Raw genomic sequence first — 144,179 nt, forward strand, 5'->3', positions numbered from 1 at the left:
AAAAAAAAGATATAAAGTACCATCCCCAACGCTTTCCTTGGCCTCTCCGACTGTTGGCTTCTTTCCTTCATGTATTATAAAGAGCACCCTCATTTCCCCTTAATTGATCTGCGTATATATATGTGTGTGTGTGTGTGTGTGTGTGCATGCGTGCGTGCGTGCGTGCGTGTGTGTGTGTGTGTGTGTGTGTGTGTGTGTGTGTGTGTGTGTGTGCGTGTGCGTGTGCGTGTGCGTGTGCGTGTGCGTGTGCGTGTGTGTGTGTGTGTGTGTGTGTGTGTGTGTGTGTGTGTGTGTGTGTGTGTGTGTGTGTGTGTGTGTGTGTGTGTGTGTGTGTGTGTGTGTGTGTGTGTGTGTGTGTGTGTGTGTGTGTGTGTGTGTGTGTGTGTGTGTGTGTGTGTGTGTGTGTGTGTGTGTGTGTGTGTGTGTGTGTGTGTGTGTGTGTGTGTGTGTGTGTGTGTCCGGCTTTATTACTTTTGCAAGCTGTTTTCACTGCAGCAGGGCTACGTTCACCAGGTAAATACACTTGCCGGACCCGGTTATAAGCATAGAATGCGAGTTCATGCTCACTATTAGCCCCGAGAAGTTTGAGTGGCGCCCTCTGGCGGTCAGCCCGACGTGACGTCACGGCAAGGACTGCCTGCGCCGATCGCTCTGGCTTCTCCGGGTTGCCGCGTAGCTTCGAGTCTGCGGCCTCGGTTGTTCTCATAACAACAACGTTATGAACAACGCAGACAGCACCGATCGAGTGTCAGGAAAAAAAAAGTATTTAATAATGATTCCTCTTGCTTTCAAAACACGAAACATGGGCTCGTCGCCGTGAGCGCAAGTCTCGCGACTGCCCGAGCGCTCGCCGCGACGGGCGCAGATCGTGCCATCGCCGCGGCAGGAGCCTTTCGTGCGTCGTCCCTTGAAACTGATGATGTGCGTGGAGTCACTATCTTCATGATTGTTTTACGAATGTAATACAACCATGAAGATAGGTCTATATGCCTGCGACGCGATAAATTTGTACCGTTTTGCTGTGGACGTTGCTTAGAGCGCGCATTATGGACTGCGCGCTGTGAAATTTGTGCACGGATATTTATTCAAATAAGGCTACTGATTAAAACTTTATTAGAATCATCTTACGTGTCGAGCATTTTTGAGAAGCAATTAGGCATGATTGGCCAAGAGCAACGTGCATTTTGATGGCCAGAAATATGAGTTATTAACCGTGTCGTCATAAACATTTCCGTCATTCCGGTCGCCTCTGCCTATTGCGCCGCAGCCGTGCGCGCATGGGATGTCTTGGGGGCACTGCTAATTTGCAAATTTCTTTCCAGTCTCCCTTTCACTGAGGAGCATAAATTGCTATGTGGACAAAGCGTGCGAAACAAGTCGCTGCCTTAGTGAAGCAGAGAAACCACTTTCATCAATGATTTTTGCAACCGTTATTAGCTGTTTTTGCTTGAAGATGTCATCCGCGCTGAGCTCAATCCCAGCGTCCTTGTAAAGGTTCTGAACCTTCACGGTAACTCCTGAAAAGAGGATAGCGCAAACTCTGTCAAAAAAAAAAAAAACAGCTGCAGGTGAAACAGGCAAACAGTAAAATAAAACTGTATTACATACCTTCAGACCTTCCTGTCCGTTGGTTAGCGCTGTGTGTTGGTCCTTGAGAAAAAAAAAAAAAAACGACAGAATTATTATGCCATCTAAACCACTCTTTTGCAGATACAGAGATATCACTAAATTTCCGTCACGCATTGAAAACGTTTTCGTTTTGTTAAATACTACAAAAAGCTCATTGAATCCATATGTGAAGAGGATGAAAAATGGGTCTTGTTTAAACAGGCCAGTCCTTCTCTGTTCTTAGGGTAGCATTATGCTTAGAGTGATAAGGTTGAAATGCAGTATTTTCATGTACATTTGGTGACGTGGCTAGATAAAAGAAACTTCCTCGTGTATCTACGGATGACTTGTGGTTTTATTATTTCATTTTTATGTTGTAACAAGCTCTCCACTCGAATTTACTGCAGTAATATAGAGATTGTTTAAGGTATTAATTGTTTGTTTTGATCAACAGTAGTGCTGAGGAAGCAAAAGCCGATAATTTATCACGATTCTAGCTTACTCATGTATTTCAGTTTCATGGTCAGAACTAAAGACAATGCTGGATATGTAAATGTTTTTCTTTTTCCTGAATGCTTGATAAAAATCATTCACGTCAATGTGAATCATCACAAAGGAATAGTGGCCGCACAGCGTATCCATAGGTAGACATACCGTCTCAATCTATAACTTCCACCTCCTCTTCTAATTGTGCAGCATCGTCCATGGGAACGGCGCTCGAATTTTCACTACTGTCCCCATTCTTGTGTGTTGTCAAAGCCTCTGCGTGTGCGCAGAACTGGTACGACTTTGCGGGAACGCCTCTTTCACCTGGAATCAGATAGAGAGATTCAGGCTACAACCTCAAAAAACACTGAAACAAGGCCTTAACGAAGTTTGGGCATTACCTCAGAAAAGCGCAGAGCAGCTGCACATCACGTGCACTTTAAAGCCACGCTTGTTGCATAGCACACAAGTCTGAGACGTAGCTAAGGCAGGGCTTCACGGAGCCCGGAAAAAAAAAAAAGAAGAAAACATTCCCTATCACAACCGTTACTGAAGTGCTGTTTTTAGGGACGCGTCGCATTGAATCTGCGCCGCATGTCTTGGAAAATTTGGAAAATATCAGCATTCAAACAAAAAGACCAGCACAGCTGTACGGACTGTGTCAAATTTCGCGGCATGAATGAACACGAGAACACCACTGCCGTGAGACACATTTTAAACAAAAACTTAAGCAGGGTCACAGTTGATTCAGCTTGGACATTCCGCTACTGAGCAAAATGTCTAAGCACTCACTGACACAAAGATCGAGGAAACGAAAGTTTGAGCAATGGCTGATTTACTTACGCCGCCGCTTTGTCGATCCCGGGAGCGATCGCCTTGCATCGTTAGGACGCACGGTAATGTTGACGGATGGTACAGCGTCTGGCAATAGTTTTGTTCTTGTACACTAATAATTAAAAAACAAAAAGACTAGTTGACAAACAGTCCGTAAAAGTGTCACTACACGTACGGCTCACCTAGTATCTTGTACACCGGCTACACAGTCTTCCTTTTTAAAGTGCTTACTGCACACTAGTGGCAATGCCGACGGTTGCTTCCCCATTCTTAACTTTATGAATCAAACTTCCTTCATTTTGAACAACTTTGTATAAAGTGGAAGCTTACACCGGCTTTCTTCTGTGATTTTCACTGCGCACTGAGCAATAAGTCACCATCAAGATTATTCGCGAGCGAAAACGAACGAAAGGAGCCGGCATCGGCCGGGAGGAGCAGCAGCCCGGCTGGCGGTTGGTTGGTTGTACAACTTTTATTTCCATCGGAAACGGGGAGTCGTGCGCCCGCGGATTAGAGGCTGGCAGGTAGCCCTTGGCTTCTTGCGGCCTCTTCCGCCAGATGGACGGTGCGGTGCTGGATCGCAGGGTCCGCGCTTCGCAGCAGGGTATCCCAGGCTTCTCTACTTGTAATATTTTGCCCTATCCCTGGAGATTGTGGGCACTCCCAAATTATGTGGTCGAGGGTCCCTCTCGCCCCACAGTGTTTGCAGACATCATTGTCCCTAAAGTCTGGTAGCGCGTGAAACGCCCAGACCGGGTTCATGAACGTATTAGTTTGTAGCCGCCTCCACGCGACAGCTTCTCTATTATTTAGCCTAACATCTGGCGGGGGTACCAGTCTACGTCCCAATTTATAATGGTCGATGATTTCCCCATAATTTTGCAGACGCTCGTCGTATGCCCAGTGTTCGGGGGGCTCGACGGCTACCCGGAAGTAGAGAGCTCGGGCTAGCTCGTGAGCCGCCTCGTTACCAGGGACGGCAGCGTGAGCGGGTGTCCAAATTAACTGAATTTTCCTATTTATTGTTCTTTGGGTGAGGATTTTGGCCGCCTCCGGCGATATCCTCCCCTTCCCAAAATTTTGAATGGCAGTTTTGCTGTCGCTAATTATGAACTTGGCTTCTGTTCCTACGCAAGCTAGCGCTATCGCAACTTCCTCCGCAGTCTCTATGTTGCGGCCTCTGATGGCTGCCGCGGATACCGGTGCCCCTCGGCCATCGACTACCGAAGCTACCGCCGCACCTGTTCTGCCACTTGCCGCATCAACATAGACTACATCCTTTGTTCCCATGTTCTTGAACCGTCGCTCTAGAGCTTCAGCTCGTTTGGCCCTTCTTTCGACATTAAATTCTGGATGCATATTCCTAGGGAAGGGCGGGACTACCAAGGCATTCCTGATTTCACTATTAATTGTGACTTTTTTTTGAACTCCCCTGTCTGGGTTGAGGCTTACTTTTGCAAGGATTACCCTGCCCGTCTCGGTCGTGCTTAGTCTCTCTAATTGGGAGACTCGCACTGCCTCCGCCAATTCTGCCCACGTGTTATGCACCCCGAGTTCGAGCAGTCGTTCGCTCGAGGTACCCATGGGCAGTCCTAGCGCCTTCTTAACGCATCTTCGAATCAGGCAGTCTAACTTCTCTTTTTCGCCGGCCTTGATGTCCAGGTAGGGCGTGGCGTAACTGATTCTGCTTATTACGTATGCCTGGATTAGTTTTAGTAAATTTCTCTCCTTGAGGCCTCTTCCTTTAGTGGCGACCCTCCTCAAGAGCCCGAGGGTTTGCATCGCGTAACTTTCTAATTTTTTCAGGACCTCTCCGTTGTGACCGTGGGATTGAATGACCATCCCCAAAATCCTGATCTGATCTACTTTTGGCACCGGTTTGCCCTCCACCTGAATATGAAACTCCCCGCTATTCTTGCAGCGGAGGTACTTTGGGTTATAAACGAACAACTCAGATTTATAAGTCCCCTTTTAGCCGCGTAATCGACAATGATGTCGGTCGCTGCTTGCAGGCGTTCCTCCGTACTCGCATCGCTCCCCTGGTTAATCCAGAGGTTAATATCGTCCGCATACATGCTAAAATTTAGCCCCTTGATTTGGTTAAGTTTACCCGGGAGGCCTCTCATTGCCACGTTGAATAGAAAAGGCGATAGCACTGAGCCCTGCGGTGTGCCTTTGCTTCCTAACTCTATCGTAGGAGATTCTAAATTTTGAAATATCATGCAGGCTTTTCTGCCCGATAAGAAGTCTTTTATGTAGTTGTACGTTCTCTCCCCTACTCCGAGCACTTCGAGCCCTTCGAGAATAGCCTCGTGCGTGACATTGTCGAAGGCCTTGGTGAGGTCTAGGCCCAGGATCACTTTGGCGTCTCTCGATCGCGAGTCTATGATATCATGCTTTAGTCGGAGCATTACGTCCTGCGTGCACAAGTGTGGTCGGAAACCGACCATTTCATGCGGCCACAGGTTGTTTTGCTCCATGAAGCACGTTAATCTCGTCTGTATTACGTGCTCCAGCAACTTCCCTACGCATGAGGTTAGGGAAATTGGTCTCAAATTTTCCAATTGCGGGGGTTTTCCCGGTTTGGGTATTAGTATTATGTTTGCCGTTTTCCACTGATCTGGCAACTGGCTCGTTTCCCAAACTTTTCCAATGAATTCCGTTAGTAGACTAATAGAGTCATCGTCTAGATTCCTTAGCATTTTATTGGTGATCCCATCGGGGCCCGGGGCTGATTTAGTTTTTAGTCTTACAATTTCCGCCCTTACCTCTGCCTCCGTGATGGGGGCGTCAAGAGCCTCATTGGGCGTGCCACCGTAGCTCGGGAGTGGGGAACGCTGGTTGTCTGCAACGTACGTTTTTACTAACTTATTCATAAACGCCGCATCGTCACCTTCAAAGGTGTGCCTGAGTTTTGTCAATCTTATTCCCGATTGAGTTTTTGAATTTGTTGGGTCCAGCAGATGCCGGAGCATGCCCCACGTTTTGGAGAGATTCATGCCTCCCTCCATTTCGTGCATCTGCTGAGCCAGTTTTGTTCGCACAATTTGATCGCGTAGCTTTCAATTTCCTTGTTATGCCTCGCGATTCGTCTTCTAAGATTCTTGTTCCACTTTTGTTTCTTCAGCCTGCGTTCCATGCTTTGTTTAGCGTCCCACATGTGGAGCAGTCGGCTATCTGCTATACCAGGAGCGTCGTCTCCTACCAGCGTCTTTGTCGCCTCACCAACGTGGCGTTTGAGTGCCTCCGTCCATTCCTCAATGTTCTCAATTCGTTCTAATTGCGCGGTTGCCCTGATTTCTCTAAATTGATCCCATTCTGTAACGGCCGGTTGGCACGCCCTGCGCGTCTTGACGCCCTCTTTGAGGACCGTAACGATAATGAAATGGTCACTGCCAAAATTTTGCTCAGAATTTTGCCAGTCTAAACCCTGTAAGTTTTTTGAAAATGTCAGGTCTGGGGATGTGTCCGCACATACGCTGTTACCCGTCCTCGTTGGATGATCGGGATCCGTATGGAGGGTGAGACCTAGCTCGTGCGTGTCCTCCCATAGCTGCCTACCTTTGGTGTCCTGTAAAGCATAGCCCCATTCTTGATGTCTGGCGTTAAAGTCACCAACAATCAGCAAGGGATTATTCCCGGCCGCCTTGATGGCTTTGCGCATAAGGGCCCTAAATCTAATTTTCTTTTGCTTGGGTGAGCTATAAAGGTTAAGAAGGAATAGACTGGGATCCTTCTTTCGTCCCGTTAATATCTCGAGAAATACGTTCTCGATATCTCTCGAATTCAAATCGTGTTCTATCACCGCTACATTGCGCTTGACATAGGTCGCCACCGTCGATTTCACGCCTCTATCGCTGTTGAACACCTGGTATCCCATTAGTTTGGCTCCCTTCCCTGTTTCCTGAAGGGCGATTGCGAGGGGGGTCTCAGTTATGAGTGGAAGGTACTGCTGCAGTAGCGCTCTCTTGCGCTGGAAGCCGCGACAGTTCCACTGCCAAATTTGGTTTTCATTTACGCGCCTGGCCATTTTGCAGCTGGGTTAGCGTTTGCTTGACATTCTGCTGCCACGTGTTGACGGCTACGAGTTCAGTTCGAACTCTTTGCACTTCCCCTGCAAGTGCCTGTACCTGGCTCTGAATTTGGTTCATGAATTGGGTCATTTGGCTCATGAATGAATTCAATTTTTCGTCAAGCCTATTTTCGAGGGCTTGGAACGGGTCGGTTTCATTAATTTTGCGCTTCACCGGGGGCGGGCGAGACGCCTCAGTCGCCATTTGCTCATCCCCTTTCGCCGGTGGCGCCGCTTGTGGCGGGGCGACTGGCTGAGCAGGTGGCAGCTGCTTCGCGGGAGTGGGAGGCCCTTGCTTTTCCGCATGCTGTTTCGAATTTTGATTTTGCGTTAGCTTTTTAATCACCCCCTTAAGCTCCTCAATTTCTTTTTTAAGAATTTCGACTTCCTCGCCTTTCTTATCTTTCCTAGGTTTAGCCTGGGAGGCCCCGCTGTTGAAGCTTACATTTTTCTGGTCTCCGCTGGCGTTCCGCTTGGTCCATGGGTTGGCCGCGTCCCTCGAACTCGACCGTCTCCTGGACCCAGACCTGGAGCGTCCCATGGAGCGAGAACTGGAGCGCCCTCGCTGCTGCGGTGGCGTCTCGTTAGCGGTGGATTCCAACCTTGGGAAGGAGTCTTCTCTAACGCGGAAGTCTCCTCCTCCTTCTTGCTTGGCTTTCGGTCGCCCTCTGTTGTCGTCGTGCGCTGGCTTATCCTTGACTTTTCGCTCCCATTGCTTCTTCTTCACCTCGTACGGAGTCCTGAACATTTCCTTACATATTCGGTCACCAAGCAGGTGGCCCTTGCCGCATAGCTGGCATTTTGTCTCGCATTGGTGACCTTGCGGTGGCCTCTCCATTCCGCAGCTTCTGCACTTGAGGTTGCTCGGGTCCGGACAGACGTCCTCCCTGTGACCGAGTCTTCCGCAGGCATTGCAAACCTCATATTTTTTGCGGTAAAGTTGACACCGCTGCGCCATCGGAGTCAGGCGAACCCATCGTGGTACTTCTCTCTCTTCAAAGAGAATTAGTACAGTTCTGGAATTTTTGCCGAGTCTCCGCACACCCAAAACTGGCGGGTTGCCGTGGATTCTCAGCCTCTCCATGATGATCTCGTCAGTATAAGTAAGTGGCACGTCATGTACCACGCCCTTGCCGCAATCTTCCGGCGTCGCCACGTAGGCAGTCAATTCAATCTTCTCCCCCTCGAACACGAGGTGGGTTAGGCTCGCGTAGCGTCTCTTCCTTTCGGCGCTTGTAGTTGCCACGAGGATCGAGTGCTGCTTAATATTCGTCGAGATGACGTCCTCCCCGGCCTCGCCTGGGTGGATACCAGCTGCCACGATTATTGCGTCAGCCAAGATTGCGTTACCAAACTTGAGCAGACGCACGAGGCCGCCACGTGGCCTCAAAATGATTTTCTCGGCGCCATCGGGTAGGCGAGCATGCTGCTTTTCCACCGATTTCGCAGCCATTTTTCTTCCAGCATTCTTCTCAGCAGCTCGCTGCTTCTCAACTTGTTGCACGGTCTTCTCGAGCGGCACATATTTCTTCTTCTTGGTGGTATACCATTGGCCAGGCACTTGAAATTCCTCCGGATCTACCGGCGTTCCTTCGACAATTTCCATTTCTTTAAGCTTTAGTCAGCTTCACGAGGCTAGGGGTGGGTCCCCGACGGGGCCGCCGCGATCCCAGGGCGCCGCGAGACGCTAGGCCACGTTAGGCCTAGCTTCAGCACGTAGTCCACCGAACAAAGTCCTAAAAAATCGGAAACAAAGTCCCACCTCGGATAAACTGGTATTCCTGTGGTCCTCTTGATGCGTTCCGTCGATTCGACACAAAATTCAAAAACGCCGAGCCGATGAATTCCGCTAATGAAGTCCGCTAATTCGAAAATGACGCACCTTTGATAAAAGTCAGGTATCGGATGATGGCGGATACCTTCACGAACACGGTGGTATTAAAAACTTCTCGATCCAAACTAATTAGCACTGCGAAAGCGGGAATTAGCGACGGAGCTAATATGAGTACGTCTGTCCTCCATGACGATCGCAGCGCCTCCCCCACGAGTCATATGCTTATATTAGCCCCGAGAGCGAACACTGGCGCCGCTGCGATCGCCGCAGTCTGACGTCACGGTAAGGACTCCGCCAGCCGGGCCGATGAATTGCCCAAAATAACCGAAATTGGCGGAGCCCATGAAAGGCACGTCCGCTCCTCGACCACCTGGACACCAATCTCCCGGCGCTGTTCGAGTCCGGCCATGTGTCCTCGACCACCTGGACACCAATCTCCCGGCGCTGTTCGAGTCCGGCCATGTGACGACACATGGCCGGACTCGAACAGCGCCGGGAGATTGGTGTCCAGGTGGTCGAGGAGCGGACGTGCCTTTCATGGGCTCCGCCAATTTCGGTTATTTTGGGCAATTCATCGGCCCGGCTGGCGGAGTCCTTGCCGTGACGTCAGACTGCGGCGATCGCAGCGGCGCCAGTGTTCGCTCTCGGGGCTAATATAAGCATATGACTCGTGGGGGAGGCGCTGCGATCGTCATGGAGGACAGACGTACTCATATTAGCTCCGTCGCTAATTCCCGCTTTCGCAGTGCTAATTAGTTTGGATCGAGAAGTTTTTAATACCACCGTGTTCGTGAAGGTATCCGCCATCATCCGATACCTGACTTTTATCAAAGGTGCGTCATTTTCGAATTAGCGGACTTCCTGATTCAGCGCCAAGAGGAGACGCTAGGCCGAAGCGAACCCAGGGCTCGCTAGGCCTAGCCGGCCGCACTTCAGCCACGACATGGAGGATTCCGCCGTCACTTCGGTGCATAACATCCAGATTTCCCCGATGAGCGTACAAGTAGCAGGAGAAGAAATTACCCCCGAGGAATTTCAACGCTCGCCCGGATGGCTGCACATCAGCGGGCACAGGAGCCGACCACGCCTGCAAGGAACGCCGAGTGAGTCTACTTCTCAACCTGATACACCGAGCTCCCAGAAAAACCCTAAATTCATCAAGAGCGTTAGGGCCGCAGTTATTCGGGCGGCTCGCATGCCCGCCATGCCAGCAGAAGAAATTAAGATCGTCGTGTGTCCCCGCGGAGGGCTCGATATTTACAAGGCAGGAGCTGCATGCGTCACTACTGCCATCATGGTGGCAGCAGGAATTGAGGTGCCACATCGAGCTGAGGATACAGCGTGTCCCAATGCGCAACAGAACATAATGGTGATCAGCACTCCGAGCGAAGAGCGGGCGGAAAAGTATGCTCGAATTCAAGCTATTAATGTCCAAGGCAACACGTACCAAGTCAGTGCTTATGGAACGGCCGCCCACGACACAGTCAAGGGCGTGATCAGGGGCATATCACTCAAAGACAGCGAAGCTGAAATAATGCAGCAGGTCGTAACCAAGTACAACCCCCTCGCCGCGGGTGCGAAGCGTATCGGAAATACGACGACAGTCTCCGTAGTGTTCAATGGTATCAAGGTTCCTAAGTATGTGCGATACGGATCCACGCTGTACCCGTGCAGACTCTACAAGAAGCAAATAGAAGTTTGCAAGGTATGCGGCAAAATCGGCCACAGGCGCGACGTGTGTCCTACACCAAACGCACGTGTGTGCCTTGCATGCGGTGCTTCTAATCCAAGAGAGGGCCACACATGTGTCCCCAAATGCAAGCTCTGCGGTGAGCAACACCCCACCGGGGACCGCGTCTGCAAAGCCAAATACAAAGTTCCATACGTCGTGCGGCGACGGAGATGGGAACGCCGTAACGCCGAAGAACATCACAAGCAAGCACTCGACTCAAGCTCGTTTCCACGCCTCGGACGCTCTCACTCGCGCAGTGCTTCCCGTAACGGATCCCGAAGAGCGTCGCGCAGCGCGTCGCGTGACCGTGACTCATCTCACAGGAACAAACGCGACGCTAAGCGTTCGCGCTCCCGTGACAGAATCAGTTGGGCGGACGCAGCAAAGGGCGAAGTTAAAAGCAGCAACGCAAGCTCTAACAGCGCCACTACTGGCCGAAGCACACAGAGCAGCTGGCAGGAATGGACTAACAAGCCCCTACTACAAGGAACTCGAACAACTCCGTGTCGCCAACGCGACTCTGTTGGAAACCACGCGCCGGCTTACCCAAGAGCTAGCCGACGTCAAGAAAGAACTACAAGCACAGCGATTTCAGCCAACCATTGGCCCAGCTCAGTCACCCGAGGCACTTACACCCTCCGTTATCCCCGAGAACACCGACACGCCATCCCATCAAGGTGGTACACAATCAATGGACATATCACAAGACGAGCCCGAAGGGGAGAAAACCACTGACCCAACCCCCAAGAAACGAGCGCGCACCTCATCACGACAACATAAGGACCTAACCCAATTGGAAACTCAGCTCGAAACCAAAATTGAAGCGCTCACCAACACCTATGCCGACACGGCTGCCGTCACTGACCAACGCCTGGCGCGGCTGGAGGAACTAATCACCACGTCCTACGGAACCATACAGGAGCGCTTCGACTTCATTGAACAAACCCTCAAGCCCATAGTATGCAGCCCCATCTTTGCTGCGCAATTCGCAAACCACCCATATCTCCAAAAACAGACGCAAGCCTCAACTCCATCACAACCATGTCCCAGCCCCAAGCCACAATAGGATCGCTACCGGGCCTTACGGTCTGGCAGTGGAACTGCCACAGTTACAACAACAAGTGAGCAGGGCTGCAACAACACATCACCACGGTAACCAAGAAACCTGACATCATTATGCTGCAAGAAACGGTGACGGCGAACCCAACCCTCGCTGGGTATCGCGCTCACGTTAGCCCAGCGGAGGGACGATGCGTATGCACATTCGTCCGCAAAGGGCTCACGTTCATTGAACATCAGCTCAGACACGGCCGCAGCAGGGTGGAATACACCTTCACCGAAATCATTCCAAGCAAACAACGGGAAAACAGCCTGTTCATAGCTAACATATACAGTAATCCCAAGCACCAAACACAGAAATTCAAGACCCTGCTACACACAGCCAGCACCCAAGCCAAAGGCAACACTTTGCTGATTGGAGGAGACTTCAACGCCTCCCATCGAGCGTGGGGTTACGTGAAAGACACGGCAAAGGGACGGGACCTACTACAGGATACCCTGGACCACGACTGCACCCTGATCACGGATCCCAATCATCCTACTCGAATCGGCAATTCCGTAGCACGAGACACCACACCAGACCTTACATTCATCAAGAACGACCACACTGGCAAAGTAACATGGCGCAACACCGGCGTTGACCTGGGCAGTGACCACTACATCCTCGAAATCACGATTCCCAATCAATTCCGGGGCAACACCATTACACACAAATGGACGGATTGGGACGGTTTCCGTAAGGGACGACCAACCACACCGCAAGACATCACAGACATTGAAACCTGGTCGGCAGAGCTCCGCGATGCAGTGCACTCGGCCACCAAGACCATTGAAACGGACGAGGACATCATAGCTATGGACAGTCGTCTGGCCTATCTCATCGAGGCCAAACGTTCGATACAGGCGCGCTGGAAGCGGCAACGGCTGAATCGCAAATTGAGAAAGAAGGTGGCCGACTTAAACAGGGCCATTCAACATCACTGCGAGATCCTGTGCCGGCAGCAGTGGAACGAAGTCTGCAACCGAGCTGACGGGCAACTACATCGTGGTTGCACATGGAATCTATTTCGGCACCTCCTAAACGAAACTAAGTCCAAGTCACACCAGCGCGATCGCCTGGCCTGCCTCATACACACCGCCACACAACAACAAGGAAAAGACGTCGTTATCAAGGCCCTGGAAGCCAAGTATCTGCCACACACGCCAACGGAAACCCACCCGCCATACGGGGGGCTGCCGAACGCGTGGCTCGACCGAGACATTACCATGTCAGAGGTACGGGCAGCGCTGCACGAGCTCAACGCCCGCTCAGCAGCCGGCCCTGATCTTATTACCAACAAGATGCCACGCAACCTCGACTATGCATCGATCGAGGCCCTAACCCGCTACTATAACGAATGCTGGCGTTCGGGCAAGCTCCCCCGACAGTGGAAAACGGCAAGAACAATCCTAATCCCGAAACCGGGCAAGCCATCGGATATCCGCAACTTGCGTCCCATCTCGCTCACGTCCTGCGGGGGCAAGGTGCTTGAGCACGTGCTTTCCAACCGGTGGCAGGAGTACCTGGAAAAGGAAAACCTATATCCGGATAAGATGATCGGCTTCAGGCGCAGACTCAGCACACAAGACGCCATGCTACAACTCAAACAAGAAATAATCGACAACAAGACACAAGACAGCAAAGTAATTCTGGGACTTGATTTACAAAGCGCATTCGACAAAGTCAAACACTCAGCCATATTAGCACAAGTATCGAGACTCAACATGGGGGTAGCGAGCTACAATTACATCCAAGACTTTTTGACTAACCGCACGGTGGAACTGCACGCCGGAGACCTTAAGTTCCCCGAACACAAGCTCGGAAGCACGGGTACCCCGCAAGGTTCAGTCATCTCGCCGCTGCTCTCCAACCTTGTCATGATCGGGGTAGCGAGGGCAGTAGAGGGGACTGGCGTCCGGCATACGATCTACGCCGACGACATTACCCTATGGGCGGCAGGTGGCACCGACGCCAGCATTGAGCAGCAGCTCCAAGAGGCTGTTACTGCCATCGAGCAACACCTTAACGGCACAGGCCTAGTGTGCTCGCCCGCCAAATCCGAGCTGTTCGTCCTCACACCATTACAACGGGGACGGAAACGCGCTCCCCCTCGGGAGTGCGATCACATAAAGATCGTGGCTGCATCGGGGCAGCGCATCCCCGAAGTTCCCAAGATCAGGGTCCTGGGCCTGCTACTAAACAAGAACGGCCGCAGCGACGAGACCATCAACAAGATTACCACCAAGGCAATGGACGCTATCCGGCTCATACATCGAGTCTCGACACGATGGGCAGGCATGCGTGAAGACAGTCTTCTGCGCCTCGTCCAGTCGTTCGTGATCAGTCACATCGCCTACGTTGCGGCCTACCTCAACTGGCAGGCCGCTGACCGAACAAAGATAAACACGCTGATCAGACGGGTTTACAAGACGGCGCTGGGATTAATGGGGACCACGAGTACGGCTCGGTTCCTGCAGCTCGGCGTCCATAACACCTTAGAAGAAATAGCCGAGGCGCAGCTCACGGCGCAAATGGAGCGCCTCTCTACCACCAAGACAGGCCGCAGTATACTGACGTTCCTGGGTTACAATCCCCGAGCTCCCAGTCGGCAATCGTGCGAGATCAGCGATGAGGCGCGGGCCCACATCCACGTGGACCCCATCCCGAAAAACATGCACCCCGAGTACAACCAAGAACGGCGGCAGGCGCGGGCCAAAGTCCTCGTTGAGCAACACGCCTAGGACCCGCACGCCCGGTTCGTGGACGCTGCGGAATACAAGCGAGAAGGATTCGTGGCGGTGGCCGTTGCGGCGGCTACCGGCATCAAAACAACGGCAGCGAGCGTGCGGTGCACGGACGCCACAGACGCCGAGGAGGTTGCCATCGCTCTGGCGATCTCGGAGGCCGAGTGTCGTACCGTGCTCAGCGACTCGAGGAACGCTGTGCGCAACTTTGCCAAGGGGCCAGTGTGCGCGCAGGCGGCCGCCATCATCAGTAAGCTCCAGCTTCAAGACCGCGGCAACACTATCCGCATCAAGTGGTTCCCGGCGCACGCGGGAGATTGTGCATCCTCACCGAATCACAACGAGACGGCCCATTCGGCGGCGCGAGCGCTTACCTTCCGCGCCCCCGAGAAGGACCGTTCCGAATGGTGGTTCGAAACAAAAGACCGAATGACCAGTTACAATGAAGTGACAAAATTTTACCGCCTAGCTCGACGGACAGTGCCGCCGCCTCACCCGGCACTTAGTCGGGAGGAGGCGGTCATCCTAAGGCAAATGCAAACCGGGTCACTCCTAGCCCCGGCAATGACGTCCTCCACCCAGACATCTACACGAGTGATATGTGCAGTGTATGTCAAGTGGGTCCGGCGGACCAATGGCACATCATGTGGGACTGTGCCAGGTTCCCGACCGAAGCTGCATCCAGGACATACCCGCCGGAACTTCAAAGTGCTGTGCAGAATACAGACAAGGACATGCAACTATGGGCCGTCCAGCAGGCCCGGGGTGAGCTCGAAAAGCACAAGCCTCACAACCCACCACAAACGGGCCAAATGAGGTAGTGCAGAGTAGGGCTTAACCCCGGGTAGACGCTTGGCCAGCGTCACGACGCTTTAACCCGTCGTTTGCCGGCTCCCTAATAAAGTTATACATACATACATACATACATACATACATACATACATACATACATACATACATACATACATACATACATACATACATACATACATACATACATACATACATACATACATACATACATACATACATACATACATACATACATACATACATACATACATACATACATACATACATACATACATACATACGACTCGTGAAATGCAAAATGGCAAATGCAAAGTTTTCAGTTCAGTTCAGTTCAGGCGTTCAGCCGTGTCCGACTCTTCGTGACCCTATGGACCATGTCACGCCACGGTTTCCGGTCTCTCACTATCTTCTTAACATCACATAGCTTCATCTGCAATGCCTCGAGAATGCCATCTAACCATCGCGTTCGCTGCCTACCCCTTCTCCGGCGACCCTCAACCTTTCCCAACATCAAATCTTTCTCCAGCGACTCCTCTCTTCTCATCAGATGACCAAAGTAGCTGAGCTTTAACTTTAGAATTTGACCCTCCAATGAGCAGTCAGGGTTTATGGTCGACAATATCGACTGATTTGATCTTCTGGCAGTCCAAGGAACTCTTAAGAGTCTTCGCCAGCACCACAATTCAAACGCGTCAATTCTTCGGCGGTCAGCCTTTTTCACAGTCCAACTCTCGCATCCATACATCACAACTGGAAAGACCATAGCACGGGTTATACGGATGGATCTTGGTTGGCAGACTAATGTCTCTGCTCTTTAATAGGCGGTCAAGGCTAACCATTGCTCTCTTTCCCAGAAGCAGGCGTCTCCTAATTTCATGGCTGCAGTCTCCTTCCGAGGTAATCTTGGCGCCCAAGAAAGTTTTGCCTCAATACAAAACCAGGAACTTGTGTACAAAGAGTTGGAAGCACTTCTCTTCTTTAAAAAAAATATTGCAGATGCGAGTTAATTGGAGCAGGAGGTACTTCTGTGGTAAACTTTAGATCTGCTGAGTTTTGCTGGACCAACAAAAAATTGACACTCGGAGAGGTGCTTGTTTTATATTGGTAACTTTGTACAGTAAAAACATGTCCCGCATCGCGCCGTAAATACGCGTCATTAGGTGGTACTGCACAACTAAAAGACCGAACTCAATTTTCCCGCGCAAAATAAATCCTGCATACAGCTTCGCTATTTAGTGCAAACTCGGAGAGGTGCTTGTTTTATATTGGTAACTTTGTACAGTAAAAACGTCCCGCATCGCGCCGTAAATACGCGTCATTAGGTGGTACTGCACAACTAAAAGACCGAACTCAATTTTCCCGCGCAAAATAAATCCTGCATACAGCTTCGCTATTTAGTGCAAAGTGAATTCAGGTGCTCTGGCAGCGTCGAAAACGAACCACTAATTTAATCGAATATATGGCTGGAAAAGTGCAGACCGAAGTGCCCAAGTCAGAACCGGGCCACTAACGGTAAAATCACGCGAGTTTCAGCAGTTACTGAGGTGTCCGCATGATGGCGACACGAGCGTCAAGGGCGCCACTTCACGGGGAATTTGCACACTCGTCAACCCAACATGGCTGACCTTGTGTGGTGGTGCGTTCCGCATCGGCCGTCAACTATGACGTTTTTCCTGTAGGTTCACCGGGAAGAAAACAATCTCATGAGTTTTGGAACGTAGATTGAGCGACGTTAAATGTAAGTGAGCCCATAGACTTTGCGCTGATTTTGCTGATTGCATGGAAGCCCTTGTTTAGCGCAGTCGTGCCCGGCCTCCGCTTGTATGGTTTATTACGTAGCTTTTTACTGCCCCACGGCGAATTATGTATCTCACTTTCTGCAGAAGTTTGGCTGAATTAAGAAACAAATAGAGCAGTTTCTGACGTTTAGTTAACGCAAGGCCCTTAACGCTACGAATTGCTTTAATATTTCATTGAAGTCATCCTTACGATATGTTCATTGGAGCGCCTTGATTTTGCTCGAAGATTACAAGCATATTGTACTGTAGTTTATTGTCAGCAGTCATTGTGATCGTAACAGTCATTCAGGTGGCACACATTAACAAATGCGACATAGCGAACGGAGCGACTGTCACTGAGTCATGTGTGTTAGCAGTGCGCGCTTTTGTTTCTATTTCCCGCCCCCTCTTGCGTGGTGTAATGATTGCTTCGGCGCCTAATTGCAGGAAGGCGTGAAAACCTTTCAGCGATAACTTTCAATCGTATCTTTCGTTGCCTGTCTTCTCCACACCTGCTTATCTGTCGTGTGGTGCTTTTAATGTGTCCGGGTCGACTTGCTTGTGCAATAGATATCATCTCCGCCCGTCTTTGGTGCGTCACAGTTATGATGTCTTAATGAGCTTCGCATGCAAAGAATACCTGTCATCATCAAGGGCCGCTTTCCGTCGCCGTGCCGAGCATCGTCTTGCTTCCTTGTCAACAACTCACGGCGATGAGTACCTAGAATTTGTGGTCGCAATTACGTGCATTTCTTTTTCGGTGTCATTAAATTTTTGCGCTGCTGTTTCCAAAAAGCATTCGTGCGCAGCATTTTCTTTCGTGCCAGCCGCAGTCGAGCAGTGATTAAATTGACATTGAGTCCAGCTTTAACATGTTTCACGCTCTACTTTGTGAGCTGTCGGCTACAAGGCCGAGCTTTTCAAAGTATGCCATCAGTATTCAGTGTTTAATGTGTTTGCTTTTCAGATGTCGCTGGGAACCTTAGCGTGGGTTGGGCTGGCTTTAGTTCTTTTCTGGTCATCGTTTGGCTTCTGGGCCTGCCTTTTACTCCCACTCTGCATTTTTGTTACAATTTTAGGGTGAGTAACTGTCCTAGACGTGCTCTCTTGGAATGCCTGTTGAGGAAATCTCTTCACATTGTTTTGAGATTGCATAGTTGTTGCAGAACCAACAGTATGTGCCATGTTGTCTATCCTCAAACACAGCCCTTTTGCACTTCTTAGCTTTGGTTTTCAGTAACACAACTATAAAATGAAAACATCTTTAAAGGGAACAAATAAAGCATCCCCTTTTGCCAGCATGTGGGAAAAGGAAAAGTATTGGTTGTGTGGAACAAAATTCTCAGCAGTTCCTTGAGATGTTGTTCAGCAGGCAGCTCAACTGTAAAGATAAATACCCAGCTGCTCATGAAACTGTCGTCATGTTTGGCAGTTTTGTTTGCTTTCTTGTGTGCCATTGAGAATAGTTTTGTGTCCGCAATTAAGGCATTTTATGCTACTAAATATTTTGCTACAGACATTTATTGTGGCCATCAGGTTTCATAGCACCACCTCAAGTGATGTCTGAAGAAGTTCCACATAGTCTGTAAAAAAACCTCCTAGCTGAAGGACAAGAAAGTAACTAGATTTTTAGCATAACTAGTCATACCTGCTCTTGTACTGTGGCATATTTATTTTCTATGTGCCATTTATGATATTGTTGTCAAGATATCCAGAAGGTTTCCTCTGCTTCAAGTCATAGAACCTTGTCAGGGTGAACTAGTTGGGGCTGGAGTGTTTCCATTTTCACTGGCAGTTTTAACTAGGAACAAGAAAACTGTGTCAAAGAAACTTTTTTTTCGTGCTTTCCATAAGATTGGCAAGCAAAAAAAAGAGTTGGCAGATCCCGGAACACATGTTAACCTTGAAAGAAATCTGACAGAAAATCGAAGCAGCATCTTCTTGTGCACATGCTTTTTAGACTTTTACTTATGGCTATTGCTTGCTGATGAATACTTGCAACATCACTGCGGTTTGCTATTCCATTGAAACCCTGGTTTCGCTTGAAGTTTTTTCTGCATACAGCTTTTCCCTGCCCCGCCGGGGTGGCGCAGTGGTTACGGCGCTCAACTACTGTTCCCAAGGATGCGGGATCGAATCCCGGCCTCAGCGGCCGCTTTTCGATAAAGGCGAAAAGCAAGGCGCCCGTGTGCTGTGCGATGTCAGCGCTCGATAAAGAACCCCAGGTGGTCGAAATTTCCGGAGTCCTCCACTACGGCGTCTCTCATAGCCTGAGTCGGTTTGGAACGTTAAACCCCACAAACCAACCAACCAACCAGCTTTTTCCTGTTATTGGGGGACGCATTAAAGCAAGGCCATCAGCTCTGATGACAGGCCATGCTAGAGCATAAATATGCACCTAGTTTTAGGCAAGCTTATGCCGTACCACATAGCTCATAAGCCGATGCATCCACATTAGAGATGTGCAAGGGCCTGAAAGCACATAACTGGCCTCGCCGGCAGCCCTCTGCCTTATGCCAGGCCTGGGCCAGGATGCATTTATGTGAGGCTGGCCTGGCCGGGCTCCCTGATCTCAAGTACACGCAACCTTTGCAGATATGGCCGTGGTGCACTAGGTGTCTCAAATACACAGCGGAAAGGGCTGTCCTGCGTCCTCTCTGCATTGAGAGCGTCTGAATTCTCTCCAGACGTTGATCCCCCTTTCCTCCACGTGCCCTCGCTGTGAACTGATCCTTGTTTGCCTTCAGAGAACGAACAAAAGGGCCAGTTGTGGGCTGTTGCGTTTTAGCTTTCGCATTGCCCGCTTAGGTGACATGTCCACAGGTGTTTAGTTATCGGTTTTTAGATTCACATCATGCTGTCACCTCTTGCCTGTCTGTCATTGCTCGTAGCTTTGAGATTCCCCTTGGAGGCTAGTGAAAGCATCCGCGGTGCTTGAGTGGCCTCTTGGTTCCCAGCCCAGACAATGCAGGGGTGTTACCTAACCTAGGCTGTGAACGGCACTCATGAAAGCATGCCTGAAAGGCACACGGTGAGTGAGTTGAAGTCGCCGAGTAATTGGCCATAAAATCAACCCCTTGCTCAGAGTTTTCGTTAGAGCAGTTTTGGAGAAGCAAAGAAGCTGTATACCCGAAGCTTGATATTCGTGCAAAGAAATAAGTAGTCATTCCAGCCACCAATTGGAGCAGTGTAAGGAAACTTCAGCACTGCATAATGGAAGTGCGCTGCACATGCCTCCGGCATTCATGAATGCATAGCCTGTTTTTGTATAATGAATGCATAACAAATTAGAATGGCAATTTTGTACAATCACTGCACCTCTATATGTTCCACAAATTTATGGTGCTAATCGTGAGAGCACAGCGTCTAAATGTCTTAAATAAATGCATCGTCCTGAATTTATTTCTGTATCATTATTTAAACTGCAATTATAGCAAGCCGAACCGGGCTGTAGTTAGGCCTGAGCACAGGGCCTGCAGCAGGCTCATTGTCGGTTCAGCCTGGTCTGGGCCCGGACTCAGTGTTCCTGCCCATGCACATCTCCAGTGTACATTTCAATGCAGCAGCTTTCAGTGTAATGCTAATGGTGCAGTTTTTTCTTCTCACCTCTCACAGCCTCTCGCTTTGGGATGCTAAACCCTGTAAACTAAACTTTTTTTTTTTTTAAAAGAAGGTCAGAAATGGTACTTTTATTGCAAGTATCCTGTTTGATGCAGTTTTGATAGCTTTATTGGCTGGCTCAGATATTGTCTGATGGGCCTGGTGTGCACATTTGTGTGGACAGACAAATCCTCAAATACTTTTCGTGCACTTTCCTGTAGCCCACTGCACTGCATGTTTTTTCTTGGGCTTTTTAGGTGTGCATTATGTTGCACTTTCAAGTAAAGGCTGTAAATTTTGTATGTATATTTGAAACCCCCAATTTCACAGAACATGAATGCCTTAAGAGCTTTTAAATATTTAGCCACTCTGTGCACTTCCTTGCTCGTGGAAATGCTGTCCTTTTCTTCATAAAAACACTTCTGTGCCTAATTAATTATTTTCTCTCTCATTTGAGGCTGCTTTTGCAATGAAAACTCTGCTACTATGTCCTTTAATAAAACATTCTATCGCATGAGAGAAGAAAAAGTTGCAGCATCACACAGCACATGCTAGGTGCACCATATAGCTCCGTGATGTCGATCTTTGTTTCTTCATTTTGAACAGCAATCAGTTTTTCTATATATGAAGTGACCCTACCATCTGTCCAGCACAGGTTTTAAATGTAGCCAGCATCACTTCGTTGAAACAGCTCTAGACACACAACGATTTTTCAAAAGTCGTGTGGAATTTGTAAACGCTATGCTGCAAAAGGTTAAATAAATTGCCACTTTGTATGTATGTCTCCTAATGCATGTGGAAAATATTGCATGCCACTGTTCTCCTTGTAGATAGCTTGGAATTGTTTTTGCACATCAATTTTTTATCGCCTTATGTCTTTGACAAAAATGTGTTTGATATCTATGCTGTCAGTATGTTTTCGCTAAACACGCTGATGGACCATTTCAAACAGAAATGTACCAGTATACACATCATTGTTTTCTCTGAACAGGAAAGAAAGATTTTTAATTCAACTTCATCTTGTGGGCTTCTTATCATTGAAGAGAAGGCAGCTGTGGCTCTTTAGTTAAATCTCGTTACAAGAGACACTGTTACAAGAGACACTCGCTTATAAGAGACATTTGAAAATGGTTTGGTTGGTTTTCCTATGTCTGCCATGTTAACAATATTGCATACAAGAGACATGGTTACAAGAGACACACGGTTACTAAGGACAACTTTTTCAGGTCTCTGGAGTAAATTCTTCACTATTTACAAGAGACACAACCCAGGTGTGCTCATGCAATGCATCTGGAACGTACCAACTCGTACATGATGCACTTCAGATTCCCTTAGCTAAATTCTGTTCCATATCAGTGTCCTTTTTATTGTGTATGTCAGAAACTGAGGAGTGCTTCCCCATGATTGGAAAGTCAAAACGGCATCGCATTACTGTTACCTATGAAGCAAATTAAAATGCATGAATGACATCCAGCATTTTTAACTCCTCACTGTTAAAATTTGATCACAAGATGAAAGTTTAGAATCCTGATGTCTTTCTCTTCTGAGGGTGATGAGCATGTAAGAGTGCCTCAAAGGTATTGGAGGAACAGGAAGGCTTGCAAAGTGAAGTGCTTTACCTCCAGAATTTGGGAAGGAATACACTCTGCACTCACAAAAATACATACTAGTAGGAATAACTTCTTTAAGCTTTCCTGAACAATTTCCTGTTAATGCATGGGAATGCATTTATATACTGATGTGCAGTAAACTGATCAACACAGTGATTTTAGAATTTTTGGTTACAAGAGATCTTGCTTACAAGAGACATGTTTTTCGGGTCCCTTGAGTGTCTCTTGTAACGAGGTTTTACTGTATATCGGGTTATTGCTCTAGTGTGATGCTTTGACGTGTGGCCTATTATTTGCAACTCGATTAAATAAACATAGTATGATAATGCTAAGTTTATTTGCCATCATATATGTTTGATGGAGGACGGCTGGAAATAGCTGAAGGTGAAGACGAGAAGTTGGCAGTGTCCTATAGTTCTTTTTCGTAATTGCTTTTTCTATGTTCTACGCTTTAAACAATATATATATATTTTTTTTGTTCAACTTAAGGTATGACGATACCCTTGAAGAAAAAATATTTGGCTTGGCTTGTAGGGTGTAATGTCCCAACTCAGGCAATGAGAAACGCCTTAGTGGAGGGGTCCGGAAATTGCAACCAGCTGGTGTTCTTTAACTTGCACTGACATTGCACAGCACACCAGCGTTATGCTTTTTGCCTCCTTCGAAATGCGACCATCGCGGCCGGGATTCTATCCCGCATCCTTCGACACAGCTGCTGGGTGTCCTAACCACTCTGCGATTGCAGCAGGGCGGAAAAATATTTATGTATTGGAATAGAATCTTGCCTATTATTTTGCATTGTTGGGCTCATCATTTTGATGCCATCTGAGAGTATAGAGTGTTCAAATGTGTGATCTTTTAAACACATTATTTTGCCGTGAAATATGGATACTATTAGCCTCTCACGACTGCATCGATAACTCGCAGATAAACTAGTATAGACTGAAATTATTCTTCATTTGCCTAAACCTGCCTCTTAGCTGTGCATTGAGCTAAAGTAAGTCTACATTGAGTTTTTAGGGAATTGTTGCAAAAAAACGAAGAACATGCTAAAAACTTGGTGCTCCACAACCGTCAATATTAAGAGGCCAAAACATAAAAGCTTATCAGTGGACATAGATAACCCTAGTTTGTTTCATTCCATGATATGTAATAAATAAGCATGCTATGTTTCGTGAAAACATCTTTCACTCAGTATTGTATTCATGTTGGCGTAACCACAAAAAAGAATAAAAGTGCATTTTGAGAAAAAACAAGATTTAAGGTTTGAAGTTCTGTGTACCCAAGAAAGCAAAGTCCTAAAGTGTCAGAATGCTTCACTGATGTTGAAAGGCTCTTCTTGAATATTTTTTTTCTCTTTTTTTCTCTGCACGTGTAGCTGTTCACTTTTTTTCTAAGTTGCTTTGCTCTACCAAAGGAATAAAGAGCTGGTTTTTTGAGACGACAACAATCGTTCATGTCACAAGCTTCCACCGTAAATCGGCCAGTTTCACCTCCAACCTAAGCCACAAACCTGATGCATAGGCGGAAGCTGTGGAGTAAACAACAATAAACAAACACATCACAGCACGCGTTTAACGCAGAATGTAAACAAATGGGATAAATGTGCTGTAGTGGCCTCTTGTAAGGGTTTATAGTTGATATGATTGCTACTGCAAGCTGCCTTTTTAATATATATTAGTGATATTAAGAAAGAAAACAATATGCTTGCACACAACTAATGTAAATAAAAACAACAACAAAAGTATGTGAAACTGAAACTAGGTTTTGGTGTCACCTAAAGGAGTGCAGGAAACAGTTTCGCCAGTAACTTTTGGACGGCACAAAAGAGAGCCAAGAAAAATAATTCATTTTGCAGAATGTGTAGGAGGGTTTGTGGTGTAGTAAAATGAAGTGGGTCATATTTCAGAAAAATTTGTTTTAAGTGTGGCATCATACCTTAAGTCATTATTCCTTATTTAAGCTTCCATGTTCGTGCTTCTGGCTCATTTTTAGCAAATTCTGAAAAAGGCGTGTTATTTGCTCTACTTCACTACCATTTGTACCATTTGCTAGAAACACTGTTTTTTATAAGCTACATAAAAAGTGTTGACAACCGTATTTCAAGGAAGCAGCACCAGACATTGCATATAATTAGTACCCGGAATGCCATTGCCATTGATGCTCACTACTCCCTTTTTTCTGTGCAGTTTTTTCTGTATTGTAATACAACACAGAATTCCTTATTCCTTGCAGCATTCATGCTGTTTGCAACAAACTTTCGAGCCAGTTACAGTTGGCACGACCAGCTGCCTGCTCTTTGAAAGCATCTTCTGTTTTTTCTTGCGCGGCTGCAACCTTGCTCCGGGTTATTGCTTATATCGGCCTTTGTTTTCTGCCTTCTATCTGAAGCATTGTATTTATGGGCTACCTGATGGAGTATCAGCAACAGCTAGAGCCATCATATGACCCTACACCTCACATTCCTGAAAACCACTGCATCAAGGGGTTGCCCCAAGTGAGTGCTCTATTTGACGTTCTGCTTGTACGCAACATTGCTCAGGGAAGAATTTCACTGCGCCTGTCTGTCATGGCGTGATATGAAGCTGTTCTGCGTATGACATGTGCGCTCCATGTACAGAGGTACGGAGCAGGCCAGCCACTACAACAGCATTATCGTTGCAGGAAACATTCACTGTGCAGCTTTTCTAGTGACAAACCATTCTACAAAGATGGAATGCCTTGACAGGTTTGCGACGTAAAAGCCAGCAGGCCTTCAGCTTGTCAGTGTCACGCCATTGTGCATTGTTTTTGTAATGCGGACATTCGTTGGTTCTGTCACTGTACCTTCTTTTCCTTTTTGTTCATCTCCGTGCAGAATTGCGATGCGCTGCGTGAGACATAGGTTGCCACTAATATTTAGACACTTTAGGGGTATTCTTCAGATATTAATTAGCAAGAAAACGTTTGATATTTCATGTGCACTTGTTCCCCCTTTGTTTTGACTTAAAACAACATCTGCTCAGCTGTGGGTGTTTGTTTTGCCACCTTTTTTTCAGATTACTAGCGCTGTTCTAAAGCCGCCCAAGAAGGCTCGCTACATTAGGTACTTGACGGGGCATCCGGCTATAGATGATCCATTGTCAGAGGTATGTTTCCTTCCCGGAATCTTGGATGTTGTTTTTTATTTATTTGCAAGTACTGTTAGCCCTTCCGGGCTGTTACAGGGTGGGCAATGTACATTCAAGCAGCACAACAAATTTCCAACTCTTTCTCAAAAGTTTCTAAAGAACAAGTTTTTTCAAATACGCTTCGGTCAAGGTTGTTCCATTCAATGATTGTTTTAGGCAGAAACGAAAATTTAAATACGTCAACTCTTGGCACATACGACATCACTGCAAAGGAATGATTAGTGCGAGATGACAGTCTCCCGGGCGGCCGCAAGTACAAGCCGGAATCCAAATTGAGTTTATTGTTATAAAGTTGATAAAGGAACTTGAGCCTAGCAATATTTCTACGAATAGCCAAGGTTTGTAGCTCAGCAAGTGAAATAAGTTCGGTTGCGGACGGTGTTCTTCGATAGTGAGAAAACACGAACCTCACTGCTAATCTCTGAATCCGTTCAAGCTTATCTATGAGATATTTCTGGTTTGGATCCCAAATTATGCTCGCGTATTCCAGACTTGGCCTTACCAATGATTTATAAGCTTTTAGTTTTACAGCCGGTGGCGCATCTCTTAACTTTCGCCGTAGTAATCCAAGCTTTCGTTGGGCTGCCCCACGAATATTCTGTACATGATCACTCCAGTTCAAATCATGAGAAATCATAACACCTAAATATTTTAATCTATTGGAACGTTTTATTTCAATGTTATTAATTGTATACGGAAACACTAACGGGGCTTTCTTGTTCGACACAATCATATTAGACTTTTCAAAATTGATTTCCATGTCCCACTTAACACACCATTCATACACAACTTTTAAAGAGTCATTCAAAAGGACTTGGTCTTGCAGGCTTTTTATGCGGCAGAATAATATGATGTCATCAGCAAATAATCGAGCTTCAACGAGAGGGTGTATGTCCTTTACAATGTCATTTATGTACAACAAAAATAAAATGGGACCAAGAACGGACCCCTGCAGTACACCGGATGACACTGGTGATGTTGATGAGTAAACATTATCAATAACCACAAACTGTTTTCTGTTCAACAAGTAAGCCTGAATCCAACTGATAATTTGCACGTCGATACCGAACTCTTGCAGCTTGTGCAAAAGTTTCGTATGACACACTCTGTCAAATGCCTTCGACAGATCCACTGTAATCACATCAATTTGTTCTCTCGAGTTTATGGCTGTCGCAAAAGCATGAGTAATTTCAAAAAGCTGTGTTATTGTCGATAGACGACTCCGGAAACCATGCTGCTTACTGTAAAAAAGTCTATTACTTTCAATGTATTCTACAAGATATTTACATATTATATGCTCAAGCATTTTGCATGCACAACATGTGATAGATATTGGACGATAATTGGAAACAACAAATTTGTCGCCAGATTTGAAAACCGGAACAACTCTTGCTAACAGCCAGTCACTCGGTACAGTGCAGTCACGTAACGATGCTACGAATATCTTTTCTAAAAAATAGGAAACCCATTCACAGTAACGCTTCAAAAATTCATTAGGTATCTTATCAGGACCAGGTGATTTCTTAGAATCCAGCTTTAAGAGCAAGGAGACTATACCTTCCCGTGATATGACAATACCTTCACTGTAATGCTGGTCTGACGCTTTCATCAAAGGTTCGTCTCATTTTAGAGTAAATACAGATACAAAGAAGCTATTAAAGGCTTCAGCGATTGACTTCGGTTCACAGCTTAAAGTGCCATTTATTAGTACTCCATTTATGCCTTGGTTGGAGCCAGAGAGATATCTCCAAAATTTCTGCGGCGCGCTCTGTATGTACTCCGCCAGCGTGGTAGAAAGGAAATGCGATTTGGTTTTCTTCAATTCCCTTCGCACATGCGCACTGAGAGCTGCAACTACACTGTCACGTCTGGGTTTCTTTTTGCGAGCACGTTGTAGACGGCGTTTTAAGTGAATAATACTTCTCGTGATCCACGGATTTTGTTTTCGTAACCATTTTCTTTTCAGTGGAATAAACTGCTTCAAACAATGCCTCACTGTTGAGATGAAATATTGCCACATGCTCTCGACACTATCATCTTGTGGCATTACATCGAAAGCAGATTCCAAGTAGTCAATAACTGAAGTGTCATCAGCCGCGTTGAAATTGTAAATGTTTACCATCTTGTTTTTAGAGGCGCATTTCTTCTTAATATTAATAGTAGCAAGTACAATTTTATGGTCTGAAATTCCATCGTAAATATCTATTTTATAATCAAAAGCTTCTCCTGACAAAAATATTAGATCCAACAACGAATGACAGTTTCCTTGAGTTCGGGTGGGTTTCTGGACGGTCTGAATGAGGCTGTACTTAGTCATAATCTCTAACATGGTGTCACAATGAGACCGGTCGATAGCCCCTGGAACACGTGCATCCCAATCTACACCAGGTAAATTAAAGTCCCCTACAAGTATGATTCTGATTCTATGATTGGACCAGGTAAATTAAAGTCCCCTACAAGTATGATTCTGATTCTATGATTGGTTATTATGCTTAGATGCTCATCAATCTTTTGGAGGTATTCGACAGGGCTTGCTGGAGGCCTATAAATGACCCCGATTACCAGTGTCATATCAGGTATAACTAGTTTACACCACACGCTTTCGTGGTCACTAATGAAGGGGAGTGGTTCATATTGATATTTGTCTTTAATGAGTAGCGCCACACCTCCTCCTCTGTTTGATCTATCCTTGCGGAGGACATTGTATGAGCTAGGAAAAACCTCTTCACTCCTAATATCGCCGTGCAGCCATGTTTCTGTCACAGCAACAACGTGAGGATTGTGCAGTAGCGTTAGGTACTCGAGGGATTCTGATTTATTTAAAATGCTTCGCGCATTTACGTTTAGTAATCTTAGTTCATGCTTTTTCTTGTGTCATTCCTGAGGACTAGGTGGGTTCCCGTTGGTAGCCGACAGCTTCATACGAGAGTTTGTTTCCAAGTCCCAGATGTACGCAGTGTTGTTGATACAGTGAAAGCTCATTAATTCACAACTCGTTAATTCGAAATTTTGGATAATTCGAAATAGTCATCGTGGTCCGGTCCGCAGTGAATAGAAGTCTATGCGCGTAACAGCTCGTTAATTCACTCAAAAATTGGCGCCGCCACCCATAATTCGAACTGCGCGCCGCCAAGCGGCGCTGTTAAAAACCATCGTTGGAAGCTTTCACGGCAGAACGATAGATGGCACAACCATCGGGGCGCCGCTAGGGTGCTGGAACAAGTACTAAACAGTCTTTCCTGCCGCGACTCCTTCGAGGAACGACGTTTTAGTGTTATCGACCACGGTTTCGTGTTGCATTTCGTGAGCCCTCGTTTTGCACGCCGCTTGTTGTGAGCTTGTGTCCGCGAGATGTGTTCGCGTGGGAAATACTGTGCCAAGACGGTGAAGGAGAAAGTGGCTATTTTACGCGAGGTGGATGAACGGAAGGCCAGCAAAGTGGAAATCGCGAAAAAGCACGGGATTCCACCAAGCACGTTGTCGACGTACGTCCGAAATAGGAAGGCCATCGAGGATGCCTATGAAGCCGAAGATTTCGCCAGCAACAGAAAAAGGCTTCGGTTAGCCAAGTATCCGGAAATTGAGACCGCTGTGATCACGTGGGTGAAAGAAATGAGAAGCGCTGACATTCCACTGAGCGGCCCAATTATCATGGCGAAGGCGGCCGATTTCGCCCTGCGCTTGAATGTGGAAGATTTTGTCGCCTCCGAAGGATGGTTTCACCGCTTTAGAGACAGACATAATCTTGTCTTCCGGGTGTTGTCTGGAGAAGCCAAAGAAGTGGATGCAGAAACTTGTGCCACGTGGCGAAGCGGTGCTCTGCAGCAGTACTTAGAAAGCTACTCGGCACGTGATATATTCAATGCTGATGAGACGGCTTTGTTTTATAAGCTCCAGCCCGACAGAACAGTAACATTTAAAGGGGACAGCTGCGCTGGCGGCAAGCGAAGCAAAGAGCGGATTACTGTTCTGGTCGCCGCTAATATGACCGGGACGGAGAAGGTCCCTCTTTTTGTTGTCGGCAAGGCACATAAGCCTAGATGTTTCAAGAGCATTAGGACGCTGCCGACGGAATACTCCGCCAACAGCAAGGCGTGGATGACGGGCGAATTGTTTAAAAAATGGCTCTTGAAATTCGATCGGAGGATGAAGCTAGGGAAGCGTCAAGTTCTCCTCATTGTGGATAACTGCTCGGCACACAAAGTCGACGCCGAGCTGAAAGCCACAAGGCTCGTCTTTTTGCCCGCCAACACGACTGCGGCCTTGCAGCCGATGGATCAGGGGGTGATCAGAAACATCAAATGTTTCTATAGGCGCCACATGATCGAGCGCATGACTTTGTGCACTGGAAACCAGAAGACCAGCACCATCACATTGCTCACAGCAATGCACATGTTGGTGCGTGCATGGGAGCAGGTCACGCCGTCCACAATTGCAAACTGCTTCCACCACTGTGGCTTTGCTGCCGGAAGTATGAAAGAAAGTGGCGACGATGGGAGTCCGGAGCCTCTGCCTGCGGCTGTGCGTGCTGTGCTGCAGGACGTCAGTTTTGATGATTACGTTGGAGTAGACAGCAATGCAGCAGTGTGCGGTGCCCTAAGTGATGAGGACATTGTCGCTGAAATTGTTGGGGAGCAGTCTGTCCCAGAAGAGGCAGAAGACGAGGACGACGAGGAGGAGCAAGAGCCCGTGCGTCCATCCGCGGCAGAAGTTATGGGAGCGCTGAATGTCGTGCGCCTTTTCTTCAGCTTTGAAGAGGGGGAAGACGACTCCCTGCGTCGCATTCGCATGCTAGAAGACCGAGTGAGTACGGTAGCCCTCAGAGAGAAGAAGCAGAAGATGATAACAGGCTTTTTTGCTAAATGAATGTTTTTCGTGCCCTCCGGGCATCAAACGCCTTCATTTTTGCTCACTTTCATTAGTTCGAATTTTGGTTAATTTGAACTGGCCTGGCGGCCCCGTGGAATTTGAATTAACGAGCTTTTACTGTAATCAGTTTATCGTGCACAAACTTCACTTTCGCCCCCTCGCGCTTATCACTCTGAGCTGATTCCCAAAGAAGTTTCCTTTTCCGCAGAGTTGCCTGTGAATAATCGTCAGAAATACTTACGCCGGTATCTTTCAGTTTGCCGCAATTCTTAAAAATGGCTACTTTTTCACTGAAATCATATAGTCGCATGATAACTGGCCTGTTGTGTCCAGTCTTTCTTCGCGTCCAGTCTTTCTTCGCCCGAGTCTGTGTATCCTTTCCACTGACGTCACAGAGATGCCAAGCTTATCGGAAAAAATTCCCTTTATCACTTTGGTTTCAATGTCTGCTTTTGTTTCTTTAGGATGTTCTAAGACACCAAATACAATAACATTATTGCGTCTGTATCTGTCTTCCATATCATTTAATTTTTGTTGCTGCTGCTGCACAGTGCTCTCAAGGTCACAAACGGCACTTTCAAGTTTTAGCAGTTTAGCGCACTGGTCTGTGAATAATTCTAGTTTGTTTTCAATATCAGCCAGACGAGTTTCAATCTGAGCTTGTTTGTCTAAAATGAGTTGAAGCAATTCCTGATTTGTTGGTCCCGGATTAGTTTCAATATCACCACACGCCATAAGCATAATACGACACCACATGATAAGCAAGCATTCACGCAACTTCATTGGGAGCGGCAGCACAATCAGGCAAAGACAATTTGAACGAAAAGTTCGCGTATAAGAATAGTAACGAACCTGCAAAGCAAGCCAAGCATGCTCAGGCCACATGGTCACTGCGGTGCTGCCGCCCCCACTGAAGGCCGTCGGTTGCAGGGAAGGCTTTATATGCTCGCTGCCGGAAGATGCCGTTCTGCCTGTCGGAATTTTCCACTTGTTCACGATGACGTCACTTGCTTCAGGAAATGTTGGTGCAGTCAGGGCTGGACATCCGTTGCTTGATATCGTGCAGTTGATGATTAGCGGCAGAACCTGCAAAGCAAGCCAAGCATGCTCAGGCCACATGGTCACTGCGGTGCTGCCGCCCCCACTGAAGGCCGTCGGTTGCAGGGAAGGCTTTATATACTCGCTGCCGGAAGATGCCGTTCCACCTGTCGGAATTTTCCACTTGTTCACGATGATGTCACTTGCTTCAGGAAATGTTGATGCAATGTTGGGAAATGTTGGTGCAATGTTGGAAAATGTTGGTAACGCAAGAGTGTCAGAACCTTTTGTCAGAAAAAACTGTCTGGCTGCGCCGCCGTCGAAAAATCGCGAGCATACGTCTGGCGGTTGGTAGTTGGCAGGTGACAAACATTGGGACCTTTTCGTTCGTGTTTGAAGCATTACAGAATTGAAAAATCTCCAGCATGCTTCTGGCTGTAGTTGTGTAGTGTAGTTGGTGCATGACAAACATCAGGGCCCTTGCATCGCCCATTTGAAACTTCGCAACCTCAAAAGAATCACGACCATTCCTCTGGCAGGTGGTGGTTGGCAGGTGACATGAGCAGGCACTGATTGGTCACAAGTGCAGTTTGCTTAACGGGAACTGCCACAGCATAATAAATGATTCCAAAACAAGCATAATTGTATCTCTGTCAATTCTTTATAAAGGGAATGACATAATCATGTAGCATACTGTAGAAACTTTCCACTCGCGCATTTATGCAGCATGATTCTCATTGAGCTTCTATGAGTTTGCCTAATCCGATTTTTTTTGCACCAAGTGGGTGCTGTTGTATTGTTTCCTATGGTCATTTTACACCTCACTGCTGTGTCTTCTTCTTTCCAAGGTTTTGAACTACATTCTACGTGACTACGTGTACAACTGGTACCTTGACCTCTCGAATGATGATGCTTTCACGGACCACATCCGAGACCTTGTTCACCAAGTGATTGTTAATCTTTCGTTGAGGTAATGATGCGTACACTGAATGCAATGCATGCATTTGGTCGATGTGTTACATTTGCTGAGCCCTGCAGCCTTGTGTTGCTTAATGGCAATTCGAACAGACGCCTTGACAGTTTACTCTAGATTATTCTCACTGTAAATGTGTGCTGAAGTTCATGCTGTTTATCATAAGGGGAGTTCTTAGTTATCAGCAGATATTCTGTGCTTTCCTCAGTGCGTGGTGGGAATTTGCCAGCTGCAGTGGATTCATATCTGTAGCATCCGACTACAGTGTACAAGGTTGTGCGCATTTCACTAAAAGCGGAATGCACGGGCTCTTATCTACTGAGATTTAGGCACTTGTTTTACTTTTGTGTTTTCTAATTTCAGGGTTTATTTTTCTCTTAGAAATGTAACGCACTACCCTTATTGTAGATTTAACTTTTGTTTGCTACCTTCATGGCAGTGGTCATGTGAAATGAAGTTTTTATTTGTGCATAGTATATTCGCAAAATACATTTTTTATCCTAAACATGAAGCATCAAGTTAACATCCCATGTTACGCAGGTTCTAACTCAAATCGTAACATTTCTCCATACTTGTGGTGCTTAGCTGTTTAGTTTTGACTAGGAGTGTATGTAGTACTATATTGAAATTTTCGGATATGAATCGAATATGATTCGAATATGATTATGGGGAACAAGGGGAACAAATGCCTTCAGATATCGAATCAAACATCTGACCAGTGGGAATATAATAGTAATACTGATTGGTTCACGGAAAAGGAAAGGCACAGTATCTGTCACACTTGCTTTGTGGACACCTGAACAGCAGGGTAAGGAAAAGAAGGAATTTGAGAGCGAAAAGGGAAAGAGGAGTTGTAGTGGAGAGCTATGGAGTAATTGGGACCACCTGAGGATCTTTAACGTGTGCTAACATCCCACAGCACACAGACAACTCTCTGTTTCGCATCCATTGAAATGGAGAGGCATTAAATATGGAAATTTTAACAAATATAGCAAGCACTTCTTGCCATCTTTATTTCAGAATTCACAGGGTATCTATAAAATTAAACTAGAATTGCACATAAGCCTACACCCTACTTAAAAATCCAGCATAGATTGTATAGAGGATTTTGTGTAACAGTTTTTCTTCAGGAAGGGTCTGCATGAAGCCAGGTGGAGCTCGTATCATTTCGGAATACAACAAGCTCCGTTAATTCAGCCTCCAAGGGTCATAACAAAATGTTCCACTTTACTGTAAACTAGAATTATGGAATGGGCCTAAAAACTACAAAGAACCTCTTGTATCACAGTAACCTTATCTGAAAAACACATGTGAAACACTAGTGACGACATTTTTCCCCAGTTTCTTCTAGTACTTTGCCATGCATACACTGTCGGGAAGGCCCTCTTCACAAAGTACCCCCGCGGCGTCTTGAGGATTCTGCACGGCACAACCCACATGGTCAAGCACTGTACTGCGCTGAATTAAAGTATTTTCACTGCATTTGGTGATTTTCGAATAGCAGTTATTTTTAATATGTATACGAAATGAGTGGCAAACATATTTGATTCATATGCGTGCCCCTAGTTTTGATGCATGCTAAATGGGTCCCCTTTTAGATGCAGAAGTTCTGGTTGAAAAACCAGGTTCAGCAAGCTAAGAAGTAAGGCGTAAAAAAAAAAAAAAGAAAACATTTCAAGGGCTGAATTATAGCTTTTTGCTAGGGTCTGAAATATAAATGTGGGTCTTTTGACAGAGCATTATATATAGGTCACTCGTACTTGTTTTCTTGTTTCTTTTTCTGTGTCATGTAAGACATTGGGTGGGTTCATATTATTTCTCATTAATTGCTTTGCTTGGCATCTTGCAGGGCCAAAGGGGTGGACTGGGTCCAGTACCTCACCATTCAGCTAGTCGATGACTTTGCATCTCACCTGCGCTTGTTTCGCCTAGCGCAGTCAAGGCTCAAGCAAAAGAAAGATGATGGTAGGTGTGCATACTTGCCTTTGCGATTTGAGGGCCACTTATACTGAAGAATATTAATTACATCATTGTTTTTCTTCTTACCTGTACCTTTTTCCAGTTGTTTATTTGCATTTTTAAGCATGTGGAAAAGCTTATGAAGAGCGAAAATTTTTTTTTACTGTTTAACTTAATAATTTGCTATGTAAAGATGCAATACAAGGTGTGCAGATCGACTAGAATGGAACATAACCAGGGTGTCTAGCAATCGGGAAAACCGGGAATTGTCAGGGAAATTTTATGCACTGGGTAAAATCAGTGAAATGACAGGGAAACCAGCAAAAAGTTCGCCAAGTCAGATAAAATGGCACGATATATTCTGCAGTGCATTTTCATTTCAAGCTGGTGCACAGCAAGTATGTTATTTATGCAGATCTTCTTTTTTTTTTTTTTGAGCTGTCACTCTAGTGTGCGGATGCCATGGTGACCGCAATGTGAGGCCCGATATATTAGTTTGACGCCAGCGCATGGCTGAGCTGCCACAATAGAAGAATCAGTACGCCGAGAGGTAGGTACTCAGTAAAATGTGCGGAAGCGCTGCGTGAGAGTAGTACGCGACAAAAAGCAGTAATAACCACATCGCCAGCGGCTAGCACGGAAACAATCGGTGAGCTGTGCTGCCAAACGTGTATGCAGCCACAATTGGATATGACTGGATTGGCTCGGCTGATTGAGGTGGGCGGCTCGCAAACGATGGGCTCGTGTGCTTTGAGGCTGGCATCAGTGCGCTTTTAATTGTCAATAAACTTTTGACGTTCTTAATGGCCATTAATACTCATGACAGTCTTTTCACTATTGTAAATTGCAGAATATGCTTAATAATTAGCTTTTCGTTGTGAGTTATTCATTTAGGCCCATTATCATCAGCAGCTACATTTTTGAACTTCTTCACTCATCAGGAAATTTGAACTGCAATAATCAGGGAAAACCTGGAAAAGTCAGCGATTTTGAAAATAGGGGTTTGCTAGACACCCTGATGACAGTTACTGCTTTTGCTGGGATGACCAGAATCATGTAGCAAAGAAAGCCACAATTAGTAGCAGCCACAGTGGGAAGGTCTTTGTTGAAATTACATACACTAAGTATGAAGGGAAGAAGCCAACAGTCGGCGAGGCCAAGAAAAGCGTTGGGGATGGTACTTCATGTCTTTTTTTTTTTTAATATTTACTTGGGTAATCACAGAAATTAGTAATGTAATCTGTTTAGGTGAAAGATAATTATACATAAAGTAGAAGAAAAAATAACGTGCCGATGGTGGGAACCGAACCCACGACCTCCTAATAACGCGTCCGGTACTCTTCCAACTGAGCTACATCGGCCGCTGTCCCCCCTGCTACTTTCTTGGGTATTTATGTTGTCTGTATACGAACCTTGATTTGTTCACCAGCGCCACCCTCAGCCATAGCGGCGGACGTGGGACGTCCTTTGTTACCGCCAGCGTCACGTAGAACGTGATCAAGAGCGAGGGTGAAAGCTGTGCTAGAACCCTCTTACGCTACCTATGGCTTCAAGACTGCCAGAACCGAGACCCCTGTAAGCTACAAGCAGATCAATCAAGGGGAAATGAGGGTGCTCGTTATAATACATGAAGGGAAGAAGCCAACAGTCGGCGAGGCCAAGGAAAGCGTTGGGGATGGTACTTTATGTCTTTTTTTTTAATGTTTACAAAGGACGTCCCACGTCCGCCGCTATGGCTGAGGGTGGCGCTGGTGAACACTCTCAAGGTTCGTATACAGACAACATAAATACCCAAGAAAGTAGCAGGGGGGACAGCGGCCGATGTAGATCAGTTGGAAGAGCACCGGACGCGCTATTCGGAGGTCGTGGGTTCGGTTCCCACCATCGGCACGTTGTTTTTTCTTCTACTTTATGTCTAATTATCTTTCCCCTAAACAGATTACATTACTAATTTCTGTGATTATCCCAGTAAACATTAAAAAAAAAGAGACAAAGTACCATCCCCAACGCTTTCCTCGGCCTCGCCGACTGTTGGCTTCTTCCCTTCATGTATTATAACGAGCACCCTCATTTCCCCTTGATTGATGTGCTTGTAGCTTACGGGGGTCTCGGTTCTGGCAGTCTTGAAGCCATAGGTAGCGTAAGAGGGTTCTAGCACAGCCTTCGCCCTCGCTCTTGATCACCTTCTACGTGACGCTGGCGGTAACAAAGGACGTCCCACGTCCGCCGCTATGACTGAGGGTGGCGCTGGTGAACACTCTCGAGGTTCGTATACAGACAACATAAATACCCAAGAAAGTAGCAGGGGGGACAGCGGCCGATGTAGCTCAGTTGGAAGAGCACCGGACGCGTTATTCGGAGGTCGTGGGTTCGGTTCCCACCATCGGCACGTTGTTTTTTCTTCTACTTTATGTCTAAATATCTTTCCCCTAAACAGATTACATTACTAATTTCTGTGATTACCCAAGTAAACATTTAAAAAAAAAAAGACAAAGTACCATCCCCAACGCTTTCCTTTGCCTTGCCGACTGTTGGCTTCTTCCCTTCATGTATTGTAACGAGCACCCTCATTTCCCCTTGATTGATCTGCTTATACACTAAGTATGATGATCCAGGGTAGAACGAGAGATAGAAGATGGCTACACAGTTTGAAAGAGCACCGAACAAGGGTAGAGGGGCTCAGCTTGCGAACTGAGGGTCCTCCTCAACCCTTGTTCAGTTCTCTTTCATGCAATAAGTAGTCTACACTCATGTAGCTGATGCAGACAGCATGGTACTCATCTAGCCTTACAAGAATTGACGAAATCAGTTTCATTACCTCTGGAAGTATCTGTTGGCATTGAGCACCATGTGGCATAGTGTACGACGAGGGCATTATACTTATACTATGATGATGAAGTTATTGTAGTACCTGTGACTGGCATTTTTGTCCAGTGACATCACTTTTCTGCCACATACAGGTGATCCTGGATCCTTTATCAAACCCACCTCAAGCTACGATACCCAACTGTTTATTCAGTCTCCAATAACTCGAACTTGCACAATATTTCGGACTTCATTTGGGATCGGTCATGCACCGCATAATAATGTGTACATGTTCATGACTGATGTTATGAACTCAGTGAAGTCCAAAAGTTTTATATTTCCAGGCCAAAATAGGTGTCAGCAATTCTGTGGAGATCACTTTTCAGTCGATAGTTCTTTCTTTTTTTTCGGTGTGATTTAGACGCAAGCACACGATTGCACTGAAAACATGACAGGTGTTGCATTCGCCGTAGCTTTGATGCTGCTGCCCACACCTCAGGCAAGGAAGGGGGAAGAGCATTCAGAGGCGCTCACTCTGCTTGCTGTCTACTGGTGAGCTCCACCTTGCAGTTGTTACCCATGGAAATGAATTACAGTTGAACCCGGTTATATCGAATTTTGGTTATATCGAACTCACGGAATATCCCCTTGAAAATCCCATGTAAAAGTATAGGAAAGCCGCGTCATATATCGAACTCAATTTCACCAGTCGTTCGATATATCGAACTCCGCACCACGCACTGGAAACTGTGCCTTCCCCAAAGACGATCGCATCACCCTTGGCCGTTTGCGGCGTGACGTTTTTAAGCCACGCGTGGAAGGAATGAGAGGGGACAGTTCGGCGACGGCTGGTCTAGGCAGCGCCGCGCCCATTCCCCAAAGGCGCGTGCATCTGCAGTTGTCGTTTTCCGCGCGCCAACACATGACGTTTGCAAGCCATGTGTGTGGGTGTGCCCATTCTTTTGCCGAGCTATCTCTCTCCTTCAGCACGCGCAACGCATGCACCAAGCCAGCCCAGCCCATCTTTCTCCAGCGTGGGTTGCGCACCCTCTGCGTGCGGCGGCGCGGCGGCGAATGTGGCTATGGAGCCTGCAGATGTTAAGAAGCGGCAGCTCTCTCCGTTTCTTTTTATTTATTATTTTTTTTTTTGCGAGAGTCATCTTTTCTTATCGTTGTGCTGTACGCGCGGCGTAGCGTAAGATATGGCGGCTGCGGACGTTAAGAAGCGGCAGGTTTATTATTATTTTTTTTTTTTTTTGCGGGGATGTTTATTATTATTTTTCTTTTTTATCGTTTATCCTTGCATGTATGAATCAGCGAAAGCACGCGGTCAGCTGCTGCGATCATGACGCCCGCCCCAAGTGCAGCATGATAAATCGAACCAGGCTTGTGCAATCAAGCCATCACGGGCACTCTGCCAAGTTCGCTCGCCGCCACCGCAGGAGCTATCAAAAGATAAACGCGCCCTGACGTTATCGCTGCGCAGCATCTTGGCACGCTGCCAATGAGCTGTAGATGAGACGACCGAGACAGACTGACGTGCGCCATCAACATGCAAGCGAAAATGCTCGCGATTTCTGCCGCCGCGGCGACGCAGAAACCTTGTTTTGAGCTGCTGCAGTGGCTCGAGCGGCGAGAGGAACGCAGTTCCAACAAATTTGAAAATTTTCGCTCTGTCGCTGTTGCTCGTTGCTGAGATCGCTGAGATCGCTGAGATCGCTTGCATGTGAACGAGCTAGCCTTAACGCATTTTTTTTTTTGTTTCAAATTCTCGGTTGCAAAAGTGGAGGGTGGGTTCATTATGCGAGTGGGTTGATTACGCGACAAATACTGTATCGTTTTTTCGCATCGTAAGTGCCGTCACAAGCCGATTTCTGTATATCGAATTATCGATATATCGAACTCTTTCACGATCCCCTTTGAGTTCTATATATCCGGGTTCGACTGTATTACTTGTTTCGTGCGGCACGTGCGTTTGTTCGTTGCGTGACCTGCAGCGGAGCGTTGTGCTGTCTCAGGATGTGGACCAGCGTGGGCATGAAACACGACTTTGCCGAGTTGTAAAGCGTCATAGCATAATGCGATCCGTTTCCGCAGGGCACCACTGCAGGTGCAGATTACCTTGATAGATACTTCCCGGCAGAGCACACGCATCAGGACCAGTCAGTATGTGCGCACTGGCAGCCCACGCCATCTCGGATTAGCATTTCTGCACAGGCACTGTGCGGAAGCAGATTACGGTAGCAGGTTGCCCTGTGCTGTAACTCTCTGTTATCGGCTTACCAACAAAATGCAGAGAGTGGGGAAGTTCGCAATTTTTCACCAATTTTTCGTCGCCAGGGGAAGCCAGGCTAAATTGACTGAAATTATAGCGGTGGCCCTCACCTGCCTGGCATGCTTTGCTGCCAAAGGTGTTCCAGAACCCGGTACCAAGTGTACTTCAATAATAATAAAATTGTATCATATTTGTAGGAGGAGGACGAAGATGAGGAGGAAAGGCAGGGAGGTTAACCGGTAAAAAAAAAAATGGTTTGCTACCCTGCACTGGGGGAAAGGAGTTGGTGGATATAAAAGTTGTGGGTAAGAGAGGGATGGGTGAAGTCAGTACAGTCACATCACAGACATGTCACAGCACATCACGTCACAGTCATCTCACGTTACATAACAGCAAAATCATAGCCTTTCGATCAGTCCTGTGCTTTTCTTAAAGCGGAGCGGTGTTTGAGAGGCCTTCACCGCAGACGATCGCTGTGGCCAGGGACCTAGGATCTTAGTTTCAGTCAGTGAGCGTCCATCTAGATGCTCCAGCGCATGGCATAGTTAAAAGATGGCTTTGCATAGACGCGCCCTAGCCCTCCGTGAAATACGAAGACGTCCTTTGGTGCCTTTGGTATTTGTAGGGCATTGTTGAACAAATGGTACCGCTTGTGATTGGCAGTAACTACTTTGGCGGGTGGCATGTCACTACAAGAACTGCATTAATAGCACGGGTGCCCAATATATTTTTTGTTCAAGGTCACATAAAAACTTCTTTAACCCCATTCTCTACTAGAAAAATAAACAATCTTTGTACCATATATACTGAAAGTTTTCTTCAGTTCATTTCATAAAACTCTTTTTTTCTGAATAAAACAATGCCATTCTTTCAACTGCAAGAGGTTTCTTTCCTTCAAAAATAGCAAGAAAAATACTGCCTAAAGTTGGCTTCACTGAATAGCACACATATCTTGCGGAAAAGCATGTTCGGGGCACAATGAAAAACACCAAGCCGCTACATCGTCACTGTCAGGCAGTCGCAAAGTCCTTCATTTCATCTGCAGAATCATTGTTGTCAGAGTCCTCGGATGAGAACACGTCACTTTGTTTCCGAGCAAAGCTCTGGAGAGCTGTCGTCTGACGAGGAGTCGTCAAAATACTTCTTTTGCGCCCACTGTCATTCTCTTGCGGCACAGAGGCAGCCATGTTTCATGCACGGGTCGTAGAGGCGGGAAAAAAATCAGAGACAAATGGCACAACATGGGCGAATATTGCCATCTGGTGTCAGAAATTGCAACTAGAAGCAGTAGGATCATCATCGGTTCACTATTTAAGAAATTTTTGTTCATGACGGATATAGTTCTCATTGGTAATATTGGTACAAGATCTCGTGACGACTATACTTGTCATCGGTAGAGAAAGGGTTAATGTCACTTTTACTATATTGAACTATTTCTCATTCTTCATCAAGTTTGGTAAATTTAGAATCTAGTGTACAGGAAAACAATATTACAAACAATCAGGTGATCTAGTCTGACGGAACTTCTGAGCAGAATGCACTTTGTGGGACAATACATATTCATTCCGTAATTTTCTGACGCATCCCATCGCCTGAGGTTTAGTGCTGGTCTCGTTATGCCTGGCTATATTGTTAACCACTGTATACTTATCGCAATTTTGGATGCATTGTTTGTACTGTTGTCCCACTTCCCCCCCCCCCCCCCCCCCCTATGTAATGCCCTCCCGGGCCTTTAGGGTATTTGAATAAATAAATTTGAATAAATTTAACTTCGTGTTTACTCTCTGAAACAAGCCCCTTGAAAGATGTGGGAGGTCCACTGCAGCTTTGCATCAATGTTTACCAGGCCTCAACAACCCCTGATATAACCAAGTACAGTAGAACCCCGCTGTTGCGTTCCCGGGTGCTGCGTTTTCCCGGCTGCTACGTCCTTGTGGTCGAGTCCCAGCATGACTCTCATAGACTTCCATGTATTAGAAACCCCGCTGTTACGTCGTAGCTTGGGACATGTTCCCGCATGATACGTTGTGAACTCGCACCCCAAGCCAACCCGAAAAACAAGCAGCGACGGCCATGTTTACTTTTTCGGCAAATTGACTTGGCCTGGCTTGGCCTAGCGTTGCTGGCGTGTCTATAGAGGGCACTAGTGACGCTTGGGCAGGCTGTGTCATCATCATCAGCAGCAGTAGTTGCGCTTTTTTTTTTTTGCGTCTTGCTGTCTTTCATTACTCCATGCTCCATGCTTTGTGCGGTTGGTGTGTGCGACTGACTTCACGATTGCCGAGCTTAGGACTCTTTCCGCGTGTATTTTCCGGCTGTGAATTCGTTCCGCGGTCGTGTGCACACGCGTCCAGCGCACTCAATCGCCCACCTGGCGCTTGCCAACCGTTCAGCACGTAAATACAGCAAGATGGCATCAAGAAAGCGCAAAGCGCTATCCTTGGAGGATAAACTGAATATTCTCTGCACTGTGGATGCAAACCCAACGCGGAAGCGGGTGTGCATCGCTAAGGAACTGGGACTTACGCCATCCACCCTCAACTCTATTGTTTCGAAAAGAAACAAGATCGAAGCAAATGCCCGGTCCTTTGACATCAAAAGCAAGCAAGCCCGTGGTGTGGAGCACGTGCAGCTTGACGAGGCGGTGTACAAATGGTTCAAGCAAGCCAGAGCTGCAGGTGTTAATTTTGATGGCACCATTTTGCGCGAAAAAAGCACTGGAGATAGCAGACAAGCTCGGGATCGTCGATTTCAGTGCGTCAAACGGCTGGATCGACCGATTTAAACGAAGGCACGGAATTTGCTACCGAACCGTGAATGGGGAGGCCGCAAGCGTGGACGTGGCTACTGTAGGCAGCTGGAAAGAGACCGTGGCGCGCATTATTGATGGCTACGAACCTAGGGACATTTTCAATGCCGATGAAGCGGGCCTCTTTTTCAAAGTACAGCCCTCGAAGACGCTTAGCTTGAAAGGCGAGGCTTGCCACGGCGGAAAATGCAGCAAGGACCGTCTCACCATTTTGTTGTGTTGCAACTCGGATGGCTCATGAAGCCGTGGGTCATCGGCAAATTTTGAAACCCACGTTGCCTAAAGAATATACGTTACCTGCCCTGCCACTACAAGAACAACAGCAAGGCTTGGATGATGTGTGCAATATTTGACGAGTTCCTCGCGTACATGGACTCGAATATGGGCTCTCAAAACAGAAAAGTCCTTTTTTTAGATGACTGCTCCGCGCATCCTAAGGACACTACGTCGCTGCGGAACATCAAGGTGGTTTACCTTCCGGCCATCACAACCAGCCACCTTCAACCCTTAGATGCTGGCATCATCAAAAACGTGAAGCATTTTTACAGGAAATGCATCGTGAAGCGATCCCTGGCCTCTGTGGACCGCGGGCAACAGCCAACTGGCATTACGATCCTGGATGCCATGCACTATCTGGCCACGGCATGGAGTGCTGTCACCACCACAACGGTCAGGAATTGCTTTGCGAAGTGCTTTGGCGACGCAGACAGCGCAGCAGAACCAGGAGCCGTGGTCAACCCCGGAACCCCCGAGGACTGCGAACTGGACACGGCCATGGAAGCGGTTGGCGCGAACGGGATCGTGTACAACGATTACGTGTCTGTAGATGATGCCGTTGCCACCTCCAAGATGATGACTATCGACCAGATCGTGGCCGAGTGTGTAGACGCGCACAACAGTGGCGACGAAGAGGAGGAGGAGGAGGAGGATACGCCGCAGCCGGAACCGACGTTTACATCGGCTGTGGCGGCATTGGACCTTCTCAGAAGGTACGTTCGCGACGATCGCGAGAGCCACATGGCACTGCAACTTTTGGAGAAGCGAGTTGTGCTCACCGGACGCGAAAAGATGCGACGGACAACGCTGCATGACTTCTTCAAGTGATAACATGGCAATAAATGCATTCAATTGCCCACTACTGTCATTTTTCAATTTGTCCTACTTCCCGGCTCTTACGTTTCCCGGCTCTTACGTTTTTTTTTTTACGGTCCCATGAAAAACGTATCAGCGGGGTTCTACTGTATCACGGATGCCCAACCCCTCCTACAATATCTTATCAACAGCTTTTGCTGCTCCTATTAGCACTACACTAGCTGATTGGTCCCACCAGTTACTGCAGTGCGACTTCATTCTGCACCCCGTGGAAATGAGCCCTCCATGGAATAGCACTGGGATACATGCTTGGGGAAGATTTGCCTAATTCGTAAATGTGGTTTCAGAGTTCTGTAGCATTTCTTGTTCGGCTTTGAACATAACTTGTGTGGGCAGCATTCCTCTCACCCCTTGTCCAGGGAGTTAGGAGAGCGGCCCTCGGAGCTTGCTGTTGGCTCAGCTGTCACGTGCTTTGTTGCTTTCCCTCCTTATCACCTTTGCTATCTGTGTCGCGCCCTGCTCACCTTGATCCTTCCTTCCCAGAGCCTAATTTCTGATACTGCCAAGGAGGCTTTAGCCACCCAAGCAGGCATTTTAACAAAGTGAAAGTAGCACTCTTGCTTAGTAGGAAGGAATTGGTACTGGAAGAATCTGACCTTTTTTTTCCCTGTGGCTTCACCTTTTCAGAGTTTGGCGGGAAAGGCCAAGATTTGCTTACCGTATTCTTCAGTTTGGAAACCACCATGGAACGTAGCATGTGCCGTGATCTAGTCTGCATTTCAAAGGAGCGAGAAATGGGTGAGAGACTTCGTCATCCCTCTGAGAGGACCATTATGCGGAACGTTCATGTTAAATCAGGTATAGCATGGATGTACTCCGCGGAGGTAGCATGTTTTACTCCGAATCCAAGAGTCCTGGAGGATTTGATTACCCTTACCCTTCTATCTCGGAGTAGCCTGAGCTGGCTGCTTCTCCCAACATGGACGTGTAATGCGGTCTCGTTATGTCATGCTGATCAGTTCCAGCCATGCCGGCTGAAAATGCTGACGATGAATTTTCTGGAGAATGAGGCCTTTAACACTATTGTGTTAAGGCACAAATTAAAGGATATGTGATTCACCACAATCATTTTTTTTTTTTGGAATATATTATACTTGGTACATTATCTCCTGCTCACTCGAGAACAGTGTACATTGTAGCCAGGCTTTGCAGCGTACAGCTGAAAATTAGGGAGGTTGTGTTACATTATTGTAGAATCGGTTGTCTTTCTTCTTTCGAGTGCTTATGAGACAAAGCACACATTTTACACATCATGCACTCGTTATGGAATTCACTCATGTATGTGTTCAAACAGCTTGCAGTACTTAAAAGGACACTAAAGACAGCCAAAGATGGTATGAAAATCTAATAAACTACATTTGGTGACACTGTCGCCGCATATCCGGCAGCAAAAAATCGAATAATTGCTGAGATATTGCGATAAGAAATTGAGGTTTTTTCTTGTTCCCGCCGGTCGAATTCAAACTGTGGCCTCCAACTACGTAGTTGGAGTTAGTGACGCACACTATGACGTAAGCGGAGACTCCGTGATAGCTAGCGAGCCGGCGCGGCCCGCGGCGTCGCATCCCTCAAGGGCCAACTTGGCAACAGCGTACTCGCAATGACGGCCTCAGCCGAAATAAATAAAACGATGAAGAGGGTAATTTACCGAGCGATGGGCCCATAAAGGAAGAAAAAAAAAAACACAGAGCGCTTGTAATGCACAATACTTTACATGTTTCTCAAGCTTTTGCACTCCTTCTTGCACTGTGTATAAACAAACCGAGCCCTCGGTCATCGCAACGCTTCCTGACATGTTTACATACAAATAAGATTTAGTTACCAGCAAAATAGTGTCCTCGCTGCTGCGCTTGTCAGTTTTGAAGCTTTGTCGCACTTTTTTCCTTCAAGGTTTGTGCTACAGCTCCGTGTTCAGCGAAAATTACGTCCACGGTAGCAGAACATGACCGAAGTGCCGGCGCCACTACATTTGCCAGCGCTGTGAAATTCCACATGTTAAAATAGATCCAGTGCACAATATAGTGCGCATAGGCATCCAGAACATTAGTTGCAAGACGTGAGAGCAGGCAGCATGCGCCGATGATCAAGAAGATGTAATTTTTAGACCGGCAGCAGAAACACTTTATTGTAAATGGGGCCATGACATAAAAACTAGAAATATTTCCAAGGTTCCTGTGGCGCGGTTTAGCCGAGCGGTTAGCGCCGAACGTTACGGAGCATGCAGTAGTGAGTTCGAGTCTTGTCTTACCGCTTCTGTCAATTTTTTTTTTTTTTTTTTTACAAATCAATTTTTTTTTAACCTTTTGTAATGTATTTCTGGTGCTTCGTTATTTTTAGTTTTTACTTTTTACCCCAGGCCCTTTTTTTCGCCGGGTGACGAGCGCAATATATCGACGCTGTCCTTGGTATGAGCGGCAAGTATGCCCCTTTTGTTTACGACGCCTGCAAATAGCACGTTGAAGGTCTTGTTGACGCAGTATATGTTGGTCAGATGTGCCATGATTTAGTCAACAATTGAATGATAATGCGTTTTTCCTTCGGAACTTAGCATATGTATGCTTTTCGTGGCGTACGTAGCTGCAGTCAAGCGGTCAGGTCGCAGTCGAAGCGGCAACGGCGGCGATATGTTGGCGCAGAAGTGTGAACGAAGGAGTGTGTCGGCGGTAGCGGATTTCGCTCGCTCGTGCCTCCGAATGCTTAAATGGGAACCATCAAGGCGCATCTGCTGCTCCAAGCTCGTAATTCAGGCGCTGCAGGTTCATACAAACAATCCGAGTGCGCACGAAATGCCTGAGCCGAAACATAACCAAAACTGAAGTGGGCGCCTGTGGCGCCTCCAAGTATATTTTTGTATTTGCCTTGCAACTTTTACGTTGTCTTTTTGCCGTCGTTTACGTATGATAAAAGCCTGTTGTCATGTTTGAGAAAAAACGTACTACCGCATTCAAACATACAACGTAATTCGCATTTGTCAGCCTCCGGGATCCCTAGTGCGTCACGTGATTTGTAGTTGCGAGCCCCGGCCGTTCGGCTGTGGTGGCGATACCTGTATTTCTGTTATTCTTCTTTACTATCTTATAACAGCTCTGTTTTCAGTAAGAGTGGTCTTTTTGTAATCAGGAACTGGCATTCTATCGATGCAAACCCACTTCCTTTCTCTCTTTAGTGTCCCTTTAAAGAGGTTTTGGATGTGGGATGTAGCTCATGAAAACAAGATTGTGACTGTTGTTCTCAACATCTTCACTTTTGGGAACGGGCACATCAAATTCCAAGAAAGTTATTATGGACATGATAAGAACTTGACGTTCTCACTTGTAGCAGCTTTATCACACAGCTTTGTTGACTGTTATGGACAGTGTGACATTTAAAGCGGTTAGTTACATCATGGGCCCTTCTGTTACTAGTTCATCGTCTTATCTTCGCTAGCAGGAATGACATACGTGATTTGGTGCCATTTGAATTGGAGGGGCGTTGGAACAGTTTACCTTACTCTTAGTTAATGTGATGTGCCTTGTGTTTTCATAACACTCTGCTGAGTGTTGTGCATCCTTTTATTCTTTTGTTTACCATGATTCCCACTAGGAAAGTATTGATATCCTGGGACAAAATCAGCAGCGAGGCAGAAATCTGGTTTTGCAGTCTAGCCATTGTCGTCTCATGTTGCACACTTTTTGTTTTACTCAAAATTTTACATATCAAGACCTGCATGCTTTAACCATTTAAATTTTTTCATTTGACCATGCGATTCCTTGGGCTTGCAGTAGCCAGCTCATGACTTTTCTTAATTACCGTACATTAACTTTTGCATACATTATGTGAATTGTGAAGTACTTTCCTGTCATTGAAACCCCTGCAAAGAAAAAAAAAAAAAAAAAGAAGAAAGGCTTGTGCTGACTGCCACAGCACTAAACCCACTTCTCGTTTTGTTCCACTGTTGCACCTGTCCAAAGAGCAGCATGTTTCAGCGGAGTAATGCAGTAACAACATTTCAGAGTACCTCCAGCAAGTAGGAGAAGTGCTCCTGTACTTGGTCCTACCACCAGAGGACTTCCAAAACAAAGTTATGAGGATATTTTTACGGGTGCGTATACATCACTGTGTCAGTATTCTGCCTGTCCAGGCATCTTGTGTGTGTGTGTGCTTTATTAGCGGAAACTGCACTCAGTTGAGAGTAGTAATCATTCAGACTGTAGCATAGATATTCTTTTTATTTTTTTGCATATTGGGCGCATGAGTAAACAAGCTTCAAAAGCAAGAGAAACCGCTCTAAAAGAAATTTCACCCCAGCATTACTTAGTCGTGCGATCTTGCCATCGTCGCCTGCCTTCAGGTTTCGACAGCTGTTGACACGCTGGCACCCTGGCACCCTGCTGCAAGGCACTGCTCCGGTTTCTATATATTGACTCGCAGGTGGCACAGATGGAAATGTGCATACTGTATTTACTCGCATAATGCTCGCACCCCCAACATTGGGCGTCAAAAATCGGAATTCTTTTTCCCCCGCATAATCATCGCACCACCAATATTACCACCACAAGAGTCGTCTGCTAGTAGTAACAAGCACCATTTTTGGAGTGCTACTGAACCTAGCTGGCCTCGTGTGCACACGCTACCAGACGGCGATAGCATGCTCGGGTAAATCATCATCATCGGTTATGCTAGTCTTTTTTTTTTTTTTACCTCCATGATGCTCGTAGTCGTCGCCATTTTGCGAGGTGCCTCCGCGTCTCATTGTCATTGTTCCTTCGTTCCGTCCTTGTTGCTTGCTTTGTTCCACCGTCTACCGTGTTCTTGGTGCCGCATCGCAGTGGGGCGGTAAGTTATGTAGCTACTTTTAAGCTGAAAGCTTTCGAGTATGGGCTACAGCATAGCAACCGCGCTGTCAGCATGCACTTCGACGTTAATGAGTTCTGCGTAGTGCGCTACTGGAGACAGCAATTGCTGTGCCGATACGGACTCGGATCAAGTCTCTGATCGAGAGTAGAACTGTATGGTCTGCTGTGAGCATTATACCACAAAACGCGGAGAGTAATGATGAGGCTGCATGCGGTAAATAAAGTGCTTTAGCAATTTGTGCTTTTGGTGACCCTGTACTTTTATAACAAGGGTAAGTTCTGCTTGAAAGTAATGCTTTGGTTATATTTACAATAGTTGACCGAAGAATCCCGATTCGCACCTATTTAAATTTGCTTTTAGCGCTCCAAAGCATTTGCTCGAAACTTTTCCCCGCATAATTATTGCACCCTCCAACTTGGCATCAATTTTCCGCGAAAAAAAGTGCGAGCATTATGCGAGTAAATACAGTAGTATGTGTTGGTGCGGCAAAATTATCTGGCGACGAGATTTACTCGTCTTCTCCTGACTGCCCAAATCAGCTTAAATATGTTCATGAATCAGCTAACAGTATATGCATTTTTATTTCTTAACACTTTCCAGTGCATGCCTAATCTCATTGATAGCCCTATAAGTAGATTCAAATATCGAATTTTCCTGCTTCAAAGCGCTCGTGGAGAGCTAGTGGGTGGTGAAGAAACTAGCCTCTCAGTTTCATTTCTTTCTTTTTTCCGCTATGGAAACGTCAGTTCTACTTCTCTGCACATTGCTTCAGAAATGGTCCTTAAAATCTTTATATCTTGCACCATCTGACTATTTTTACCGGTCTACTCATCCAATTTCACTAACAATAAATTTGCAGCATCAACGAAATCATCGCTTGTGTTACCTGCTAGTGATATGCCGGTGTCATTCGCGTACATGATAAATTTCGCAGTTGCATCAATATTTACAATACCAATTACGTACATGTTAAATAAAAAAAGGTTCTAATATACTTCCCTACAGGACACCAGACAAGATAAGTAATGAGTTAAAGAGGTGGTCGTTTATGACAACGATTTGTCTGCGGTTTTTCGAATAGGAGCGTATAAGAGAAGCCGCTTATTTCAAAAGCTGTAGCATTGGAGTTTAACTAAAATCTGATCGTTGATAGAATCAAATGCTTTAGAAAGATGACTGAATATCCGTAATACAAGTTTATCCCCCTGAATCTGATTTAAGATATGTTCTTCTTGCTCTAGTAAAGAGAGCTTTGTGCCTAAACCTTTAAAAGATGTATTGAGAGTAAGACAACAAGCTACGTTTTTCTTGAAATTCGTTAATTGCTTTAGAGTCACTTTCTTCAGGTGTTTTGAAAATACCGGTAGTATTGATATGGGTCAATAATTTCCTAAATAATTTCGATCGCCTTTTCTAAATATTGCGGCGACTCGTGCCATGAGCATCTTTTGGGGAAAGATTCCTGTGCTTAAGAAGAGATTAACGATACTCGTAATGCAAGGAGACAGAAGATTTGCCACATATTTATTGAGTTTTATTTGAAAGCCATCGATATCTTTAGCACTACTATCTTTTAAGCTAAGAATTATTTTAACTATCTATTCCTCATCTGCTGGACATATAAATGTTGAACTCAAGTTGTATTATATGCCTTCAAAATCAGTGCCTCGTGTTTGTATTACTTCCTTTGTTGACCAAGCGTTCATTAAATGTGTCCATAAGTGCTTTAGCGCATACCTCAGTGGCATTTATTTTTATGCAGCATATCTGTTCCTCATGAGCAGGGTAGTTCAACAATAAATTCAGTTTCTTCCACAACTGAGCTGTGTGCAGAACTGATGAAGGAACATACAGTCGAACCCGGATATATCGAACTCGAAGGGGATCGCGTAATAGTTCAATATGTTGTTACGTGAAGAATCTATTTACAGTATATTGACAAGACTGCTGCGACTGGCATAGCAGCGAGCAGTGCCACGGAAAAACAGTCCCACTTCGTCGTCATCTGCTTATCCTTTCCGCGAGGCATGGGCAGGAAACACTTTGTCGTTGTCTTCTCGTAACATGACCCCTGGCGATGTAAGCGTCGTCCTGGTGCTAAATTGACAAAGAAGGCACGAGTTTGTATGGCTTCAGGCGGGAAACATAGACAATGTCAATAGTGGGGCAAGAGGAGGAGGACTCGGGCACAAGAGGGGCAGGTTCATACGTCACATGAACGATAAGGTCCACTGTAGGGGGACAGAAGTTTGAGAGACCAACGTGGCGTGCAGGTGACCATAAAAGAACCAAGGACCCAGGATCATAGGATACATGGTGATGTCTCCTATCGTAAGCATACTTCTTAATAAGTCTGAGAGACGAGGAGCCGACTATGGGCTACTTAGTGCGCTTAAGTGGCTTAAGTAAGAAAAGGGAATAACCCGTCATGTCGTGCTTAGAAGAATTGTAGGTGAATGTCACATATGACAGCGCGAGGTCCCAGTCGTGGTGATCAGGTGATGCATACTAAGACAGCATGTTCGTTAGTGTACGGCTGAAGCGCTCGGTTAGGCCGTTGGTTTGGGGATGGTATGCAGTCGCGAGCTTATGCTTCGTAGAACACGAGCGTAGGATGTCTTCAATAACTCTAGATTAAAAGTAGCGACCGCGGTTACTGATAATTCACGAAGAGCGCCGAGATGCAGAATGACGCTGTGTAGAAGAAAGTCGGCGACACCCGTAGCGCAGCTCGTGGGTAAAGCTTGTGTGATGGCGTAGCGTGTCTCATAATCGGTTGCCACTGCAATCTATTTGTGACCTGATCGTGACGTCGGGAACGAGCCAAGAAGGTCGAGTCCAACACGATAAAACGGTTCCAGGGGCACATAAATAGGTTGGAGAAGGCCAGCTGGTGGCCTCAATAGTTTCTTCCTACGCTGACACTGTCGTAGGCTGCGATGTAGCGCCAGATGCTGCGGTATACTCCAGGCCAAAAAAAAATAATGACACCGTACCCGGTCGTAAGTGCGAGACACACAGAGGTGGCTCGCTGTGGGCAGGTCGTGGAATTCTTCAATAGTAGAGCAGCAGAGCTTTTTGGGTATCACAAACAGAAGGGACGAACCGTCATAATGAAAGTTACTGCGGTAGAGGGCACCATCCTGCAGAACAAAAAGCTGTAGAGAAGAATTCGATCTTCTAGATGTCAGGCCTTCAATGATGGATCTTGAAGATGGGTCATTACACTGTCCGTCTCCTATGTTGGCGATATTGGAGAGAGCAAAGACGCAGGGATTGGCCTCTGTGTTACCGAGATCAGGGGGCTGTACAGGGTAGTGAAATAAACGGTCGGCGTCTTGATGAAGGTACCCAGACTTGTACACCACGTTATAGGAGTATTCTTGAAGGCGCAGGGCCCTGCGCCCAAGACGGCTGGAGGGATCTTTCACAGATGACAACGAACAAAGCGCGTGATGGTCAGTCACAACTGAGAAAGAATGGGCGAATAAGTACAGGCGGAATTTAGCGACATCCCATACAAGGGCAAGACACTCGCACTCAGTAATCGAATAATTGCATTCGGCATTAGAGAGAAGGTGGCTAGCATATGCGATGATGCGATCTTTGCCATGGTGGTGTTGGGCTAGCACTGCACCGATCCCATATCTGCAGGCGTCTGTTCGAACTTCAGTGGCTAAGGGGTAGTAATGAGCCAAGACGGGTGGAGACGTCAGTAAGCTTTTAAGCGCTGAAACAGCACCCTGTAACAATATCGATAATTTGATATACAGAAATCGGCTTGAGACGCCGCTTGCGATCGGGAGACATGATACCATACTTGTTGCGTAATCAACCTGCTCACATAATGAACCCATCCTGCACTTTTGCCCCCTCCCTCCAATTTGAAAAAAAGAAAGAAAATCATTAAGGCCAGTTCACATGCAAGCGACTGAGTGAACACAGCGACAAGTAGCAGCCACAGAGCGAAAAATTTCCAACTTGTTAGAATTGCGTCGCTCCCGCCACTCGAACCTCCGCAATAGCTCAAAACAGGTTCTTGCGTCCCTGCGGCAGAAATTGCGAGCATTCTCGCTTACATGTGAAACAGCCTTTAGTCGGTGGCGTGTCCCTCCATTTCGGTTGTCGCATCCACAGCTCATTTATTGGCAGTGTGCCAAGATGCTGCACAGCGATAACATCAGGGTGTGTTTATCTTTTGATTATACCTTTAATAGATCCTGCGGTGGCAGGGAGCGAACTTGGCAGAGTGCCCATGATGGCTTGATTGCACAAGCCCTGTTCGATTTATCATGCCGCGCTTTGGGCAGGCGTAGTCCACGGCCACAAAATCATTGGACAGCGTAATGGCTGCAAATGTCGTTTGAAGCGAACAATGCTAGAAGCCGGTGTCACGATCGCAGCTGACCACGTGCTTTCGTTCATTCATAGATGCAAGGATGGACGACTCTCGCAAAAAAGAAAAATCTACTGCTTCTTAACATCTGCAGGTGCTATAGCCTACGCACATTCAACACGGCGACACGAGCTGCGCACTGCACGTCAGCCGCCGCGCGCAGAGGGTTCACAACACACACTGGAGAAAGCATCCGACGTTCTGTCTGCCACACACGGGCCGAGCTGGGTTGTCGGCGCATGCGTAGCGTGTGCTTTGCGAACGAAGACTGGGAAAGAGAGAAAGCTCGGCAGAATGGGCACATCCTTGCGCTTCGCTCTATCGCGTTTTTCCCCTCTCCCGAACACCACAGCTACATTGGCTGCCTCTGCTCAGTACCGGCCACTGCCAAACCAGTTCCCTCTCATTCCTTCACGCACATGGCTTGCAAACGTCACGTGCTGACGCGTGGCAAACGATCACCGCAGCTGTGCGCATCTTTGAGGAAAGGGCGTGGCGCTGCCCTAGACCAGCGGTCGCGGAACTGTTTCCTCTCATTCCTTTGCGCGTGGTTTAAAAATGTTTCGTGGCAAATGGCCGAGGGTGATACGATCATTTTCGGGGAGTTTGATGTATCAAACGACCAGAGAAATCATCTGCAGACACAGCTCAAAGAGTAAGCGCACAGATGCTACAGATTAACATACAGAGTCCACTAAGCATCAAAACTTTTGAGGCTATTTACCTTTAGTAGAGGACACTAAAAATTAGTAGGTTGCTTAAACACTTTGCAGAAATTGCTGTTTCCTGTCATCGCTCAGTTCATGAGGAAAGTATCCTGATCCTGTGCAGAAAGCCAGATTTTCTGCACAGTGGAGCCTTGAATGCTGTTGCTCTAGAAAAGCGCGATTGTTAGGGTTGCATGCATCTGTCTTGCACCAGTGTGTATGTAACGCTTTTTTTTTTTTTGTTTGTTTTTTTTTTGTTTTTTTCTTTTACATTTCTCTCCAGGAACTTCTTGTGAATACAGTGTTGCTGCCAGTGATAGACCTAGTGTCGGACCCCGACTATGTGAACCAAACCATTGTCTGGATGGTGAGTTGCACATCTTAAGTCATTTCTTCACAAGTGCATGTCGATAATGAACGAATGTCTGAGGACAGTCTGTAGCAGTTCGAAACCCCAAAAAACGCAGGCTCATTACTGAGGAATAAAAGAAAGGAAAAGTAGGGTAGTTGAAGAAAGAAACACGTGGAGCATTATGTCAAATGTACTGAGGCATATTTGAAATCCTTTTACAGTCTAGAAACCATTATTTTGTCCAAGGCGTCCGCTGTAATAGCATTCTTTTCAAAAAGCACACACTGCCTGTCAAGCATAGAGGTAGGCCTTACCTACCATGGCATTGTAAATTCTGATCTTGCTTGCTTTTTTCTGGCCAAGGACATTGTCCTGTGCACAATTGAAGGCTGATACAGGTGGTAGTCATGTGACGCAATGGCGCTATTTTTTTTCCAGTGCGTAGCTTCGGCAGTGCAGGCTGGCGCAGGAGCCGAGAATCCCGTTAGACACGTCCGCAGCCACTGCGACGTCATGAATACTCCCTCAAACATAAAAGGGATCATGAAATGGTTTGATGCAGTAAACTCGCAGTAACTCAAACTCTGATAATCTAATTTCTTGGTTAATTCTAACAGATGTCAAAATTTCGATTGACTGCCTATATTTTCAATGCATTTTAAAGCCACTTATAGTTCATGCCCTAATTCATACCAATGCATTACTAATAACTTTTGGAGCATTATCTGTGCTGCTGGCATCATTCAAGGCAGTGTTATTCTGATCCATCAGCGGCACTCGGGTGCCGCAGTACAACTTTATACTTTTGTTCTGCAGTAAAAACTCGTTACAAGAGACACTCAAGGGACCCGAAAACGATGCCTGTTGTAACCAAAGTCTCTTGTAACCAAAAGTTCTTACCAACTCATATGTGCGGCAGTTTAGATCCCCTTATCTAAATTCTGTTTCATATCAGTGTCCTGTTTTGTTGCCATATGTCAGGAAACAAGAAGGAGTGCCTCCTCTTGACTTCCCAGTCAAGAGGAGGCACTCCTTCTCAGTCAAGGATTCCTTCTTGGTTTCTGACATATGGTAACAGAACAGGACACTGATATGGAACCGAATTTAGATAAGGGGATCTAAACTGCTGCACGTACGAGTTGGTACGATTCAGCTGCGTTGCATGAACGTACAGTCAAACCTCGATATAACACGCATATAACGAATTATTGAATATAGCGAACTCTTCCGAAATATTTTTGTCAAACACATGTATTTTTAACTTACCATAGCGAATGCGGTTCGGCATAAAACGGATATTACGAACTTCGCAGGAGGCAAGCTTCGTTGCATTACATGTGTTGCAAACGTTCAGGATTACCTTGCAGGCGCTGACAGCGCCACAGATGCCACGACGGCATTGGGAGTTGACAGCCGAAGAAATCCATGGCCTCTGAGATTACCTCCGCGTGCCTGTTTGTGCGCACGAAGGTGATCTCGGAGGCCATAAGAAATCGTTTGCATCTCACAATCGCTGACAGCGCCGCTTCAGCAGCGGCAGCAGCGGCACAATCGAATGTTGTTTTTTGCCTTTTTGCATGGAGGAAAGAAACAACTTGCTCTTTTGGTTTTAGTGTTAGCAGCGGCGTGGCCGTCATAGCGTTTGGCGGAGGCTGCGTCAGTCGTCGTGTCGAGTGTGGTGCGCGGGTGTGCGTAGTGCTGTGATGGCGGTGAACGTGAAAAAAATAGCAGAACTGACGTTAATGACCAAGCTCAAGATAAAGGCAGTTTACAAAAAGGGACTGATTGACACTCTTCTCGTGAAGCTTCTTATGAAGCAGGACTTGAAGATCGACTTGCTGGGAGCATTAAAGCGGCATGGGACAGCGTGAAAGGCGAAACGATTGCCAACTGCTTTCGGCACGCAGCTTTTGTTCCAGCAGAGGCCCTCGCATCAAGTGACGATGGGGACGAAGCAGAAGCAGAGCTCCGCGAGCTCGATGAGGTGACATGCCCGCAACAATGACTGTAGAGGACTTTATAGGCGGCGGCGACCACGGCTGTACTGACGGACGCCGAAATCTCTGTGGAAGTTTCTGAACATCCCGCAGACGAAGCTCAGGCTGACCGTGCAAACGATGAGAACATTCCGACTTCACAAGAAGCGCTTGCTGCATTGGATTTACTGCACCACCACTACAGTGCTATTGAGAGCAGTGGGTTTGCCCTTGTTGAGCGTTTGCAAACTGTGGAACAGGGCGTGATACGGAATGCAATCAACACAAAAAAGCAGGCCGTGATACCGCAGTTCTTTGCGCATAAATAAACGGACGTGACCCAAGAAGGCACCCTCCGAGTTGCTGTGCCTTCTCTGATTGAATTTTGCTGCTCTTGCATGGATTTTCTATGAAATTTTATATTACGAATTATGGATAGAGCGAACTATTTTCCGGTTTTTTAACTGCTCATTATAACGAGGTTTCCCTGTACCTGGGTTGTGTCTCTTCTAAAAAGTGAAGAATTTACCTTAGGGACCTGCAAAAGTTTTCTGTTATAACCATGTCTCTTGTATACAATGTTGTTAACATGGCACACACAGGAAAACCAACCAATCCATTTTGAAGTGCCTCTTATAACCGAGTGTCTCTTATAACGGTGTCTCTTGTAATGAGATTTTTCTGTATGTACTTCTGACTGTGAACTATTGAGGTTGGACCACTTAGCACCACCATTCTTATGAAAATTCGTGGATCACCTATTTGACACAAAAGGATCGGACTGGTATCAAACGATTCAGCATGTTATAGAGCACAAAAAACTAGTTGAATCCAGAGCCTAGTTTACGCTAGGGATTTGCACCAACGACCTTTGTCATTCCAAACCATACCTGCCATGAATCTTCAAATGGCCATTGTGGCCGAACCATTTGGCACAGAATGTTCTGGATGGTGTCAAGCGATTCGTTGCCTTGTGCTGCATACGTTAGTTATTAAAATATGGTTTGTAATATGAAATTTGGCTGAGAAGCTTACCAGTACCGGAAGTGAGCCAAGATCGAAGTGGCAGCAGTGACTGTGGCAGCAGTGACTGTGGCTGCGGCTGATGAGTAACGCTCGTGAAACAGGGTTCAAGAATAACTCAAGTTTTTTCTTTAGTTTGTATGAAAATTTACATGCAAGGCAGTTTTATTTTGCATCATGTGAACTTTCCTTGGCCTTTGTTTTCTGCAGTGCTCCAACAACATTCCCACAAGTGATGAATTCTTGACTGTCCTGAAGTGCACAGACAACGTCAACGAATTGGAAGCCGTCAAAGAAATTGTCTTACAGGAAATTGCCATACAGCGATCGAAGGACACTGGAGGCGATGATGGTGAGTCATTTAGGGGTAGACCTTGCTAGGTCATCGATTTTGATGGTCCAACACTCCCCAGAAGTTCTGAGAACACTTTCCATGGATCACGTAGTTAACCATTTTCTGAAAAAAAATCGCACAAGAAGCACAGGCCGCACAAGAGTTGGAGTTTTATGTGCCATCACTGCAATTCTTATTGGCACAACAGCCAGGAATGAAGCCATAGAATAAGCCGGAGGTGTGCGAATATTCGATCATTTTAAATATTCTATCTAATAGCACAGTATTTGATATTTTATTCAATCCGAACGTTTGCTATTCAAAATCTCAAAGTATATTTGTTTTAGGCGAAGGGTGTTTCTGAAAAGCTTGCTTTATGTAGTTTTGGTTTTGAGTACAGTTTAGACCGCGGTACCACGCTATAACCAAAACATTAGTTTTAGGTAAAATACACTCCAGATGGTTACCTTCCCTTTCAAAACCACCATATTAATCAGTGAACGAAAACCAGCGCACGAAGTTCGTTGCACGTTATTAGCGTGACTGTGAAAATAGCCGCGACCGCCGCCATGGAACTGCGTATACATTTATCAGTACATGCCCTGGTGCACTAACCTCTACTGTCACACTCCATGAAGTATGCTAATTCATCGTTTGGCTCTTTTCGTTCCCACAAAGAAAAAGAATGCGAGGTGTTTTAGAACGATACCTTTTGGTTGGAAAACAAGCCTCGCGGTGAGGCTGACGGAGTGCACTGTTGTGGCCGGCCATGACGTACCTCCATTTTGCTGCGGCAGGGCCATCCTGTCGTCCCGAAAATACTGCCTCTCGCAAATATTTTGGCGTACATCATAGGAAGCTAGCTGAGTGTCTTTTCCAGTGGCACCCCAATGTTTTACAGTTCACTGCAACACAAGAAATGCAGTGGTGCCGTTGTGCCACGTTGGGCAGCCAAACTTGAACGAAGGCACAATCACAACGAGCCTTTCCGCTCGCTCTTTTACGAGAAGAGCTATGTGCGAATGAACGAGTCATGGTGTGAAGGCGTGGTGCGACCCAGATGCATGGCAAGGAGAAACGCGAAAGAACGACAGAGGAAAAAAGAGTAGCTGTTACGCAATCTTGTGCAAGATGGGAGCAATGCGGGGAGACAGAGCGCAAACGAGTGGTGGGCATACGCAGAGAATGCACTTGTGTTACGTCCTAATGCGTGGGGCATTGTGCTGTGCCATGCAGGGAAAGCCGGTGCTGCGCAGGGGAGTGCACTTGCGGTTCAGAGCTGTCACCAAGCGGATTTTAAAAACGCACTATAATCTGTATTTTGCTCTGCAAGACCGCAAAATAAGCCGTATGACTTTACATTGAGTCCTACGGGAGGCAGACTGGCGGCTGGTAAAAGCCGCGTTATGGCTGGTCCCGCACAATAAGTGGTGACATTGTAAGTGGTCTCTATTGTGCACTGCAAGAAAAAGAATTTGCTCGCTCAGCATGTAATACAGCTTATATTCTTGCACGAGAACTTCAGATTTCAGTGTGATGGGCTTTTAAGTAAAGCCTACTGTGTCATTCAACCTCTTTTAATGCTAGAAGTACTGTTCGTAGACTACTGCTCTTCGTAGACTATTGATCTCAAGCACACGGGTTCGATCCCGGCCCCGGCGGCTACGTTTCGATGGAGATAAAACGCAAGGCACCCATGTACTGTGTGATGTCGGTTCATGCTAAAGAACCACAGGTGGTTGAAATTTCCGGAGCCTTCTACTACACCATTCCTGATACCCCGAGTCGCTTATACCAGTAGTACCATTCGAATTATTAGCTTCGAAATTATTCAAGGAAAATCACTAATCACTTAAAGATCGTTTTGAATTAAGAAACCACTACTGCTAAACCTAGTTGTAACGAAATTATAAAGTGCTCACAATTTTTCGTTACATCCCAGCTTTTGTTATATGCAGTTTTTGAGCGAAGACTCGAAATGACAATGCAAAATGGAAGCCATATTAAAAACTGTATATAAGGGAAACTACCTTGATGGTGCTTACACACAGCAAATCCCCAATTTATAGAAGCAATGGAATAATTCACGAATGTGCTGAGGGTGCAGCGCGACTGTGGCAGCAGTCTCCACCTCCGCCACGGCTGCCACGATGCATCTATCAGGGGGCAAGGAGAGGAGGGTAGCGGATGCGTCATAGCCAGACGAAGAGCATGCACGGTTGCGCTGCTGGGCGAGGAGGCACATACATATTCACACGTGTTCCCGCTCGCCCGCCACAGCGCCCCGCCCTCCCCTTTCCTCCGGAAACCGACTCTGCTCTCCATTCTCCCCTCCAGCTGCCGACACAAGAAGGCTATCGGCACAGGAATCTCGCAGGCAACCACACAGCAGTGATGGGCACAGGAGCTCTCCCTGTGTATTTTCTTTGTGCTGTTAATTTTTCGCTGCTTTCAAGCATGAACTGTAGTAGTGCCGCATTGCAAAAGTGAAAGTAACAGGACTGTTGCGTTTGCCTCATAGATGTGCTGTCGGCGCTGAAATGCTGCAATCAGCTGCACTCGCTGGTTGCGATTGTAGATGTTCTTCTCACGTCAGTTCGTGTTTCATCGTCACATGGACTTCTGCCAAACTTCCAGTAATTCAGCACTAGCTAAGGGACGGTCAGTGCCGCGAGTTCCTTTATATCAAGGTCCACCACTGCAACATGTTCATTACATGGAGTTTTCAAATACATGCACTTCAAGGGGGGCTGTGTTGGGGAATTTAAAAACTTCGTAATATTGATCAAATCGCTAAATAGAGGTTCAGGTAAAACGAAAGGAAGAAGATGGTTTGCACGGTATAATAAAGAAGAACTGAACAGGGTAAATAGGGTACGCCTCAGGTCGCAGATGAGCCAACGTTTCGACAAGTGGACTTGTCGAAATGTTGGCTCATCTCGCATGCCCAGACAAAGACAAGTCCACTTGTCGAAACGTTGGCTCTTCTGCGACCTGAGGCGTACCCTATTTACCCTGTTCAGTTCTTCTTTTTTATAAATAGAGGTTCGTTACATAGAGATCTAACTGTATTCGCACAGCCCTAATTTGAGCCCATCAGAGTCATAAAGCCGAACGAGCTGTTTTGTGATGGCGGGAGTTGCTGTGTTTACTTTTACCTCAGCAGATCACTTATTGTAGGCTGCAGTGCTTGTAGGTTATTACTTGTGCGACAATCACTTTTTTGTAGCTTTCAGTAACTTCTTGATGTTGCTGTGGGTACATTTGCAAAGGGACCTTGATTGCACGAATTCTGCTACTGCAAAACATTTTAAAGGCTCAGTGTTTTCAACATTTGTTTACTTGTATTCATTAATTTATATTTTACGCTGGAGTTATCAAATGGGCTATCTCGAACAAACCACTTGTGTTGGCTTTTCTTGTGTGTGCATGGAGGAGTGTGCATATTTTTGTGCACGTGCAGTCCACCTTTCTTAGTACAGTGCACATTCTTTTTACTGCAAACACAGCAGATTCTATAGCTCACACTTTTGGTTAATCCAAACATATTTGGCCCGTTTGGTTGGCTGGCTGTGTTTTTGACGCATTTTAAAGCCGCTCAATTTACTCTACCACGGTTTCAGTTAATTTAGACTTTTTGTCCTGCCCCAACACTCCCAGTATGGGAACGAACAGTGGACAAAGGTCAGATAGGTCAGGCTTGCAGAGCCACAGGAGCTGAAAGGTCTGCCCTTACAGCCATTTAACGTAGACACGATCCAGAATGGGGCCATGTTGAGGTCCGAACAGCGTTCCAAGCAGCCGGAGGCACCCCATCACTGCATTGTTTTGTTTTCTTAGCTTCACCATCCTCCAGTGATGATAGTGTCTCTTTGGCATGCATCAGCAAACCAAGCCCAGTTGAAGTGCTAACTGGTGCATCTGTGTTTTTTTACCATTTAGCCTGCGCCTAAGCTTTTGCCACTTTTTCACACAAACCACCTGCTACAATTTGGGACTTTGGCAGCATGCGAAAATGCTTCGGGCCAGTAACACAGCATGTTTCTGAAAAATGCTCCGCTTTCGCACCGGAGCTCATGCTCAGACATTTATGCCATGCACTCGTTATCACCGTCCCGCTAGTTCCTTAGTCACTGGACGATTTTACCTTCAAATAATTCGGACATTCTTTTTTGTTCTCCACACAGGCAGTTGGAGACTGCTGGTTGAGTGAGCATGTCAATGCCTTTCATTCATATTTCAAATACTTACGCCCTATGTCTGCATAGATATGCATGGAGCAGATCACATTTAGTGTGATGTTCAGGTGCACTTTTGATAATTCTAACAAAAATCCACAACTTTTTGAAGCTTAATATAATGAAATCTACGGTACTATCAAACTGATCCTAGCACTGATTGGTGACATTTTTCACTGTCTGCACAGATACTGTGATCAAAAAGCAGCTAAACAGCCTGCATTACGTCAAAAAGGTTGTGGAGAGCAGGCTTCAGCGGCTGAACGATGGCAGCCTTGACACAGATTCTACCGGGCTCCCTTCTGTAAGTGCTGGTTTGATTTTCTTGCAGGTTGCCTGTTCCAGATCACGTTGTCGGCAGATCATGATTACGGAACCAGAGAGTCTCAGATTGTGGACAAGAAGTTGCAAAGATGTTTTCTGTTTTTCCAGTTTTTGATGCATGCACTTGTAATGGTTTGCCACTGCTGTTAATTAAGATTCGTTGAGGCAGTGTCATTAAGTATAATTTTTTCTGAGCTAGTTCATTGGTCTGCATTTTTTTTCTCAATGTTTGGTGTTCATAGAAGATGGAATGTTGGCATAGCACTGCAGTTGGTATATAGCTGAGTCAACAGTGTTGCTTCGTAAACTTGTGCCTGGCTCGCTGTGTGATAGAAACTGCAGCACTTTCTTGATAAGCACCTTGGTTTTGTCATGTTCCTTCGTAGCAAATTGATTGGAAAAAGCTGAGAGCACCTGGGGTGGAGTTGTTCCAGCTACCATTTGATGTAGTCCTGGCAAACAACATTGCATTGTCATATTTCATGGGTGAGTTTGGCGACATCGTGTAGTCCTAGGCAGCTTTCCTTCACTCTTTCTCTGTCAGGACTGAAAGGCTAAAAGCCACTTAAGCATCACATTTTTTGTTTTTTTCCACAGAAGCAGTAGGTTGCCAAGATAAACTTGGCAAGCGGGATAGAGCTTTAGCATTTGTAGCTGATGCTTTTTTTTTCAATGGACAACATGTGGCATAGGAACAGGAATGGAAGAAGACAGAACTTGGGAGCTCTGAATAATTGTTACCGACTACTCTTCTGTAGATTGCATCAAAACTACCAAGAAAAAGAGGGAATGAGTTTGTAAATTGGTAAATTGGGTTGAAAAAAGGATTTGTGACCCTAAGTTGAAATGATGCTACAAGCTGTGTGAATTGATCAAGAGTGAAAAGAAAGAAATTAGTCAAATATATAAACATCTCAGCACTGCTTTGGTTGTACTATGAATATGTAAATATAGTTGGAAACTTTCTTTTTCTTTGTTTATTTGGCAAGGCATAGTCAGTGCAGTATGTTTTCGTCTGCTGCATTTTTCTACCAGACTGATCATCTAGCCAGTATAGTTTGTTACTACTCCCTGTGGTAGCTCAATGGTAGGATGTTTGGGGAATTAGTCGACGGATGGAGGTTCAGTCTCGGCCATGGCATCCATCTTCCGATGGAGGTCCAATACAAAAGACGCTACTGTATGCAGTGCAGTGTGAGTGCGCAATAAAGAAACCGAAGTAGTCGAATTTAATCTGGGGCCCTCCGCTCCGGCGTGTACGGCGTTCTGTTGCTTCTCAACAAAAGCCCACAATTTACGGAGCTTTGCCGCATTCTTCTCAGCCCTTTGTCAGTGATAGTTTTGTATATGACCATACATAGACTAACCTCTTCTTCTTGCATTCACCTGACCTTTCCTAACTTTTTGTCTATGCTTAAGTTGTTTTTAGCCTGCGTCAATAAGGTGTCGCACACATAGCTTTTTTTTTCTTTTGTTGCAACAGTATTGAAGTAATAAATACATGCATAGCAGTAAACCACAGCCTTCCCATGTAAAGGGACACGAAGTAAAAGACCGTGTTTTCTTTCTTTAGAATACATGACCAGTATTGGAGCTCAAAAGTATATCTCTTTTTACCTTCATGCCGAGGTAAGTTTTACTGGCATGTCACATTATCTTGCATGGTATGCAGAGCAACCTTATGAGGAAACAAACCATTTGTGCTGCTACTACATTAAATACGGTTCTTCTCCCCCCCCCCAATGTAGGGCTTCAAAGTGTCGGCAGAGCAGCTTCTAAGTCAAGCCCACGCGGAGGACAGAAGCACGAATCTCGAATCCCTCAGGGAAGCAGCCGCAAACATTTATGACACATACATCTCTGAAACGGTAAGCAGGAGTTGCTTAATATGCAAGCATTGGCTTAGTTCAACATGAAATCAAACGCAAGTTGAAAGTGGTGAAACACATTTGTTTGTTTAAACTAATTACTATACTTTAGGCACAAATCAGTTAGCTTATATTATTTGCCTACCAGAAAGGTTCCATTCAGATAGCCAGGCTCAATGAGCAGCCTTTAACTCTGCTCGCTGTGCCATAACGAACCTGTATCATATCATTTTGTGTCATGCTGAAATTGCGGACATATTTTTGCAGCAAGCATTGTAGTGAAACTGGATCAAGACATTTTTAATATTCAATCATTTTTCCATGTTTTGTTATGTTGCCCTTCATTCATCATTGCCTTGTGTTTCTTTCTTAATGCATTCGTTGCTTGTTGATAGCTGCTAACGTTTCACTGCTGTAAACATCCAGGCAACATCGAGGATCATTGTCGATGATGTACTGGCCAAGAAGCTGCTCCGCAAGCTTCGAGTTGAGACGCCAGACGAGTTTTGGTTCGATGACATCCAGCAAAAGGCATGTATCTATAGCTTGAAGCTACGAAAGTCATTGCTGCAGGGCAGATTCGAAAGGTTTTGCTGAATGACATCTGTTTCATACAGGTGCTTGCAAAAGTTTTTGGAAGGTAAAAATTACACGAAATAACTGCTGGGTAGTCTAAGCACGTGTCCACAAATTGAAGGGTGTACTTTGCATTTCCTTGGGTGACTGCTTAATTCATTCATCACTGCCTCTCTAGGTAATCTCTTTATTTTAGTTGTCTCGCTGTTCTTATTGGGGCATTTAATTTCCTCATAAACCACGAGCCATCTCCATGGATAATTACCTTATTATTATTATTATTATGTTGAAGAAGGCTTTTTAAAAGCACAGTCGTGCAAGGAAATGTAAAAGTAATCGCATGGTTTAAAGCAACCAGTTTCTTTCTTGCATATTATTTTCTCGATGCCTGATATTATGCCATTAAAGAAACAAAGCTCTTTGGGTAGCCTTTGTCAAAGTACTCAGCAGTCATCACTGGATAGCTGTGGCCATATTGGTGAGGTCCACGAATAATGGGTTACTGTTTGCTGGCTGAAGTATGGCGTTTCATAAGGCAGAGGTAATAGTGCAGTTATAATTACTTGCTTTCCTGAGGGGTGCAAAGCCGTTTCTTTCGCACGGGCGCAACATGGCACAGCAGCTGTACGTGCTGCTTGACGCCGGGCACGAGTTTTTAGTTCACCTTGGCTGGTGTTTTCTCTTCCACGTATTGAGGGACGTGCGAGGATGTGGAGGTGTTTGCTGAATGGGAAACGAGTTCATGTTACTTCACGATATCACGAATACAGTCGAACCTTGTACAGTAAAACCTCGATAATTCGAACTCGGTTAATTCGAAATCCCGGATAATTCGAAGGTTTTCTGCGGTCCCGTATTTTCCAGTGTAAATATGGCCAGATAATTCGAACAGGCGGCCTGCGCCAGCCCGGTTAATTCGAAAATTTGGACTGCTATGCGGCAATGCCTGATCCATGTTTCGCCGCAAACCCGGCGAAACGACGGCCCTACGGAGCCGCGAGGCAAAGCCACATAGTAATGGTGATGATTTATAGGCGAAGCGCCCCAGCCGGAGCACTCTCTGCACAAAAATCGGTCCACAGTGCGCCTCGCGCACCTCCGAAACACGCGCCTGCAGAGGAGAAGACGTGCTTCACTGCAACACTGCGAGCATACCGGTTTTTATCACGTGACCTCGCCCCCACTCCATCCCTTGGTGTGCTTCGCCCACTCTTCCCCCATGCCTCCGACGCTGCAAGTACGCCATCACCACCGCCGCGCCGGTCTCGCCTGCGCCATTTCTTTGTGTTGTGCCTTGTGGTTAGGGGTCGGCTACTGTGCCGTTTTTTGGGCGGGACTGTGCAGAAGTGCTAGCTTTGTGACCGTAGCAGTGCAGAAATGCCAAAGTACAAGACTAACGCTGCAGCAGAAACTCTGCTTGATCCAGGAAGCAGGCAAGAGCGCTTGTTCGAAGACCGAGTTGGCCGCTTGTTCGAAGACCGAGGATGAGTCCAACGTAGTCGGCTTCGCCGAGTATATCAACATTGAGAGCGAAGAGCAGATTGGCTACTCTGACTTGGAGAGTGAGATCACTGCTGGTACGAACATGCGCGATGACAGCGACGATAGCGACGACGACACCGACGAGCCTCCCCGAGCACCTGCTCTTGGTGAAGTTATCGGATCACTGAACGTTATCCGCAGTTTTGTTGAGTGCCGCGGTGGAAGTTCAGAGATGTTTCATCTATTTGACCAACTCGAGAGCATGACCTTAGGAGCCGCAAACTACCGGACGCGGCAAACCAGCATCTCTGATTACTTTCAGTAGTAATTCAAAATATGCCGAATAAAGGTAACACGTTCCTGCAACAAATTTTTTTGCCTAAGTCTTATTTCTTGGTGTGTTCAGTTAATTCGAAAACCCGCTTAATTCGAAGATTTCTCGCGGTCCCGATGACTTCGAATTAACGAGGTTGTACTGTAATAGTGAAAAGGAGAAAAATTTTTAACTTTAGTTAATATGGCTGCAATGAACCCGCAATATAAAATTTTGCCAAAAAACAAAGAAGGAGAGAAATAAACTTCATCAATGAAAGGACTTTTAACGAGGAGAGGTCGTTTCCGAAGTTTCAGCTCCGTTTCGAAGCTGCATGTGTCGAAAGTGGAGGCTGCAAAAAAAAAAAAAACAGCATTAAGTGCCTGTAAGGTTGGCGTGTCTGCAAAGCATTGCTGGCGGGGCGGTGGTGGCCTCTCCGCATCACAGCGATGTTGCGTGAAAAATAAGTAGCCCGAGCAAAGTGGTGCATACCATGTGGCTATCAGCAGAGCCAGTAAAGCAGCAATCTCCGTGCCATCTTCCAGTGGCATTGGGATCAATTTAGCTGCAGGCCTATCACTTGCAGAACAGGAGCACCGTGCATCAAAACAATAACACGCCTGTTGGTAAAGGTTCCCCCGTAAGCTGTCTTGGTCTCGGACACTGCCTGGCAATGAAGGGGAAATGCAGTTTTGCCAGGTTTTGCCGGCTACCGCACGCGATGTACACCACTTATGCACCCGATAGTGCATATGAAAGACGGTAAAGTTGATGAGCACTCACAGTATACCAGGTGTTTCAGCGAACACTTTCGAAAATGCCTAAAAATAGGGAGTTTTAAATAGAAAAAAAAACAACTGCAGGTTCAAACTCTCGGGTGTGATGAACACAGTATGCTGCAAAATTCTTCTAATTATACAAGATACCAAGTGAAAATGACGAATGAACATTTTAATTGTCACGGTTTGGTGGTTAGTCTCGATAAAAAATTCGTGCCTGTTAGGAGGACAACGCCATATCAGTTTTTGTAACGAGAAAAATTTCCTTTTCTGAAGCATTGCAGCATGAAGAAATCTGACGCTTCTTTTTGTGCGAAATCGAAACTGGGTGCAGGAGAAGCGCAGGAAACTCACTACAGACGCGCCGTCCTTTGATGACGCAAGCAGTGGCTACTGTGCCATATATGAATTGCCTGCTTTACTACGCCTTGCCATGTATTTTATTTCGCTGCATTAGTGTTTTCTTTTGTTAAGCAGCTGGATGATTAAGAGTTTTACAGCATATTGTATTCGCCGCAGCTACGAGTTTGTTGCTGCAAATACTTTCTTTTTTTGAGCTCACTGCTTTCAGGAATTTGTGAAAGTGTTTGCTGGAACACCTGATGTATGGTCCTCTTTGAAACTGACTGGACAAATATATAAAGGCATTGCATCATGAATTTTGTTACGTCAAAGTGTGTGCATACTTGCATCTTAGTTTTGTTGGCACTTTGAAGCATGCTTTGGAAACAAAATCATAATAGGTGATCTGCATAAGTCGCAGCCAGAAGTTGGGCACAGCCATCTTAAGAACTTGGTTTAAATGTATCCAGTACTAAATTGCTAACATGACTAATAGTTCGCATCACTGCAGAAAATCATCTACGGGCCACATAAAATTCATTCAGGTTCTTGAAAAAAAAGTAAACCCTGGCTGTGTATCCAGATAAGTTGCCTATATATTCCAACTCTTAATCCGTGCAAAGCTCAGCCTCTCTGTATAAATTCGTGATTATTAGCTTCCACTAAATTAAAGTAAAGTTGCTGCAGAGAAAACAATGCACTATACCAGGAAATATCGTGTGATAGTAATATGGGGGGAGGGTGTGTGTTGCGTTTGTAGTCTTGCAATGTCCACACTTTGTCTCGTTGTAGGTGGCTCAGATCATGCAAGAGGAACAGCACTTTCCCAGCTTCATGAAGTCGGAAGGGTACATCAAGTTGCTGGCTGAGCTCGACCTGCTCAAAGATTTAGGGTCCAAGTCTGACGAGGAAGGTAAAGTACATAACACCTGCATGTTGTCGGGCCTGATGAAAACGAGAACATGCGTACACGGTATTTCTCTACTGCGCTGTGAGACATTTCTTTGCCACCAGTCTGCAAATATATGTACTTTACTGTCTGTATAGTACAATCTAGCCCGGTTATAGCGAAGCCACTTATAGCGAAATAGCGGTTATAATGAAGGAAGTTCAATTTCCCATTCCCATTTTTGCATTTTCAATACAATTGCGGGCCAGTTTTAGCGAAGTAAATGAGTGAACGTCAGCAGATATGACGAAGTGATTTTGTATCAAATGAAAAATAATGTATCAATCAGGAGATTTCTACGCCTTCGGGCAAATTTTTGTGTGAAAATAAGGACAAAATTTGGCTAACGGCTGCATTCACAACATCGTCTGCACTCCTGCGAAGCGAAAGGTTGCTTCACTGCATCACTTGGCTTGTCGTCTTCGTGATGCGGCGTCTCGTCAAGCCGGTTGCGCCGTAGGTAAAAAAAAAAAAGTAAGAAAATAAAAGGAAATTTTCGATGACGTCACGGAGCAGCAATCAACTTACAAATCGTGGTTCTTCAATTTCTCTCCACTCGGTTCTGGGCCCGGGAGAGAGAGAGTCAGGGAGAAATTGTTGCGGAAGTGAGAGAGGGCGAGAGAAATGAGCATTTCTTCCGCTATCGTGGATCTTTGTATGTGCTTCTCTCGCTGACACCATTACGCGGCCTTGTTCTGCTTCTTACCTTTGATATTTCGTGACTCCCGACTTTGCCTGGACAATTTTTAGACGACGGACCTACTCAGTTATCCCCTTTCTCGGACCTGACTTACTCGTCAATGTCGAGTCTCGCTGAAACGTGAAGAGTGATACTGCATAGAAGTATAAAATCGCAGAGTTCACACACACTATGATAATCAAGAACGGCAGCAAGGACGCCGTTCTCGACGTCGACATTGGCAGCGGGAGCCGAAAGAAGATCCGAGGCACCACGTATGCCGATGTAGAAGCCACACTTTACAGGGGGTTCTTGAATGCCTGATCAAAGAACATCCTGCTCAGTAGATCCATCATGCTAGGGAAGGCTAAGGACTTGGGCTTCACCAAGTTGCTAAGCTGCAACCTATGGACCATGGGGTTATCGCTAACTTCAAGGTCCTTACCAGTGCCGAGAGATCGAGCGTCTTCTGATCGATGCTCGCTCTGCCGACAACATGGCCGAGATAAAGGTCTCTTTGGTGAAGGCCATCTACAGTAGAATCTCGGGCGATATCCTGCTCCCCCCCCCCCTCCCGCTCTCTCTCTTTCTCTCCCCTCCCCCCGCATTTTGTTTGTTTTTTATTTTTATTTTTTAGTTGTGCGCACGGCCTTGTGGCCCTCTCCACATTTCTCCGCCTTCCCGCAGGCCACGCTCTTCCGCTTTCCGGAGTCTCTGCTGCAGCGGCAACACGTTGCTACACGTTGCTTCGTTTTCTCGTTTGTTGAGGCTGACACCGCGTTGATAGCGCGTCGCTTTGTGATCATCTCGGCAACGCGAAAAGGTACATCATACTGCAATGTCACGGAAGAGAAAGGCGCTGACCTTTAAAGACAAATTGAAAATTTTAAATAAGATGGACAAAGAGCCCAAGAAAAGGCGCACTGACATGGCCAAGGAGCTAGGCCTGCCGCTGTCAACGTTGTCAACGATCGTTGGTCAGCGCGACCAAATTATGCAGAATGTGCAGCACTTCGCGATGAATTCTAAAGAAGCCAAAACTGCCCACCATGTGAAGTTGGAAGAGGTTCTTCTAACGTGGTTCAGAGAGGTCACGGCGGCCGGCGTCAACATCGACGGAAAAGTGCTTCGTGCAGCGGACATCGCACTCACACTTGGAATTGGTGACTTTCAGGCCTCCGGTGGATGGATTCACCGGTTCAAGGTGCGTCATAATCTTTCCTACAAGACAGTTTGTGGCGAAGGAAAAAAAGTCGACGCCTCCGTCGTGGAAGACTGGATGACAACCACACTGCCGTCTTACATAGCGGGATATGAGGCACGTGATGTTTTTAATGTAGATGAAGCAGGGCTGTTTTACAATCTCCAGCCCGAAAAAAGGTTTGTGCTTTAAAGGAGTATAGACGCCATTTTTTGAAGCGTCGGAAGGAATACGATTGCTTTCCTAGTTATACAGAGATGCTCCCCAAGCAATCCCAACCTCGCACGTTTGCGCGAAGATATTTTATTTTGATTTTAAAAGCAAGCCAGGCAAGAACTCCGTTTTTCAAAACCCATTGGCATCGACATCTCTGTGACGAAAACGTGTACATAGATAAACAACATGACGTAATAAAACAACTGTGACGTGGAGTCTGCAAAGCAAAGAGCAGTGACGACACATGGCCGGAGTCGAACAGCGCCGCCGCCGCTTCCGGCCGTGCCCTGAGAAGGAACTCCGCTTCTGCTCGCTTTACTCAATGGCTTCTTCGTTGGTGTATGTTACAATTACCTCACCGGTGTACGTATGGAGACTGCCTGCTAAACTCAGGCCCCAACAGCATGCCTGCACAAGTGCAGGGCTTACGGCAACGGTGCCTGTCGATGGCGCGCCGGGAACATACTGCGCCGCTCCCCGCTTACCCTAGACGTCGCTAGCCCTAGCTGGTTAACATCGAAGCGCCAGCGAAAGGCGCTTCGGAACGAGCTAACGCTGTAAAAAACGTCGGAGTTTAGCGCCGCTTTACTGGCAAGCCCATCTTGTAAAATAATTTCTTGCTTTGCGCGACGCCTTCAGCAGCGGAGCTAGCTAACATCAGGTGCGTTGCACCGGGCAGCAGCTGTCGGAAAAAAAAAAGTTCGCTTGTATCACTGTAATTATTTCTACCAGGACCTCCGTATTGGCCGAATAATCCTCGCAATTTAATCGTGACTGATAGTCCTTTGTACAAATAGCTATGTAAGCAAATGAACAGCGATCTGCAATAACTAGATTACCGATAGCGGATGCTGAGGCAGCTATGACTTGGGAGCCAATCGCGGCGGCCACGGCTCTACACACCCAGATTGCCTTGACTGCGCCAGATGGCGCCACATGCTTGGACGGCGGCACGCAGGCCTGCCGCGTCGGGACCAATCAGCGTGTGAACAAGCGTGAGCACGGGAGCCATCGGAAGAGCTTACGGGTTACGGTGGCTGATCGCATCATTACTAAAACATTTTTTTTTGAACAGCTTGGCTCACAGCGTTGGCCAACCGGACTGATAAAGCAGCATCTTCACGGTTCCTTTGTTCAACATTCCTACCAGTTGACATTTCCTGCGCGTCAACCCACCAAGCTTTCGTGGCTGCTGCTGATTCCTGCCTCGTCGCATGAGTCGCAGGCGAGCGGGTCGGGATTAAAGTGCCCGGCAATGTTAGTAACATCCACGCTACTGGGCAAGACAACGTCGCAGTACTAATTATGCTGCGCTGAAGCGCTGCTCGACGACGATATTTTCGTGCACGTGCGACAGCAAGTAGACGAAAAACGCAACCCGAATGCGTCATCAGATTTTGTGTTTACGTGATCACCAACCTTGCCAGTAGGGAGCGCTCGTGTGGCGTTCTCGTATCTTTGATGTCATCGCGAGCTCGTGTCCGGAGAGATTGAAACCGAAACTGGCCCTGATAAATGCACTGATAACAAATTACTTGATCTGTGCTGGGGCTTTTTGGGTCGCAGTCCCTTTGTTTTGGACCACTGTGGATCGATTAAAGCAAAAATACCGGAACAAAAAATGTACGTGTCTATACTCCTTTAAAGGCGATGCCTGCCGGTGCAGACAAAAGAGCAAACAACGTATCACAGTTTTGTTTTGTTGCAACGCCGACGGATCGGAAAAGATGCCGCTGACAGTCATTGGCAAATATCAAAACCCCCGATGCTTTAAGGCAGCCGGTCGATTGCCCTGCGTCTACAAGGCGAGCAAAAAAGCATGGATGACGTCTTCTTTGTTTATGGAATTCATCACATACCTCGACCACAAGATGCCTTGCCACAACAGAAAAATAGTTTTGCTGCTGGACCAGTGCACCGCCCATCCAAAACAAATGACACTACAGAGTGTTAAGGTGGTGTTCCTGCCCCCGAACGCAACAAGTCATTTGTAACCACTGGATGCTGGGATTATAAGGAATGTTAAGCACCATTTCAAAGCTTTGTTGGTGCGCCGCCTCCTCACGAAGACTGAAAGGAAGGACGCGAATCTCCAGATCACTCTTCTGGACGTTGTGCATTTTCTTGCAATTGCCTGGGATCGCGTTGTTCCTACGACCATCACCAATTGTTTCGCGAAGTGTGGGGTTGTGGCTACCGCCTCGCAAGTGCCAGACCCGATTCCCATCGATGTCTGGAATCAACTTGACATCGATTGTTGCATCGACGATTTCGTCACCGCGGATGACGACCTCGCCACCTGTGGTCTCCGCACGGTTGAAGATATTGCGGAGGAAGCGTCATCACAGCCTGGCATTCCATGCAGTGACGAAGATGATGACGACCAAAGCGTTGATGACCCACTGCCGACGGCAGCAGAAACGATGCACGCCATCGATGTTCTCCGGCGCGCCGTGACCTCCGAGTCTGTGCGGGAGAAGACAGCGGCCCAATTTTTCAGTTTTCAAAACTCTCAGTTATCAGATCTCGCGGAAAAGAAGGTGCAGAAGGATATACGCGATTTTTTTCAACTAAAATAAATATTTCGTACCTGTTGGAAGGCTTGAAAACGGATTTTGCTCGTTTTTTGGTGATACGAAATTTCGGGTGATACAGAAATTTTCGTCTCCCTTTGAATTTCGTATCACCGAGATTCTACTGTATTTTGCAAGCGGAGCATGGAGGGACATGAAGCACCTGACTATCGCTCACGTGGTTTAAGAAAGCTGGCTTCTCCAGAAGCAGCAGCGCGGACACGGCGCCTACCGAGAACGGAACTGCCACGGTGTTCATTGTTGCAACAGTTGATGGTGCCGTCACGACAGCAGCTTGGAGCAGTTATCGGATTCCGCTTACGAGTTGGACCATGTGCCTCCAGTTCTGTCCCACATGGACTTCATATCCACTGACGACGAACTTGTTGCCACTGAAGACTTCACGATTGACGAAGTTGCTGGGATTGTCATGGAAGGGATGGATAGTGCCTCCGAGAGTGACTGCAAGGAGACGCTGGTTGTGCCCCTAAGCTGGTGACTTCTGCAGCGGCCATCGCAGCTGTTGACACTCTACGGATGTATGTACCTCAGGAGTTCAGAGCAGAACATCGATTCGCAGTTGGACGTTACAGAGGCTGCGATCCTGATGACCACGCTTGCAAAACATGTTCAGGGAACACTGGACCACTTTGTCCAGCGACGATGAAACAATTTACTCAAATTTCTCTTTTTTTCCATTGGCCAGATACAACGAAATAGCGGATATAGCAATATAGTGAAGTGATTTCCAATTCCCGTTGATTTCGTTATAACCGGGCTAGACTGTAATCTGCAAACATGAATACCTTAGTCACAAGCTCTATATGGAAGCAGAAGGGAAAAATATTGTTTTGTTCATAGGCACTGTTTGCATTTCATTACGGCCTAAGTACGCAACGAGGCCTTGAAACAGGCCACAAGTCTTAGTTCACACCCTTCGCGTTGTGTTACTGAAGTCATGATCTGTGCTTTGAAACCCTTTTTAATCGAGTGTAATATCCTTCCTAATGCAGATTCCTTCAGTGGAGCCAAGTCCGCAGGGAGTGGGGTAAGCTGCTTTCTTTCATGTTAAGCTTGGTTGTTCGCAAATATAATCGTTTTTTGCAGCAGCTCAAGTCCATTGTGCGTTACATAGTTATGCGTCTGGCTAAAATGAATGGCAAAGAACGTAGCTGCAGGTGCTTACACTTAAATGATTCAGTCAGTGACATTATCGTGATCATTACAAGCAATAGTGCATTGTGATTTTTATGCATCATGAATCGCAAGTGATTGCAGACACAGCGTTTGGAATAAAAATATAAGGAAAGAAACACTTGGTTTGGGGTGTTTTTATTCTTCAAGACGCTTTTATGTATTCAGGATTATTTGTTAACCTAATTTTAGCGCAGTACAGCGCCTCTACTTGTGCATGGCACTCGTTTATTAAGTGTGCTTTTTGAATTACTAAAGTTGGGATTGTGCATTGAGGTTGCCTCAGTCACACTTCTGGTTTACTGTTTTACTGATTCTTTGGTACCACAAAAACAAAATGGATTAATGCCCCCATCTCCAGATTCGACCTTTTGTCCTAGTTTCAGAGTTCATATTGTGCTCACTGAGCTCTTTGTTTCAGGATGATTGTGGGAGCCTGAACTCCTTGGAGCAAGAAGATGAGCCCATTGAGTTCCTCAACAAGGAGATCCCCTCAGTACCTCCCGACGGGCCTGACGCCACTGCGAACAACAAATCGTTGGAGATGCTCCTCATTGCCAACATCTACAACACAGGTCGGGGCCAACGAATGTTCTTTCGGTCCTGGGCTCAGTGCCATGCGGTTAGGCCTGCGTTGGTTTAAATAGATGGAACTGTTCGGAATCGCTCCATCTGCATCTCCAACATGACGACTACGCATTGGATCATTCGTTTCATTGTGCAGCATTAGCGTAGTATAGTCAAAGGTGACAACTTCATTGAGCACAGTGGCCTCATCAACATTGGCTTGGCTCATGAGGGTACACAAGGAACTGAGTCTGATTTATGGCTTCTGAGGGAAGCTGGCAGTGGCTGAAAATTGGAGGGTGTTTTTTTTTAAGATGAAACCAGGAGGAGGTTTGATGAGGCTTTGTAAAGAAATGGGGAGAAGCAGATATCGACACATTCGAGCCGCCATGCTCGCAAAGTACCATGTGCCCTTCAAGCGAGCATTGTGAGACATATTTCAGAGAGGCGTCTTCTTTTCACTTGTGTGGCATATAAGTTATTATTGGAGACTTGTTGGGTGTGACTCTGTGCCAATAGCGAATTCGATGCACGACACACCTTGCCATCTTATGCAGACTTTTCCGGCATAGTTTGTTTACCTAAGAGATTTGGAAGCTAAAGCCGCATGCTCCAGATAGAACATTTCAGTGCTCCAAACAGCATCTAAGTTGATACATATTTTCGTGCTCCAAAATGCTCCAGGTTGGAAAATATTGTTCCCCGAAAATTGCTCCACTTGCATTTTACCAGTTGCAGCATCGTTAAACGTAACACCGTCAAAATTTTAGCCTAGCTTTCATGGCTGCAGTTTACACCTCAGTTCAGGCTAATGTAGCAGCTCGCACACCCTGTTTTGCATACTGCATTTGTTTTGTCTACTTTGTGTATTGTCTTTTCTTCTTCCTGACAATTGACAGATATCAGCAGTTAAACATCCAAAATATTTTTGCCCTTGTGACATTGAGTGCTGCACTAAAGCCGTCTTCACTCATCTGTGCAGCCGTTCCCAAACAGTTTCGGGCCTCACGACAGAATTCTCTTTAGACTGCATAGAAATGCAGCACAAGTTTTCAGGTTTTCAGTTGCAGTATGCTACTGTAACACTGATTAACCACAACAAAGCCTCTTGTGCAGCCACATGAGTAAAAACGTTTTTTTCTTTATTTTTATTTTTTGGCATTGGCACCTCCTGTAACACTTTTGCAGGCATAGTTCGAGAGTCCAACACGACGTATGCCCTGTATGCCATATCGGTGACACGTCGGGAGCTGCAGAGCACAGATGAGCGTTGGTGTGTCTTCAGGAGGTACAGCGACTTTGATGACTTCCACATCCTTGTCCTGGAAAAGGTGAGCCTCCCTTTGTGCACTCATTTTAATTGTTCGTGCTGTCGTGCGGATAGTACTGTTCACAACTAGCTGCTTCTCGTCAGCCAGACCTGCAGGCCGAAGGTTTGTTCGGAGCTTTCCGCCCCTCGATGGGGCCGCACAGCATGGTTAGCAGAGTCTCTTCCAAGCACACACCCCTGAGAGAGCCGGGCCGGGGGACCCTTGTGTTCATTTTTACTGGTGGGTGTTCACTGTCGGGCTACTGGCGCTCGGCTTTTCTAGGGGCGTGCACTTGGGAGAAGCTCCGTAAACCCCGCTGCGCTCCCCCTCCCTGGTGGGCCCAAACTTAGTTTCGAACCTCGCAGCTTGCAAAGGTGGTTCATGTTTGTCTTGCAAAGATACTTCCTTTGAGCCTCACCTGCAGTGCTCCCTTTGAGCCTCAGCAATGCCTTCCAATTTTTCTTAGTGAATACTAATTGAGTCTGTGCATCTTCCCAGCACGTTTGTTTGTCCGGCAGATTCCCAGAAAAATTGGATTTAAATTCTGTCCAGACAGAAAAGAGTCGGCAGTCAGCGGGTGGCTAAGTAGCCCAGCCTTCAGGGGTTGACACCTGTATTTCACTTTTCTTAGCTTTCCTATCCTATATTAAAGTTTTTTGCCATTGGTACCCAGTAATCTATCAATACAGGTCAACTTCACTCTGTCCTCTCTGTCCTTTCAAGTGTACTTCGCAAGTGACCGGCCATCTTCCACATTTCCAGTTCCCAAAGTTGTCCAAGCTACCTTTCCCCGGAAAGAAGACCTTCAACAATCTGAGCCGGCATTTCCTGGAGCAGCGGCGGGCCCAGCTGAACGAGTTCTTGCAGCAAATCCTGCATCCGGACATCCTGGCAGCTAACACAGGTCTGCGTGACATGGTTCTGCATTTCCTCGAGCCAGGCACCTATGAGAAGGGAAAGAAGCAGTTTGCAAGAACGGTGAGCACACGTGCAGTGTTGGTTGGTTACCTTCCTTCTTTCTCTGTCTCTCTGAGACAACTTTCTGGTGGTCTTTGTCTTGGGAACGACACTGTTATTTACGCGCTGCCTGTCTAAAGCTGTGCAATTTTATGGAAGCTAGAGTCTGCAACACTATTTGTGTGTGTGTGTGTGTGTGTGTGTGTGTGTGTGTGTGTGTGTGTGTGTGTGTGTGTGTGTGTGTGTGTGTGTGTGTGTGTGTGTGTGTGTGTGTGTGTGTGTGTGTGTGTGTGTGTGTGTGTGTGTGTGTGTGTGTGTGTGTGTGTGTGTGTGTGTGTGTGTGTGTGTGTGTGTGTGTGTGTGTGTGTGTGTGTGTGTGTGTGTGTGTGTGTGTGTGTGTGTGTGTGTGTGTGTGTGTGTGTGTGTGTGTGTGTGTGTGTGTGTGTGTGTGTGTGTGTGTGTGTGTGTGTGTGTGTGTGTGTGTGTGTGTGTGTGTGTGTGTGTGTGTGTGTGTGTGTGTGTGTGTGTGTGTGTGTGTGTGTGTTGCGTTGCTTTTTTCATGGCCACTAAGGTCCAGAAGAATGCCAATTCACAAAATACCACCAAATAGGTCGGTGATTGAAAGCTTGCTGTTCAAAGTAGGATATATGTCAATACCAAACCAAAAAGAATGACAGGAATTGGTGCACTAGAACTGGAGTTATTAGGGAATGAACTTTCAAAATACGGGCAAACCAAAAATTGCCCTCAACTCGGTTTTCTGTCTTTCGCTTTCCCATTTTACTCGCCCAATAACGACATGCTGCGGGATCAACCGAAACAGCCTACATGAGCACATCACTACGTCGCGGAAGATGGCTTCTCATGGTTTCCTGGCCGCTGTAACTCGTTTTCGCTAAAGTTGACAAGCTCTCTTCCATGGCTAAGATCGCATGGGCGGCTCGCAGGAATAGAATGAGGAACAAAGAGACCAGAAGCAGACAGGGGAGGGAGGCATACCTTTGTCACCATGCACCCCCAAATATTGTGCTTTTCTCGTAAGCCCGCTCCTTGACCGCCCCTTTCTCTCCATCCGCAGGCATCCTACAATAGCGAGGAGTGACTAACGAGATCATTCAATTCTTTCCTCCCTAACTTTGGCCGCAGGTAGCTGTTCACTTGTACAGGTCATGAAAATCTTTGATGCAATGTATACTCTGCGACGAAATTTCTTGGCACCGCTAGCAAAGCTACAAGGGAAGAGCATGTGTGAATGTACCCCTCCGCCATGTAGTTTAGTGGGTTGGCCTCCACGGAGTCTTTCATTGCAGTTTCAGTTTCATTCCGATATCTTTTTCTTTTCCTCGTTTTTTTTTTCTTCACCCCTTTTTATTATTTTTTTTTTTTTTTGGCACTAAGGTTCACGCGTTTTTTGTAGCCATCATTACTGATGAGAAGCTATGCAGGTGAAAAATACAGACATTGCTGTTTTTGTTTTATCTGCAGTCAACCATGTGCAGCAACATACAGTAAGGCAATCTTTAATAGCCCTTGGCTCAGGTCATACTTTGTATGTAGCTTACCTATTTTTACCAATAGAAGCTAATCACCAATGTGCAGTAATGCGCGATATTCTGTTAGAAGAAGAGACAGCACCTCAACTGATATTTGCTAATGCTCGTAGAGACTGTCTGTTGTATGCGTGTCCAAGTAGGCATTCAACTGTTTAGTGACTGTTTAGTGTTGTTTTAAGACATATTTTAGTTGTGTGGTGTATATTTCAACTGAATTTGTTCGGCTACAGGCTGATTACTTTGTAAATAATGTACCGTATGCACGTGCGTAATGGCCACACTTTATTTCCGAGATTGGGGTGAAAATCAGGGGGTGTGGCAATTACACGAGAAAAAAAGACAGTGAAAAAAATTATTTGCGGTGGTACCTGCCTTTATTATTGTCAAAATACTCTTTGTCCTCCTCCGCTAAGCTCGTCTGGATTTCAGGCTCGTCCCATGTCCAAAACATCACTCCTCGTCGTCGTCCTCCTCCGAACTATCGGGACTTAGGCTCATCCTTGTCTCAGATGAGGTCATCCTTCGTACCGTCCAGCTTGTTTGATATCCCTGTCACCTTGAAACATTTTTCCACAGTCTCTAACGAAACCGTGGCCCACGCTTCGAGTATCCAGTGGCAAACGGCCACAAGCGATGCCCGTTTCAGTCGGCCGGTTGGAGTCTTCTGGTGGAGGGCCGTTGCCATCCACTCACTGTACGCACGTTGAAATCCACACATATTCTCCCATCGAGGAAAAAGAAAATCTTCAGCTCACGAGCGCAGAACAAATCAGGGCAGCGATGCGTTCCGATTGCGAGATCGCATGTGATATGCTTCAGGCGATCGAGAAAATGGCTGTAAAACGAAGGAGCGAACAGACTTGGATTGGATTGGATTTGCTGGCCTCACCCTTTGTAACGGGCGGGCATCGCAGCGGCTAGGAGCGCCCTATTTGTAACAGAGATGGTGGCCGCTGCTCCCATGCTCGACTTTTTTTTTCCTCAAATATTTTGTTCTTAATTCTTATTGGCAATTCTACTTCTAACCTTACGCTTCATTTTGGCTTTCACTTGATTTTTGGGCCCCACCTGGCGGCAGTAACCACGAAACGTTCCGTATTTCTTGCACCGCATAGTAGGCGGTACTGCCCAACTTCCTGAAACTCATGGTGCAGCTTTTACTCGGGAAATTTTTTAAAAGTTTTTTTTTTCAATTTTCTTTCGAAAGTTCGGGGTGCGGCCATTACATGCATGCGGCCATTACACGCGTGTATACGGTATATAGCTTTCTTCTCTATGTAAACGCGTGTAATAAATACCATGCTGGAAAAAAAAAAAACCCGGGGCATGGTACAAGGGTAAAGCGCTCGGCTGGGGATCCAACGGGTGGAGGTTCGATTCCCCGATGGAGACAGAAACTCCTCGCAATCCTCTTCTTCCCACCCTTCTCGTAGAAATGTCGTGCGAGCACAGTCGAAGTGGAGGTTCCTATTGCAGTCGCGCCACGCCAGGGCAATCGCAAAATGTTCACGGCTTTTAGAGCTTCGAGTAATTCTGATTTACTATAAACACTTCGAAGGTGGTTTTCATTGCATTCAATTCCTAACCTGGTTTCTGTTCTGAATTAAGGGCGATCGCAAAATGTTCACGGCTTTTAGAGCTTCGAGTAATTCTGATTTACTATAAACACTTCGAAGGTGGTTTTCATTGCATTCAATTCCTAACCTGGTTTCTGTTCTGAATTTCCTTGTCGAATCATTACGCGAAAACTACATGTAACGAAAAATCGCGGACATTTTACAGTTTTGTTATAACCAGGTTTAACTGTGTGCGTGTTAAGACCGATGGTAATGGCATTGCCATAACTCGACAGTTGCAGCAAACAGTCTAAACGAAGCACTCATGTTGCAGACCCCTTTAAGTTCTATAGAAGCTTGGCTGCGGTCCGGTATGGCTGCGCTGAGTTTTGAGCGCTAGTCGAGCTTTGCCGTGTTTGTTGTTCAGTTTGCGTGCTCTTGCATGGTACTTGGCATGACGTGTAGCACTCGCTGTACTCTGTGCAGATGGGCTCCCTAGTCAACCCACTCAAGTCCTCAGTGCGCAGCATGGGCACTATGGTAAAGAATGCCCCCGAGAGCCTTTTGGATGGACTGCGCGACAGCATCGTGAAGGTGCTGCGCAGCCGCCCTGCAGCCTCTCCCGTGGACGTCATCATACAGGGCGGCGGAAAAGTGGGGGCTGGCATCGACATTGAGGTGAGTTGATGCACTCCTTTGGTCACCATATTGTGGAGCAAATTTGCACAGTGATGAGCAGTTTCCTTTTTTATTGGTTACCTCTTGAAAAGAAATATTTATGTGCTTTTGACAGTTTTAAATTTTATTAATTTTATTAATTCTAAGCTGTGTACAGTATTGTTAAGGCACTGTGAAGGATGGCACTTGAATGTTGACTTTGAGCATAGGACTCTGAGGGAATGGCCTGTCCATTAAATATCAGTTTAAATATTAATTAATAATTATTAGACATTACTGAAATCCTGTGCAAGCTTGCTTTTGGGCACACTGGTGGAGCAGTTCGGTTATTAGGCTCCTACTTACCGACTCACTGACTGAAAGCAGTTTATAATTATCAGAATCATGATCTCATAACAGCTGTGATTTCCCATCATCACCAGGTAAGCAGTAACGTGGCATAGTTAGATGCATTGCGTAATCAGCACTCTGAGAGCCCCTTTTACAAGTGGCTCCATCATGTATGTTTTTTATCCATGTTTTTACATAACACTGTGGGAGGAAGTAGGTAACTGAAGGCAACATTACCAGCTTGACAATAACAAATATGTATCTAATGTATTGGGCAGTGTGCTGTGGCTTAGATTGCCGTGCGAATTTAACCGACTGTATAATCTTAGATTTTTTTTTTTTTTTCAGACACAAGACAACATTCCCTTGAGGATTATGCTATTGCTCATGGATGAAGTGTTCGACCTAAAGAGCAAGAACCAGTGGTTAAGGCGGCGAATCGTGGTTATTCTGAGGCAAATTATCAAGGCTACGTTTGGGGACACCATAAACAGGTTCTGATGAAGAATATCTTTGTTTATAGTTCTGGTAGTGTTCTGCAAGGGAGAGGGGACAAAACAAAGAAACACATATACCATTGATAGAGTGCTCTGTACATGTGTTTCTTCGTTCTGTCCCGTCCTTTTTTTTTTTTTGCGCAAGCACATTTGTTATAAATGAACCAACTCGGCCAAACTGAAGTATTATTTGATTATGGATTGCTTATGTTTTTCTGTCCACTCAATTTCCTGGCTGTTTTATTGATGCTGTCCCTTTTTTTTTTTTTTGCATTTACAGAAAAATTGTTGACTATGTAGAATGGATGGCTTCGACCGAAAAGATAGCTGAATACATCACAGCATTCAAGTGAGTATGGCAATTTGGAGATTTCTCATTCTATATGAACATTATTAAAGATTTGGGTGAATGCTGCCCGTTTTACTTTCTCACGCTTCACCCTATAGGGTTTCAAAGCGAGAGAAATACACTTTCCCTATTTAGCTATGGCTAACAGCTCAGCCACAACACCGGCCTTGTGATCACAAGCACAGTAACTCTCAAGCCAATTAAAATTAAATTAATTAAAATACCCATGTCTGCGTGCATGTTCTTGAGGGCAAGCACGGCGGGTCATGTTTTTAGGAGCAAAAGAATGTTACATTTGGTCGCATGGGTGGATTTATTGCTGCTGAAACAACAACACACGGGGTGAAGAAGAATTTTTGTAAAGGGTGCACTAGCGCAGGGGGTTGTTAATCTTCTAGCCTCCGGGCAACCCCATCCGCTTTCAAAAGGTGCTCACGAACCACAGATGTTTTACCTTTCATCTCTTTCAGCCCGATACATGTGCAGGAAAGGAGCGTGCAGACGCACATCACTCAAGAAATACCTGAATTCTAGAGTTGTGTGAACGTTCAAAAATTTCTAATATCTAAATTACTAATGCGATATATGACCCGGACGTCGGAGCAAATAGCAGTATTCGAAAACGATGGATATTTTGGATGTATTTCAAACTTCATGATCTCATGTTCGCTCTGACGCTGCCATGTGATCACATCGCTCTGGATGTCAGCACGCGTCGCGCACACGGCACAGCGACCACATCCAAAACTTGGCTTTTGACAGCTGCATGGTTTGGCTCGGTAAGCATGCAGAACTACTGCCATAACATACGCTGTGGGCCCTTTGCGGGATGCGTTGACAACATGGCAGCGCGCTTCTCACCTACTTCAGAAAAAACACCTATTGTCAATGCCTTCTTAGCCTACGGTTGGTCTACGCAAGGACCCGTGCCAGCATTTGCAGGTTCCACGTCCTCCGATTTGTATTCAGCGACATGACATGTGCCGCCTGTCAATTCTGCTGCGTGCGCCATGCCCCTTGTTGTTATCTTCCATCTTTTGTGTAACAGACCCCAAAACCAGTTTCCCAAACGGGCTCACATGCACACAATGCCGCGACTAGTCTTATTACTTTCATTACTTTACGGACAAGCCCTATATAAGGGCATGGCACCTAGGGAGGGTCCCCACAACTGTCTCTTATTGGAGTTCATCGGGTTCACTAGTGCAGATTGTGTTGCTTAGTGAGCACACAAATGTACCGCCTCGCTGTTTTCCACAGGGATGCTCTGTGGCCGAATGGCTTGCCAGCTGAGACAAGACCGGAGAGGGACCAGAACACCAAGATGAGGACTCGAGTGGCAGCCAAGATGATCATGCTCTGCAGTCTCACAGGTACTTGATGGGCCACTATTTTGCGGTTAAATACACTCTGTGTTATTTTGCGCGATGTTTGTCTTGCATAGTAATTTGCTTAGGCAAGAGGTCGTTTACGAACTTCACATTGTTGCTGGCGTGGTACTGCAGGTGCTGCATTTTCAGTACATTAAGCTCAGAGTTCTCGTTGAGACTAAATGTGGAACTAAGCTTGCTCAAAGCTAAGAGTGTGCAAATATCTCAGTTTTCGAATGCAGTTAGAATGCAGATATGAAATATTGGCATTATCAAATATCTATAGTTTTTGTCTGAAAGAATATTACAGAAAGGATAAATAGGCCGGCAGGGTCACCTTTTTCTTTTTTTTTTTAACTAGCATGATACCCTTGCAGCCAAACTACTCAAAATTACATTGACCCAGCACCATGTAAGAAAAAATGACATGCATAGAAACGTTAACTGCTTCACGAGGCAGGATTAGTATGCAGTCTGTGATATGGTCATGCAAAAATGGTTGAAAAATTTAATTTGAATTTGCACACAGCTACATTGCAACTAAAATAAAAACTCAATGGGTAGTGATGTGTAAGATATGCTAGCATTTCCCCACCTTCTATTTCATGAAAGGTATACATAGTACGTAGAAAGACTGCTGAAAGTATTGAAGCTTTGTGAGGAAGCCCTATTGCGTAGACAGCCTTTGACAAGCGTGCAGTTTCAGCACACTGGAAAAATGGAAAAACTGCGCTGATGTAGCGACAAGGAGAACTTATATTAGCACCAGATGGGACTGCTTGTAAAAAGGAGAAATCATCTGAAAGCGGTGTGCAGCTAGATTGAGCCAGCTGGCATATGCTTGGCTAACGACCACTTCACGGCAGCCTGACGGCAAAGCTCAAGGTCACGTGGCCAGGCTATTAGCTATTGACATCTTGTCACCTTAATTACGCCTGCCGTTGCGTCCACATCCAAGTTGCACAAGGTGCAGTTCGCAATGAAGGAGGCTGGATGCTTACACAGCTGCTTGCCCTGCTCGTGCACCTTGACTTCTTGGCCCCCCTTTGGGAACCCTTTGCAATTGGCCAGAACAAAAATAATGGAGCTCTGGCTAGAGGAGTTGTTAGGGCTGCAGTACAAATTGCACAGCCGTTCGTTCTGCTTTTTGTTTGTTTCTAGGCGGGTGCGAATATTTGAAATCTCGAATACGAATCGAGATTTCAAATCACAAGCCCATGGTCCTCCCCAGTAGTATTAGTTAAAAAAAAGGACGGATCGGTACAATTTTGTGTTGATTATCGTGCACTCAACAAAATTACCCGTAAAGATGTCTACCCGATGCCGCGAATAGATGACGCCCTTGACTCTCTTCAAGGCGCCGAATATTTCTCGACCTTGAATCTCCGCTCAGGTTATTGGCAAATACCTATGCATGAGGGCGACAAAGAAAAAACCGCTTTCGCAACTCCCGATGGACTTTACGAGTTTAATGTTATGCCCTTCGGCCTGTGTAACGCACCAGCGACATTTGAAAGAATGATTGATACGGTACTTCATGGCCTAAAATGGAGAACCTGTGTATGTTACTTGGACGACATAGGTATCTTTTCGGCAACTTTTAACGACATTCTCACGCGTCTGAATGAAGTCCTGACGTGTCTTTCTTCAGCGGGCCTTCAGCTCAACACCAAGAAGGGCCACTTTGCACAGAAGGAAATTAAAATATTAGGACATCTGGTCAGCCATGACGGCATTCGCCCAGATCCTGATAAAATCAGCGCGGTCTTGAACTTTCCTCGCCCGCAACGGACTGCAGATTTGCGCAGTTTCCTCGGCTGGCGTCATATTTCCGGCGTTTCATAAGGCATTTTGCAACTATTGCGGCGCCACTTCATAAATTACTTAAAGCGCGCAGCTCTTTCGTGTGGACTGAACAGTGCAACACTGCTTTTACCGACCTAAAGCACGCCCTCACATCAGATCCCGTTCTTGGCCACTTCAGCGATAGCGCTCTTACCATCCTGCTTACTGATGCCAGTGGTCACGGTCTTGGCGCTGTCCTTCTGCAGCGCGATGCAACTTCACGTGAGAAAGTCATTGCCTTCGCCAGTCGGACCTTGAATCCAGTTGAGAAAAACTACACCATTACCGAGCAGGAATGTCTTGCCGTCGTCTGGGCTGTTCAAAAGTTTCGCCCCTACCTTTATGGTCGGCACGTCACAGTTGTGACCGATCACCATGCTCTTTGCTGGTTGTCTTCACTGAAAAATTTGACAGGCCGACTTGGCCGCTGGATTCTACGCCTGCAAGAATACAATTTCGACGTCGTTTATAAATCGGGTCGCCAACACCAAGACGCCGACGCTCTTTCGCGTTGCCCACTTACGGAATCAGCCTACTGTTTTTCTTCGCAACGCATTTCCACCTTTGACCACAGCCAACCATCTCTTCCCCTGACGCATATCGCAACAGTTTCTTTTGACGATTCTGAGCACAAACACACACTCCGCTCGCAGCAATTAGCTGATGCCTATTGCCGGCCCATCATCGACCACCTTATCGGCACTTCGAACCCGCCCAATGCTAGGCTTCGCCGACAGCTTCGCAGTTTCAAGCTCGAAGATGGCATACTACGCCGCTACGTGTATTGCCCTGATGGAACTTGTTGGCTCCCAGTCGTGCCGCGTGCGCTTCACCCACGTATACTGGCAACTTTCCACGATGTCGCTACTGCCGGTCACCTTGGTTTTCACAAAACATATGACCGCGTGAAAAGACGATTCTTTTGGCCTGGCCTATCTTCTACCGTAGCTAAATACGTCGCTTCCTGCCATCTGTGCCAACGTCGCAAGCGGCCAACTTCTTCGCCCGTTGGCCTCCTACAGCCTCTTCCATGTCCCGCCTCGCCATTTGACGTAGTCGGCATCTACTTATATGGTCCCCTACCTCTCTCCGATGGGGGTAACCATTGGATTACAGTCGAACCCGGATATATCGAACTCGAAGGGGATCGCGAAATAGTTCGATATATCGATAATTCGATATATAGAAATCGGCTTGTGACGGCACTTACGATGCGAAAAAACGATACCGTATTTGTCGCGTAATCAACCCACTCGCATAATGAACCCACCCTCCAGTTTTGCACCCGAGAATTTAAAAAAAAAAAAAAATGCGTTATGGCTAGCTCGCTCACATGCAAGCGACGAGCGGCAGCGACAGAGCAAAAATTTTCAAACTTGTTGGAACTGCGTTCCTCTCGCCGCTCGAGCCACCGCGGCAGCTCAAAACAAGGTTTCTGTGTCGCCGCGGTGGCAGGAAATCGCGAGCATTTTCGCTTACATGTCGATGGCGCGCTTCAGTCCGTTTCGGCCGTCTCATCCACAGCTCATTGGCAGCGTGCCAAGATGCTGCGCAGCGATAACGTCAGGGCGCGTTTATCTTTTTATAGCTCCTGCGGTGACGGGGAGCGAACTTGGCACAGTGCCCGTGATGGCTTGATTACGCAAGCCTGGTTCGATTTATCACGCCGCGCTTGGGGCGGGCGTCATGATCGCAGCAGCTGACCGCGTGCTTTCGCCGATTCATACATGCAAGGATAAGCGATAAAAAAAAATAATAAAATAAACATCCCCGCAAAAAAAAAAAAAATAATAATAATCCCTGCCGCCCGCAGCCGCCATATCTTACGCTACGCCGCGCGTACAGCCCAACGATAGGAAAGGATGACTCTCGCAAAAAAAAAAAAAAAAGAGAGAGAGAGCTGGCGCTTCTTAACATCTGCAGGCGCCATAGCCACGTCCGCCGCCGCGCTGCCGCACGTAGAGGGTTCGCAACACACGCTGGAAAAAGCGTCCGACGTCTGTCTGAAAACGGGCTGAGCTGGCTTGGCGCATGTGTTGCGCGTGCTGAAGGAGAGAGATAGCTCAGCAAAAGACGACAACTGCAGATGCGCGCCTTTGCAGAATGGGTGCGGCGCTGCCCAGACCAGCTGGCGCCGAACTGTCCCCTCTCGCGCGTGGCTTGAAAACGTCACGCAGCAAACGGCCAAGGGTGATGCGATCGTCTTCGGGGAAGGCACACTTTCCAGTGAGTGGTGCGGAGTTCGATATGTCCAGCGACCGGTGAAATTGAGTTCTATATATGACGCGGCTTTCCTATACTTTTACATGGGATTTTCAAGGGGATATTTCGTGAGTTCGATATAACCAAAATTCGATATATCCGGGTTCGATATAACCGGGTTCGATTGTATAACAGCTGTCGACCACCTTACACGCTATGCTGAGACGGCCCCTGTACCGACTGGTTCCGCTGAAGAAGTAGCTAATTTCTTTTTGCGGTCAATTGTATTGAGTCATGGCGCTCCTCGGGTGCTTCTAAGTGACCACGGGACGGCCTTCTCATCGACAGTGGTATTCGAAGTTCTTCATGCGTCATCCACCCTCCATAAGACAACCTCAAGCTACCATCCCCAGACTAACGGACTGACTGAGCCATTTCATCACACCCTATCGGATATGATATCCATGTACATCACACCGGATCATCGAAATTGGGATACTGTTCTACCATTCGTCACATTCCCCTATAATACTGCAGTACAGCGGACTACTGGTTACTCCCCATTTTTCCTCATTTTCGGCCGTCCTCCCACTACAATCCTCGACACTTCCTTCTTCTCTACGCCCGATTACTCCTTATCATTACCAGCCCAGTTCTTATCCCTTGTGGCCCGATCCCGTCATCTTGCCCACCTCAACACAAAAGCGTGCCAGCAAGACCGCAAGTGTCGCTGCGATTCGAAGCATCGCGTGGTCTCTTTTCGTCCTGGTGACGAAGTACTGCTCTATACACCACTGTGCACCCCTGGCCTTAATGATAAATTTCAGCGCCGCTATGTTGGTCCCTACAAGGTCAGCAACGAAACGTCCCCAGTAAACTACCAAGTCACACCTGTTGATCCCCCAGCCGACCGACGCCACCATGGAACTGAAATTGTTCATGTATCTCGCTTGAAGTCGTTTTTGCACCGCGGTACATCGGTTGGTTAGGAGCGGCCAGGCTGGCCGCTTCCGACCCCCCGGGAAGATTGTGTGAGCCCTCCACAGATCATCTTTCATTTGTACATACCATGATCTTCTTCCTCTTGTACATACCATCATCATCGTCCCGCAGCGCTGGCTCCGGCGCGCACTTGGGTTTTTGTCCATAGGAATAGACGCCAGACGGCATCCCTTGCCTTGCCGTCTCGACCTTGCCGCCTCGACCTGGCCTTCTTCCACAATATGTTTGTATTTGATTCATTTTCGAAAAATTGATTTTCGGGATACAGAATCCCTATATTTTGGATGTTTCAGTGTGGCATACCCTTCTGTGCAGTTGTAGTTTAACTCTATTATTTGAAATTACCATTTGAATTTTGAAATAAAGATGAACAGTACTTGAATTTCAGGTAGTTTTTTTTTTTTCACTGGTCGTATATTCAGTGTTTGAAGGCATTTTTTTCTTATATTCATATTCGATTCGTATTCGAAAATTACGGTTTTCGCAAACCCCTAGTTTTTTGTAATTACAGTTGACGACCGATTTTTCGGACACCCAATTTTTCGGACATGCTTGATTATTCGGACTTTTTCCTGGCCCCAGGACATACCTCATAAAGTCAATGTATTACGCTGCTCGAAATTTCAGACACTCTAAGGAGGGCTATTCGATTTTTTGGACATTTCAAGCGTCAGCCGGCCAACTGCCACACATTTTGTGCGGTGTCACTGCCATCTTGTTCATTTACTTTTTCCTTCGATAGCCTCAAAACTGGTGCAGGCCTTGCCTACCGCTTCTCAGCTAAACACGCTGGATCGAGGCTATTATTTGCCTAGCAGCTTCCGTTTCCGGGACAACGTTGCTGCCGTCGCTGCTCGCCACCGGACTGCTTTTTTTTTTTCTTCTTCTTTCTTTTAGCATGATCGCTTCGGCTACTTGTTCCTTTGTGTGTTTGCCGTGCGTTTCACGTGCGCTGCCGAGCGTAGCGAGTAGACCTAGCCAGGGTCGATGCGAGAACTAAATTCTGTCGCTACTGTGGCTCGCATTTAATTGAATCGACTTCAGTTCTTCAAGAAGCTGTTTCTGGATTTTGTAAATAATTCTTTTTTTTTTTTTTTTTTTTTCATGCAACGCGGCAGCAAGAAGGCACTCAACAGAGTCTGTGTTGTGATTCAGTGGTTGGTGGTTGTGGTGCGCCTCGGCAGTGGGAAAACCTACTCTGTCGATCTGCTTGGAGCACTGAGTACCCTCGCAGATGCGTGGAAGTCTGTAGCACCCACAACGCTGCGCAATTGCTTCCGCCACGCGGGATTTTTGCTGAATGACGAGTCGGCTGCCTTGGATGAGGAGAGTGTCGTCGAGCAGCTGTCAGGCAGTGAGCTGTTCATTCACAACCTTCGCACTGCTGGTCTCAAAATTTCATCGGCCGTCTCGTTTTCAGAGTTCACAGACGTGGACCACCAGTTGGAACTGTGTGCTGGGCTCGTAGATGCAGGAATTATTCGCCAAGTGCTTGTGGAGTCTGAGAGCGACGACGATGACTCACCTGCAGCAGCGCAGCCGACGCAAGCTGAGCTGATGCAAGTGAAATTCAGCTGGACCTGTTAGCACGGAAGCGGAGCGTGGCGCAGAAAAGCATTCATGACTTTTTTCGGCCTCAAAGTGAATAATAGGCAATGAATTTAGCTTTTTTGGTGCACATTTGTTTTTCCGGACTGCCCAATTTTTCGGACATTTTCGTGGTTCGTTGAGAGTCTGAAAAATCGGTCGTCGACTGTATTGTGTCACTGCATCACGCATGAAATGGCCTTCATATTTTCTATTCATTATAGCAATGAACTTAAAAACAAAAGCACAATAATAGAGTGGATTGTTGAGCTAGTTGGTCTGCACAGGACAGTGAAGGAAGAAGTTAGCTGTAGTTAGATGAAGTGAAGAGTCAAGAAGATGTGCGGGTGTAAATAATTCAGTTGTCACTGCAGCATCGGCTTTGTCTACATGTGTCTTTATTATTGTCTGTCTCGTTTTTCAGCTGAATTTTTGTCGTGTAAAAGGCTCATACTACAGAGTTCAACAAAACTGCCAAAGTATTGCCACTTGTTGGCAATACCTGCAAGTATCATCTAAAAAATATGCGTAAAGTGTTTTCTAAATACAGCTTTGCAAACCATAACAAGCAGCCACCCTTGCCTGCCTGTCGAATTGCCATCTGGCAATATGGCCACACTGCACACTCCGCCAGCGCTTGCCCGGTTTTGGCGGCGAATGAGTTTAATGTACATGTATTCTAAATCTCAAGATAAATTACTTTATTGATGATTCGTATGTCTAAAGGCTTTAACTTGTTTTATGAGAAGATTATCTTATGGATAGAACTACAAGTTGTCACCTTGATTCGGCTTAGTAATAAGGATTATGATTGCTGGAGCATTTTGTTTCTGTAGTGTTCTCCTATGTTGGGCTGTGTACGAGAGAGTTGATTGTCATTGCTGAACTTATTAATCTTGTTACTTAGATAACAGGGCAATGTCTCTGGGTAATAGGGTGTTTCTCTGCCAGTTTTTGCTGTTACAGTGAAATCTTGTTAATTCGACTCCTGTTGGAAATTCAGATAATTCAAACTGGAACCGCTGTAGCAGCTACCACCCGTTCAGGTCTATAGCATCGGATGGTTGTTAATTCAGATATGGGCGGGCTCACACTAGTTAACTGGGCGGTGGGTGGCATTGAGATTACAACCTGCGATGTCGGCAATCATGCAGACAGAACTCCCCTCAGCTGAACTGCACGGAACAGTGATGCCAACCTATCTTGTGCTATCGCAGGCGCAAAGACTCTCGGAAGTCCCCTTCGCCAAAATTATAGCCCCGCAACATAGTTTCAGTTTCATTTCACACCATCCCACCCCTGCCACCAGGCGCGCATACTCTCAGCTAAGCTAGTTGCACCGTTTCGGACACTGCCTTGCAAATCATTAGCCTTTTGGTTTTACTTTGGGATGGCGTTTGGGAGCTTTACTAACCTTGGAGTTGTGAGGATTCTTCGCTTTGGTCTAAGTGCAGTGAAGCATCCCCAAAGTGCGATGAGTCCATTTGAGAAGAGGCATGATTGCACTGTGTCGCACTGCGAAAAGGGTCATGGAGGAACTTACAATTTTGGGGCAGTTCTTCGACACTCCCAACAGCGCACACAAAACAGAGCACCTCACGAAACCGCGGAATATCGTCTTTGTAGCTTAGTTTTCATGCAGGCAGCTATATTCAAGGTGGTTCAAGGCATTAATTAGGTAAGAATAAATCTTTGATGCAAATTATCTTTGGCAGTTTTGCAGAGATATTATTTGGTAATTTGAACTTTCGGAAATTCGAAACATTCGGAACATTTCTTTCTGGCTCCCTGAAGATTGAATTGATTTACTGCAGTAATTAGTTTTTGTAATGAAGATGTCATTCTTTTTGTTAGGGTTTGATGTCCCGCCTTGCTGACTGACCTAATTAGACTACTGCATTTTCCGGTTTATGACAGGCACCTTTGTATGAGACACACCCTTGTATAAGACGCACCTCACAGGGGTGGAAGTGCTGCTCCATTTGCTCCATTCTGCTCCAAACTGCTTTTCCTGCTCCATCCTGCTCCAAATTGCAATATTGCTCCAAAACTTCTCCAAACTGGCTGTCTCGAGGTTCTGCCATCAAATTTAGCAGAACACTGGAGCAAATCAAATTTTTGTAAGGGAGGAAAGCATGGAACATATAATAAATATTTGTTCTCAAGTAAATTTAGTATTCGAGAAAAAATGCACTGTGCTTGTGGTGTAGCAGCACCTCCTCCCCACCTTTTGAACCGCTGGTGGAGAGAGAAACGACATCAGCAAGCGAAGCAGATAGTGCATACTACTGTGAGCCTTTAGGAAACTTGTCTGACTGAAGAAACTGCATGAGTTATTCTAATGGTTCTGCTGTGAAAGCAAGACTTCGTCATCGAGCCTCTTTATCAATGGCAACCTTGTCAGGCCTACGGGAGACAAAATACTTGAAGCATTCTGCATTGATATGCCAAGATGTTGAAAATGAGCCCCAACATTGCTGAAGCAAAGAATGATGAACTATTGGCAGGAGACAGTGAAGTAATAAAGCTGAAGGATGAAAAGGCTACCCTTCAGTGCCATCTATCGTTCCTGAAGGCACCGCTGACCGGTAGTCAGGAATTTATCAGCACAGGCATAGGATCGAAAAGGGTATGCAGAAGATATCATCATCATCATCATCATCAGCCTGATTATACCCACTGCAGGGCGAAGGCCTCTCCCATATTTCTCCACTTAACCCGGTTCTGTGCTAGCTGCATCCACTTGACCCCTGCGAACTTCTTAATCTCATCCACCCACCTAACTTTCTGCCGCCCCCTGCTACGCTTTCCTTCCCTTGGAATCCAGTTTGTTACCCTCAGCGACCATCGGTTATCCTCTCTTCGCACTACATGACCTGCCCATGTCCATTTCTTCTTCTTAATTTCCACTAGAATGTCATTAACTTGAGTTATTTCTCTGACCCACTCTGCACGCTTTCTATCTCTTAATGTTACCCCTACCATTTTTCGTTCCATAGTCCTCTGGGTTGTCCTCAACTTAAGTAGAACTCTCTTGGTTAGCCTCCACGTTTCAGCCCCATAGGTGAGTACAGGCAAGATGCAACTGTTGTACACTTTCCTCTTCAGCGATACCGGTAAGCTGCTAGTCATAATCTGCGAGTGCTTGCCAAATGCGCTCCATCCCAATCTTATTCTTCTTGATATTTCCTTTTCATGGTCTGGATCTGCGGTTACTACCTGTCCTAAGTAGACATATTCGCCTACTATTTCCAGTATTTCGCTACCTAATGTAAACTGCTGTTCCTTCCCGAGGCTGTTGAACATTACCTTAGTCTTCTGCATATTGATTTTCAAGCCTACCATTCTACTTTTTCTGTCTAGGTCATCAATCATTATTTGCAGTTCATCCCCCGAGTTGCTTAGCAAGGCAATGTCATCAGCAAATCGCAGATTACTGAGGTATTCTCCATCTACCCTTATCCCTAACTGCTCCCATTCCAAGTCTCTAAATACTTCCTCTAAACAAGCTGTGAATAGTACTGGGGAGATTGTGTCTCCTTGCCTAACACCTTTCTTTATAGGAATTTTATTGCTTTCTTTATGTAGAACTATGGTTGCTGTGCAGCCACTATATATATCTTCCAGTACTTTCACGTACGGCTCGTCTACCCCCTGATTTCGCAATGCCTGCATCACCGCCGAGGTTTCAACTGAGTCAAATGCTTTTTCGTAATCAATGAATGCTATGTATAAGGGCTGGTTATATTCCGAGCATTTTTCTATCACCTGATTGATGGTATGGATATGATCGATAGTAGAGTACCGTTTCCGAAACCCTGCTTGATCCTTTGCTTGATTGCAGTCTAAGGTTGTCCTGATTCTATTGGCGATTACCTTAGTAAATACCTTATACGTAACAGACAGTAAGCTGATTGGTCTGTAATTTTTAAGGTCCTTAGAGTCCCCTTTCTTGTGAATGAGGATAATGTTTGCATTCTTCCATGCTTCCGGTACCGTCGATGACACCAGGCACTGCGTATACAGGGTGGCCAGTTTTTCTAGCACGATATCCCCCCCGTCCTTCAGCAAATCTGTAGTTATCTGATCCTCTCCAGCTGATTTCCCCCTTTTCATAGTTTCTAGTGCTTTCTTGACCTCGTCCTTCGTCACTGGTGGAATGTCTGACTGTTTTTCCCTACCGCCAATCTCACTACGGTCCTGACTACTTTGGCTACTGTAGAGATCTGTATAGAATTCCTCGGCTACTTTGACTATCTTGTCCATATTAGTGATGACGTTGCCCGCCTTGTCCCTTATCGCATACATCTGGTTTTTGCCTATGCCCAATTTCTTCTTTACCGCTTTAAGGCTTCCCCCGTTCTTTACAGCATGCTCAATTTTCTCCATGTTATACTTCCTTATATCGGCCACCTTGCGCTTATTGATTAGCTTTGATATCTCGGCCAATTCGATCTGGTCTGTTGGATTGGAAGCTTTCATACTCTGCCGTTTCTTAATCAAATCTTTCGTCTCCTTAGACAGCTTACCGGTATCCTCTTTAACTATCCTACCGCCTACTTCTACTGCGCACTCAGTAATGAAATCTCTGAAATTATTGTTCATTGCCTCTAGGGTAATGTCGCCATCCTCAGTTAGAGCTGAAAACCTATTCTGTAGCGAGATTCTGAACTCTTCTGCCCTCCCCCTCACCGCTAATTCGTTGATGGGTTGATGCAGAAGATATAAAGAACGCAAATGTTGTGCCCATTAATCTGAACCCTAAATTAGTAGCACTACTTGAGAGCATAAAAGTGGTAGTCTCGACATACCATGTGAAAATAGGCAAATGCTTCAGGTCAGAGTGAGTGAGTGTTCAGTTACAAAGCGCACCAGCAAGCGTTCCGTTTGCTGCTAGTCTGTTCCAAGTTGTTGCTAAGGTCAGCCTGTGTTATATATATATTTACATTCTTTGGCTGCTTGGGTTGTCAGAGAAGAGTGCAAAGTTGGTAAGGCATTGAACTGGCATAAAAAGAAACCAGATTTGATATTTTGTATTTCAGAAAGAGAAATCTGCATTAATCACAGGCGCTTGACCTTATAAACTTGCTCCAAATCAAAATTCAAATGCTCCAAAATTCTCGTTTCATGGCTCCAAAGCTGCTCCAAAATGCTCGAGCCTGCTTCCACCCCTGACCTCAATTTATTCAAGTTAGAGCAATAGGACTTGACTATATGTGCTTGCTCGACAATCGCGGGCTTTGTGCCTGAAAGAAAATTTGTTACTTGCGCGTGTGAATGATACAAAAAAAAATGAGACAACACTTACAAGCGAAAGAAAACTCTCGCTCAGTGAGAGCAGGAAAACTTTATTAATACTCAAAGCCTTGAAAGGCTTCATCTTGGTACGCGTCACCGATTTCTCGCAACAGCGCTCAGGCATCATCTTTGCGCTCATACAGTCAAACCTCGTTATAACGAACACGCATATAACGAATTATTGAATATATCGAACTCTTCCGAAATATTTTTGTCAAACACATGTATTCTTAACTTCTCATAGCGAACGCAATTCGGCGTAAAACGGATGTAACGAACTTCGCGATGCCAAGCACTACGTCACTGATAGCAGGAGGCAGGCTTCGTTGCACTACATGTGTGTTGTGCGGCGCAGAAAACGTTCAGGACTACCTCGCAGGCGCTGACAGCTCCACAGATGCCACGGCGGCATTGGGAGTTGACAGCCAAAGAAATTTATGGCGCGCAGGTGATCTCGGAGGCCATAAGAAATCGTTCGCATCTCACAATCGCTGACAGTGCCGCTTCAGCAGCGGCGGCAGCGGCGCAATCGAATGTTGCTTTTGCCTTTCTGGTTTTTGCGTCTTTCGCATTTTTTGGTTTTAGTGTTAGCAGCGGCATCGTGGCGTGGTCGTCGTAGCGTTCGGCGGAGGCTGCGTCGGTCGTCGTGTCGAGTGTGATGCCCGGGTGTGTGTAGTGCTGTGATGGCGGTGAACATGAAAAAAAGAGCAGCACTGTCGTTAAAGACCAAGCTCAAGATAAAATCAGGGCCTTCAAGGCAGTTTACAAGAGAAGACTGACATTCTTCTCGTGAAGCTTCTTATGAAGCAGGACTTGAAGATCGACTTGCTGGGAGCATTAAAGCGGCATGGGACAGCGTGAAAGGCGAAACGATTGCCAACTGCTTTCGGCACGCAGGTTTTGTTCCAGCAGAGGCCCGTGCATCAAGTGGCGATGGGGACGATCCTGACGACGCAGAGCTCCGCGAGCTCGATGATCCTGAAACGATTTTTCGCGTTTTGTTGGTGACATGCCCGCAACAATGATTGTAAAGGACTTTGTAGGCGGTGACGACATCGTGGCGACCACGGCTGTACTGGTGGATGCCGAAATCGCTGTGGAAGTTTCTGAACATCCCGCAGACGAAGCTCAGGCTGACCCTGGACACGATGAGAACTTCCAGACTTCACAAGAAGCGCTTGTTGCATTGGATTTACTGCGCCGCCACTGCAGTTCTATTGAGAGCAGTGGGTTTGCCCTTGTTGAATGTTTGCAAACTGTGAAACGGGGTGTGATACGAAACGCGATCAACACAAAAAGGCCGCAATAACACAGTTCTTTGCGCATAAATAAATGGACGTGACCCAAGTAAGCACCCTCAGAATTGCAGTGCCTTCTCTGATTGAATTTTGCTGCTCTTGCATGTATTTTCTATGAAATTTTATATTACGAATTATGGATAGAGCGAACTATTTTCAGATTTTTTAACTGTTCGTTATAACGAGGTTTCACTGTAGTTATTGTGCTGATCGTCAATATACGTTGGCGCTCTGACGCACGCGGCAAAGCACATGCAGGAAGGAGAGAAAAACGCATGCAATAACCATCAAAAAATTGTTGTAAATCATAACTGGAAAAGAGAGTCTGCTCGATCTGGCTGGTCTTGGCAGCGTGAAAAGGGCGAGGAATATGGACGTCGCCACCTTTTGGCATTCTGCCAGTGAGCCAGCTCTACAATTCTAGAACACTATAACGACTGTAAATATTGTAATTGTATTGTAAGTATTGTAATTGTAAAATTGTACCGCTATCATTTCACGGTAAAGTTCGCCTATGAGCATTGCTGAAAACAACAAAAAAAAAAGCACTTAAGACACATTGTTGTATAGAACGCACTACTGAAAATTTTGTCAAAGAACTGTGCCTTATACACCGGAAAATACGGTACTGCTGTAAATGGTTCAGGGTTGGCCGTAAGATCAAACAACAGCTTTGATGTCCAAGACACATCAAAGACAGCTTTGATGTGTGGTAGCTCTGAGCTGGTGGTTAGTCATCTTGTTATCATAAATGTGTTATGCCGGAAAGCCGCCAAATATCGCACGACATCCAAGCCTTGTAACATCTTAACAACAAGCTGCAGAAGGTGAATAGTCCCTCTGATGAACAACACAGAAGAAGGCAGTGAGGATGCTCTTGTATTGTTTTTATGACATTTTTAACCCTTACCTTCAGACAGTTTGCTCAGCTGTCATGGTTTTGCCATGCTCAGTTTTAAGAGTTGGCAGTGTCCAGTGGCTGCTTATGATTTGGATATTTTCTAGTATTCATTTCCGTGAACCAAATATGAATCAGATAGAAAAAAGCACATTTTATTCTTTTTCAGTACTTCAAATATTCGCTCTTCGCTACCTGAAATTTGTCAGATAGGCTGGATCAATAACAGGAGCACCGTTATCATAACCAACATAAATGTTTTGCTGGTTTCAGAAAGATGGCCGTTTGCATGTTTTGAAGATGTTTGCCTTAAACATTTTCGTTTTTCAGCCGCTTCAGTGCACTCTACAAATATGGGACAGAAGTGTACCCGCAAATGCAAAATCTGTTTACCACATGAATTTCTTCCTGTTCAAGAACACTAGTGTGAATTCTGAGAGCGATAGCATTTCAAAAGTTTTTTTTTTTTTCTTTTTCTTTCTAGAAACCAGCATTTGATGACTGTATTTCCTTTCATTCAAACTGGATTTAAAGCTCTCGCGAGGTGTTTCGAGCTGTGGAGGAAATTACATGCTGGTGTGGCACTTCTTTGCTTTTTTCCTTCTTTCACTGCAGATGAGCTGAAGCACATCATTGGGAGTGACACAACACGACGAGGCATGCTGTGTGTGTTTGAGATGTTCCAGCACGCGGCGCTCAACCGAAGGCTCACCTATGTCTTGCTGGAGGGCTTCCTGGCCACCCTGTTTCCCAACAACCGCTTCACCGAGCTGTTCCGCACAATGCACGCTGAGTCGCCCACCATTTCGACCACCTCACTGTCTTCCAACTCCAGCAGGGACGTCATCAGCATTGGGGCCCGGCGCATCGAGGTGCGGTGACACCCATCCCTCATCGCCACCTGCCTCGGGACAACCTGGGTCATCTCTCCCCATTTTTCCTAAAGCTTCACACGTCCACTCCTCTTGTGTTTTTCGTTGCTCACTTTATTTTGGCCCCCATATCATTTTTTTTATTTTTTTGACGCAATTTCAAGCTGGCTGGCGGGGAAACTGTGATTGCATACCCGCCTAGTGAGAGAGAGCTTGGGTTGTGTTATGTGATAGCTTGCACGTGTTGTCTTTCACGGCAAGCCTCGAATATGAATCCACGTAGGAGCACCTTGTTGTCCCTGTTCTTGTGTGAAGCTGTGGAGTGACAGATGTGCCGTGAATGTTGCTGGTAGTCATAGGCATTGCCCAGGTGTTTCAACTGTCGAAAGTCAAAGGCAGTCAAATGCATGCTAGTTCCTTTGAATGATTTGAAAAGCCAACTTCGTGTAGTATATAGTTAACTTTCTCTTGTCATTTCCCCTAGTAAGGTGAGACCACCTGCACTGAAAGTGCTGCCTAAAATATCCCCCCCTCAGCTTCATTATTAAAGGGGCCTAACATTAACCTGGAAACGTGTAAGATATCACTGTTGTTATCTTGTCTTCTCATTCCAAGTCTCATCTTGCTATTCTTTGGATACCAAAGTTTTTAATCTTTCTCCCCCGGTGTTCTACATTTCATTATCCTCAGCAGCTGTTATTGCCCTCTTGGCTCATTTGTTTGCTAATCTGGAGTGCATAATACAGTGAGAGTAAATAGGGCTCCTTTGGTGTTAAAGTGATATTTTCGAGGAAGCCTGGCTTTGGGCCTGCCGTCACCACACTCTGGTGGGTATGGCATACCACAAGCATATTTTTAATCGAGGCACTGTACAGTTCGTCTCTGTTCTCAGACTTTCTTTGCAGTCATCTTGCTGGCGTACGTTTGTTTAAACCTAATCTTTGTTTTCAACTGATGTTCAAGGACTTCGCACTCTTGAACGTCAAATTTGTTGTATTATATGTACACTTGCGACACTTATACATATATTTATATAGAAAGTACTGCATTTTTGAGAAGTTCAGTATGCTGGAGAAAAAAATAAAGTATATATTTTCTTTATAACTTACGTTTAACTAGCTTCTCCTTCCCCAACATGTCTGACATATAAAAGCACGGTGAACTGAGAGTGTTGTCCGCTGTCCTCGTTCTTTTCGATTTCATTTTGCCGCTCATTTTTCACTGGCTTTAACATAGTGTAATTGCCTGGGTTTCACAGCACGGAGTAGAATCAATGAAGGCTGAAGCATAGCTCGCGTGTGGAACTGAATGCTCAGGCTCAAAGCTAACCACTCAGGAGCAAGCTTGCCTTTCGACTTTGATGTTCAACAGCCATCCACTGTCGTCCTTTACTAATTGTCGGTGGATAACTGAAAGCTCCTGGTAACGTGTACAGCGTCGCGCATTGTAATGCTTCTGTGGATACAGTGGTATAAATTTTTTTCCTTACACAGAAGTGTAGTACCTTTTCTGGCATTTGCCTGTTGTTGGCAACAGTTGCAGAACGCACATGATAACGAGGTGGTCACTGGGGTGACATTTGCAGAAACTGACACATTGACAGATCTTCACCGTCGCTTTTTACATGGCACAGTCTCTTTTTAATCATATTTACATGCTAAAATAGAAGTGGCCGTTTTTGGATCCACATTAGCTTGTTTCCATAAACCAGCATTTAACGGCAGATTAGTTAAGTTGGTTGTAATTAATTGTGGCTCTGGCATAACCTTAAGAGAATATGAAGGTCTTGAAAACTTGTTTTTTATTTTTCGGCATATCTTGTTGAAGCTTAGCATGCAAGTGCAGAATAGAATTCCGATTTCAAATATGCATTTACATTTCAAACATTTCATTAGGAAGAGAAGATATGGTGTTTATGATAATTTCTCGTTGAAAAAGATCTCTTTTAGGAATGTGCAGGCATTTCAAAAAATCCACCACACATCCTAAAGTTTTTTTTTTAATTTGGATATAATAGCAATTAGGCTAACTAAATGTATAGCTAATTACTACCTTGTACATTTTTCCCAGCTTTTGCTATTCATTTATAATTAAGAAAATGACGTTACATAAATTTTCTTAGTTTTAGCATGTGCAGTGAAACTTATTTGAAATGTGTACATATTACTAAAAGAAGTCGTTTTCAACTAAAAATTACTATAATGGGCCATAACAAATGGCAGTGTTATTTTGCCATATCATCTCTTCCTGGTGAGATATTTAAAATGCAAATGTGTATTTGAGATTAGCATCTTATTCTGCGCTTGCGTGCTAAGTTTCAACAAGATATGATGAAAAATTTAAAAAAAAATGTTTTTAAAGCCCTCATCCCCATTTTAAAAAATGAACTAAACAGTACCGCCTTACAACTCATTTTCCAAAATATAGGGCCACATAGAGAGTAGGCTTTGCACAACATTTTCCTTCAGTGCGAAATTATACTGGATCAGTGGCCATCGCAGCAAAAATTGCACAATTAGGTAGTCAAGATAATTAAAAAAGAATTGGCACCAAATTTTTATCCTTTGGACACATTTATTGTAAGGCAGCAGTGTTTGACTCAGATGGTACTCTTGACTATGGTGAATGAAACTGCTAAACCACTTCTTGTTGGCAGGCTTGTTAACTCTAGCGTGTGTGGTCATGTCTAAGAGCTGCACAGCCTTCTCATGCTTCTTGCATAGCACTCTGCATCTTGTAGCATTCATCATTCATGACCGAACGCAGCACATGCGTTCTTTCTCCTGTAGTACTTTAGTTCCCGTGTACTCTGGAGCGGGTGATTATTCAAAGGTGCCTGCCTGACTAGAGTTAAGATATTTCACTGAGCAGAAAGGCCAGTTCCCGTCGCTCTTTCTGTTTTGATGGGCTGCTGTAAGGATTCTCAGAACGCCTTCGTTCTGAAATTTTTCGGGGAAAAGCAGGCAAGGGAAGCAAGCTGTGATCTTAGGTTTATAATGCCGTATGTATTGCACACTGTCTGTAACATCAGTACTGACATCACTTGTCCCTAGGAAATGAAAGGAGACAAAATCAAAACTAGATGCAAATCGAATGTACAGCATGTTTCTAGAAGCATTTGCACTGTAGCGTCTGCTGTAGGTGGAGTAGGTATTTCTGCAATATGACGTTATACAAGCCAACCATTGTGGCAACAGAATAACGTATGTGTAATGAGTGCACTGTTGAATCAGGAAGTTAATGACTGTCAGATTTCACAAGTCATTGCATTTGCCGGAACGTAGGCGGACAGTTTTATAAGATGTTTTGGGAATCTGCTTCATAATAATGTGTAATTGTGGCACCTGTGTTCAGCTTTGATTTCTTTTGAACATTTTTTCACCATATAACTCATAAGCTGCCGCATACTAATTTACATGACTATATTCAGAACTTGCATTAGTTGTGTAAAGAATTACATGCAGAACTTGAGCAGGACATCATGCAACAGATAACACCCGAGGCGACATTTGTTGCACCTCCTGGAAAAAACTTGTGATGCCAAAGTGAGCAGAATACTCCAACTGAAGTGTGCTTGTGTATCAGAGGAATCAGGCTTTGGCATTTAGCTACTAAGCCAAAGGACACAATTTTCAATCCTAACCGCTGGAATTGATTTCTATGTGAAAACGCTTGTTTATGTGTGCTCTGAATGCACGTTATTGGCTTTACCCAGGTAGTTTCAACTACCTATCATACATCATCATAACCCAACCCACTTCGAGGCTGCTAAGCTAGAAATGCATAAATTTTGTAAGAAAACGGTATTGAGTTCACGTTAGTGAAAACAGTTTAGGAAATCTTAGAACTTTTTTGCAAGATAATTTCTTCATGCCTGGGAAAGGAAATGTTGCAAATAAGCAATTGGAAGTCTTCACTGGCAGTGAGATTGACACATTTGTTTTTATATTTCCTTTTAAAGAGTTTACTTTCCTGCTAAAATAAAAAGATGCAACTACAAGAACCGCCCTCTCCGAAAGTTCGCCATAGATTCTCCCCGGCAAGTCATGCATTTAGCATCTTTTGGGGTGCTGAACAACCATGCTTCTAATCATACAGGGTCCTGCAGAATTAGAAATTCTAAACTTTTCTTGTTGAATTCCCATGATGCACACGCTTATATAGCTAATGCAGAGGTTAACTTTGTAATATCTGGTTAATCGCACACCTAGAAACTCCACTTTTGCTGCCTATTATAGCCCAGATAACAAAAGCAGTTGTGTCCAATGTAGCTACAGTTAGGGACGCTAGTTATGACAAGTCAGCACCCTCAAGGGACCTATCCATTCACTGGCTGCTGCATAAAGAATTGCTTGGAATATTACTTGACATCCACTGCTGACTGCCTGCTGCAGGCTCACATGACAATTAGGCATGCTTTTTATCTGTAAGGCCATTCTTGAGATCTCCCCTTGAAGCCTCTAGCACTTAAAGGAGTATAGACACCATTTTTTGAAACGTCGGAAGGAATACGATTGCTTTCCTGGTTATACAGAGATTCTCCCCAAGCAATCCCTACCTCGCATGTTTCCGCGAAGATATTTTAATTTGATTTTAAAAACAAGCCAGGCAAGAACTCCGTTTTTCAAAACCCATTGGCATCGACATCTCTGTGACGAAAACGTGTACATAGGTAAACAACATGACGTAATCAAACAACTGTGACGTGGAGTCGGCAAAGCAAAGAGCAGTGACGACACATGGCCGGACTCGAACAGCGCCGCCGCCGCTTCCGGCCGTGCCCTGAGAAAGAACTACGCTTCTGCTCGCTTTACTCGATGGCTTCTTCGTTGGTGCATATTACAATTACCTCACCGGTGTACGTATGGAGACTGCCTGCTAAACTCAGGCCACAACAGCATGCCTGCACAAGTGCAGGGCTTACGGCAACGGTGCCTCTCGATGGCGCGCCGGGAACATACTGCGCCACTCCCCGCCTACCCTAGACGTCGCTAGCCCTAGCTGGTTTCACATCGAAGCGCCAGCAAAGGCGCTTCGGAAAGGGCTAACGCTGTAATAAACGTCGGAGTTTAGCGCCGCTGTACAGGCAAGCCCATCTTGTAAACTATTTTCTTGCTTTGCACGATGCCTTCAGCAGCGGAGCTAGCAGACATCAGGTGCGTCGCACCGGGCAGCAGCTGTAGGAAAAAAAAAAAGTTCGCTTGTATCGCTGTAATTATTTCTACCAGGACATCCGTATTGGCTGAATATATGCAATTTAATCGTGACTGACTGTCCTTTGTACAAATAGTTATGTAAGCAAATGAACAGCGATCCGCGATAGCTAGATTACCGATAGCGGATGCTATGAGGCAGCTATGACTTGGGAGCCGATCGCGGCGGCCACGGCTTTATGCACCCAGATTGCCTTCACTGTGCCAGATGGCGCCACATGCTTGGACGGCGGCACGCAGGCCTGCCATGTCGGGACCAATCAGCGCGTGAACAGGCGTGAGCACAGGAGCCATCGGGAGAGCTTACAGGTTACGGTGGCTGATCGCGTCATTACTAAAACATTTTTTTAGAACAGCTTGGCTCGCAGCGTTGGCCAACCGGACTGATAAAGCAGCATCTTCTCGGCTCCTTTGTTCAACATTCCTACCAGTTGACATTTCCTGCGCGTCAACCTACCAAGCTTTCGTGGCTGCTGCTGATTCCTGCTTCGTCGCTTGAGTCGCAGATGAGCGGGTTGGGATTAAAGTGCCCGACAATATTAGTAACATTCACGCTATTGGGCGAAACAACGTCGCAGTACTAATTATGCTAAGCTGAAGCGCTGCTCGACGACGATATTTGTTTGCACGTGCGACAGCAAGCAGACGAAAAAGGCGACCCGATTGCGTCATCGGATTTTGTGTTTACGCGATCATCAAACTTGCCAGTAGGGGGCGCTCGCGTGGCGTTCTCGTATCTTTGACGTCATCGCGCGCTCGTGTCCGGAGAGATCGAAACTGAAAATAGCCCTGATAATAGCACTGATAATAAATTAATAGATCTGTGCTGGGGCTTTTTAGGTTGCAGTCTCTCTGTTTTGGACCACTGTGGATCGATTGAAGCAAAAATACTGATACAGGAAATGTACGTGTCTATACTCCTTTAATGCACTCACATTAGGCTGCTGATTGTGGCATAAACAAAGTCTGATCTGCTTTACAAGCACTTTTCTCAATCTGAAGCATCGCATTAATTCAACTCACTCTATGCTGCCCTTGGTTCATTCACTACATTTTGCTTGTTTTCATTCGTTCTAAAGAAAGCCATCAGCAAAGAACGAAGTAAGTGTTTGTAGCATTCTGGACATGGTGCTGAATGCGGGCTGATATGCGTACTCTCTCTTCAAACATCATCGCCCATATGTGCCATCTGGATATCTGTGCAGAGTTATGATGTAGGTGCAGTCTAATAAAATGAAGGGCAAAGACAGCATTCCACGGGTGAAACGAACCTAGGCTGCACGCGTGTCGCATGCTGTATGCATACCCTGCTGTGCTTTAAGGGTGTTAACTGTGGGCAGCTGAGCATGGGATTGACCTTACCACTCTCTTTGTGCTCACTTTTCATTTAAGTGCGCTTAAAATCCTAGACATTTTATTTCACACTTCAGGAATAGTCATTATTCCTCTTTTTTTCGTGAACATTAAGAAATTTAGGCCTGTCTCAATTTGCCCCTTGTGTCCAGAAACGGGTCTCTGTGTCCTCTACCTTGAACCCTGCAATTCTGAAAATTGTGTCGCCCTTTGACGGTGGATATCTGCTTTCCTTGAATCAATAATGAGCAGACCTGTGGTTTTGCTTGTTTGTACAGTATTTTCTTTCACATTGTTTCTCTCCTGTTCCTGCAGTCATCTAGTGACTGTCCATAAACACTGAGCTTTCACTTTTTGGTAGGTGCTGCAGAACATTTTTTGCACCCCATTGCAGCTTTTGTACGGTAGTGCACTATACATTTTACCAGCTGCATGCTTTTTTATTGAAATTGTATGGTCACACGCTGGATCGTGTGAGAGGCAGATCAAGTTGCATTTCAAAGAAACTACAGTGCAGGAAACATTTTGCTGTGCTATGAGATGTCGAGGATTCAGTGCGCAAAATGTCTTTGCACAAAGACTACGCAATTTCTCTTTTTTTTGTTTTGTGAATAAAGTGTTGGAGTAGAATCGCACTGGGTTCTGACTTGTTATTCCGCAGTTTCCCAAACATGCAATGTCTTTATTTAAGCTTAATAATTGCGCATTGCCTTAGAGAAACAGCAAGGAAATTAAAACTTTAATTTTATATGGAAGTTTGGTATATTAAAGTTTAGTATATTAACCCTCCACCTTGCAGATTATTTTTCCTGAAATTGATGAAAAGGTCAAAAAATTTGAACTTTCTCATTTCTGCATTGGATTCTACGAAGAATTAAAAGGCAGATGCAGTGAAAAAATTTTTTTTTTTTTTGCATAAAACTCAAATACTGAGAATACAACAAAATTTTGGCATTCACGGCACACCTTTCGTCAGTAACTGATGGATGTGCTTGATGTGTTGGCTTGAGATATTTTTTCACACATTACAGAAATATGGCTGAATGTAATAACTCAAAAAGCCAGCCTGTCAGCTGAATGCATACAGCACCACACCATAGTCTGCACATATAGGTGCTTTGTTTTTTGACGCCCTCTGGTCGGATAAAGGGAATAAGGCAGAGATAGTGATACCGAATGAAGGGACGTAAAGTGATGCGCAATTAAGCTTGATGCCAAAATGTCAGCGCAAAGATCTTCAGCTATCCAAATCATGCTACATTGAGCGTAAAGACCAGATAAGTCTTCTTCCCACCTATAAATGGAAAGCAAGGCAAAAGAGTGGAGTTTAGACTTTGACTACTGAATTTCAAACAAGTGCGCCCTCACTTTAACCACTATTTTCTGCATAAATTCAGAAGCCATCCTCGTTGCAGGCCACCATATATATATATATATGGTTGCCTCTCGGCATCCACATTATTTTCAGCCAGACTCGTCAGCCCGTTAAAGGGCTAAAGCTAAAAAACTTGTGGTGCACCAGCAACATGTATTTTATTAGCCCTCTTAGAAATGCTGAAAGATTTAGGCTAGCTTAATTAACACCAATGATCAGCGATAGAAAATGATGCTCCTCCTTTCCCCTTCAACTCTGTGCATGATAAAAAAGCCTCAACCTGGGAGCGTCCAATGAATGATTGCACCCAGCAAGCCCCGATGACGTGACGCCATCGCGAGACTTGCGCGCGAGGGTGTGTTGCCATATTGGTTGATTGGTTGGTTTAGGGGTGCAGACTCAGACTACGAGAGGCGCCATAGTGGAGAGCTCCAGAAATTTCGTCCGCCTGGTGTTCACTACCCAGTCAAAAAAACTTCAGTGGTCCAATTGGGAATTTCCCAACAAATGAATTGGTCAAAAACCAATTGTGTTTTTGCCAACAATTGGGCCTGACCAATTGATATGAAATGGTGCTTCCAACTGGAAATAATTGGTCACCCATGAAGAGCCATGAAAACTAAATAGTTCACCATTCAACTCAAATGGCATACCCATTGAGCCCAAATGGTTTGAACTCTCATAGCTGAAAAAAAAAAGAATGGAGATGCAATTTCAATGTTTTCTGTCGAGAAGTTACAAGGAACTTTTGTACAGGTGGAATGTTACAAGTTTTTACAGAAATGAGACAAGCATGCATCACACACACACGGAACTAACACAGATTCAATGTATAATCCACAGGATACTTTGCAGACTTATATTGGTTAATCTTGATGGCATGTCCAGGTTAGTGTGATCGCTTGGCTAGGTCTCTTGTGCTCGTTGTCTTCACCTGTTTTCATTCCAACACATAAGAAGCATGGTTTGTTGAAGTCTTTCCGACTCACTTTCCATGGCTACAAATATGCAGCGGCGACGAACCAAAAGCCGTTGAACAGTGCTGCTCAGACCAATGACACATCTCTGTTATTCAGAATTAACTTATTTAATTATGCCTGCACTTACAGTGGACATGATAAAATCAATAAGATTAAACAGCATATATTTTTATAAGAACTTGAATTTTTCACTGTTGTCTCTTTATAGAGGTATGTATATATGTGCACATCTCAGTCAAGAATATTAGTGACTTCACTTTCCCAATGGCGAATGCTTCCTTAGGACCAATTAGAACCAATGGGAAAACCAATTGGTTTCATTTGGGCATCCCAATTGGGAGTGAAGGCATCCTTTTGGGTTTTAAAGAAACCCATTGGGCTTCCCAGTTAGCCCAATGGGTTTATTCAATCCCAATTGGGATGCCTCGTTGGTTTCTTCACTCCCATTTCCAGTTGGGAGTCATGAAACCAACTGGGCATCCCAATTGAGATTGAAGAAGCCCATTGGGCTTCCCAACTGGGAGTGAAGAAAGCAGTTGGGTTGGACAGCATTCATTGGACAAACCAGTTGGGATTGGCACAACCAATTCAATCTGACTGGTCGTCCCAATTGGACCCATTAATTTTTTTTTGCTGGGATAGCCTGCACTGACAGTGCACGGACACCTTGTTTTTGGCCTCCATCGAAAAGCGGCCGCCGCGGTCGGGATTCGATCCCGCATCCTTGGGCACAGTATAGTAAGAGCGCCCTGACCGCTGCATGCACCACCACGGCGGGGCGTGTCGCCCTAATTGGTTTCGAGGGGTCGCCAGGAACACGTTTGTGCGAGAGCTACACTACGCTAGACAGCAGCGCATTTCTACGTGTGTCAGTTTGGCCGAAAGTGCGCATGCGCGAAACCACAGCTGCATCGCGTGTGACGCGCGGCGCCGGAACAAACAGAACGCCTTGCCAAGAGGAGACGCCAAGATGCAGAGCGTAATAACAAAGGTAAGGAAATGCGCAGTCACACTTGCTCTGTGGCATAGCCTCCTTTATCCTCTCTGTGCTTGGACACTCCACGCTCCGCGGCCATGACTCTTCCGTTGAGGCTGCCGAGAGATGGCGACAGCGACGTAGAGTCACCCTCCCCAGGGGAGTGCCGGGCGCGCCGTTGGAGTCCCTAGTCCTAGAGTCCCGCTTTGCGCCGCAAATAGCCACGCGCTGTCGCTCTCTCGCTGTTTCGTGGACTCTTGCAGTGTGCAAGGTCATGCTTCTACTTTTATCGGCCTACAGGTGCTGCACGACTACAGCATTGCACCAACTATTAAGTGCTAGCTTTGCTTTATCCTTCTGGTCATAGTTGCGTACTGTTCAGCTGCTTTGAGGCTTGTGAAAAAGTGCCAGCACCAAAAACTATGTTTATTAAGCGTCAACACTGCAATAGTAATGTTAGATGTGCACGTGGGCTTTCTGGACAGAAATGCTAATTGCTTCCCTGCCCAGCTCATTGCGTAGCTCCTGAGCAGTTTTTTTCTTTTTCGCAGTATACGCTAATTACGAAATTTTATGATAAAATAGAAACACAAGTTTTACCTATTGTGAAGATGACTACTTTAAAGTGAGTTAAACCGAATCGTGCGAAGCCTATATTAGTTTTCCTTGTCAACTAAATCGCTGTGTCTAGCATCGGAAACCGCAGAACTCGTACTCAACCGCATTGAGGTCTGCGAAAAATGACGGCGCCAGAAAATGTGTTTATTACGAGTCAGTAAGGTAATAACATATTAAATGTGCATGTGCATTTTCTGGGCTGCGGTGCAAACTTCCTCCCTGGATAGCTCGTCTGTGTGCGTATATGTTACATATGTGCTCCAGGCAGCGTTTTTTTGTTTCTGTAACTGCGCAATTCTGTGGTAAAATAAAAACACAAGCTTTGCCTATCGTGACTATTACTTTGGAGGAAGCGAAACAGAAAAATGCAACGCGTATATTTGTCTTCCTTGATTTTCAAGTAAAAAAAAAAAACGTTTGTATGACGCGCTGAATAAGTAGCAGCTGACACCGAAATTGCTCTTACAGATCTCAATGGCTTATTGCCATGCACTTGTTCCAGTCATCTGTAAATCAAGCTGGCTTCTGATGCGCCTTATCGGTGACAGCAGTCACCGTGAACCTTTTTTCCTACTTGTGGCAACTATTCATCACACCGTACTCGTGTAGCACAACTGCTGTTGTGAAATGTGTAAATAAATGCTGGTTCCTTTCTTTTTAAATTTTGTTTTACCGCAACGTACACTATCATTGTAATTTCTCTATTACCATTGGCGCTAGCGGAGCAGTCATGCTGTTTTTCGAGCCATGCGCAATTTCTTGAAACTGCCTCACATAAAATGTCATAGCGGTGGTGTCATTGCCTAACAAGTATCATGATCACTTGTTATGCTTAGAGGATGTCGGCCTTACAAGTAAATACGCTGAATATGCACGATTCATGCTTAGAGACAGTTATCCCGCGAGCGAATAACAGCGCTCCCGCCTTCGCGCCGACGTTCGTACTCGTGCGCCTCTACACTTACGTCAGTGGCGCCCTCAGCGACGGGAGCGGTGGCGCCTCGCAACTTTACCCGACGGCACCGCTGTATTGTTCGCGCGGCGCGTTGACAGGCACAGAGTATAAAGGAGGCTATGCTCTGTGGCATAGCTCCTTTATAAAGGAGGCTATGTCTATGGACACCAGTGGAAAGGGAGTAAGAAGAGCCGTAGTGGAGGGCTACGGTGTTATTTCGACCACGGGGATCCTTAACGTGCACTGACATAGCATAGCACGCGGACGCCTCACTATGGTGGCTAGCCTCTCCATTCCGCCTCCATCGAAACGCAGCCGCCGGCAGTGTTGTGTTGTAGCTGTGGAAAAAAGGAAAAGAAAATGCACGGGCCTGCTACTGGCTCTGTAGCTGAGCCACCTCCGCTACCTGATTGATTGATTTATAGGAAGGGAAAGGCGCGGTAACTGTCTCACTTTTTCTGTGGATACCTCAACCACGCCGTAAGGGAAGGAAGGTGGGAGTGAAAGTGGAAAGAGAGAATGAGGAGCCATAGTGGAGGGCTGCAGAGTAATTTCGACCACCTGGGGATCTTTAAAGTGCGCTGACATCGCACAGCACACGGACGCCTCTTCGTTTCGCTTCCATCGAAACGCAGCCGCCGAGGTCAGGTTCGAACCCGGGTACTCCGGCACAGTAGTCGGGCGTCTTACCACTGCACCACCGCGGCGGGGCCCTCCGCTACTTCGTGTGGACAGAAGAGAGATAGTAGAGAAGAAAGGAAAAGAAGAGGGAGAGAAAGACGCGTGCCGCAACAGCCATCGTCCATCATCTAAGCGGTGGCGGGTGCAATGACGGCCTACAACAGATAAAAATTCGGTGGCAGGCTAGCCCCCGCCGCAAGCGGCGTTGTCCTACCAGCCCAACCCCGTAGGGCCATGAACAGCCGTCTTACCACTGCACCACCCCGGCGGGGCCCTCCGCTACCTGATTAATTTATAGGAAGTTAAAGGCACGGTAACTGTCTCACTTGTTTCCTGTGGACACCTCAACCGCGCCGTAAGGGAAGGGAGGAAGGTGGGAGTGAAAGTAGAAAGGAAAAAAGAGGAGCCGTAGTGGAGGGCTACGGTGTAATTTCGACCACCTGGGGATCTTTAACGTGCGCTGACATCGCACAGCACATGGACGCTTCTCCGTTTCGCCTCCATCGAAACGCAGCCGCCGAGGTCCTCCGCTACCTAGTGTGGACAGAAGAGAGAGATAGTAGAGAAGAAAGGAAAAGAAGAGGGAGAGAAAGACGCGCGCCGCAACAGCCGTCGTCCATCATCTAAGCGGTGGCGGGTGCAATGACGGCCTACAACAGATAAAAATTCGGTGGTAGGCTAGCCCCCGCCGCAAGCGGCGTTGACCTACCAGCCCAACCCCGTAGGGCCATGAACAGCCGCCCTTCACCACCTCCCGCCCCCTTCCCCGTAAAAAGGGGCGCATAGCAGCAGCAGAGAGGTTGTGATGCCGGAAGGGGTGAGCAGCAAAGAGAAAATATGAGCGTAAGAATGCTAAGAGATATAGTGAGCGAATGGAAGATTGATGGCTTAAAAGCAGAAAAGTAACATAATGTTCTGCCCCGCCGGGGTGGTGCAGTGGTAAGACGCCCGACTACTGTGCCGGAGTTCCCGGGATCGAATCCCGGCCTCGGCGGCTGCGTTTTGATGGAGGCGAATCGAAGTGGCATCCGTGTGCTGTGCGATGTCAGCGCACGTTAAAGATCCCCAGGTGGTCGAAATTACTCCGTAGCCCTCCACTACGAACCCCCTTTCTCTCTATCCACCTTCACTCCCACCTTCATCCCTTCCCTTACGGCGCGGTTCAGGTGTCCACAGAGCAAGTGTGACAGATACTGCGCCTTTCCCTTTCTATGAACCAACCAACCAACCAACATAATGTTAGTAATGTAGAAACAAAAAATTCAATAAATAGAATGGTGGTACAGTTAACTGATCTAAAACAATAATTAAGATAGGGGAAAAACACAACACAGAATCGATACGCGCGCTAGATTCAGTGATAAGGCCGCGGGCCAGCGGCTGTCTAAAAAGAACAAACTAAGATTGGAATGATTTGCGGCAATATGTAAGATGAGTTCCAGCATTGAGTGGGTCCCACGGGATCTGCTGCCGTCTCAAAGTTAGGCTGATTTAGCAACCCGCCTCGTGAAGCGAGACGCATCAATCCCACGGCTCCTCGAAGTGGACGACGCTACACTCCTTTTGTCAAGAAAGGAACACCTCCGGCGCCACACACGTGCGCTCATCCCTCCGTGTGCGATATCCCTTCACCGCCGTCCCACCCGTGCAGAGGAGGTTGCGCTTAGGAGGATCCGGGCCGGTGTTGCCCTTACACCAGCTGTAACTAGGACGTGATCATACTTCCAGCACTTATATCCCTGCCCAGGTTGCCCGATCTGTAAAAACGAAGATGTTGAGGCCGACATCCACCACTTGCTGTGGGACTGCCCATCACTCAAACCAACACGAATCCTGCACCTGAGCATAGCTGGCCTTTAAGCAATGAATCCTGCCTCATATGTCACTTGGACACTATACTTGGATGCAGGGACTTCATCAACGCTCACTTCTGGACTTCATAAAATCAGCCAACCTTTTTCCATTCATTTAATCATTTATTCATCCTTCATTTCATACTCTAGTGATGCCCTGAGGCAATAAATATCGATTAAAAAGAAACAAGATTGGAATGATTTGCGGCAATATGTAAGATGAGTTCCAGCGTCTCATATTTTTGAATGTCGAAAATGTTGCTGCGGTCGCTGCGAAACTAACTATAGGTGACAAAGCACGTCTCGCAACACTGCGTGCCGGGCCTCTTTAATTCGCACCCAAAGAGCAATGCAATTTGTCTGTATAATTGAGGGATTTATTTTATTACATAATGCAGACCCTTCTGTCCATACAGAGAAGCAAATGTGCATTAAAAACAAGAAAGAGCAAAAACATTACACAGCTTTAGACACACTTTATAGCCATGTGTAAAACACTGCTTGAAAAGACTGTGCAGACATCTCTAAATATTCAGGGGCATCTTAACCCATACAGGGTTAACAGGGTCATCCACAGTCAGTATGAACACGGTCACTAACTGTCCTCAAAGCTCCATTGCGTCTAACCCGGCGACGCGACGAAGCTAGGTGACAGGTCATGTGAAGAATGAATGAATGCAAACTTTTATTTTCCACCGAAAAGGGGCCCTCCTTTTTCCGCCCCCGGCACGCAGGCCAGGAGGGGTGGGTTGGGAGGAGCCCCGCAGACTAAGGACTAGTGAAGGTACAGGAGTTCTTCACGGCCTCAACCGCCAGGCGGACGGCCTGCTGCTGAACGGCGGGGTCTCCTCTTCGCAGCCAAACCTCCCAGGCTTCTCTACTATTAATGTTCATGCCGGAGCCTGGGGAGTTGGCGCATTCCCAAATAATGTGATCTAGTGTGCCTTTTTGGTCGCAATTTTCGCATTTCGAAACTTCTTCCTCCCCGGTCTGCGTCAGGAATATCCAGACCGGGAAGGTGTAGTTTCCGGCTTGTAACCGCCTCCAAATGCGCGCCGCATTGTTAGAGAGAGACCGATCCGGGGGTGGGTAGCTCTTTCGATTTAATTTGTAGAATTCAGTGATTTCATTTTATGTTATGGCACAATCTTTTATTCCCCTGCCGTCGGGCTTTTCAATTGCTCGGTGGTTGAGATCTCGGGCTAGCAAGTGTGCAGCTTCGTTGCCAGGGACTTACCAAATACATGGAGCAAGAGAACCTCTGGTCACACGAAATGGTGGGCTTCAGGCCGGGGCAAAGCACACAGGACGTGATGCTCAGACTTAGATACGATATCATAACACATGAATCTTCAGATACAAAGACTACTCTCGGACTTGACCTAACCAAAGCCTTCGACAATGTCAAGCATAAGGCAGTGCTCGAAGGTCTCCAAGAAGTTGGGGTTGGAATCAGAACCTATAACTATATCAAAGATTTTCTCACTAACAGAGAAGTCAACATGAGCTTTTAAAGCGCCAAATCACCCACAATCACCTTGGGTAGCAAGGGAACGCCACAAGGCTATGTCTTGTCTCCCTTTCTATTTAACATTGCTATGAGGGGGCTACCAGCACAACTAAAGCAAATACTGGACTTATATAAACTCATGTAAATGGTTTTCCGTGAGGAACCGGAGCAGGCTCCCGCTCTTAGCGTTGTCGGTGAGCCATTTAGAAATGTCCTCTTCCCTTGTTGTGGTTAGTCCCACTTCGCGCAGAACCTGTGTCCTTGATGCCCTTGTCCCTGCACAAGTCCATAGCAGGTGGCGAACATCCACTTCTGCAGCTGGTGTGGAACGCTTTGGGCATGTGGTTGGTCCGATATCAGCTTGCGATTCCCATCGGCATTTTACCGACGGGGTAAGGGCCGCCCGAGCTCTTATCCTTCTAAGGGAACCTCCTCCAATCTCGTTAAGTAACGAGGGAGTGATGTACACGGGGGAATGAGGGCACGTGTACTTTTCCTTAAAGAGGATGCTAAGATGGGAACAGCGGAGCGGGCATCGAAAGGGAGCCTGGTGGGGGGCGCATTAGTGTTTGGAACTTCGTGCGTGAGGTGGTCAACTTTTCTCTGCTCAACATTCTCAACATTTTCTTGTGTCCAATGTATCTGGATGCCTTATGGCAAGCTTGCGTACAAAAAAAAAAAAAATACCGGACTTAAAATTTAGCATGTACGCAGATGACATAAATCTCTGGATAAATAAAGGTAGCGACGCAGAAATAGAGAACAAACTCCAGGCTGCCGCAAATAAGGTGGTTGAGTACGCTGCGGAGCGCGGTTTATCCTGCTCGCCACAAAAGTCAGAACTATTCATCTACAACCCCAAATATAAGAAGAATAAAGCAGACATAAAGATAAATGTTGAAAACTACCCGGTTCCACAAGTAGAGGAAATTAGAATCCTAGGAATGATCCTCCAAGCAAGAGGGCAGAACACAAACACTATAAAAAAATTGGAGAACTACGCAGCCCAAGCTACGGGCATATTCAGAAGAGTAGCGCTTAGAGGACACGGTCTCAAGGAACGTAGTATACTCAAAATGACGCAGGCCTACACCATCAGTCGCATATGTTATGCCACACCTTTTCTCAATCTCAAAAAGACAGAACGTGAAAAAATCGACGTCATAATTAGAAAATGCGTCAAACGCGCACTAGGACTCCCTGTCTCCACATCAACAGAGAAGCTGGAGAAAATGGGGATTCATAATACATGGCAAGAGCTCACTGAAGCTGTCAGAATCTCTCAACTGGAAATACTAAGTCAGACGGAGACAGGCAGAGCCATCCTAGACTGGGTCGGACTCCAATCAGACAGAGGTCCACAGACGAAAACATCTATCCCACCCAACATGAGGGAGCACATACTGGTACCACCCTTACCTCGAAACATGCACCCAGACTACAACAAAGAACGCAGAGAACACAGAGCCAAAGCCATCGCTGAAAGAATGAAACGCAAAACAGTCGATGAAGTTGCTTATGTAGACGCATCATGTGGACGACACGGAGCAGCTGTCTCGGCAGTAGTAAATGGAGAAGGTGCACCTAAAATTGCGGCCTCAACACGCACCCATGACATTAGTACAGCTGAAGAGGTCGCAATAGCGCTCGCATGCACTGGTACACAGGCCAAAACTGTAATCAGCGACAGCAAAACGGCTGTCTGGAATTTTGCAAAAGGACGGATCTCAGAGGAGGCCAAAAAGATTCTTCTCACAAATCCCATTACTAGAACCATATCCATCATATGGATACCAGCACACGAATCTGTCCCTGGCAACGAAGCTGCGCACCTGCTGGCCCGAGATCTCTACCACCGGGCAGCGGTAGAACAGCCCGAATGCAAGGGAATTAAAGATTGCGCTATCACATACAATGAGATCACAGAATCTTACAAATTAGATCGAAAAGTATACCCTCCCCCAGATCGGTCTCTCACTAACAATGAAGCACGCATCTGGAGGCGATTACAAGCCGATAACTACATATGCCCTGTCTGGGTTTTCTTAACACAGACCGGGGAGGAAGAAGATTCTAAATGTAAAAATTGCGGACAAAAAGGCACGCTAGATCATATAATATGGCAATGCGCCGATTCCCCAGGCGCCGGCATTAACATTGATAGTAGAGAAGCCTGGGAGGTTTGGCCGCGGAGCGGAGATCCCACCGTTCAGCGGCACGCGACCCGCCTGGCGGCTGAGGCCGTGAAGAGTGCTTGTAACCTCACCTGACCTCAGCCTGCGGGGCCCTCCTGACCCGCTCCCCGGCCTGCGTGCCGGGGGCGGGAGATGAAGGGCTCCTTTTCGGTGGAAATAAAGTTTTCATTCATTCATTACGCCCGGTCAGGATAAATGACATCACCAGGTGATGACGTCACAGTCTCGCGCTATCCGGCGGCATCGCGCGAAGAAGTGTGGCACATCTCGCGGACGCACGAATGCACGGATGGACACTCATGATCCTACAGAGGCTTTTCCCTTAATTTTAATTAGTTCATCACCGAATATAGCGAAGGAAGCGATATGCACGCCAGGCAGGTCACCGCACACCGCGTTGTGTCTATCTACTTCCTGTCACTCTTCTACTGTATAGCTGTGGCTGTAGAAGAGGGTGGTTGTTCCTTGCCATACTGGGCTGGGACTGGTAGGTCAACGCCGCTTGCGGCGGGGGCCAGCCGGCCGCCGAATTTTTGTCTGTTGTAGGCCGTCATTGCACCCGCCACCGCCTCGATGGTGGACGACGGCTGTTGCGACGCGTGTCTTTCTCTCCTTCTTTTACTTTAATCTCTATTTTCTCTTCTCTCCGTACGAGGCAGCGGAGGAGGAGAAGGTGCAGTGGTAAGACGCCCGACTACTGTGCCGGAGTACCCGGGTTCGAACCCGACCTCGGCGGCTGCGTTTCGATTGAAGCGAAACGAAGAGGCGTCCGTGTGCTGTGCGATGTCAGCGCACTTTAAAGATCCCCAGGTGGTCGAAATTACCCCGTAGCCCTCCACTACGCACCTCTTTCTGTCTTTCCACTTTCATTCCCACCCTCCTCCCTTCCCTTGCGGCGCGGTTCGGGTGTCCACAGACACAAGTGTGACAGATACTGCGCATTTCCCTTCCTGTGAACCAATTATTATTAGAAAGGCTTTCGCCTTAAAAAATTGGAGGGTCTTTTATATGTCTCAAAGGAAACAGGGTAGGCAAAATTTAAAAAAAGTCGAGTATATTTTTTGTGCCAATCAAAACCTTATCCTGTCCTTTACATAGTCCAGTCATCTATTTATCGGCACGCGAAATATTTATACCAATATCGACATTTTTCTAAAACAAGGCTGTGACCAGCAACGTCCACTTTTGACACCTGCTTGAGACCTTTGCCTCTCCTAATCTAACAAAAAAAAAGTTTTTTGTTTAGCATTCATTTTGTTCACATTTACCGGGGCGGTTGTCACTGATCTCACAACAACGAAACGAAAAGCTAGCTAGCATATTTTGTTTAGCCAAACAAATAATCAGACGCAGCCGGATTACTCGCAAGGAGGGGGAGGAGGAGAAAAAACTTTATTTAAATAAAACAAAAATGTAAACACTCCCAGGAGGACCTCTTAGTCCAGGAGCCCTCTGGCTGTTCCTTCTAGCTTAGTTCGCGACTCACGGCAATTTGTTCGCTTTTCGACGTGCTTCGGGCGCAACTGACATTTTCTTTATTTTGAAGCTGGATATTTAGCGCTCATCCAATGATGAAGACAAAGAAGTTGTTTAGGAGACTGCGCTTTCACAGGAAGGGTATGAATCGATCAGCAATGACACCAAACCTCTGCAATACAATCCAGAGGCGGACGCCGTGGTCACCACGCGCCTCTGCGCCGAAGCTTTCACGCCCGGTGGGACGCATGGAGACCACAATGGCAAAAACTTGGGATCGTAGTTATGACCTGATTGACATTAACCTCCCCTCGTTTGTTGTCGCTGAAAACTTATAGTGTAGAGCGCAGGTGTAGACTTTTGGCTGTTTGAAGATGCTGCACGACAAGGAGTAGCTGGCACGTTCCCCCAGCAATCTGTAAAGTGGCTCTCAGTGCCCCGGATCGAGACACCCGGACGGGAAACATCGAGTAACACGACTCGAGTTGGCATTTGAGGTTATTCGAAATTTCTGCAGGGTGGTTAACAGTCCACTGGTTATGTGAAGCTGACTGACGGCGACTGGACTTCGTACTGAGGGCTACACGACAGGTCACTAAGGGGATCGGGAGGGCAAGGTAGTTGGTACAGACAAGTAATATTGATTATGGCTATGACTAACATGCTGGTGGCTGTTGAAAAAATTGCATCAGTATGTATTTGTAGAGTTAGTTTTGTAATAATGCTCTTTCTTCCACTTTATCTCCAATTTTTATTCCAATTATCTCAAAACGTGAAATTTTGGTGCATTTGACCCCTTTTTTTTTTTCAGGAACTACAGGTGATAGGGAGATAAAAATTTGGGAGTAATGAGTAAAGACTACAGAGAATCTACTGTACTAGAATTATGAAAGTTAGTGCAGAATTTTAATGTAAAGCATATTTACTGCAGATTTTGGGTCTAACATTTGGTACGCCTAGTAAAAAAAAGAAAACAAAAAATGCAATGGTCGGAAAACAATAATTCTAGTTCAGTATTACTACCTCAGATTACTGATTACAATGATATCATGATGAATGTTCTAATCCCAGTAGACCACGAGAAAAAGGATCACAAACAGGCTAAAATGCATGGGAGGAATAGGGACTACCCTGTGGATAATGGCGAAAGCCTATCTTTCCTCTTATATCATTTGCCTCTCATCGTTTGCCTCTTATCAGCGTTTGTTGCAGTGCTACATATAATTACAATTGGTTTACGGGAAAGTAGAGGCGCAGTATCTGTCAGACTTTCTCCGGCAAGTGTGATTTTGGAAGATATACATCATCGCTCCTGTAGCGTGGCGTACCTTAGCGCACATTCAAGTGTGGTATTTCAGATGGAAGGAACAAGAAAACCCATCTCGCGGAATCTCTGGCACATATCCGACAACTAAAGAGGTGTGTAGCGCAAAAGTAGGGATGACACAGAAAAGGTACACAACACAGGCGCTAATGTAGACAGTTCTCGTGCACAACTATCGTCCATGGGATTTAAGGAAAGAATTTTGCCCTAAAAAACACAACCGAGCCGATCGTTTTGGTGATGGACTAATATGGGCGGGCATTAATACCGATCTTGTCTCTTTGTTATTTCTCGCTCGACACTCTACATATGAGTTGAGGGCGAAAACATGGTAAGATGATAAAACGTTTTGTGGGAGAATTATTTGCGATTAAGTATACTTTTCATTATTTTCGGCTTTCCTTACATTGATGGACAGCTTTTGACTGCCCCTCTATGATCACACGCCCGACTATGATAACACAAACAGGCAATGCTTGCCGAGGTTTTGCTTAGAGAAGACAGTAGGGCCATTTTTTTTTTAACCTACACCACCTGCACAAGTGTATCAAATCTCCTATACCTCCAATGGCTTTTTGCTGCACTAGTGCAGCTCGTGTAGGCTAAAAAAATCGCCCTATTGTTTCCCATCATCGTGCTGTTCAGAAATTTTACCACACGCACAGATCATCTTTTAAGTTGCGCTGAGCAACATACGCTGCAGCATCGCAATGCGTTCAATCAGGCGTGAGTGCAGCAGTAGTTCACCAGCAAGCGCCGTAAGTGACACCATGCAGCCCAGCAGGTGAATTGCAAAGTACAAGTGAAGCGGTTCCTTTTCAGTGTCGTGGTGACTGTGTCTCGTCAACACCTGCAGCCTTCGGTGAGGGACGCCGAGCCCAGCTTCTGAGACGGCCAGAACGAGACGACGGTGCTGGAACCTGCGAGAACGTGCGCCCTGACATTCATATATTTTTATTTATTTATTTATTTATTTAAATACCCTAAAGACCCAAGTGGGCATTACATAGGGGGGGGGGGGGGGGGTAGCGGCATAAAAACAGCACAGTACATATCCTTCACGCGTATTAATTAACAAAATATGCACTTAAGAATTATACATAACGTACAGATCGAAGTACACAGCACTACATTAACTAGCGGATAGATAGATGTTCTGTAATTAACAAAAATGCACTTAAGACTTATACACAACATACAGATTGACGTGCACAGCACTACATTTACTAGTGGATACATAGGTGTGCAGGGAACAGCACGTAACGCTTAAGAAGACAACAGTGGGAACAATACAACGGTGATTACAGACAACCAAGGTGCCCTGAAAGTTTTATTTGAAATTGTGATAAAGAAGTTTCAGTAGCTATATCACTCGGTATTGAATTCCAGTTTTCTATAGATAATAGTCCATATGCATGGAAGAAGCGAAAGGAAGCAATTCAACATGATTTGATGCAAAAAATGAATGTGTTGTAAGTTAACGTTTCTTTTTCTGGGACTTTCTCTCCCCATTTCGAAGAAATGAAGCCTTCAAAAAGTTCATGCAGCCTGTAATGAGACATGGCTGCTTACAATCAGAGACAAAATATTTTTTATCACATGCGCCGACTACTGCGCATTCTCAGCAAAAAGGAAGAAATGGCGGAGATATTTTAAGGGTTATGCAGTTGAACAATGTAAATAGTGTCATGATGAATCCCACAGAGCTATTTCAATGTGCTTACTGATATATGTGTGAACATTAGCATACCTAGAACAGCGCTGAGCAGTTGATGCATATATGCGTTATATTACTCATCCACAAATCACCGTCGAGATAGGTACAGCCTTAGAGGTAGTGTTTATCGTCGTGCCAATAGCTCCATAAGGAACCACTTTCTGAAGTATGTTTCGATACGCGTTTCAGAACCTTCAATTAGCCTTTTAAACGTATAAAAACTATGCTGCTAAAAAGGGGACCTCTTAGAGCACGATAACGAACGATTCTTAGAAGTGTGTTTCAAAGTTAGGATAGTATAATGCTGAAAACAAAACAAGAAGAGTGACATGCTAACGTGGGCTTTGTTCATTTCCTTTTGTAGCCAAAAACGCTCGCCGAGAAGTCTACGCAGTGAAGGACAATGTAAGAGGAACTTTGCTGACAGCCGGACATCACTAAAAGGGTCGTAATTCTAAATTACAAGCTTCACCAAATTCGTATATTAGCATACAGAGGTGGAATTTTGTTTTTACTGCGAACCGAGAAATTGTATACATCCAACGACACACACCGAATCTGCCTCGGATTTCAGCAACTTCCTTTCTTTTGCAATTAATAACAGCGTAGTTGCAAAATGAATTATGATAATTTTAAATGCGCATTCTTCAACATTTTCAGTATTTTACTCGATGGTCAGCAGCAATTTTTTTCTAACACCGTTTGTTCGTTCAGAGCATCGTTGAGTAGTTCTGCGATGATGGGGAGTGCGGGCGAGGGGAGGCCTTGACATCGTTAAGTATCGTCCTAGACTAGCATCAGCAACACCGCAACGCCGGGAACACTAAATCAAAGGACCATAAACTGCGTGCGTATGCAGCTCAGAACGAACAAAGAGCAGTTGTTTCGACGATTTCCTTTAACCAACGTTATACTATATAAAAGAAAATGCTAAATCTCAATGAACAACGGATAGTGAAGGAAAGAAAATCTAGTGCCGGTTTTCACAGCAACTCAATCCCTTTTCAAACAGCGAAAACAGCAGCTTTTCTTTGAAAGATCTTTGTTTATTATCGTATTTTTTAGAGTCACTTTTAATGATCCCCTGTTGCCATGCGTGACACTGCAAAATAACACTTAACTTACCTAAGAGGGTGACGAGCATGCACTGGTGCTGCCTGTATCATCGACAGGTGGTGCGCACCAGGGACGAGGTTCCACTGCGAAGCGACTGCTTCTTCGTCGTCACCGCAGACTGAGAGGGCCACGTGGGTTCCTTCCATGGTTTGCTTGTAGCATTGCAGTATGTCGATCTCAGCGAAGTTCACCTTGCCACAATGTTTCTGCCACATAACCATCATTCCAACTTTTCCTAGAATACCTGACCCGAGCTTATCGAAAAAGAAGCTAAGCCATTCTTTGCTGAAACATGGACATACCTTACCACTTTCAATATGCTGTATCATTTCAAAGAAAGAATTGATGTTTTTGGAGGTTGTTGTGGTGATGCGTACTGCTGTGATGCTGGACTGAACGTAATTGCACAGCGCCATCATGCCGAGTACCCACGTAGTCGTGGCCACACCGCGAAAGCTTGGACTGTTTGCTAGCGACGACGGTAAGCTTTTACAAAGAAACGTAGAGGTGAAAAAAAGGAAAAGACTTGAACTGTTTGGGCGCTGCGAAATCTCGGACAGAATGCGCCAGCGTACGTTCAAATACAACGCAAGCACGAACCCTACAGCTGCCAGGGAAAAGGCCGACGGTATGAGCAACGTCCATGAGTCGATGAAGGTGAAGTCGTTCGCCGTTCGTTGGGTAGTGTACAAGCAAAGCGATGCAGGAGTATAGTACGCGTGTAGGAATAAGCCCCCTCTCATTACGGCGTTGATTCCAACTGGAAAAGCCAAGAAGTCAACGCGCTTGCTTTTTACATCACGCCAGTCGCCAACATCAACTGTGTCAATTGTGTTATTCAGCGTCCTGTAAGCGTCTACCAAGGCCAAAACTTCTGTCTTTCCCCGAATTCCTTCGTTCGCCCAACCGCTAGTAGACATTGCTACCGTGTACTTGTGTCCTCTGGGGAAAGTTCCATCTGATCTTTCAGGAGTAAACAGCTGCGACGCCGATGCCGTTTTGCGAGCTTCACATCTCCGGAAGTGGTCTTCGGGAACGCTGATTTCGTCATCGCTGACACTGACCACTTGACAGAGTCCGCTTGGAAAGTCACGTAGAGCAATGTCATGCGACTCTACAGAAACGAACAATTGGTTGTGCTCATTTTTTGCCAGAAATGTTTCAAATTTAGACCTCATAGGCCCCGGTAGGGTATGACGAGAGGAGAGCAAAAATATCATCCTTGGTTGATTTGAGAATGCGTGTATGTCACTTCTATGTATCTCGCAGTTTTTTCCTATTTTATAGCCTGAAAATTCACATTGTATTTGGTCATCGGAGCCACTGCTCACAAATTTCAGCGCAATAGGAAAGAGTTCACCATTTTTGAGAAGGAAATTCGTGTCGGAAGAAGAGTAGAGTAATATTGGTCTGGCAGGAAAGGTTTTTGCCGCCGCCATTATGTCTAACATGAGGTTCTCCATTTTCGCTTCCTTGACAAGGAGTCCACAAAGCAGGATAATCATTTCAATAGCTGTTGAAAATTGACAGTTTTTGCTGTTCGCATGCATTATTGGTGACAGAAAAAAGTCGAACAGTACACAGCGTGCCATGTCTGAAACCCACTTATGTTTACCAATTTAGAATTTGGCCTTTTTGTTATCGCCTTGAGAGATTGGTTTCATGCACTGTTCGCGACCTATAGGTTTGTTGAAAGTAGTCTTCAATTATAGCAACATAGTCCTCCTCACTGCTATCTTTTTGAACCGCGCAACCAAACTCCTGTCTCAAGAAGTGCTGATTATCTTTGCCCACCGTATCCCTGGCTCTTGCCTGTTTCAGTTCTATCTCAGGTTAAAGTGCACGTTTCTCCACTTCACACATTTTCAGAACACGCCATGTGTTTTTCTATATTGTTCAATCGAGGAAAATCGATGGTGAATGGTCAAAATCTATCGAAGAGCTTACATCTGAATCGTCAGCGTTGAGAGCACTTCTAGCAAATGACTTACTGTTCATAAGAACCTTTTCGTCTGTACGAGATGCAGGAGACGTCACCGCAACGAATACGTGCGACCATTTCAGAGTCATCGCAGATATGCGCAGAAACCGGTACGCACAAACATTAATGCATGCGAAGCGAAAAACGTAGAGTAGCATAAACGATCCGGTTCACCCGCAGAGTATCTTCGCCACGAGAGAAAAAGAACGCATCGCCGACGTTTGTTGCTTTCAGGTTTCTGAGTAGTACTCGGCTGCTGCGCATTGATTTAAATATATCAATATTATCTACTCAGCACATCAGAAGTAGCCCGCGCTCTAACCGGTAACTGGCTGCGCCGCGTACAACAAATCTAAATATGTGCCGTTTTGAGTGCATTATTGCAAAACATATTTTTGGTTGTTGTTGTTGCTCCGCCGCTGTGGTGCCGTGTTAAGACGCCCGTCCACTGTGCCGGAATACCCCGGGTTCGATTCCGACATCGGCGGCTGCGTTTCGATGGAGGCGAAACGAAGAGGCGTCCGTGTGCTGTGCGATGTTACACCACATTAACGATCCCCAGGGGGTCGGGAGAGAGATAGAGAGAAAACTTTATTGTCGGGAGTAGTGTTACTGGGTCTTAGTGGAAGAGCCAAGTGGCCGTTAGCTGGTGACTTGCGGCGACTCCTTCAGCGTGGTTTACGGCGTCCAATCGTACATCGGGGCTCGCGTTGCGCAGCACTTCCTCCCAGGATTAAAGTGAGGGAGCTTCTATGAGAGCCTTGGGAGGCGGGTCCTCTGAGCAATCCCATAGGATGTGAGAGTTCGTTTGTAGTTTCCTCCATACAATTTCTTGTTGTCTTGTTAGTGACTTGTGTGGTGGTGGGTATACTCTACTAGCCAATCACCCAGGCCCACCACCAAGAGGAGTGCGCGACAAAATTATCTCCAAACCTTTGCCCAAAGACATGCAGCCCTCCTTCAATGAAGACAGGAGCAAAACTATAGCTAGGGCCCTAAACAGAAAATACCTAAATCACGGTTGTGTGGTGTAGACCGACGCCACGGACTACAATATGGCTGAATGTTACTTTGCCATCTGTGTAATTAAGCAGTCCAGTAAGTTAGTGAATGCGTATCAGCCGCTTCAGTCAAAATCCGCTACTCGGATCAAGCGGAAGAAGCTGCAATCGCTTTAGCAATCGCTACAATAGATGCGGACACATTTGTCAGCGATTCAAAAACTGCCATACGCAACTTCTCGCATGGCAGATTACAAAATACTGCCAGAAACATCCTCGCGGATATCAGACTAGACAGAGAGATAGAACTCGTATGGACATCCGCCCACTCAGGGAACCGAGGCAATGAGGCTGCTGATAAACACGCTCGAGGTTTTGTCGGCCGAGCGGTGAGACCTAATGTTGAAGAACTTGAAATGGAAGGATTGCTCACATACAGCGACCTTACACAACACTTCAAACTATCTAGGAGAGTATACCCAGGTGGTCGAAACTAGTCTGAAGCACTCCACTTCAGCTCCTCTTTCTATCTTCCTACTTTCATTCCCAAATTTCCCCCTTCCCTTACGGCGTGGGTCAGGTGTCTATACAAACAAGTGTGACAGATACTGCGCCTTTCCCTTCCTGTGAATCAATCATCATCATCATCATCATCATCATCATCATCATCATCATCATTGGTCCTGTTTAAAAGTTCATTCGTGCTCGAGCTGTACACCCTAAATGTTTCGCAGTTTACCAGCTGTTTACTCTTTAGCAGTGCGCAGATGATATTCTTAAGCTCGTACTGAAAGTCGCTCTAATATTTAAATGTAGTTTGGTACTCTTCTTAGCACGTTGGAAGGGTGGAGGCTGATAGTGCGCTGGCGAGAAGTGATTACAGAAGATGTATTCAGGGGCCTAGATACAGTATGAAATAATTAATACGTTGCTTTTCATTAACTTCACAATATAGAACATGGTGTAGAAAGGTTTGCCTGGCCAGAACAAGAAGGTCATGTAGTTAACTTACAAGTGGGAAAAGTGAGGTGTTAAGTTTTATAAGTTTATGGAAACTTTGCTAACCTAAGCGAGTTTAGCCTGTACATGACCGATGTCTGCATGATCTTTAAGTGATGGTAACCCTGAATGATGCACCACTGATCGGTGACTGCCATTTCACCCTCTATGCAGCCTGAGAGAGCCGTTTGTGCTCCTTCCTGGCAACACTGGAACATGTTAATCTCAAGAAAGATGGCCTAAACGAAGTCTCTTGCTCAACCCAGCATTACAATGATCTCATTGAAATAGCCCGATCGGAGTGAAATTGAGCGGAGGTTGCTCTGTTAATTCCTAAAGCAGAGAAAATTTGTACCAATTTTATTTTCCTGTTTTAGGAGTGAGCGAAGAGAGGCTAGTTGGTATGACATGATTGCAAAATATAAAGCTGATCAAGGGACAAGACATAGAAGAGAAGCAAATGATTTATTTTAGCGAAACTCCTTTCCTTCAAGAGCAAAACGCATGCGCCACACTCGAAGCACCACATCCAACGAAATCATCTTCTCAAATATATAAGGTGAACTCTTTCTTATACGGGTGTATCGATGGTTCACTATCACACTTATCAGTCGCATAACTTACAACGTGCAAGGGTTCATCGATTTCACTTGCCTTTCTGTCCCTTGCACAACCTATAATATTTGTATGCACGAAAAGTGGCGTGCATTGTTCTTGTCCTGATTTCTTCTTTTCACAAGATTGGCAGTGTCTTGACAGGTGCTGCCCATAATGCACGCTAATTTTTGCGCATAAGAAAATTATATGCCATGCAAGGAACAGAAAAGTACATGAAATCGCTGAAGCCTTGCATATTATAATCTGTGGGTCTGATAAACGTGTTAGTAAAGCATCGCTACACCTGTATAAGAAAGAGCTCCACTTTCTTGGTTTGATAAGATGATTTCGTTGGGTGTGATGCCTTGAGTGTGTTGGGGCTCATGCGTTTTGCTTTTGAAGGAAATGTGTATCGCTCCAATAAATCAGTTCCTATCCTGAGCTCGTCTCGTTTGCTACTCTCCTGTGCTTTGTCCCCTGCTCAATTTTATGTTTTGTACTGCGTTTCATTTGGCGAAAGCGACAATTTCTTGAATGTATGCTGTTGTGTGGCGAACAATGGTGATGCTGGACTGAAATGAATTTCGATGTCAGTGCACGTTAAAGAACCCCAGGTGGTCGAAATTTCCGGAGCCCTCCACTACGGTGTCTCTCATAGCCTGAGTTGCTTTGGGACGTTCAATCCTACAAAACCAAACCAAAACCAAAACCAAGCACGGGATGCCGAACAAACACGCAGCAGTGGCAACCCAAGTAGTACACATAACATGGCACACCTGGGGCCCATATAGGCAAGTTGGGTTTGGCAACCACAATACCACCCATGAGGGCCCCCTTTAAAGATCAAGCTGGCAAGCCCAAATTGGGCTTGCCCCTGCTTTTTCCAACTGGGCATCATATAGGCGTGGAAAGGGCTAACTGGGTACATATTCCCACATCTGGACCCCGCTTGGGGAATTTAAGGGCCGATGCAAAGAAAATTTGGGCTTTGTGTAGAAAAAGCCTGGGCTAATCTATTTGGAGCGGCCCACTCAAAAGCGCAATGGGCCCCGTATGGGCCGCGGCGGGGCTAAATACGGGTATGACCGCACATTGCCTACTTGGGACCCTTGAGGGAAGGTCAAACGGAAATGTAGTATTCATGCATTCCTGGGCTGCCCCAAATTGGGCTGCCCACCAAAAACCTATATACTTTCCGCATAGCCTGTAGCGGGGCAGGAAAGTGCTCCTTCCCGCTTCTGCCCGCATCGGTCCCTTGCGGGGCACTTTAGGGCAGATCCGATGCAAATGTGGGCCTAAAGCGAATAGTAGACGGGCTAGCCCAAATGGGGCTACCCACTCAGAAACTGAATAGGTCCCGCGTGGTTTGCATCCGGGCTGAAAAGCGGGCATGCCTCCTCGCTGCCCACACGGGTATTTCTTGGATTAATTGAGGGCAAATGCAACATATATATTCGTACTTCATGCGGTAAAAATAAGATAAGCCCAATTGGGGCTGCACAGAGAGGCCGCAGGTGAACTCAAATTGGCCGTAGGCGGGCTTACCGCTCTGAAATATCATCAGCCTATCTTTCAGGCACCATTTTATTTATGTAATTCATCCTGTACCGGCTGGTAATTGCATCTTTATTTTTCACATCACTATCCTATGCATATTCATGCCATGAATAAAGACTATCTAATTTTACTCTAAAAGCTATGTTAATTATGCAGTATTAGCGGAAAATATGCAGCAGTAACTGCTCCGTTTTACGAGTATGTACTGAACTACGTCAAAATTTTTCCTGTGCCATTATTATTCTACACACACCACCGAAATAAATATTCAGACCAACATTTGGGGGTGATGTGGGCCAGCCCACATTATTGTAGTGTTTGGAATAAATTTCTCTTATGTTACTGAGTGTCGAATGCAATTGGTAAAGAAATAGTGCTCAATGTTTCACACTTGATGATTAATGAAACTTGAGCAGCCTAGAAAATGTCAAATTCCATTCATGAGCGCAGCACGTGAGCCAGCCCGAAACGAAATGGTCTCCGCAAAGCGCGCGCCGGTACAAATCAGGTATTGGAGGAATTAATCGACTTAAAAATTAAAACCTTGATAAATGGGGTGGCACTGCCTTCATACACGTATGACCCATTAATGATTCTGGTATGCTGCCCACATTCGGCTATCTGGGCTGGCCCTTATTGGGCTGCCCACACGGATACAGATTGGGACCAATCGCGGCAAAATTGGGCAGCCCAAGCGGGGCCCCTCTGGGTACGTATTGCAAATCCCGCATGGGGCCCGTATGGGCTGTCCTCACGGGCCCAGCACGGGCCCCCACGTCATAGCCCACTTTGCGCTACCTGGGAAGGGCTCACGAACCGGGACTATTTGTCGATGACGTATACGCAGGTAGTTCCCGAAAAATGTGGACGCGGAAAATAGAAGACCTTGTAAGCTGCTTGGGGGCTGCACAATTCTCGATGGGAGCAGTAAAGGAATATTTAGACAGAACCCTGCAGCAGCCACGAGGGGAGCTATGACTCAAACGAGCCAAATAAAAGAACCGACGACGGTGGACTTCTGAGCAGCAAATGCGTTTGCATATCCATGAAGTCCTGCGTTTTGGCTCCTTTCTGAAAGGTCGAGTGCAATAGAATGAATGTTTCGATTATTTACAAAAACTGTCTGCTTTTATCCTTGCTTGCATTGTCGATGAAATTTAGTACAGGCGAGCTGCAAAACACATGTGCATTTGCAGTACAATTGCGCAGCCGGTAAGATAAGGCCTGGCTGTATTTAATGTCGGAATATTATGCCTATTGGTTTCTTCACAACCGCCATCTTAGACAAAAGAAAAAAGCATGGGCGTAACTTGACTCTTTTTGGGTTTTTTGGAAACCCAGTCTCTTAAATACTTCCTTCTTATCTAATCGCGACGAGGCTTACTTTATAATCGAGACAGTGAATTTGGTGCAGAAATCATTTGAGACAGCGAGACGAAAAACACAACGTTTATTTCAGGAGCCACACTGTTCCTTGCCTCGCATTTTGGAATTACGAAATAGCACGTTTAGATGACGAAACGGTGTGTATTGCGGCTCCCCTGAACCTCTGGGTAGTATCAGGGTTCTGTGAATTGACTTGTATCAGGAATGGTTTCTCCCATCTAGCGTCTGCTCACAACCGCCACGAAATATTCAGAGCGAAACCACTACTCCACGGTGCCAGTCGGAAAACCAGGAGATATCTGGGAAGCCTCGACCGTAGACGCACCTGAAAAAAAAAAATACTCCGTCGGAGCGAATGCCAACACAAGGAATGTAAGCGAGTACGCAACATGCAAGCTGATCCCCTCGCAATTTTAACTGCCATTTTTTTAGGTGTGCATTGCATGTCTTAACATTTATTAGCTTCCGTACGCGTGCAGTGGATACTGAAGACATCGCTGTCGCATTGGCCTTTTCGGGTGCTTCAAGCAGTCCTTAAATTTTATGGTGCGCGCTGCCCCTGAGGTCCCCTTTGCCGGTTTCACCCATCTTTGCCTGAGTCCTTATCTTGAAGTAGCTCGAGCCGCAAGCGAAATAACACGTGACGTGTTTTTGCACATAATTCGCAATTTGTCCACTTAGCTAAACTGGTTGCATTTCGTTTTGTGTGTGTGTGTGTGTGTGTGTGTGTGTGTGTGTGTGTGTGTGTGTGTGTGTGTGTGTGTGTGTGTGTGTGTGTGTGTGTGTGTGTGTGTGTGTGTGTGTGTGTGTGTGTGTGTGTGTGTGTGTGTGTGTGTGTGTGTGTGTGTGTGTGTGTGTGTGTGTGTGTGTGTGTGTGTGTGTGTGTGTGTGTGTGTGTGTGCGTGTGTGTGTGTGTGTGTGTGTGTGCGTGTGTGTGTGTGTGTGCGTGTGTGCGTGTGTGCGTGTGTGTGTGTGTGTGTGTGTATGTGTGTGTGTGTGTGTGTGTGTGTGTGTGTGTGTGTGTGTGTGTGTGTGCGTGCGCGCGCGCGCGCGCGTGTGCGAGAAAGACTCAGAAGTACCGCTAGATACATGGGGTTCCGTGAGCTTGTGTTTCATTGGACAGCATAAATAAAGTGCAATTCTTGAAGTGCGGGTCTGTTTTTATTTATTTATTTTTTTTTAAGTGCGTGGTTGTTTTTTCCTTGCAAGACGAAGGCTTTGCCGAAAGAGGGCCAAAACGCCGGAAATGTATCGGATTATTTGAAAGGCGTACGAAGCGAGGAAGCTGTAGAAACACAAACGCGACCATGCGTACAGCGCTCTCTGATATATATGCGTGAGACAATATTCCACGCTTATTGACTAATCGATTCCTGTGCATTACATTCATGCTCGGGAACAACACCCAGCCACGCAACTCTGCAATCGTTTAATATATGTCCGATCAATAGGTCCTTACCATATCATAAGCATTATGCTTTGGCAAGCACCTAGTTTTACATGCCGCTTGTACTTCAGTGGAAAATAATAAAAATTAATTTTTTTTTCCATTCGTTCACCCTATTCCACTCAATCAATATGATGATCCGACAGAAGGGCTGTTTATTTGTATCGTTATCGCGCGTTCAAGTTGCTGATGTTGCCGTTCTAGTCGGTGGAAATTCATTAGAATGGAGATATTCTGTGATATAGGCTACAAGAGAGAAACTTTCGTTTTCTTTTTGTTATGCTCGCGTAAAGAGCAGGGCTCGAACACCATTTTTCGGGCCAAATCATGTAGTAGTCCATTACCAACTTATTAAAATTTCGCGTGGCTTTACCGATTCTACGCAACGAAAGATGCACATAGCGTCTCGACCTCCCTCTTTTCAGTACCTTTGTTCCGTTAGGTTCGCAATGCAGTGCTGCTGTCAGTTTACGGCTACTCCTAAACAGTTTGTATCCCAGGCAGAGTGGCATTCATCCTACGAAAAAAAAAAGAATTAGTAATTATAATTTACAGGTCATTCAACGAATAAGCTGCAAATCATTGGCGGACACTTAAGCTCCACCTTTATGTATGTGAGGCCATATCATCATTGACTGCTTCTGACGCTCCTTTGAGGATTACTGGTCACATGGCTGCACTTTGGCACCTTGCTACTCGTTTAACAAGCCTCGCCGCGGTGGTGCATTGGTGAGAGTGCTCGACCACCGGGCCTAAGAACGTGGGATCAAATCTTGGCCGCGGCGGCCGCTTTTCGATAGAGGTGTAAAGCAAGACCCCCATGTGCTGTGCCCGTTGAACTTCAGGCGGTCAAAATTTTCAATGCCCGAGTCCCTTTGGGACGTTAACCCTCATAAACCAAACCAAAGCAGACTCCTTCAAACCGAAATACCCCAGTTTGTGCCCCCAATATCTCACACGTGCCCAAAAAGCATACATCTACCACATTACACGTGCAACATCATCCGACATGAATATTAATTTTCGCACGAACACATCAAATACAACACCAAAGCCGCTATGACTTAGGCAGCGTGAGTATTGTGTATTGGGTTTTAACGTATGGAAGTAACATAGGCTGTGAGGGATGGAAAATAATCGCGATACGATCAAGCAGAATAAGAGATGTGCTCGAATAAAAATTTTGAAAGTAAGATTTGGTTTATCTAGTTCAGAAGAGAGAACCTAATTTTCACTACAGTTCTTAATAAATGTCCGTACATACCCTTGTGCAAATCCTTTAAAGCCGACAAAGCAAATTAATTATGAGCAATCGTTCTTCAGGATTTCCATGTTTGCGTTACCTGTATAGTCTGATCTCGACTGGTGCCTCAAACGTATCTTTCATCTAACAGGACAGAAGAATCCAATCGGCAGTACACTCGGAAAGTTACGAAGCGCCAAGAAAAAACAGTTTTTCTAATTCAAGGTGGTTGTATGAGTTCAGTTTCCAGTATTCTTCCGCATTATCTTGTGCGAATTTAACTTGGCGAATGCAGAAAGCATACCAAAAGGCCCGTCACCTGAAAAAGCCGTTTGGCGTCATCCATGGCAACATACTCTTTTTTGTATGCGCTTAACACTGGCCCGGTTAACCCGCCATTGGATAACTGAACGCATTTGTGTTTCTCTTTATTTCACGCTATCTCAGTTTTATTCAATTAAATCAAGTCGCCTAGCGTAGCCGCGCTGTTGCTTCCAGCTCTAGAATTGGCGAAATGTCGATACTTCGCTCCGCCAAGCCGATATATCTCAAAGGAATCGGCTGAAGAAGTGCCGAGCGCGGCTGTAGCATTTCTTACCACGAGACGCGCGCATTTTGAGATATTCGCACGCCCGAGTTGGTTTCGAAGGCAGCTTCGCTGGGCGCTGTGTAGGTATGCCGTGGTTTAGAGCAGAAGCTCTACACCTCACGTGCCAAACCTCAAGGTCATCGTGTTCCAAACATTTGGCGTTGAATTCTCGCGCTGTGCAGCAAACATTATCATTTTCATTTTCCAAGGTCATCAAATGTGCATGCGGGATTCTCATCTGCGCCTTGCCGCAGCTGCACTGCAAGCAATATATTGGCGCGACTGGATTCCTTAGTCGCGCTAGAACAAACAGATCAGCTTCCCTGACTAGACATGTGAGCACTGACTATCGGCGCAGCCGATCAAACCTCGTGCAACATTGCTACCAACTCTCATCTGCACCACTCCTTCATTTATATTAGGCAAATGCGTCATGCACACGTGCAATCTGGGTAAATGCGGGCGAGGTACGTGAGCGTAGTGTCGCGCCAGTCCACCAGCCGGCGTGACAAAAAGGTTCGCCGTGGCGTAGAGGAAGCCATTCTCGCTAAAGAAAGACACTGCAGCCGTGCCATACAGGTAACGGCTGCCGAGACCATCAAAAAACGAGCAGCTATGTCATCCTGTTGCCGAGAAGATTACCACATTACCAAGCGCGGAGACTATAGCCAAGATCGAAGTGGCAGGGAGACTGCGGCCGATGGCTTACGCTTGTGAAACTTCGTTCGAGGATAGTTGAATCTAGACAATTTTTTTAGATCGCAGCTCTTTAGCGCCCGTTCCTGTGTTTCGCGATGTGACGTTGTTCCTCGTAATTAGCTCCACAAATAAATAAAATACATAAATGCTGTCTCCACCGGGAGACGAACCTCCATCCATTGTATTCCCAGCCGAGCGCTTTAACAAACTGCGCCACGTCCGGGATTTTTTTCAGACATGCTATTTATTACACTATACAGAAAGCGCTATGTAACAGACTACTTACAACGCACTCAGCCGTTTCTGAGCTGCACAAGAGAAAACACAAGTAAAATGCAGGCAAAGATAAACACCGTGTCACCAGCGGAAACCAATCAGTTTGAAAGTCATTTTCAACATAAATTTCCTTCAGTTGCAGCATCACTCTGCTAAAAAGGAATCTAGGTGGAACAACAGGTTCAGCGTTGCGATCCGACATGCGTGTCTTCCACAAGCTATGAAGTCCACTAAGGAAAAACATGTCATATGGTTCGTAATCAGATTGTGTAACATCAAGATACCGCACACTGCATGAATTTAAACCAAGTATTTCTTTAGAGTTATTTAAAACACGTCCCAAAATAGAATTGTTTCTGGAAGATCACACAGACGGCGCAGTTTACAGAAGATACAAAAATATTTTTTTCTGTGGAGCCATGTGTTAATAGGTAGAGCTTCGGTGTGTAATCTAAAAAAAATGTTTTCGTGCAAGGACAAATCAGCATTTAGCACACTCTCTTAAGAAGCCGAAAAAAGAGAAGGAACATAAGAAAACGGCAGTTTCTCCTTACATACAGGAAGTTGCACATAATCTGAAAAATGTAGCCGGGCGGTTTGAAAAAGATGCTGTTTTCGGCTCCATTTAAGTTGAGCGGACTCTGCCGTGCCTATTGCCGAGAGGTGATAAGATGTGGTCCGTTTAAATGCCAGATGCTACACAGATCAAGGTTGCTGGGTTGCGTTTTCGCTCTAGCTTCAATGAGCTTCCGCTATCATGCAATAAATTATACAATGGTCAAAGTCGATGCATTAATATTCGTCTGCGCGAATATTCAGTTATCCTTCAGTCATTGTCATCTCAAGGATCACGGCCGTGACTGCGGGAAAGAAGAAAACGAGAAAAAAAAAACAGAAAAGGGCGGCCGTTGGTTACTAAAACGAGGATCTTGTTTCGCCGGATGGATAAAACCAGCAGGGAATTAATGGCAGCCTATTTCATCCGAGAGGAACAGTCACAATGCGTCAGCCACACTTATTTGTTACTAGTTGATAAAGATTATTCTTTTCTACATAACTAATAGCTTTCTTGGTGTAATTAGGCTTTGTGCGGATGGAGGGACGGTAATGCTTTTGATTTCTGTGTAATTCATTTTTGTTTTGTTTGTGTGTGCATTCAGAGACAATTTTTGATTGACTATTGATTTTCATCGTGTTCTATATTGCTCATTTTTCGTTTTGTATTTTCCACTCCTGTTGCAGCCCCTTATGGTGGCTGACAGTATTAATAAATGAAATGAAATGATAGGGTTCCACCACGTGCCACGTAAGTCACAACATTAGTACTTCTAGAATATTCTTGTGCACGTATGCCATTCTCTGTATGATCACGTGATATTTTATCTATAAACGTGTGTCCTTGTGAATAAACAAGTTTAGTTGTGAGTCGGCGCTTATCTGCGTGCGGAGATAGCCCACACTATCGCGTCGGTATGTGCGGTGATAGCCTACGCTACGCTTGGATATTTTCCCTTTTACCTTATCGGGATGAGGCTTCTCTAATAATGACGAAACTGGATCAGTTCCACTCACCTGATCTAGAGAGCCGAAAGAAATATAGCGTTTGTTTCATTCGCCATATTCTTCAATGTCTCTCTTTGTCGAAAGAAGAAATATAGGTTTTTGCTGCTGCGGTTTCTGTATTCTTTTATGTCAAGAAAGGCTTGTCCCATCTATTGCGCCTGCGCACAACAACAACACACTTTGAGTGCGAAAGCAGCTCTTCACATGTAAAGAAAGAGGAGGTATTTCAAAAGGCTGGCCCTTTTACTTGCCTAAAAAAAAAAAAAAAAAAAAATCCGTCTGAGTGATTTACGAGGGAGGAAACTACGTGCGAATTGAGTACAAAACCTCGTAACATATATCGCAGCAGCCGATCGCCCCGCGTTTTTCACTGTCTTTGTCATTGACCAAAAACAGATGGCATGTGTCCACACAGGGAGGTAGCCATGAACAGAGGAGCAGTGAGAGTTTTTATATGTATATTTACGGGTCCAAAATAACATGGCAGGAAGGCAATCGAAAATTAAACCAAAAATATATAGCAAATGAAATAAAAAATGAAAAGTCGTAACGCACAAGGGAGACTGACAATGGGACTTGTAGGCCAGTGAATTAAAAAAAACTTTCAACAAGAAAATCGATTTGATTCTAGTAAGAAATTTTACCTAGCGGTAAAAACAGGCCTGTGGCTGTACACTCAAGTTTGGTGGCGCTAAATGACAATAAGATGAGGCTATTTAAACTGAGGCAAAGTTGTTACAATGACTTCTAAACACCCGTCTTCTCAATCTGGTGAGGCGGCAGCAAAACTATAAGAAATTATGTAATAATTTCCGTTCACCGCAAAATAGGCAGTACGGAGAAATCGCCAAACCAGACATGTGCAAATGGAAGGTTAAGGGTGGGATGCAGCAGCGCAGCCTTGTTAGGAAGACATCCAGTTTGCGCGAATGACATGATTTTCTGTTGCAAGAATAGCTTAAATGCAGGTAATCACCAGATCTTAAAAGAGATCCTGCTTGCGTCCTCAATAAGATACTTCTACGAGTCCTCGCTGCTGTGTGAGAGAGCCAGAACTCCAATAAAAAAGCGGAGAATTTAGGCGGCGGTTGCGATTCGTTGACATGCTACTCTGAAGCAATGATGTAATGGCGGCTAGTTGGTTTTCCATCATAGGTATGCGCGCTGAACTTTGACCCAAGACGATTCACTGTTGCGCATGTACCAATCTTGTTTTAGTGAATCGTCTTCGGTCAAAGTTCAGTGCGCATACCTATGATGATACTCTGCGTAGGAAAGGAAATTGAGGAGGTAAAGTTGGAATCGGAGAGGTGTTGAAAATTAAACAAATAAAGGCAGAGGGAGATAGAATGTGACCAATAAATGCTTACGAATAAGGTTCATCGTCGAGTGATGTTAAACAACGAAGTGACGAAATGCATAGTCTTACAGATGGGCTTACAAAATTCACAGCGTGAAAAATGCGCACAACGTTCACAGCGTGAAAAAGGCGTGAAACTAAAAGGAGGAAAATACTTTTTAAATATTTAAAAAGAAAGTTCATTGCTTTTCTGTGTTGCATAGGGCATGTAAATGGACCTCACATCTGTGCAATGTTAGAGGCACTGGGGAGAACGTCTCCATGCAATATACGTAGTAAGCACGCCCCACAGTATACGCAGGGCACACGAGCAAGATATGTTCTATTTTGGATCTCGCCACACTTGTCGTAATGCGGCCTGCTCGTCAGACCAAGGCGGTATCGCAAGTCATTTGTAAACGCACAGTTCAAGCCAAGTTGGCGGTACAGAGTCTCCAGATAGCGACAATATTTGGGAGGAAATATTGGTATTAGATGTGGGCCTACTGAGTGAAGCAATTGGTAATGATGTGATGACAAGCGCCAAGCTAATATTTTGATCTTTTTATTCAAAAGCAGATCTTTTAGCCGCATGGAATGCATTAGATTTTGTGAAGGTGGTTCGAATATGTTTCTGATGTTGGTGACCTTTACGAGCCGTTTCATCTGCTTTTTCATCGGCTGAAGCTGGCAGGTTATAGGTAACACGGAGTCATTAAGGAACGATTTTGTCAGGCTATCGCCAAGTTATTGGCAATTTCATTTAATGCCATATCTGCCGTTATCTGGTACCCTTCTCATATGTACGAGGCCGAAACGTCGGGGGAGTATTGAGAGGAACGTGTTTGATTGAATAAACCAGCTGAAGAAATGGACGAGTACAAAGATAAAGAGTCAGTACTGCCAGCCATTTCAGAAATGAGGGGTCTATTTTTCGTAGCGCAAGTACCACCGGCAGAAACTCCACTTTAAAAAGTGACGTGATATCATGAAGACGCACAGAGAGAGACCAATCTAGAAGTGAGCATTAAATTTCCGCACTTGCCTTTTAAGGCTGCAGTGAAAGGCTTCGCTTGCTATCGTTATGCTGATATAAAGGCATCTTGAATGATCTTCTAATACTGCATGCATAATGCATGTATATATAAAGATACATGCATATTTATAGGTGAAAACGTCATCGTTGATCCTTTCAACGGAACACCCACTGTTTCGTGAGCAAACAATATTAGGAAAGGGTACATACCACTTTCTCGAGCTCTGCTTTGCATGCTGTCGTCTACGTCAACTTCCATCTGTGAACGATATATCCCAAATACACCGCTATCGCATCACTCTCCTAAAGCATCTAAAACTTTGACGAATGCAGTTTTTGGCCTAATTACTGGAAGAGTTGCTAAATGATCCCTGGGGACCACAGTTAGGTGCCGAATATGTGTTATTGTGTCGACACCAATGTGTGTAGTAAGAAGATGTTATCGGTCGACAAGAACAGGCACTGTTGTTGAGGCATATTTTAAGGAATCCAAGGCGGATACTAAGATACGAGATAGGAGATATAGGAAAGCACTAGGTGGACCAGGCTGCCCGTTCTGCCTACAACGACGGAGTTCAGAAAGAGTCCTCATATTGAGGGTTGACGCAGCGTGTGCTCTTCGCTCCTTGACCCTGGAGATCCCAGTTGCAGCGCGGAAAATGGGTTAGTTTTGCAACCGCCGCCTCAGGGCATTGGACTCTGGACTGCGCCTTCGTCTTCCTCATAAGATTGTGTGCCGAGACGCAATGTTGCTGTGTCGTTTATGTCTCGATGTTGCTTTCATAAACCAATAGACTTTCCGGATTGGAACGGCCGGCAGTCATGCGGCTTTGAATGGACAGCTGAACATGTCCAGTGTGAATGCCTTGCATTTGTAGGTGAAAGACATAAGTTGCGTTGTGCGCTGGACTGCCTCGATCCTCGTCCTTCAATGGCGAATAAGATCCTTGGTCCATCGATTATCCTCTATTCACGTTACATGCCCTGGCCTTCCTGAGTTTCACTAGAATGTAATCAGCTCGAGTTATATCTCTAACCCACTCTGTTCGCTTGCCATTTCTTAACGTTACATCTACCATTTTACGTTCCTTAGCTCTCTGCGTTGTCTTCAGCTAATGTAGAACCCTCTTCACTTGCCTGCACATTTCATCCCCATAGGTGACTACAGATGAGATGCAACTGTAATATACTTTCCCCTTGAGCGACACCAGTAAGCGTGTAGTCATATTCTGCGAGTTCTTGCCAAATGTGCCCTAGTCTAAGTTAATTCTCTTGGTTATTTCCCGCTCATGTATGTATGTATGTATGTATGTATGTATGTATGTATGTATGTATGTATGTATGTATGTATGTATGTATGTATGTATGTATGTATGTATGTATGTATGTATGTATGTATGTATGTATGTATGTATGTATGTATGTATGTATGTATGTATGTATGTATGTATGTATGTATGTATGTATGTATGTATGTATGTATGTATGTATGTATGTATGTATGTATGTATGTATGTATGTATGTATGTATGTATGTATGTATGTATGTATGTATGTATGTATGTATGTATGTATGTATGTATGTATGTATGTATGTATGTATGTATGTATGTATGTAAAATATTTTTGATGCAAAACCTTTAACATGTGCTGTCATGACTTGTATTTCTTGTATTTTCGAATGTTTTCTTTATGTACCACTCCTGTAATAGCCCCCTCGTGGAGCTGGAGGGTGTAGAAATAAAGTTAAATGTCAAAAACAAAGTGGTTACAAGGAAGTTTACAATTGATAGCATGGTAATTATAGAAACGAAACGTTTGAGTGGACTTGTTCTGAAATGGTAAAACAAGTTGGCTGTTTCATTTACAATCATATGCATTGTTAAATTAAAAAAGCTGGTAACCTAAATGCAAATGGTCGACGACCCGACAAGATATCACGCAAGGCAGGGCTGCTGCAAATGATTCCGTTGCGACGGTGATGTCGAGAAGGACCGACAAGCAGCCACCTCGTGCACTAGCGTCTGGATGTAGAAATTTTGAAAATTTCTTCGGAAAGAGCAATTTTTGTACATATTGTTCACATTTACAATATCAGTCAGCAAAGTTTTGTTGGCAGAATTCTATTCTTGCAATTCAATACTCAGAAACATACTCCATTGGTTTTTTATGACAGTCTGACAATTGTTGTAAACGCAAGGACAAACTTTACAACAATGTTTTGGTACGCCTTGAAAGCTTACGTCATTTTTATCATCTGCTCCTAAAAACGTATCCTACAATAGTGCACACCTGCGTCACCATCACTTAAGAACGGGCCGCAATGGGTTTCCGTGGAAAGCTTAATTGCTCACTGTTAGTGCAGAAAAACCACAGAAGCAAAATTTAGCTACGCGTTGCAAGTTTAGACCATTTCTATCCCTGTATTCATAAAACGTATTTTACAATACTGCGCAGTTGTCTCGCAAGTATTTTCGAAACCATTGCCGATTGATTTTTATGGTAGAATTTACTGCTCGATGTGAGGGCAGAAAAAAAAAACGTTAGAAGCAAATTTTAGCCACGCATCCGAAGCTTAGAACATTTCCGTCAAAATGGGCCTAACAGTGCCTTGTGATGTCATACTCACAGCTGTCTCGCAATTAAATGTGTTTCAGGACCTTCGACCTGTACGCTACAAACGCTGAGGTTGTATTGCAAAGTTGAGCCATTCAGGCTGCAGGCCAATAGTGATACCTTGGTGGCAAACAGGAATCAGAAATGAGCTCCCGTCTGTACTGTGGGTGTTCCCCAATTGCACACACGGCGGTGGCTTTACCTTCTTCCTTTTCCCATCTTCTTCTTAGCGTATGTATCCCCCCATGTTTGTGAAATGTACATTTAGGCCTAAAATGCTTGTTGGGATGAACACAGCAGCCGCTCTCACGCCTCTCCTTAATTCTTGTTTGCCGTGACAGTGGCCATTTCGTACACATCGAGCCACATCGACTCCCCTGCGGAGAATATTTCTGAGCAATCGCGTATTCGACTAACGCCTGAAGAATCCGTACCGGTCCCATTTTTGCACAGTTTGGGTTGACCGAAACGAACCGCGAAAGTTTGTCTTTAAGGACTGCCAGCAGGAATCCAAAGTAGGACATACTTTCGGAACAGAGGGCTAAATTGATTCGAAATGGGACCGACTGGTGTGATCATCGGGCTGCCCACACAGAACTCACCTGGGCGCCAGTTGCAGAACCCATATACTATTCATACACGGGCGGCCCCATTAGGCTAGCATGAATCCGCATTTCATAGTCCGCCTTGTGTTCCACTATAGCTTTTTTTTTTGTTATTGGAATGGTATATGGCAAGGTAATGCTAACTAAACTGCAACCCTGAATACAAGAACACGCTGCCGACACATCTAACTTGTGAGAAGTATCTTTGAAAATTAACATTAAGGACAAGCAAACTTCGGACGTACAGAGGAAAAGAAGCTTTGAAATAAATGCCTAACTAGCGCTTCTTTAGTGTCTTGAGTAAATTCGATTTGATTTTATTTGATTTGATTTGTGGGGTTTAACGTCCCAAAGCGACTCAGGCTATGAGAGACGCCGTAGTGGAGGACTCCGGAAATTCCGACCACCTAGGGTTATTTAACGTACACTGACATCGCACAGCACACGGGCGCCTTACTTTTCGTCTCCTCCGAAAAGCGTCTGCCGAGGCCGGGATTCGATCCCGCATCCTTGGGAACAGTAGTTGAGAGCCGTAACCACTGCGCCACCCCGGCGGAGTGACGCCTTGCTCGTACATAGTCGAAATACTTGCCCTGGCAATGTCGCAGAAAGGAAAGTGATGGGTACTATATGAACATATTTAATGCCGTTTTCAAGGAAGACAAGCCCAGTACAGTGGGAACATGCCTTTTCATACCTTGCGTGGTTGGCGAGCCAAGGCTTAGGCCAGTACTAGTAGTAGTAAGTAGAGCTAGTAGTAGTAGTAGTAGTAGTAGTAGTAGTAGTAGTAGTAGTAGCAGTAGTAGTAGTTGTAGTAGTAGTAGTGGTAGTGGGTGTAGTAGTAGTAGTAGTATAGTTGTCATTGTGTCGCTGTTGTACCACCAGCATCAGTAGCAGTAGTAGCAATACCAGTGGTAGTAACAGTAAACACATCTATAAATACTGTTGAAAGGGAATAATGGGGACTTGAACAGGGTTCCGTCGGCCAAGGCTACAACTGTACCTGCAAAAAATCAAATATTCCTCCGGTATTTGGCTTTTTTACCTTGTAACGAAAAAGTCATAATGGTAATCGGTAGTGCACAATGCACGCGTTTTCGAAAATCGCATGAAGGTTTACATCACCTTTATTTGTGAGTCAAACTTGAAATATTGTTAGATACTGTGCGGGTAGTTTGATGGGAGTTTGTTCTAAGCTTCCGGTTGGTGAATAGCGAAATCTTCCTTGCTTTTAAGATTTATTCTCTACTCGCACCGAGTGCCTCAGATTTCAAAAAAAAAAAAAAAAAAATTGGTGACATGCATATTTGACAATGAATGGCACAAAACTGTAAGCGTTCCGAGTGGGATCTGGGGGGCGGGTACTGAGTGTTATTGTTTAATCGTATACGTGGAAAATTGTGGTCATAAGCGACATCTCGTTGAAAAAATGTTTTTGTCCTGAATTTTTGGCTATGATGCCCACTGCAGGGCAAATATTACTCCCAAGTTTCACAAACCAAACAGTCCTGCAGTCCTGCGCAAGAGGGGGCGCCTGAATGTAAAATATAATCTAAATAAAAATTAATTATGCAGCCTCTATTTCCGTAATTTTGCCAAATTTAAGCCATTCTTGAAAAGAAGAAGTAGGTCGCTGACTTACGGTGGATGAGCTTTCTATTTCGTTTCTTTTTTCTGCATAACATCATAGGCGATATTCTTGTGCGGGAGACTGCTAAGGAGAAAACTAGTGGCATTCTGATACTGGCAAGAGATTGAAGGTTGAAGCAGTCACTCCACGGATGACAAAAATAGTACTTTTTTGAAGTGATTATGTTTGGCTGTCTGCAGCTTCCTGTCCGCATAACAGTGCCTGTCTCCGTTGTCCAAGTTGACGTCAACAAAACACTCAAACCAAATTCAAACGCTATAAAAAAAAAACGTTCTGGACTGAAGGAATACCCATGCAGGCGTTGTTAGTCCCGCGTGATAAGAAATATTGACTATAAGCACGGTGCAAGAATATTCTTAAACCATGACCATGTCTTCTTTCGCGTGCATGCAAGTGTACAAGGCAGACTTGCGTGGCCTTGTGGGTATTATGTCTGGATTGCAACCGAACAGCCGTGATTTCGAATTTCGCATAAAGTTATTATTCCTTAAATATTTCTGTAAGCGAAACCAAACCTTTGGTCTGAGGCAGGCATGCTATATACCGATTATGCAAGGCAAGTCACTCTTGTAGGGCTTGAAAACAAGCAGGCTTTTATTTGTTTGTGATGTGGTCTTAGAAGTGATGCCTTACAACTATATCGTGATGAGCAGGTTTATAATAAGAAAAGAGCACAGGCTGCAATTACGTCACACCCTCGAGTTGGAGCTTAAGTGCCTCCTTAGTTTTTCTGTTCACCCTGGGCCAAGTATCAGCTGTATTTGGACGGTCTTGAACAAACTATAGGCTGCTTTAGGTCATTGACTTGGAATATACTTTTCGCCAAGGAAAAATAAGAATAGACCTCCGATGCCAAGAAGCGATTTGCATTACCTGTCGTGCAATGTCTGGTGTGTTCGTGCTGACGCGAGTTTGATTGCGGTGTGCAGAATTAAAAACGATTGTCACCAAACTCATAATGCGAGCCACACTCGCACCTTCTCTGGTCCAGTATGCCGTGTCTGATCATTTAAATCCGACTATTCGCGCTCGTGCACAGATGACACTAGTTAAAAAGCAGGTAACGTACGCCTGTTCTGATGCTTTTCCATTGCTTCAGTCCGGATTCTATACACAGTATTCCGAATGCAGAACACAGTGAGTGAATCTGTTATGTATTTTATTTGTGATTACACTCGTACGTTTTGTGAAGAACAAATGCCGTGGTGGTCTACCCAGGAGTCGTAGTGCCAAGAGTGTCAGCTGTTTGATCAATGTCGTTTTGCGGTGTTGTACTCGGGCGATGCCAGTGGAATGGGATTGAGGTGTAGTAGTGCAACCCAGCCTCCAAAAAGTAGATCTTTGATTGGAAATTAAAGAACGCATCTGTTCCTCCATATCTTTGTAGGTTTTAATGTTGGGAAAGATAGAATGACATTTCACAAAGAGGAAAATATAGAAGGAGGCGGGAAACAATTCCCCCTCTTAGGTTTTTTGAGCCTTCATTTCGCTTTTTTTTTTCTCTCTCTAGAATTATTCTTTTAGTATGTAAGTGCGCTTTTAGTCTTACTCTGAGGGCGTCATATACATGGAACGCAGAACCCTATCGGGTAAAAGTACGTACCGTTAAAGAGGGTCAGCGCTTGATTTTGTTAAAGATGTTTACACAACAGCAATGAATAGTGTCGTTTGCCTTTTAGGATATGTAATTGCAGAGACCCGTGGAGGAGCTTGGCTTTAGGTTCCGTAGCCCGCTATTGATTTGCTTCTCAACAAAAATTTAAATTGGAACTGGCCAAAATAAATTTGGAACCACAGGAATCCTACCTGTTCTAATACGCTCAAATTTCGTTTGACCCATTTCAATTGTGGTTGGTCAATTCCGATTGCCATTTCTTGACTGGCATCCTTTGACGCCTCCATACCTGGGTTAAGCCGCATATCTGTTCCGCCTTTCCAAATTTCTTATTAGGCTCTTATCGACTACCATCACCACCTGCTTTGTCTTATACTTCATCCAAATGCTTTCCTTTCCTCTTGGTGGGTGAAGCCGGCTCACCAAGCAAAGGAATCGACGCTCAGTCCTGCAGCTAGTGTCTGCTTTGAAGTGAAGCCCCATTGATCGAAAAAGCCATTAGCGGGGTCGTAACTTCCACGGCACAAATACCTCACTGTTCGTCGGCAGCAGTACGAAGAGAGCGGGCGCATGTGGAAAGGAGAGATGCGGGCCTTCGAATCATGCGGGCGTCTCAGGTGTCCGACGAGCGAGTGGCGCGTAGCTTGGATGAGATAAGTCGAATGGCTCGAATCTCCCATCCTAGCAGACGGGAGACCGGCGCCGGCGCATCGCCTTTTCCCCACATGCTACGAAAGCCGTGGTGCTTGTTCCATGCGCGCCGGTGCGTCCCCTACTGCCGTAACCCCGGGTCGACATGTGTGATATTTTGATGAACTGTGTGCGTTCTTACAGGTACCCGTGTGTGCGC

At 45.7% G+C, this 144,179-nt stretch overlaps 1 protein-coding gene across 3 annotated transcripts; it reads left to right on the forward strand.

Annotated features, from left to right (window-relative positions):
• The first annotated feature begins 16,800 nt into the window (after positions 1-16,800).
• On the forward strand, positions 16,801-103,054 carry LOC146199081 (sorting nexin-13-like). 3 transcript variants are annotated; one of them, XR_014705041.1, is made up of 26 exons: positions 16,801-16,960; positions 17,968-18,080; positions 24,602-24,707; positions 25,249-25,338; positions 32,136-32,257; positions 34,110-34,225; positions 43,888-43,998; positions 47,253-47,341; positions 53,483-53,566; positions 56,761-56,902; positions 61,311-61,426; positions 61,833-61,932; positions 63,020-63,075; positions 63,195-63,314; positions 63,741-63,845; positions 67,599-67,719; positions 73,438-73,472; positions 74,040-74,193; positions 75,374-75,516; positions 76,258-76,473; positions 80,048-80,239; positions 80,918-81,063; positions 81,347-81,415; positions 82,676-82,788; positions 88,953-89,188; positions 89,255-90,059. XR_014705041.1 is itself a non-coding variant. In XM_084594557.1 (25 exons), exons 2-25 carry the CDS (start codon positions 17,968-17,970, stop codon positions 97,794-97,796), a joined length of 2,925 nt encoding a protein of 974 aa, XP_084450683.1. In that variant the 5' UTR covers positions 16,801-16,960; the 3' UTR covers positions 97,797-103,054. The 3 variants fall into 3 exon arrangements, 2 of the variants coding, with proteins under 2 accessions (XP_084450683.1, XP_084450684.1); XM_084594557.1 differs by lacking the exons at positions 88,953-89,188; positions 89,255-90,059 and adding an exon at positions 97,531-103,054; XM_084594558.1 differs by having other exon boundaries at positions 88,953-90,060.
• The last annotated feature ends 41,125 nt before the right edge of the window (positions 103,055-144,179 follow it).

This window comes from Amblyomma maculatum, chromosome 2, assembly GCF_055883805.1.
Source record: "Amblyomma maculatum isolate TAMU_Amacu chromosome 2, ASM5588380v1, whole genome shotgun sequence".
Taxonomy (NCBI): domain Eukaryota; kingdom Metazoa; phylum Arthropoda; class Arachnida; order Ixodida; family Ixodidae; genus Amblyomma; species Amblyomma maculatum.

What these genes read in the sequence shown, in the direction of transcription:
- LOC146199081 (XM_084594557.1), top strand. Translation starts at nt 17,968, where the DNA reads ATGTCGCTGGGAACCTTAGCGTGGGTTGGGCTGGCTTTAGTTCTTTTC. An exon ending in TAGATGATCCATTGTCAGAG is followed by an intron (nt 25,339 to 32,135) that starts GTATGTTTCCTT and finishes CTTCTTTCCAAG; the next exon opens with GTTTTGAACTACATTCTACG. An exon ending in GGACACTGGAGGCGATGATG is followed by an intron (nt 56,903 to 61,310) that starts GTGAGTCATTTA and finishes CTGTCTGCACAG; the next exon opens with ATACTGTGATCAAAAAGCAG.